Here is a 122570-nt window from a genome sequence, read left to right as displayed (position 1 = left end):
GTTATTAGTCTGGCCGCTGCATTTTGCACCAGCTGTAGCTTCCGGGCCAGATTCAAAGGCAGCCCCACGTAGAGCGCATTGCAGTAGTCCAATCGGGAGGTTACCAGAGCGTGAACAACTGAGGTGAGATCCTCTCTGTCCAAATAGGGACGTAGCTGGGCTACCAACCGAAGTTTGGTGAATACTATACAAAGTCTTCTAGTGGGTCAAGTTCTGTTTATGAGAGAGAATGGAAGCGGTGTTCTTCAGGAAGAAAAAAATTAATCTGAAGTGCTTTAATAGAACTTTCATAGAAAAATCAATTTGCATTAAGATATTTGCATGGTTCATGCAAATGGTGTATGATTCATTTCTGAAATGATCGAAAAGTTGCATTTTAAAAGGCTTTGAAATGGGAATGAACTGTAAGAGAGAATTATGATTTGCTTGCAACGTGCAAGCCACATTATACTGGCATTCTTGAAAAGTTCTACAAATTTGATGCGTTAAAAACAAACAAGTTGCCTAAACAACTAGATTCACAGAAATAAAAAAGGCCTGAAGACATTTACCTGATATTCCTCCTCATTTTAGGCTTCAATCCTACATACACTTACCTGGGAGTAAGTCCCATTGAACCCAATGGAGCTTACTTTTGAGTAGACATGCATTGGATTTGCAACCTTAGTAGTGAACAAACTAGATAAATTTAGTGTGAGAGAACACTTCTGAGTTCTCTTATACTAACGTGTACAGAAAGATGGACCGTTTTTAGATTATAATCTTTCAGTGTTTGGAATTTCTAAAAGGGTTTGCTGATATTCAGCCATTTAAGGGAGGTAGGCACAGAACCAAAAACAAAACAAAGACATATTTGTTCTGGAAATTTACCAAAGCCAAACCAACAGTACTCTACTATCAATTCTTTTCAAAAAGCAGACTGATACTATTAGTGAGTCAAAGCACAGCATCATATTCTATTATTTAGTTGAAAGTGTCAAGACTTACTTTATTCGAAAATGTAATCAAGTATTTATTCCACAAAATGCAACTTAGAATAGATAGAAGTGACACTGAACTACTTTTTTCATAGAGATGCAAAACAAAAGCCGGCTGTCGTATACTACGGATAAATGTTATGATATATGAGTACATAGCCAATACTGCAGCGCAGCCATTTGAGAAACAATTTCTTCATATTTGGAGCAAACAGATTATCTGGACCCATTCCAGTCTTGATTCAATCTTGGTTTGGGCATGGAATCAGCCTTGGTTGTCCTGATGGATGACCTTCTCCAGAGGAGAAGCAGAGGAGTGTGACCCTGCTGCTACTCCGGGATTTCTCAGCAGCCTTATAGCATTGACCATGGTATCCTCCTGGACTGTTTCTGTGAGTTGCAGATTGGAGGCACTGATTTTTGGTGGTTCTGCTCCTACTTGCATGGCTCAGAATAGCAATGAAAGACTGTCTACACTCTGGCAACTCAGTTGTGGAGTGCCACAAGGCACTATTTTATACCTGCAGCCTGGGTGGTGGGTTGTGCTCCTTACTGAGCACATAACACTCGTGTGTTGAAGGACCTGCCACTAGCTGCCTATTAGCTACCAATAGTTTTAAGGGCTTGTCGCTTACATATAAATCCCCAAACAACTCTAAACCAAGTTATCTGAAAGACCAACTTCCCCTCCACTACCTGGAAAAAGCATTAACAAAAGGGTTTGCCATAGATGATGATTATCAACTTGTGGTAATGTGGAGGCAAGACGTTTCACTGGTAGCACCAGTGCACTCCCTGCTGAAATATGAGACAACCTTGTCTGTACTGGCATTCCCCCAACCTTTGAAGATGCACCTGTTTATAAACAGGCATTCCCTTGATCTGTCAACCTGAGTCAGTTTTAGTGGATTTTTTTTTTTTTGCATTTTGGCTTGATAGAGCCCATTTGGCTCCTTGGTACATTCCAGAGTTTAGGGTAATGAAACAAGTTGGGAGACAGCTTGAACCCAAGTAGAGAAAAGCTCCAGACGAATGCAGTCAAACGCTAGCGGGTGTTCATTATCGAGCCTACTCAGTGGCAGTGAAGGCAACAAACAAGACATACTTTGCTGCCTACACTGTATCCTCACTGTGCCATCCAACAGAGCTTTCCCAAGTACTACAGCCCTTTTACAGTATGGCTCAAAAGAGGTGGTAGAACCAACGGTGAATTGCTGTGCTGTGTTTGGAAAGCATTTTGAGAATAAAATTGCTTGCATCCACCAGGACCTCCATTCCACTGTTGCAACAGATGAATTTCAAGAGGAGTCCAGAGCACTGTTGTGTTGGAGGAGTTTCAGTTAGTAGGTGCTTGGTTTAGTCTGGACAAACTCCTGTGCTTTCGCCCCTCATAATAAAAACTAGCAGCGAGGGCATGCTGGCTGGGTCAGGAAGGTGATTAATGCCTCCTTATTATTTATTTATTATTTATTATTTGATTTATATCCTGCCCTTCCTCTCAGCAGGAGCCCAGAAATCAGAAGAAGGCTAGGACTGAGGAGGGCAGCTGTGAGAGAACTAGAAAAGGTTCTCAAATGCAAAGATGTATCACTGAACACTAAAGTCAGGATCATTCAGACCATGGTATTTCCGATCTCTATGTATGGATGTGAAAGTTGGACAGTGAAAAAAGTGGATAAGAAAAAAATCAACTCATTTGGAATGCGGTACTGGAGAGCTTTGCGGATACCATGGACTGTGAAAAAGACAAATAATTGGGTGCTAGAACAAATTAAACCAGAACTATCACTAGAAGCTAAAATGATGAAACTAAGGTTATACTTTGGACACATCATGAGAAGACATGATTCGTTAGAAAAGATAATAATGCTGGGAAAAACAGAAGGGAGTAGAAAAAGAGGAAGGCTAAACAAGAGATGGATTGATTCCATAAAGGAAGCCACAGACCTGAACTTACAAGATCTGAACAGGGTGGTTCATGACAGATGCTCCTTGAGGTCGCTGATTCATAGGGTTGCCATAAGTAGTAGTCGACTTGAAGGCACATAACAACAAAAATACCTCAAAATACATTAAAACAAAACATTTAGAACATTTTAAAGAAAAGCTTTAAAAACATATTTCTTTTTAAAAGGGGTTAAAAACATATTAAAGAAAACATATTAAAAGCAATTCTAACGCAGGCGCAGACTGGGATAGGTCTCAACTTAAAAGGCTTATTGAAAGAGGAAAGTCTACAAAAGGCGCTGAAAAGATAGCAGAGATGGCGCCTGCCTAATATATAAGGGGAGGGAATTCCACAGGGTAGGTGGCGCCATGCTAAATATCCGTTTCCTATATTGTACAGAACGAACCTCCTGATAAGATGGTATCTGCAGGAGGCAGAGCACAGTGATCGACTGGGTATATAAGAGGTAAGATGGTCTTTCAGGTACCCTGGTCCCAAGCTGTATAGGGCTTTGTACACTAAAACTAGAACCTTGAACTTGGCCGGGTAGCAAATGGGCAGCCAGTGCTTATGGGGGTGTGTGATCGTGGACTGTTCAGAGGCAATGGTAAGACCACTCCTTTAAGAAACCCTCCCTGAATCCAGAAAATCTAAATAATTATCAAGCAATTGCCAGTGTTGCCTTCCTGGTCATGGTCTTTCTGCGGATGGTCACAGGACAGACCTAGGGTCTTTTAAAGGAAAATTATATCCATTTTAATTGGGGTTTAGGCCCAGTTTTGGCAAGGAAACTGCCTTGGTCAGCCTGTATGAAGACCTTTGTCAGGTGAGAGACGGGGGAATGTGTCCCTTTTTATTCTTGTTGATCTCCCAGCAACTTGTGATACTACTGCCTATGGTATTCTTCTGGAGCAGCTGTCAATAGGCAGCACTGCTTTGTGGTGGTTTCAACTGGATGGTCATAATGAGAATGAGGTATATAAATAATTAATATTTTCCTATGTACTTGTCATGAAACCTACATTGGGATCCAGAGCATTATATGCCCAAATGGTAAGTTTCTGTATGTATATGGGCAATCTAATTTCTCTTTCTGGATATAACTCCTTCTGTCACTGTTGTGAATGGTCCCCAAATCTTCAGAAGCAGCTTTGGAGAAATGTGCGAGGGGCTTCAGTGAGATGAGGGCTGAGAAAGCCACAGGGCATATATGGAACACAATACACTGCCCTTCGGATATTTGATTCCAACTGATAGACCGCAATCTATTTATTTACCCTAACATAACATTGCATGAGAAAAAATAATGCCTTTGCCCTCTAATTCCCCTTCCACCCAATACCCATATCCACCTGCTCTTTAGCTGACTTGAGTTTTCCACCAAAAGAAGCACAACCAAAACAAGTCAGTACACAGAAACGAGGGACAGCCAAGACTATTCTGGTGAGATGGTCACATTTCATTGTACTATAATAAAGTGATATGGCCCATCTTCAAACTCTTTCCCACAGACGCTAACAGCTGAGTCTGCAGTCTTCAGGATCCTGTCTGTCTGGGGCTACTGAAAAGACCTAGATACACTAATTTAAACAGTCACACTAATTTAAAACAGCCACACATCCATGTCAAACACTTCATAAGAGTGCTCAGACTGCAACCTAATATTCCCAGGCACATATTTATACAACTTACTCTAGGGAGCTATTAAACATGTAGTTGGAGATTTTGCTCAAGTCATTAAAATGAAAAACCTGTGCAATGCTGCACTATAAACATTCACTAGGTTATGAGAATTGCACAGTCAACAAGGCAGTCAAAGCTATAAAGAGCAATTAAACTGAAGTGCATGGGAACATTAATACCAGTTTTTAAAACCAATCAGACCAAGGGTTAGTGGTTACCAGTGACCCACAGCCAGAACAGTTTATTGCAAAACAGGGTGTAACTGCCATTAACAAGGCAGGAAAAGTTCTGTGAATTAGCTGGTGGTATTCTCTTGCTGAAAAGACGTGCAATTACATGAGGTGCACACCACACAGTAACACCCCCAACAAAATGTTTGCGTAAGGTTCCTTATAAGAAGAGCTAGGGTGTTGCTGTGAATACAGTGTTAGATTTGGAATGGGAAGTCCTAGGCTCAAATGTCTGTTCAGCCATAAAGCCTGAAAAATGAACTGGCCAGCTGGCTGGGGCTGATGGGAGTTGAAGTGCAAATCATCTGCAGGGTACCAGGTTGGAAAAGGCTATTGTAGGCCAATCATTCACTCTTAGCCTAATTAAAACTGTACTGTTGTCGTTCTTAAAATCTGTAGTTAAATAACTGAAATGATTCATATGGCCCTGGAAGTTTCCCCTTAGCAGCTCCAATACCTCAGTCTCTCTTTACAGCAATCGAAAAAGTATTTTAGTGAATGTGATGTGTGTGTGTGTGATCATCACCTTGTAGTGGTGAGTGGGCTTGTGTGTTCCAATGAACCCTATAAGCAATGCTGTCGGGAGTCATGTACTCCCAGCAGGGTCACCCATGGCAGTAAGGTCAAAGGAGAGGAACCAGACAAAGAATGATCCAAGAATGTCCTCAACAGCAGAACAGGCAGAGGATAACAATGTGTATGTTACAATGGCTGTGAAGGTGGATGAAGGCTGCAGCAGAAGACTTCCAATCGTCGTGGTATCCATGCCATTGGATCAAAGCCTTTTTCTGTCAAGATTGTGTGTTGACCGTTGTGTGCCGATCTCCCCACATAAAGCAAATTCACGCATAGGCATCTTCCAACCAAACCGAACCAAACCAAACATCCCATGGACGCCATAATTATCACCCTTTTTAAGAAGGGTGATAGAACAGACTGTGGGAACTATTGAGGCATCTCCCTTCTTGCTACCACAGGTAAAATCCTTACAAGGATCCTCCCAAATCGCCTCCTGCCGATCTCAAGAGGATGTCCTCCCCGAATCTCAAAATGGTTTCCACCCTTCCAGGGGGACAGTGGACATAATCTTCACTGCATGACAGCTTCAAGAAAAATGCCGGGAGCAGAATCAGCCTTTTTATATGGCATTTATGGATCTAAGGCCTTTGATACTGTGAATCGAACTGCTCTCTGGACCATCCTTCTGAAAACTGGATGCCCTGATAAATTTGTGAATATTTTGCGACTCCTTCATGACAACATGACAGTGGCAATTTTGGATAACAATGGCTTTCAGAGCAATCCATTCAGAGTCGGATCATGCGTAAAACAGGGATGTGTCATTGCTCCTACCTTAGTTGCTCTCTTAATTGTTATGATTCTACACCTTATTGAGGGGAAACTTCCTACTGGTGTGGAAATCATATACCGAACAGATGGAAAGCTTTTTTAACCTCAGTAGGCTGAAAGCAAAAAGTAAGGTAATGTCAACCTCTGTCATAGAACTTCAATATGCCAATAATAATGTAGTCTCCGCACATTCAGAGAAAGATCTTCAAACTATCCTAAATGTCTTTGCAGAAGCATATGGAAAACTTGGGCTCTCAATATTAAAAAAAAACAAAGTGCTTCATCAACAGGTGCAAACTAGTCCCTCTGTAGCACCATCAATCTAGCTTAATGATGTGATGCTGGAGAACGTTGATCACTTCCCCTATCTCGGCAGCCATATCTGTGTAAAAGCTGACATCGATGCTGAAATTCAACATTGTCTGAACTCTGCCAGTGCTGCATTCTCCCAAATGAAGCGTAGAGTGTTCAAGGATCAAGATATTCATAGGGAGACCAAAATGCTTATTTACAAGCCATTGTACTACCAACCTTACTGTACACCTGTGAAACATGGACCATTTATAAAAGCCACTCCCAACTTCTTGAAAGATTCCACCAATGCTGCCTCCAGAAAATTCTGCAAATTCCTTGGGAAGACAGATGGACTAATGTTAGCGTTTTGGAAGAAGCAAAGACTACCGGTGTTGAAACAATGATCCTTCAACATCAACTTCGCTGGACCGGCCATGTTGTTTGAATGCCTGATCACAGTCTTCCAAAGCAGCTACTTTACTCCCAACTTAAGGATGGAAAACAGAGTATCGGTGGACAGCAAAAGAGGTTTAAAGATGTTCTTAAAGCGAATCTAAAAAAAATGTAACATGAACATCAACAACTGGGAAGTCTTGGCCCGTTAACGTCCCAAATGGAGGTCGGCTATTATCAAAGGTGCCTTGGACTTTGACGAAGCACGAATACAGGGCAAACGGGACAAATGAGCTAAGCAGAAGGCACGTCAAACAAATCCTCATCACAACCATGTGGAAACCTATGTCCTCACTGTGGGAGGCTGTGTGGATCCAGACTTGGCCTCCATAGTCACTTACGGACCCACTGTTAAAGACCTTACCCTGGAAGACAATCTTACTCGGGCATGAGTGATCACCAATGAATGAATATGTATGTATATATATATATAAAAGTCTGAGCACTTTTATGAAGTGTTTGACACAAACAAGACTGTATAAATCATTACATGAATTAGTTTCATTAATGCTTTTTAATGTTAGTCTTATAGCCTAATCCTCAGTACACAAAAGAGATGGCTAAATGCCTCTCAGAAGACAGGAATAAAATTCAAAATGACTTTGATATAAGGGAAAACTAGGCTGAAGCTAGTAAAATTAAGTTCAACCAAGACAAATGCAAAGTTCTGTATTTGCATGTGGCGGGGGAGAATCAGAGGCACACAGGTATGATGGGGAACAACTGGCTCGGCAGTAGCACATGTGAAAACAATCTTGGCACTCTCAATCAAATCACAAGCTGAACATGAATCAGCAGTGTGATGTAGCTGCAAAAAAGCCCAAGGTGATTTTTGGTTGCATTAACAGAAAAATAATAGTGCCACTTTATTCTGCGTTAGTTAGATCTTATCTGGAGTACCGTGCCCAATTCTGGGTGCCACACTTTAAGGAGGACATAAACAAGTTGGAAAAGTTCAGAGGGCAACAAAGAGGGTCAGCAGGAGGGAAGACAAGACCTATGAGGTAAGTTTGAAAGAGCTGTGTGTTTATAGCCTGGAGAGGAGAAATCTGAGAGGGCACATGATAACAATCTTCAACACCAGAAGAGCTGTCACACAGAAGAGGACAAACATTTGCTCTCTGTTACTCCACAGGGTAGGACTAGATCTAATGGATGTAAGTTACTGGAATAATAAGCTTCAGTTAACATTAGGAAAAATCTTTTAATGTTAAGATGAGTTCATCACTGGAACCAATTACTTAGGGAGATGGTGCTCTCTCTTACTGGAAGTTTTCAAGCAAACGTAGGACAGCCATCTGTTGAGGATGCTCCAGTTCTGGATTTCCCACACCAAACAGGCAGTTGGACTAGATTGCCTACCTACAATGCCCATCAATTTCTATGATTCTAGTTCCAGCTCACTCCACTGTCTTAACCTAGGTATTCCAAAATGAAAGTTTCATCCATATTGTTTCATTCTTATTGCTGCCTGTAGAAAAATTAATGGACTTTAAGAGTCTAGACTGATTGATTTATAACACAGGGTTACATTTAAGAAAGTACTACATACCCATTGAAATTAATGAACCTAAATTAGTCATGTCCATTGACTTCAATAGGTCTACTCTGCATAAGACAAGCATGAAATACCATCCATACATCACAATCTGGTCTTTTAGGATTCTTGTTCTGAATTTTTAAAAACATTCAAATTCATTTCTAACTGAAGCTTATTTATAAATATAACTAATTTTTGTCTACTAAAGCTATTTTTCAAACAATGCATATAATTTGGAAAGTTCCAATATAGTTTCATTTCAGTAAAAATTGCCATCTCAAAAATGTTGAGAAGATTTCCAATTTTAGAGAGCAAACAAAATATGCAGTAAGGTACATAACATTCAACTGAATCTGCAAATTCATTCTTCAGGCTAAAATAGGTGCCAACAATTGCACATTTCCTACTCAAGATATTGGTTTATTTATTAAGAAAAAGGCAAAAAGAGGAGCTAATACTATACATTTCTCCGCTATTTTAAGATTAACATACATTTGGATTGTCTAATATTGAAAACACTATCATTCAACTCCATTAGAATACTACATAGTATTTTATGGCCAGCTTTTAAAATTAGGGTTTAGTTTAAGCTACTGCAGCCAATATTAAGCAATTCTAATGCTTCTCCTCACTGTAATCAATAGGACCTAATGTTGCTATCCTATATACTCTTACCTGTGATTAGGTCCCACTGAACTCAGTAAGACTTGCTTCTCTCTCTCTGTAGTATGTATGTATATGTATATATTTATGTGCTGTAAAAGTGTAACCTTTGGGTAGTTCATATCAAGATCTTGTAACAGACTGAATTTTACAGTTATTTAAACTCCTGAAAATTGAAGACCTCTGAAGATGCAGGGTTCTTTTTTTAATCTGACCCTGCAACATTATAACCCCACAGTACATGTGCATCTAAACATGTAGTAGTGAAGGAATTGTTTTTAAGTCTGATTTCTCTGAAGGTGTGATCTTAATTTATTTATAAAAACTGATTGCAGATAGTCCTTCAGCTATCACAGTCTAGTTCATGAGGGTTGGCTTAGCCAGTAGGACAGAACCATCAGACACTAGAAATAGATTAAAGAGTTTATTATAATAAAGAATTGTCCCTAATACAGAGCATCTTAGAACGACAGAACCCCACATGAAACCATTTTATATTCCTGGATGTAGGACTTCTCAGATTCCAAAGAGAAGACTGCAATTATTTATCCTGCACCTAATTAATATCCTTTCCAACTGACTTTGCAAAACCCACTGTAGCATCACCAATGAGGTAAACATCTAGCTATCCTATTGGTTCAGCACAAATGCACATGTCACCTATGACACCAGTTCCCTGTTCTCAGGAGGGTATTACACGTGTTCAGGGGTGATCTTACTTCTCTGTTTTTGTGGTCAGCATGAGAATCCTACTTCTTTGTTCTTTTGGTCAGTATGTCCCGTTTTGTCCCCTAAATATCCTGACCCCAAACCACACTTGAGATTATGCACACAGGTTCACTTGTGCCTATACAAAGTGTTCCAGACATGAGCAATCTGGTTCCCCTTTTCTCATGTCCTAGCATACTAACTCATTTTCCACTCACCCTTCCTCATTTTGGGTGCCTAGTCCATTTTCATTTCTCCTGCATAGAAGCAACACTTTAGCAAAAACTCGTCTCTTGAAGGCAAACCCTTGACCATTCATTTACCCAGAATCCATTGATCAAATCTAATCAGACATTAGCCAGATTAGGAATAATGAGGTCCAATTCTCCTACAGTAGATTAGTCCACCACCCAAGAAGGAAGCAAAGGCAAATTACTTACCTTTTAAAAATTATGCAAAGCTTGCTTTTATCATACAACCATCAGCCAACTGCAGTGGCACTTAGGGTTCCTTCTTCCATTGGATTTACTACAACACAGGTCCTTCCTTCACTGCAAAGTAATTTGAAGACATGCTGGAGAAGTGCAAACTGTGGCTCCTCTGGATGGCCTGGTAATACTGATGAAATGAGGTGGCTGAAGTTCTGTTGGTTACTTTCTTAGTTTAGGAAAGAGCTAACCTACAGTGAGAAATAGCCCTTAGACATGCTACCATATTAGCTGCAGCAGGGTCATATCCAATAGTGTTGAATTGTAAATTGGAGTTTCAATCCTGACACTTCAAAGCATAGGAGGCAATTGTACACCCAGGATTAGAGGGGAGATATATTAAGATAAAGAGTAGGAGGTGGAGGTCAAATGTAAAAGCTCCCCCCACCCTTCAAATCAACAAATTCAACTTTACAATTCCAGTACGAACATTTCAGACAATCACCAGAGAGCCCCCAAATAATCAAAAATAAAGCAAAAAGGCAGAGCAGGGTATATTTAAGAATAGCAGACAGGATAGGAATGAATTAAACTTAAGTTATAACCATAAAAATTAAGAACATAATTAAATGTTCAGTGTCACTAAAATTCTGCTGCCAGCTTCAGAGTAAGGAAATGTTACCTTCTGGGGAATATTAAATAAAAATATTAAAAAGAAAAATAAATATCAGCTTCCTTGGGAAACAAAGTTATATTTAAATGCCCTTTAGCTGGCTAAAAAGTTACCAAAAATCAAGTATTTCATCAGTAACAATAAAAGTCCAGATCTAGCAAAAACAATTCAGTGCTTGATAACAGATAAGCAGCACTCCAGAAACAACTCCACACTCTGAATTAGTTCAGCTTCCTGCCCATTGCCATCTGGGAGCCTTTCACATAAATTAACATCCAGAGGAGCTCAGTCGCTATCTGAGATTTCATCTTGCACTATTTCTGACTTTTGCGGCTTGCATGTGGAGGCTTCAATTGTCTCATTTACTGGTTTGGCTCCTTTCCTTTGTGGCAACACAGTGAAAAATGCTTCCTCCCAGTCTCTCTTTTCCAAGTATGCAAGGATGATCTCAAACACTGCAATCAAACGAAGATCACACAGCCTTAAAAAAACATGGAAGCGTCTGACAGAATCAGAAATTTATTCAAGTTATGAAAGAAAATTTATTTATAACCTCTACAATTACAATAAAGATAGTTAACCGTATCTAAAACCTATATATTCTTCCAGTAAAGGAAAAGCTAGCAAATAGATACCAACAATACAACAGACATAAGGGCAACTTCGTACAGTTAAGAAAAAATTCAGTAGAGAATACATATTCAATAAAAACTTGTTAATTGTATATTTATGGAATTAATTAACATTAACTCTAGACATAATAACTGGTAAAAAAAATAGTATAGTGTGCATTGTATGTTTGGTTTATTAGACTGATATACAAGTGTTAAGATTATTGCTGAAGCTCGGTGGACAGGGAGTTAGGAAATAAAATCTAGCTGCCTGTTGAGAAATTTTGGTTTGCTATCAAAATAGGCAGCATATATCGCAAGGAGTGACAGTACTGGTCTCTGATATTTGTGAAAAACAAGCCTGGTTATTAATTTGAAAACCTAGGAACATCCAAGGATGAGTGGGAATTAAGTAATTTAAAGCCCTCTTCATGTGTTCTGAAACTGTATTGTAAACACATGAGGAAGGCAGTGAGGTACAGTTTTAGAACCCTGAAAAATCAGAGCTATACAATATGCAGGAAGCCTTCTTAAGTACTGAAGGCTCCCCTCTTTATATAGTCCAACTTGTGAAGGGCAATGAGAATGACAACAAAGAGGCTCAGAGCTAGTATGCTCATCCCCACTGTCCCTTGTCGCATGTTTACTATACGCAGTTCCAGAACACCTGAAAAGATCTGTAGATAACTACAAAGCCATCACACATAGGTGGATCACTGCATTACCTGTAGTAGTTGCACTAAGTCAAACTAGTGTGTTTACTATTCAGTGCTATGAAAATTATATCTATTAAATCCCAACATGTGGGCAGTAAAATAAAAAATAGATCTCACATCATGAGGGAACAGATGGGCAATTATCCCAGATCAATTGTAAACCAGCTGTTTTTAAAAGGGTAGGGGAATAAAAACCCCTAGTGTCATGCATGGTGACCTTTGAGTACCGTACATCTTCATGTGCTTATTTTGAATTTTTTTCCCACCTTCATACTTACCATGATTGACTGCCAGAACTTTCCTACTGTTCATTTTCACAAAGATCCCTAGTGGGAGTTGTGCATGACTTATACCTTGTTCTTGTGCTCTTTTGTATGTGATGCCCTGTAAGCAAAACAGAAAAAAAGTAACTAAATTACCATTGATCAGTTTTGTCTCACAAACATTAAAGAGTTTTCTACAGTGTTGTGTGCATATAAGAAGTCATATGACATGACTAAAAAGTTTTACACTGTTTGTAGGCCATGTATTTATAGTTTGTTTCAAATAAGTACAATATTATGCAAATATGACCTAAGAGCCTATACTGGTGTGGTCAAACAAATAACTTGATGTTATTATTATTTTAAATTTATTGCCTGCCCTTCATCCAAAATCACATCACAAAAAATAGGGTGGGTCCTAAAAAAATACATCTCAGGTGCCAAAATGTGCATCTTTAGCATTTGCCAAAAACTGTACAGCAAAGTCCCCCCCCCATCCCAAGCTGCTGAGGATGGCGGAACTGCCAGGGCCAGGCAGGAGAGGTGGTGGCGGCGGCACCACCAACTGCTCCTCCTTCCTTTTGTTCGTTCACGGCCTCCCTCTTCTCGGAGCTGCTCCGCCTTCCTCCTTTGCCCGAGAGGCCATTGAGGGAACGAGTGATAGTAGGTCCAAAGCCTCGTGAACTGGTGTTTTCTTCTCAGTTGGAGCTGGCTAAGTGTGAGCCACCAGAGGAATAACCAACCTCTGCTAAGCTGGTCCGATGCGAGGGATATGAAAGCGAAACATGGAAGGGAAAAGAGCTGCCACCCCATCTTTCTCCCGTAGGCTGCTCTCCTGTACCTGTACGCTGCATGATAGGCACAGCCCAAGAGGTGAGGCTTTACCGGGAAGCGCCCCTGCAGCTGCTGCTGCCCTACCATCCAGTTTGTGCTCACACCCCAGCGCCTCCAGCTTCTTCGAGAAGAACTTCCCTATTAGTTTCAATTTCGAGGGGCTTGTTTACCCCACCCTCCTCCCTGCTGGAGCTGCTGAACATTAAGATCAAGGGTGTGTGTGTTGCTTTTGGTCTTGCAAATGGACTATCACCCACACTGGTTTCTATGCTACATCTATGCTAGATGTAGGAGCTACATCTGAGGATACACCTTCGGACCACACAGGCGAGAAGCCCTATTATTGAAACTGAGTTGGCCTCTACCTTATAGTTTTAATTCTATTGTTTAGTCTCTTGTTGTTCTAATGTTCTATATGTTTTTGCTTTGTTCGTCACTCAGAGTGGCTGGGTAACCAGCCAGATGGGCGACTAATAAATCAAATCAAATAAAAAAATAAAAAATAAAAAGACCCCACCGCTGGCTGATCTCAACACCAGAGAGGGTCTGTAGGGAAGAAGGTGGTTTTTCAGGTATTTGGGATGCAAGTCATTCAGGGCTTTAAACATTAACGTGAGCACCTTGAATTGCGACCGGAAACAAACTGGCAACCACTGCAGCTATTTTAAAACTGGAATTACATGAGTTCTAAAGGAAACCCCAGCCAGCAATCTGGCTGTTGCATTTTGGACTAGTTGGAAGTTTCTGCATTGTCTTGAAATGCAGGCCTCCACAGAGCACATTGTAATAATTCAATCTGAAAGTTACCGGAGCATGGAGTAGTGTGGTCTTCTCTGCCCGAAAGGGGCTGAAGCTGACAAACCAGCCAGAGCAGGAAAAAGGCACTGCTAGCCACTGAAGCCACCTGAGCCTCCACAAACAATGTTGGACCCAGAAATACCCCCAAGCTACAGACTTATTCCTTCCAGGGGAGAGCAACCCCATTCATAACAGGCTATATCCTCACCTCCTGGACATGAGAACTCTGGACACATAACACCTCTGTGTTATCAGGATTCAAATTCAATTTATTGGCCCACATCCAGCCCATCATCACCTCTAAGCACCAGTTCTACACCTGAACCACCTCTTCTGATTCAGATGGAACAGAGGTAGAGCTGGGTGTCATATTGCATACTGAAGGCACCTTACTTCACATTTCCTGATGACAGCTCCCAGTGGCTTCCTATAGATGTTAAATAGCATGGGGGACAAGATGGAAACCTGCAGAACATCACAGGACATTTCCCATGGTGCTGCACAATAGTCTCCCATAACTACTTTTTGGAAGTGGCTCTGGAGATTATGAATGCAACCACTGAAGCACAGTGCCCCTAACCGCCACCTTCCTGACATACTCCAGAAGGATACCATAGTCAATAGTATCAAAAGCTGCTGAAACATCAAGGAGAAGTGGGTCACATTCCCCCATATTTCTCCCAACAGATGGCATCAACCAATGCAACCAAGGAGGTTTAAGTGCCATGGCCAAGCCAGAAGCCAAACTGGAACAGTAGTAATCAGTTTCCTCTAAGTGTGCTTGAAGCTGCCACCCCTTGCCCCAAAAAGGGATATTTGCCAATGGGCAATAGTTGTTTAACACTTCTGGGTCCCAGGAGGACTTCTTAAGGAGGGGACACACCACTGCCTCCTTCAAGGCAGGTGGTACCTTCCCTTCCTCCAGTGAAGCATAAATCACTCCCTGGACCTTTACGCAAGCAAATAGTTCATTTACAAGCTGAACTTGTAAACAAAGCTAGCATGCACAGAAACAGCTCAGAGGATGCACAACATTCTTGAAAATTCCTATTTCCCTCTTAAACAAATCTTTCCCTGAAAATATCCTGTGTGCATTAGTTGCATGCTGCCTTCTCTCAATGAGAAGACTTACTTTCCTTATCAGTGTTCCTAAACCCATCCACCCAAACAAATAATTAGATGAGCTACTCATAAATAAAAGTTAAAAATTAAGGGGAGGTAATCAAACACAAAAGAGTAGTTATTAAAAACACACAACAGAAGAACAAAAAACTGGTTCTGATGGAGCTATGAGGTGCAGCTGTAATCTCTGCCTGGATGGCAAACCATTGGAACCCCATGTAAACTACTCAGCTTTCTAAAGGAAGAACAAAATGATAATAATAGCCAGCTTACCACCCATTTGACAGCTTGCTCTATTTGTATATTCTAAACATTTTCATCAAGCTTGTGACCAGCTTGTCTACTTCCGTTATATACAGTATGATCAGGGACTACACTACTTTGGAGTTTATTCTTAGTTAGTTACTATCATTACTACAATAAATACGATTAAAAATAGCAATCACAGAGGATGATCTGCTAAATTACTGGCAGCCACAGAAACATTGCTGATGCTGACACTGCTGTAGCCATTACAGATTATACTGCAATGTGGGCAGTAAATATCAAATTATCAAGTTCACATACAGAACGGTGATGGATGGGAAAAGACAGATCCCATCAGTGTATACTTTATTTTATCCTTCAACCTTTTTTTCATGAGTCCAGTTGCAGAGTGGTTAAATATACTGTTTAAGCACCTGGTTGGCCACTGTGAGAACAGGATGCTGGACTAGATGGGCCACTGGCCTGATCCAGCAGGCTCTTCTTATGTTCTTAAGCACCTCACACTATATGTCATCAGAGACCAGTCTGTTATTTTAGTTTCCCCCTTTTCTTTCCACTCTCATGCCCAGAAAAGGATGTATCTAGCAACTGAGGTATGATGGTCTCTTAAAGTTTTTCTATTTCCCTCGTACAGCATTAAGGCAATGGGGAGTGGATCTCTCTCTCTCTCTCTCTCTCTCTCTCTCAGTTCATCTGTCTTCAGTCTGATTTGTCTCTCCAAATATAAATTGCTGTCACACAGAATCTGTACCCCAAGTGTTGGGGTTGACGTGACTGACTTCTGAAGGAGACAGAAATGGGCAAAAGCAGTCACATATTCTAAAAGAGCACAGTAAAAAAAGGGAGCTTTGTAGCTCAGTTTCAAATTATTCAATAAGTGACCCAAGGATGAAGGTGACCACAGATGTCCAGGAGAGCAGCAACTTGCCTGTCTAATTATAACACAAACAGCAGCTTAAAATAATCATGTTCCATAGCATTCTATGCACATTCACTGTGTTCAATGGGACTTCTTTCCAAGAAAACATACACAGGATTGCAGCCATTAAATATCTACCTTGTGATGATTGTGATCCACCAAGCCTCCAATGACATAGGCTTTGGACTCATCTAGTTCATTCAGAACATCAGGAGAGTCTGATGTAAGGTATACAAGGTCTTCTTTCTTCATCAGTTCACTATAATGTTCTGATTTAATGTGAATATCCTTCAAGATATAAATAGACACAAACATAATAAAGAAATCATCTAACAATCCAAGGACTTTCAATTGTTTTAAATGTATATTTCATTCCAACACTGATTTTAATTAAAACCTGAACTATGGTTACTAATCAGCATAGGCTGAAATGCCAATAAGACTTTAGTACAGTAGGGCCCCACTTTACAGCAATTCGCTTTACAGCGATTCGCTAATACAGCAGTCTCAATTAGATGCAATTAGACTAAAGCCCCACTCACACAGCGCTTGTTCCGCTTTTATGGTGGTTTTCGGGCATCACGCGCCATTCTATTAAATGAGTTCCGCTTTACAGCGGGGGTCCGGAGCATAACCCGCCGTATGAGTGGGGCCCTACTGTAGTCATATTTTCACTAATACCTGCAGCACGTTTGCACAGTATTTTTTAGAAAACCAGAATGCAGTACAAAAAGTAGCTACATTTGAGACTGTTAAAATTACATCCACCACATAGCAGCAGCAATGTTGCAAAATTGGTTGTAAAAAGTCTTGCTAGGCAAAGCTGGTAAAAAGAAGAATTCAACTTATCACTTTCTGAGACTAAGTATCACAAGTGAATCCGTCCCTTTCAATAAAAGAGCTCAAGGTGGAATACATGATCTATCCAATTATATCCTTGCAATCATCTGCTGTGTAAATTATGCAAAGAAACAATTCCTTGCTAGGCTACCCTGTAAGATTCATAGCCAAGTAGGGGTTTGAATGCATTTCACACAAGTCCAAGTTTAACAAATATCTGCTACATCACAAGGTTTCTAGCCCCCCCCCCGCTCCCAAGGCAGAAGCCACTCTGTCTCAAGAAGACTACACAACACCACATCTTGAGCAGCTCCTCTGAATCAAACCATTTCCTGGTCAAGCTGTTCCAATCAGCCTGGATACGCAGGAAAACTTGGTTCAAGACTGGCCTCCAGAATAGCAGAACTTTCTGAAACTGCAATTCAAAAAGCTGCAACAATGTCATTTTGTACATAATCTCACCCACTTTGGGATTGCAATACTGTTCTTCAAATATGCCAACTTTCACATATAATTCAGAATCCCAGCCATATGCAAAGTAATCATCTCATTCAAACAGAAAATTGCTAGTTCCTGACTGACTGAACAGAAAATTGTCAGATGGAAAAACAAGAATTAAGAGTTTACCAACACAAACTGATAAGTCAGCAGTGATGTGGTTGGCAATATTAAAGAGACTCCCCAGCTCATGTATCTTCAAAAACAAAAAAGAAACCTTTGGTCTTCACAAAAAAAAAAAAAAGACGCAGATGCAGACATGCATACTCACAAAGAGCGTTCAGGAAGAAAAAAACATGGTAATAGTTAAGGAAATCATATATTTAAATTGCTAGTACCTTCCAGTTTACCCATCCTTTGTCAGTTTCATTCATGTTGTCCTTCAGCTGGCCCCCATGGCTAGTCAAATAAAACTTTGGAAGACAAAACGAAGTATACAATATTCACTGCTATTAAGTACTCATTCTCTTGGCCCTAACAATGCAAGCAAATATTATTTTTGAAATTGTTCAAATGCATTTTTATTAATCTAGTTTTATTAAAATTGCCTAGAATTGGAAACTCAAAAGGATTTTACAAATTAGGTATATTTTGCCCAAATGCTCTGCAGAAAAACAACCATGGGTCATCAGTACTCTAAAATATTAACTGCACAACAAGATTATACCTACTTTTAGGCATACATGGATATTTGTACAGTCGTTTTCCTTAACAATATCTTTAATGACAAAAATATTTTCAAGTTATGTCTATGTTTGTTGTTAAGACTATATTTTAGCAAGGAGTGGTCTTTCATAGTTCATGTAGATCACTAAGTGATTAGAATACAAAAACTGGAAAAAGATTTACACTGACATACCTGTACAGGATGGAGTGCTTTGCGATTTTCTGCATAACATCTCTGAATTTGCTTGTGAAGTTTCTTGACATCCTGTATACAACACAATTTGTTTTTATATTGTCCTTCAGAGAAAGCACCACAAAATGCTTTAACCAAGAGATTCAGAGAGACGCTAAAGAGAGAGAAAGGAAACTTTTAACTGACAAAAAGTTATTTCTGAATAGAACATGTATTTTTGGGGAGAGAAATATCAAGCCACTCTTAAAAAATGCAATCCAAGATGTTTTCAAAGATCTCTTATATTCGCTATCATTGTACTTTAGTTCATTGTGTTCAAAATCAAAAACAAAATTAATTTAATTTATAAACCAGTTAAAACTTAAAAGGAAATAGCTAAATTGCAATCCTATGCATGCTAGCTTGAGAATAAGCCCCTTTGAAATCAATGGAACTTTCTTCTGAGATGGTAATCCTGGTCCAACACCATTATGATAATTAATTGTGATGCATAATTCCTTCTAGCATTACAACAAATTTCTTTACCATGTGCTTTCAACTGCCATTTACTATTAAATACAGTAAAATATACATTTTTATTCCTAAACTAAGTCCATATGAACAATCCCAAAATAATATTTAGGAAGGTATAAGACAAATGTCCCCAACTCTGTTAGACATTAGTGGTATTCACTAAATGCTGGTGTTACATTTGCCCACATTACCTTGAAATAAAAACATTATATGGTAGTTTTAATAAGAACATAAGAAGAGCCTGCTGGATCAGGCCAGTGGCCCATCTAGCCCAGCATCCTGTTCTTACAGTGGCCAACTAGATGCCCATGGGAAGCCCACAAGAAAGACCTGAGGGCAAGAGCACTCTCCTCTTCTGCAGCTTCTGGCAACTGGTTTTCAGAAGCATTATTGTGGCAGAGCATAGCCATCATAGCTAGTAGCCATTGATAGCCTTATCCTTCATGAATTTGTCCAATATTTTAAAGCCATCCAAGTTGGTGGCCATCACTGCCTCTTGTGGGAGCAAATTCCACATTTTAACTATGCGCTGCATGAAGAAATACTTTCTTTTGTCTGTCCTGAATCTTCCAACATTCAACTTCATTGAATGTCAATGAGTTCTAGTGTTGAGAGATCTCTATCCATTTTCCCCAAGCCATGCATAATTTTATACACTTCTATCATGTAGCCTCTTACTCACCTTTTCTCTAAGCTAAAAAGCCTCAAATGTTGCAACCTTTCCTCATAGGGGAGTTGTTCCATCCCTCCGATCATTCTGGTTGCATTTTTCTGAACCTTCTCCAACTCTACAATATCCTTTTTGAGGTGAGGGCACCAGAACTTTACACAGTATTCCAAATGTGGCTGCACCATAGTTTTATACAACAGCATTATGGTATCAGCAATTTTATTTTCAATACCTTTCGTAATGACCCCTCAAATAGAATTTACCTTTTTCACAGCTATCGCTCACTAGGTCAACATCTTCACTGAGCTATTCACTATGACCCCAAGGTCTTGTTCCTGGTCAGTCACCACCAGTTCTGACCCCATGAGCGTATATGTGAAATTAAAATTTTTCGCTCCAATATGCATAACTTTAATTTCTATGGTCTTATTTTAATGACATAATAATAATAATAATAATAATAATAAATTTTATTTCTAGGCCGCCTATCTGGCCGCACAAGCAGCCACTCTAGGCGGCGTACAAGATCAAGTAAAATACAACATACAAACTACATAAAAACCCAAGAACTACAATATAAAACGAAACCCAACCCACCCATAGCTAAAACCAATAAAATTAGGCTACCCCAGGGATCTTGTAGGCCAGGTTTTTCAAGGCTTGGCGAAAACTTGGCAGGGAGGGGGCATGGCGAAGATCATAAGGGAGAGAGTTCCAGAGGGTGGGGGCCACGATTGAAAATGCCCTCTCTCTGGTCCGCACCAGTCTAGCTGTTTTGACTGGTGGGACCGAGAGAAGGTCTTGAGTGGCTGATCTAGTCAGGAGGCATATTTGTTGATGCTGGAGGCGTTCCTTCAGATAAGCTGGGCCGAGACCGTATAGGGCTTTAAAGGTTAGTACATAACCTGAAAAGATTTTATCTGAATTAACCACCGATTCAATATGAAAGGGTTACTAATCTTTGAAAATAACCAAACTAAAGCACCCTGGACAACTTGCTTCAAAACACTATTATTTTCATTTACCTTCAACTCCATTAAATTGTCAAAACTGCAGTCTATAATAAGGCGAAGTGTACTAGGAGCAACATCCTTATGCATACGTTTCCTGAAACTTCCTTCATTGCTTGATTCCAATTGAGACTGGCGCACCAGTTTTCTCTTCAGCCGTTTTTCTTTACGTTTCTGTCTGAAAGATTGCAATTTGTTAACAGCCAAATGTTATGGCATTATACAATGTTCTACCCAAATATAATATACAACTTCATTAAGATAGATGCTAGTAGATATGAAAACAGTACTTAGTTAATCTGATTTGAAATATGTGAAAGTTTGGGAGCATTCCCCCCCTTCCCCTGGCACTGGAAAGTTATACTGGTGGTTTTCAGGAAAAGAGGGCACAGAAATAGTCCATTTGATGACAAATGTTTTCCTTTTACCAGGAAAATTGTAGTTTTCTCTGGCTCTTACCTCCCCTCTTGTTCAAGCATACAATTCAGGTTGAGAATGTTTCAGAAATAATTTGTGCCCTTTTATAAGGGGAGTACCAATCAGCTGTTTGGCAAGCATTGTGGGGTAGAACTGCCAGGATCAAGAAGAGAAAATGCATAATTTCCTGCTTCCATATCTGAATGGTAGCAGATAAGAAAAGTTAAAACATGATACATATTTTATATCTTATGTAAAAAGTATAAAGATTCCTGTGTCTCACCTCTCAGTAGAAGCCAACACAGGCATTTTACCTATTGTTTCATTTGTCCAAATTGGGTGAGTATATCACTTGCACAGAGTAATGTCAAATAAGTATACTCACAGATGTTGCAGTATTTTTTACACAGGATTTTTTAAAATATAAGCTCAGTGAAATCCTGCATTCAAAAAAATGTGGATTCTCCCTAATGCCTATGTTCACTTCTCCCCATTGTAATGGGAATAAAGGAGAGGGCAGGGAAGCAAATATGCAATCCCAAAGTCTGCTTCTGATTTCTGCTTTGGTAGAAGGGTGGGGCGGAAGAGTATAGCCTGAGCCTGCTCAGAGTTATTAACCTTCGTAAAAAGGTTACAAACCCACCCTTGTAGTAAGAAGTAACCCATACTTGCGCAGGTTTCTTTGTTCTTCCCACTGTTTCTGCTTCACTAGTTTCTTTCTTTGCCTCTTTGACATAGCTTCAATATTCTCCATTTTTTCCAATGCTGGCTCTTCAGTTTCTAACTGATCAATGTTGTGTTTCCCTTCTACATCAGTAACCTTGGATGCCACAAGGTTTTCTGGTAGCATTCCTGATGACATGAACTTTTCTATTATCTTACTGGTTTTTCTCTGAAGATGCTACAAATTGTGGGATCAATAAAGTTCTACCTTCAATGCTGTGAACAAAATAAATTTAACATTACTTTAAAAGTGTGTGTAGAAATTCATTCAGAACTATAATCCCAGACAACTTATCACTGGGAAACTTAGAAGACATACCAATACCTAAAAATGTAAAGTATTTTTCCAGCTCAAGATCTATTTTTATATTATGTTTTAAAGGAACTAGTACATAGGATGAGAAACAAAGAATAAAAGCCAATTGCATATTTCTAAACATTTGTAGGCTATAATGTCAAATCAGCAAATGAGAATAAAGGTAGTACAAATTAAAGGCTTGAGACAATTGATTTGTGACTTTAAATAAACCAAACAACTGATGGGCAGATATCCTAGACTGGCAGGCAACTTAAGGAAGTATGTGAGACCTTTTGCCTTGATACACTGCACCTTCTTTTGCATTTTACATGTTACACAATAGCCACTCTATTTGCTACATTTTAAAAAGGACAACAATGTATTTCCTCTGCTTGATTAGCAACCCATTTAATCCCAGTTCTTTAAAAAGGAGCAAACATTAAAAGTTGCTAACTTTAGCAAGAAAAAAAAATCTACATAAAAAAATTACATCAGGTCAAGAAAAAGACCCGAGTCCCTAAACCCATATAGATGTTCTCATGGTAATCCAGCTACTTTGAAGACAAGATGCGTAAGTATGAACAGTAAAACTGTCGGTGGGGACACATAACTATAGCACAGGCACAAAAATATTTGAGTGTAATCCTGCTTAAAATGAAAGCATGAAAAACCCTCAAACACCAAATGAGAGCGGAAAAAAACTGTGTACAAAATAAATATGTGTGGCATTAGCACCTCAGTGCATCTGCCCAAATGAAAAGGCTAAGAGAGAATGTTTACTACCCTATGAGCTTTAGCAGACCTAAATGTAACTAGTCTAGACATCCAAATTTAAGTAGTTCTGTGACACCACCCTTGAGCATCACTCTCCCACTCTCATAGGTTAAAAAAACCCGATTATGAGAACTTCTGCATTTAAAAAATCAGAAAGGAAAATAGTTTTGATGCAAGTGATGTGTAGCTTTGAAACTTCATGAGATTTTGTTTTCAATGGCTCAAATCTTAAAGTCATCGAACTGAAATGAATGGAATATAAATTAGTCACAACTATTCCTATTGATTTCAAAGGGATTAAAGCACAGCGCATTTCTCTGGATCTGAGGCAAGTCAGGACTCAAATGGAAACACAGCTGACGAGACTAGAGAAAAGTATTTTAGAGTACAGTTTTGTTTTGAAATTAGGAGTTTCGCGGAAGCTTATTAAAGACGGACACAGTTCTTTGTAACACGATCTTCCGTTGGCCCAAGCCCACTTTTTCTTGCATTTGATAAAGCGGGCTCTGGCCTACGAAAGCTTCCCTTACAAGGAATCTGTTAGCCTCAAGTCGCCACAAAACTCTTGGCTGTTCTTGCTGAGACAGGCTTAACACAGCTAGACTCTCAGGATTTACTTATTTTAAAAGCTCAAACTTTTAAAATGGACAGGTTCTATAACAGCACTATCCCTTCCCCGCCACCACCGAAGGTCAGGTGAGAAGCGCCTGGCTGAATACTGAAAGGGAGGGGCGAAGAAATATACCGCTTCCCGCGCTAAAAACAGCAAGGCGCGAGACTCTCACTTACCTCACGCGCAAAAGCAGCGAGCCCAACCAACAAACGCCTTTAATCGCGCGCGAGATCTCCCCACGCGCCACTCGTTGCAGCAGCCGGCGCGCAGTATTGACGCAATCCTCTCTCTCTCGCCTCGCGAATGTGGGCGAGGTTGACGGAGAGCGAAGCGCCCCCTCTGGTGGGTGACTGGGCGGTGCTTTGGTTTGTGCTTATCACATTGCTGCTTGTAGTTGGGCTAATGCTGTATCTGTATGTGGACGTGGCTTGGCACAGTTGCGACACATAGTTTTACCAACCCGTACTAAAGTAACGTGACTTTCTCAAACCAACTCAGTCTACATTCTTGCTTAAATTGGTGGTATGGTTCACTTAAACCGGGGGGCGGGATTCGTTGTCAGCGGATGTGGCAATGACCACGCCACGAAATGGCTTTATAAGGAAACTATGTGGCTGTGTAAAAGTTAAAGTGCATGAGTTTCCCCAAAGAATCCTGAAAGCTGTAGTTTGCTAAGGGTGCTGGGAATTGTAACTGTAAAGGGTAAACTACAGTTCCTAGGTTTCTTTGGGGATAGCCATGTGCTTTAAATGTGGCGTGCACTCAACCAACATTTTAAAAGGGGATTAGATTTAAGAGCCTTCATGGTCAGATGCAGTGTAATTCTGGGTAGTTGCTGGGGGGCAGCAACCGAGGCTGGGGGGCTACTGCCTTCCTGTTAATAGGGGGGTTGGGAGCTTTCAGCTGGTACTGTGAGCAACAATGCTGGAGAAGATGGACTTCTGGTGTGATAGTGGGGGCTCCTTAAGTTCTTAGTATGACCCAGTAGGTGTAGCCATGTGGTTGAGAGATAGGATGACCTAATGGAGAGCCGAATGTGGCTTCTGTCTGACCCTTGGACCTCTCCCAGGAATACACTAGCCCAGCTCATATCCTGTGCTTTTGCCAACCTGGAATGTGTCCTTGAACTCAGATAATACCTCTTGCTTGTCTAGATGGAGGATACAGAAGGGTGTATGAGTGTGTAAAAACCAACCTACTGTACAAAGGTAAAATCTAAATTCTTGCTTTAAACACTTTGCTGCTGGACCTGTCCACCATTTATATGTGGCCCTTGCAAGGTTACCCAGAAGACAATGTGACCCCAACCTCTGATCTGGTGCTAAGATAATTATAAATATTCCCATGGTCATCCCAACCCTGGAGTAGTGTAGTACATAGCACTACATTTTAGGAATACTATCCTACCTTTCCATCAAATAATATACAAAACGTTAATTACATCAAATGTTTAAAACTACATTTAACAAATGAAGCATAATAACTCATTACATCAAAGAACCAAGCAGGACCACCCATTACCTATCCATCTTCCCCACCCCAATGATGTTTTGCAAGCCAAAATGTATCAAATAGGAATCCAGAAAATCTGAGTGATTATGTAAGCATCTCTGCTGGGGAGGTCTTGTTTCATATTATTGCTGCTTACTACACATCTTATGAAAAAGGGCGTCCAAAGATTGTCTGGATGAACAAGCAGGTTAGTAAGGGAGAAAACAGTCCATAAGATGAACTTGCCCCCAAATCACTCAGGGCTTTAAGGCCAGTAACAATAAATGAGTTGGGTGGGGGGAAGTGAGGTAGTCCAAAAATGTTAACAAATTAGAAGTCATTCTCTTTCAAATAATGAGAAACCTCTGGTTTATGTTTGAGTAAAGACAGATAGTTGCAAGAGTAGCAGATGGATGGATTTCTAGTTTCCTTCCGTATTACAACTTTAATGCTACCTTTCCTCCAAGGAGCTCAACCCTCATTTTATTCTTATAGCAACCCTGTGAAGTAGTTTTAGAGATAGTGATGAAAACCCTATTCATAGGGTCGCCATAAGTCAGAATCGACTTGAAGGCAGTACATTTGTCCCAAGGTAACCCAGTGAGCCTTATGGCATGTCTAAATAGAGATTATGAACCCAGGTTTTCCTGGCTTAAATTCAGCAACTCTTGCTATTATACTTCTGGTTTTCAAAACTTTTGGCTAAGTCTTTTTTAAACTGGGAACTGCTGGCTTCCCCTTACACCTAAATACAGAAGCATGCCAGACTGCACATCTCATGCCAGAATCAACCCATTTTTATGTGTCAAATAGTGATAGTAAGTAAAGAAAAGAGGGAAGTTGTATAGTCATTTCCTATCAGATTGATTAAGTTTTTAAAAGTGATCTTGTGCATTGTGTGTGTCTTTAAATTTATGTGGTAGCACAGCAAATTCTCAGTCCAAGTATTACACTGCACAATATATAGTGTGTTTGATTTTGAAAGTCCACGCTGGCATGTGAATCTGCAGCTTTATTGTCTGATTAGATATAAACTGTGTTATGCAAATCTTGTCTGTCCCAATCAAATACTTTCTGGAAATAATATTAAAGATACTATAGCATAGTGGAAGCCGACAGTGTAAAATGAAACTCATTCATTTTTTTCATTGGCGATCACTCGTGGCCGAGTAAGATTGTCTTCCAAGATAAAGTCTTTAACGGTGGGTCCGTAAGTGACTGTAGAGGCCAATTCTGGATCCACACAGCCTTCCACAGTGAGGACATAAGTTTCCAGATGGAAGATGGTCACGATGAGGATTTGCTTGACGTACCTTCCGCTTAGCTTGTTTGTCCCTTTCGTCCTGTACTCGTGCTTCTTCAAAGTCCATAGCACTTTTAATAATGGCCGACCTCCAATTGGGACACTCATGGGCCAAGCCTTCCCATTTCTCGATGCCTATGTTACATTTTTTTAGATTAGCTTTGAGAACATCTTTAAACCTCTTTTGCTGTCCACCAATTTCCATTTTCCATCCTTAAGTTGGGAGTAAAGTAGCTGCTTTGGAGACGGTGATCAGGCATTCGAACAACATGGCCGGTCCAGCGAAGTTGATGTTGGAGGATTTCAACACTGGTGATCTTTGCTTCTTCCAATATGCGAACATTAGTCCGCCTATCTTCCCAAGTAATTTGCAGAATTTTCCAGAGGCAGCGTTGGTGGAATCTTTCAAGAAGTTGGGAGTGGCGTTTATAAATGGTCCATGTTTCACAGGTGTACAGTAAGGTCGGTAGTACAATGGCTTTGTAAATAAGCATTTTGGTCTCCCTATGAATATCCTGATCCTCGAACACTCTATGCTTCATTCAGGAGAATGCAGCACTGGCAGAGTTCAGACAATGTTGAATTTCAGCATTGATGTCAGCTTTTACAGAGAGATGGCTGCCAAGATAGGGGAAGTGATCAACGTTCTCCAGCATCACATCATTAAGCTAGATTGATGGTGCTACAGAGGGACTAGTTTGCACCTGTTGATAAAGCACTTTGGTTTTTTTTAATATTGAGAGCCCAAGTTTTCCATATGCTTCTGCAAAAACATTTAGGATAGTTTGAAGATCTTTCTCTGAATGTGCGGAGACTACATTGTCATTGGCATATTGAAGTTCTATGACAGAGGTTGTAATTACCTTACTTTTTGCTTTCAGCCTACTGAGATTAAAAAGCTTTCCATCTGTTCGATATGTGATTTCCACGCCAGTGGGAAGTTTCCCCTCAACAAGGTGTAGAATCATGGCGATGAAGATAGCAAACAAGGTCGGAGCAATGACACATCCCTGTTTGATGCCTGATCCCACTTTGAATGGATCACTTTGGGAGCCATTGTTATCCAAAATTGTCACCATCATGTTGTCATGGAGGAGTCGCAAAATATTCACAAATTTATCAGGGCATCCAATTTTCAGAAGGATGGTCCAGAGAGCAGTTCTATTTACAGTATCAAAGGCCTTAGTCAGATCAATAAATGTCATATACAGAGGTCGGTTTTGCTCCCTGCATTTTTCTTGAAGCTGTTGTGCAGTGAAGATCATGTCCACTGTCCTCCTGGAAGGGCGGAAACCATTTTGGGATTCAGGGAGGATGTCTTCTGAGATAGGTAGGAGGTGATTTACGAGGATCCTTGCAAGGATTTTACCTGCGGTAGCAAGAAGAGAGATGCCTCGGTAGTTCCCACAATCTGTTCTATCACCCTTCTTGAAAAGAGTGGTAATTATGGCATCCCTAAAGTCTTTCGGGATCTCCTCCCTCATCCAGATTTTTTCGATGAGTTTATGAAGTTGTTGTGTAAGTTCAGGCCCACCTTCTTTAAAGACTTCAGCAGGAATCCCATCAGGTCCACTAGCTTTGTTATTCTCCATTTGATTAATGGCTTTACTGACTTCATCCAAATTAGGAAATACTGCAAGCTCATCTCTGATTTGTTGTTGTGGGATTTGCAAGAAGATCTCATCAGCCACAACAGAGTTACGATTAAGGAGGTCGTGGTAATGCTCTTTCCAATAGTGCAATAGACTCTTTGTCCTTTAGAAGTTTGGTACCATCTATTGAACGTAAGGGATTTGTACCATAATTTGTTGGTCTGTAGATGGCCTTTGTGGCATTAAAAAAGCCCTGTGCATCATGAGCATCTGCAAAATGCTGGATTTCTTGAGCTTTCTTTATCCACCAGGCATTCTTAAGTTCTCTAGTTCTTCTTTGGACCTCAGCCTTTGCACTGGCATAGATTTTTTCCCTTAGCATTACAGTTAATGTCTTTTTGCCATATCTGGAAGGCTTTCCTTATCTTGTCAATGGTATGTCCAATCTCACTATCATTCTCATTAAACCAGTCCTGATGTTTCTTAGTTTGGTATCCAGTAGTTCGTTCACATGCTGCAATAATGGAAGTCTTCCATTTAATCCAGTGTTTCTCAACGTTTTCAGGGAGTTCTGTAGGTAGATGTTTCTTGAGAGTTGTTTGAAAGCAAGCTCGCTTAATAGGATCTTGAAGGGCGTGGCTGTTCCTTTTACATCTTGGTTTTCTTCCTTGGAGCCTATGTTGAGGAACAATATTAATGGCCATAGTGGATTGAATTAATCGGTGATCTGGGAATAATATTAAAGATACTATAGCATAGCAGAAGCAGACAGTGTAAAATGAAACTACAGTGTATATGTAATATGTTGTGAGTATAAGGACATACTTAGCTCTTGAGATAAAACACATGAAATCAGTAAACATATTAATAAATGATAGTCATAAATAATACATGTTTAATATAAATATGAACATATGAATACTTATCAGGTTTCATTGGTTTCAGTTGTATTTGCACTTTCATTCCTGGAATATAAATGGTTTTAGACACTGCAGTATAGTTATTGTCACGAGTTTCAGTTTTTACAATAATTAATGTGAACTAGATCATCATTGAAGATTAAGGCATGTTTTCAAGATCACAAAATATGAATTAGTTCACTTCACACTTCACACTTTTTAATCATAGAATCATAGAATCATAGAGTTGGATGGGGCCTTGTAGGCCATCGAGTCCAACCCCCTGCTCACAGCAGGAAATCCACAGCTAGAGCATCTCCCGCAGATAGCTGTCCAGCCTCTGCTTGAAGACATCCAGCGAAGGGGATCCCACCACCTCCCTAGGCAGTCGGTTCCATTGCTGAACTGCCCTTACTGTCAAGAAGTTCCTTCTAATGTCCAATCTGAATCTACGCTCCTGCAACTTAAAACCATTAGACCTAGTCCTACCCTCTGGGGCAGCAGAGAACAAATCTGTACCCTCCTCTATGTGACAGCCCTTCAGGTACTTAAAGAGTGCAATCATGTCACCCCTCAGCTTTCTCTTCACCAGACTGAACATGCCAAGTTCCTTCAACCTTTCCTCATAAGACTTGTTCTGCATACCGGCTATCATCCTCATCGCCCTCTTCTGAACCCGCTCTAACTTGTCTATATCTTTCTTAAAATGAGGCGCCCAGAACTGAACGCAGTATTCCAGATGAGGCCTGACTAATGCAGAATATAGTGGGACTATTACTTCCCTCGACCTGGAAACTATAGCTCTGTTTATGCAGCCCAAAACCGTGTTTGCCTTTTTTGCCGCAGCATCACACTGCTGGGTCATGTTCAACTTGCGATCCACTACAATTCCAAGGTCCTTCTCACACGCACTACTGCTGTACCCGTGCATTTTGTTTTTGTGGCCTAAATGCAGAATCTTGCATTTGTCTTTATTGAATTTCATTTTATTAATTTCAGCCCAATTTCCTAGTCTATCCAGGTCCCTTTGGATTTTATTCCTGTCTTCCATTGTGTTAGCTATCCCTCCAAGTTTCGTATCTTCCGCAAGCTTCATAAGGCTTCCCTCCACCCCGTCATCTAAGTCATTGATAAAAATGTTGAAGCGTATCGGCCCCAGGACAGAACCCTGTGGCACTCCACTCGAAACCTCCTTCCAGTCCGAAGCAGAGCCACCGACGACCACTCTCTGAGTATGGTTTTCCAACCAGTTGTGAATCCACCTGACAGTATTTCCATGTAGTCCGCATTTGACCAGTTTGCTAATCAAAAGGTCGTGGGGGACTTTGTCAAACGCTTTGCTGAAATCTAGATAGATGACATCTACAGCATTTCCACCATCTACTAAGCTAGCGACCCGATCAAAAAAAGAGATGAGATTAGTTTGACAGGATTTTTTCTTGACAAACCCATGCTGGCTCCTACTAATCACAGCATTGTCATCTAGATAGTTGCCAATGGACTCTTTTATTACCTGTTCTATTATCTGTTCTAAAGCAAATTCCTATAAGTTTTCATTTTGAATAAAGTACTTGTGTCTCACATTCATTGGTATTCATTAGAATGACCAATAATTAATTATTGTGAGAGCACTGCTATCACTACAGCAAAAGGATTTCATAAATGTATGGTAATTTCCCTTCTACACAAGCCTTAGCTTTTGCTTGGGTGGAAAACCATTAATTTGGAATGACAATATCATAGAAACGACAAATTTGTGAGTGACATTTGCCCCACTAAACATTTACTCTGTCTTGTGTGAAGAGCAGGATAAGAATGATTTACTGAAGTCAGCTTGGTCAAAGGAAGCACAATTAGTTTTATTAGGTGATAATAGTAGTATGTTTATGGCTTGGACTCTGGAAATTTATGTCAGTGGTAGTACTTTAACCCTGGAACACTGGCCAGCAAGACAACTGAAGTATAGAGGAAGGGCCCATCATACAGCCCTTGTTCAAATCAAAGGTAATAACTGTAATTTCATCTTGAAAATATTAATTCTGTTGTTCTCTGGAAGCTCTTTTTGGCTTGTACAAAGTATTGTGGGCACTTCTGATTTACATCTGTATTAGTATTCTGTGTACCCTATCCTCAGGATCAAAGTAAACATGACATGGAAAATTGGTGGTTCACTATATACCTTATTATCTCCAGGACCAGACACATCATTCCTCCGAGTCCAGGGGAACAACAATGGGAGAGGTCTATTGCTCTCATCTCCTGTTTCTGGGCTTTCCATGAGCATCTGATTAGCCACTGGGCCAGATAGGATACTGGGCTTGGTGGGCTTTTAGTCTGATCTCCTCTTATGTTCTTATATCCCAGTGATGTATCCCATCACTGAAATGCATGAAAGGTCATCATTATTTATTATTTATTTATAAAAATATTTGTATACTGCTATTTTGTTAAAAACATTAAAGTGGTTTACAATATGTTTAAAACAACAGCCATATTTTAGAAAAAAACATTAAAAATATAATAAAAACAAAGGTCAGTTGTGAAAAAAGTGTGTTCTTAATTGCCTGTATAAGCCTGGCGAAACAGAAAGGTTTTCAGTAGGAGCTTAAAAGTTAAAGCAGAAGGTGCCTGCTGAATCTCTGTTGGCAGAGTATTCCAGAGAACTGGGCCGATGCAACTGAAGGCTCGATTTCATGTTGATGTTAAATGAGCCTCACCAACTCGAGGGACGACCAAAGCAGAATAATAAGCATGGTGTGAATGGAAGATATTCTGTATGTTAGAGGGGCTCTGAGCGCATATAGACCATCTTTCCATTCATCCCTCCTTTCAAGTCATAATGATGACATTTCACTCTTCTTAAGTGACCATCTTTCAATGATATATAGATTATATTATAAAGAGGAAGGCATTATCTGTTATCTGTGTCCTCTTTCCCAAGCCAATTCAGGCTACAGCTATAGATCCTGTTTTCTGACAATGGCAGTCAAAGTAGTCATGTGCTAATTATTTCCAAGATCCTATTCCAGTTTCACCCAACTGCCAGCATATGGACACCCATTTATGTGTTTCAACAGATTCCCTCTGTAAGGCAGGAAGGGCCAGTACCTCATAGCGAAGGTGCCATTACTCTGTATCTTGTAGAGGTTTTAAACACAAGCTAAGGGTTGAACTACATGTTAAGCTAGCATGGCTAGGAAGCACAGAAGGGTCTTTTTTCCTTTTTTTTAAATTACAAGTGTGCCCCCCCCCCAATTTGGCTGGGACTGCAGCATGCTGGAAGGGGAGGTTTAACCCTTTCCTCTCCAGCTGGCATCCCACTGAAGAGAGTTGGCAGGAGAAGTTTTTTTCCCCCATATGATAAATTCCCAGCTGTTGAAGTCATGAGTGTTTTGGTTGCACTCTTTATCCATCCTATGCATCATTAATGTATGAATGAATCATAATGGGAATAATAATCCTGGCCTGCCTTAAAGAGCCGTTGTAAGAATTTATGAAATTATGAAGGTGAAGCCCACTCTTCTATAGGATTTTCTATAATCAGATGGTGAAATGGCATGGAGAAGCAGTTCTGTTTAAATTAAACGTATTTAAATTAAAACAGAATTTCCACGTAGCATGCTTGAACTAGCCCTTTGCCTAAATATCATTTGTATTACATCAAGAGCACAGCCTCATCTGGTCTTAATTAGATTTTCAAGATACCTTCTGATAATTAAAAACGGCTCTTCAGAAAAGAAGCTTTTTATGGAAAAGAAGGGAAAAGATGGGAACAGTGCATGTAATTTTTACCAGGGTGGCAATGAAATATTTTGGAAGGGTGGCATAGGAAATGCATAATATGTTCTGAAGCGATACAGTCTGCTCTGTAGGGCTGGCTGGTGAGGTGGCACAATGGAACTGGCCTCCAAGCAGTGGTGTCACTCCCACCTACCAGGATGGTGTGGGGACAGGGCAGTGGTGAGTATGAAGTGGTACAGGTGCATTGGCAGAGTTCATGCACTGCTTCCTCCAGTGTGCCCAAGCTGCCTCAACCTTGCCACTGCCCTGCTTGTCCCAGAAAGCAGCAGTGCTGCTGCTGCAAAGGAAGCTGGGTCCACTCTGCCAGCCACCCCTGCTCTCCTGTATACTGAAGTTATTTGGGAAATGATGCTATGCAATACAGATACAAAGATAGGGGGGCTATATGTCCTACTTTACAGAGGACACAGAGCTGGAATAGCACAGTGGGAAGGCGAGCCTGGCTGGGAGTCCAGAGTCTGTGAGTTCAAATCGCTGCTCGTGTCTCCAGGGTGTCAAGGGCCAGCTAAAGATCACCCCCACAGTGAGTGGCTCAGGGGTTACGTGCCCTGCCACCTGTGTTCTGTGGGCAAGCTGCATAGTCCCAATGAGCCCTGTTGCCCCCCAGCTGGCAGTTGCAGACAAGGAGGGGGCTGGCTTGTGCAGCTGTGGCAAGCTGAGCAGGCCCTAGACAGCTAGGGAGGACTAGCCTCGGAGGGAGGCAACGGTAAACCCCCTCTGAATACCGCTTACCATGAACACCTGATTCATAGGGTAGCCGTAAGTCGGGATTGACTTGAAGGCAGTCCATTTCCATTTTACAGAGGACAGACCGCTATTTGAGAAGCTTTCTGGTCCAATATAAAGAACCCTAAGGAAGGAAAAGAGGGGTCTTGAAGTTGCCCATCAATAGTTAGGACCTGAACAGCAGACTGAGCAAGGTACACAGGCCACCTGGTCACAGCCTTCCCCACTACGGTAAGATGTATTGGCATTTCTATTTGGATTATACTAATCTTTTCTAAATTTGCCTCTCTCTATAAATTAGTATCTGCAAAATATAGGCAAATCTATGCCCTCTTTTGTCCTTTATTTTGAGGATACATTTCCTCTCTTTTGACAGAGTGTAAGTGGCCACCTAGGTAGACAAAGGGGAAGTGAGTGATTGTCCACCCTTGCCTCCCTGTAGTGCTGCCTACATTTACTAAATTTACAAGGAAATGGACTAAGTCATATATGAGCTACTGGCCATCATGTCTTTTATTATATACTAATGAAAGCTGAGGAGAACAATAAAATGTTTGAATGCTACCAGTTACCTCAGTTTTTAATAATTAACTGGAAAGACCTTCAATGAACTTAGTACCCAATGTGGAGTTTGGAATCTGACCCTTACTACGTCTAGATAAACATTATTGTGACAGATTCAGAAGCCCTCTTTTCAGGCTTCACTCCAATCTGAGCAGTTCACTTCTCCATAGCCCTAAAATATTTTCAAATAGTACAGCTTAGAAGGGACAGGCATGATTCTTCTTACTGTGCTTTTCCCCTGCATCATTTCCACATATTCAGCATCTGTGAAAGGTAAGTTGCTTATTTAGACAATATTGTGTCATTTCCTTTGGTAAAGGTGTGTGTCTAGAGAAGGCATGATTTTAAAAAATCCTGCTTATGTGAGACTTTTATGTTTAGATCATGCTGAATTTGCATTCTGTTTCTCATTGTAGTATGTGGATCACCCAACTGTAACTCATCATGACATGTGGTTTTGGGCAGCTTTTCTGATGTTTGAAAAAGTAAGCAGTAAAGGCATTTATATTATGAGTGGAAGTGTATTTGTCCCCTCCCGGTGGAGTTGGAATCTGGGCTTCAGTACTGAAGCCATTAACAGGGATCTACTTGAAAATGGTGTTAGGAAAGTGGGGCTGCAGTTGTAACCTCAGTTACTGGGAATAAGCCCCACTGAATTCAGTAAGGACATACTACATCTTGAACCATCACAATGCTGACCATGTGTTCATTTAGGCTGCAATTCTGTACCCACTTAACTGCTGGGGGTAAGTCCCATTGAACCCAATGGGGCCTTCTGAATTGGCATGTATAGGATTGCATTGTCAGCCACTGATTCTGCACAACCTCAAACAAATAATTTCATCCCCCACCAAAAGCCAATACAAAATCAAACTGTTAAGAATCTTCTTTTGTAAGACAACTACTGCTTCCTAGTTGCAAGGATTAACAATAGTCTTCTTCTTGCAAAGATTGGAGAAGGGGATCAGGATATGGCACTAGCCCAGATGTTAGTTTTTATGCCTTCAAAAAGATTGTTCTTATACTCATGATTGTGAATTTGTTTGAATTAATTTATGGGATCCATGTCAAGAATGCTCGGCATGTTTGTTATTGTCAAACTGCTATTTGAATAACATTGAAGGGGGATGCAAAGGCTCTTCCAGTCTATCTGGGCTTTGAACCTGGAGGGGCTCTGAAGATGGAGTCAAAAAAGCATGTGTAATAGCAAAACCTATCTGTCTTCTTCCATGCTGCTGAAAACCCTGAATGTCCTTTCACAACAATATGTAGGCAATCTACTGGCCCTTGTAAGTGGTGTATTAACATGATGGGCATTCACTCAGTTATATATATTACAATTATATGATATGACACCTTTCTGGAATGTGGAGGGGGATGAAACTTCTCCTTTTCAGCATCTGGGTAGACACTTGTTCTATCAGTGAAATGAACAGTTAGTTGGCTATCATCTACATGTGAGGACAGCCAGGCCCATCATTCTTCTAAACATGATGTGAATAGCCACACAACACCAGGACTCGGGTATGAACATCTAGGACTGAAGATATGCATTTTTATAGCCAGGGTGTCTCCTAGACTCTGAGACTGAAAATCAGAGCGTGAGTTAGAACCAATCTTCAATGAGGATTAGGAGGATATTTTTACTAGGTCACATTCTCAAGACCATTGGGGTTTAGTTTTCCATTAATGGTTGTTAAATACAGAATGCTAAATGGTACCAGATTGGAGGAAAGATAATTAATTTTTGCTACTTGTGTGAGGATTTTTCTAGCCCCTCTTTTGGTCCCTAGGATCCCCAGAGACCCAGGGTTTTTCTTACTTTCAGAAACCATCTGGTGGATCTCTTGCTCTGTGAGCTTGGGCACCTGTGCTATCACCAGATCCTGTCCCTGTAACTGCAGTTTCTGTACTGTAGTGCCCTCTCTACCTTCCTGTCACCTTTCTCCCCTCTGTTGCTTCACCACTGGGCTTAGCAGCCCCAGACCCTTTCTGCTTTCTTCTTCTTCTTCTTTACTTCTTTGTTTGTTTATTGAATGTGTTAGTTGCCCATCTGGCTGGTTATCCAGCCACTCTGGGCGACATACACCAATGTGCCTCCACCTTCTCCCCTGAGGCAAAGCTGTCCTTATTTCCTCCCCCTCCCCTGCTTTCTGCTTTCTATTCTCGTCTCTTCTCACACTGGTCCTTCTCCACTTGCCTCCTTTTTCAGCCCACCTCTCCACCCTCCTTGTTCCATCTACTGATACCCAGGTCCCCATTCTCTCCTTCTCCCTGGGACCTTCTTTTGCTGCATATGCAGCCTTTGCTTTGTCCTCCTGCCGAGCACGTCTTGATGCTTTTCCAGCTCCATTGTCCTGCCTATCCTGCTCAGCTTCTGGTCAGGCTAACGGAAGAGCCAAGTGGATATCATTGTGTCACTGCTTCCCAACACTTTGTTATTACAAGACTGCTGTCCACTTGCTGTATGGAGAGAAGGATGTTGACCCTATTCTAGGTGGGATTGCACTCTTTAAAGGATCAGAGTCACAATCTGAGAGTGCATATTGACCACATCCTATCATTACAGGATCAGGTGACCTCTCTGGTTTTTACCAGCTTTGACTGATAACACCAGCTGTGACCTTACCTGAATGGAGATAGCTTGGCCACTATTACCCATGAGTAACCTCCCTTTCAGACTGATACAGTGTAATACTAATGTAATACTAATACTAATACTAATGAGTAAGGCTGCCTACGCGTATCGGGCTTCTCTCATGAAGGTGAGGAAGAGATGGAAAAATAATGGGAAATGACCTGTTTGTGCCGATGTAGATTGCTGCAAGCTTGCTGCTTCTTCACCACATTAAGTATCAAACATAACAAGCTTTCTTTAACTATTTCTGACTTGTAATGGAATTTAAAGTCTCTCTTCCTCTAAGAAAAGATTCTGTTGCTGCCATAAGGCTTCTCCCTAAGCATGTTTATTTAGAATTAAATCCTAAGTTGAAGAGATGAGATGTACTCTGCACAAGTTTGGTAAAATGGCCAGCACTTTATATATTTAAATTTATAAAAATATCCCATTGGAACAATGTGTGAGAAAGCACATACTCCCACGTATAATCAACCAAGGGGTGGAGCGGTTCACTAACACTTTGACCACTTATTTAGTTTTTGTAAAAATGAATGTGCTGGTAGCTAAGATCCACATGAACCCTTTTACTCAGAAACAAAGCTACTTATTCCCAAGCAACTGTGAGGATTCAGAATCACTGAAGTCAACTTTATTTGTCAGCCTGTGTTTTGGAACATAGGAGCTTGCATTTTACTGAGGCCAGACCATTGGTCTGTCTAGCTTAGTAGTGTCTATATTGATTTGCAGCAGCTGACCAGGATTTCAAACTGGCTTCTCTCCCAGCCCTACCTGGAGATGTGCCCTCCCCAAATCTGCTCTGGAGGGCTGGGGCAACCTCTAGACCAGATTTAGGAGGGCATGGCAGTGTGGGGAGAAGAGATGGAGGGGAAGTTGCTTTGCACAGCCACAAGTCCTTGCGCTAGCACATCTATTTAGCTGGATACTGCTGTATATAATTTCATATACTTTTTATATCTTTTTCAGCCATCACCAATATCTTCTCCTGTTATGAGGCAGCTTCCAAATTAGCTAAGGTGCAAAAAATGTGGGAAACATATGAGGGCATTGTGACGTCCTTCCCTGGTTCTCCCTGTCAGGTTCCCACCTGCTTGTGGCTTCTGCCTTTCACTAGGCATCACCAGGGATACCACCAGTCCTTTATATGGTTTCTCACTCCGCTCTAGCACAGATCTCACTAGATCCCCCTGCTAGGCAGCACCACCAGTCACATCCTATAACCAATACTCCCAGAGACTTTGCCTGAGTCTCTCTCTATCTGGTTACTTTTGTGACTGCGTGCTTATGCTGTTCCCAACCCCCTTGTATCTTTATAGATAATGCATACAACTCTGGGTTGCTCTGGATACTTGAATTGTTATTATTCCTCCCTTCACCGCTGCCACCATTAGATACTGTTTCTGTTCAGCCTTGGTAATTACCTTGCCCTCCCTTCTGGTATGTATATCCCCCAGCCAAGGATCAGGCCTTTGGTAAACCAAATAAGTATTTATTAAATATCAGAAATAACAAGATTAGTTTTAGAATGTTTCACAAGCGTATGGTTTCATCTATTCCCGTTTTGTACTTGACTTATTACTAATCAGAACTCCAACTCCCTCTTTCTCCACACTCCTGACCTCCACCCTCAAACACCTCTTTCTCCACACTCCCAACATCCACCCTCAAACACCTCTTTCTCCACACTCCCAACATCCAGCACCAAACACCTTCTTCTCCACCCTACTAACATCCATCCACCAAACACCTTCTTCTCCACCCTACTAACATCCACCCAGATTCAACTGTCATTCTTCCATTTATATTCCCAGCCACTCAAACGCTCAGCCAATCATCCAGCATTCTACTGCTCATGTACTCCCCCCTCCTCTTTCACTCCACTTACCATATGTCTTCTATATAAACAGCACTTACCATATTTACACTATAAGCAGGAACATCACAGGCATTTATAAACACACATTTATGTATGGCTTTTGTTTTGTACATCACTTAGACAAATGATTACGTGGTATATAATTTTTTAAAATTTTTTATTCAAGATAAAGTAAAAGTACAAAATGTTCCAATTCGATTACATAGAAGCATTACAAAATAAAGCAACAACAAAAACAAAATATGAAATGAACTAAAGTAATAATAGGTAATTATTGTCATGGCCCCATCAGAGGACTCCTCAGATGAGGACGACTCAGGAGTAACAGCAGCAGACCCAGGAGCAGCAGGAGACACGGAGGAGCCTCCTGTGAATCCAGCTCCTTCTGCCCCTCAGCTGCAGAGCACCCCAGGGACAGCAGAGGCCCTGCAGCCAGACACAGACAGTGAACAGAATACTCCCCCCTCACCTGCAGAACGTAGACAGCAGAAGGTGTTGGATGTTGTATCTGGCGCAAGCAGATGCCCAGGATGCAGAACAGTATAGTGACAGGCTAGATGCCAGTTGAAGCAATGAGCCGGACAAGCAATAAGTTTTAAGAGTCACTTTACTGACAATAGAATATATCACAAGCTCTCTCTCTCTGTACAAACTCCTCGACCCCCACAGCGACTGGCCAGATCTGCTAAGTCTTATAGATAAGGCCAGCTGGTTGCCTTGGATACTTGTCCTTGAGATCTGCACGGACTCTGTGCTTCTTGGCCTTGTAACTCTGCTGTGGAAAAATACATTCAGGCACTCTTTCTTTGCCAACACCCCCCACCTATTTTTCCATAGCATAAACCTTTATCATTTACATTACATCTTTCATGTTTCTTCCAACTTTTGTTATCACAATTACAGTTACATTTCTTGCAGTCACTTAAATTACATTTCTCCACATGATACATTTCTTTTCTTCAGTTTACATCAGCATCATTTGTAATACAGTTACTCCATTGCAATCTCAGCATCATTTTTATTACATTTATTTCAGCAATTATTTTTCATGATTCCCATCATCCCACTTTTTCCAGTTACTGAAGTCTATATGCTTAATGGAATTTATTTTAAATCTAACAGGTGGAATACCTTTGGTTGTTCTCTCTGATCTGCGTGGTTGTATTTCTGCCTTAGTGTCTGTGTCAGGCGATTCCTCAGTTTCTCTCTCAGAGCTAGAACTTGATTCACTACTGCTGCCTGTTTCTTCTTGTTTTATTGGTACTGTATCTGCCTGTTCTTGTTCATTACTAACTTCAGTGTTTCCCAACTCCACATATGTTTTCTCTTCCCAATCCTGCTCTATTGTTTGCACGCTTCTGCTTAACACCACAGACCTTTGTTTTGGCATCCAAATTCTGTAATACGTGTTTACAAATCCCAGCATGTACCCTTTGTCTGCTCTCCTTTGCAGCTTCCCTGTCCTTTTATTTTTGGGAACATGTACCCAGCATTCTGCTCCAAACCTAATCAAATGTTTTAATCTGGGTTTTCTGTCATACAATTTCTGATAAGGAGACATTCCAGTGGCCGTATGGAATATTCTGTTTTGAATGTAAGCTGAATACAGAACACACTCTCCCCAGAAACCTTGTGTTAAAGAGGAGTCACACAGCATTGATCTTATTGAGTCCTGAAGCAACCTGTTCCAGCGTTCAGCTAACCCGTTCTGATGAGGACTATAAGGGGCTGTTAACTCCTGTTTTATCCCTCTTTTATCCAAGTATTCAGTAAAAGAGTGTCCTGAAAACTCTCCTCCTTGATCTGATCTTATTCTCTGTATTTTGACACCAAACTGCACTTCAATTTTTGTAATAAATCTTTTCAGTTTCTCTGCAGCTTCACTTTTAGCTTTTAGTAAATAAACAGTGCAGAATTTTGAAAAATCATCAACTATTGTCAGGAAATATCTTGCACCCCCCTGAGTAGGTTGAAATGGCCCCACTAAGTCCACGTGTATTAATTGATAAGGTGCATTTGTACTGGGCATGGCTTCTTTGTTCTTTGCAGCCACAACTGCCCTAGTTTGTTTACACACGTGGCAGTCTACATATTTTTCACAGTTTTTCAATGTCACATCATTACTGTTCTCTGTTGTTTTCACCACATTTTCATATCCTATATGGCCTAGTTTTCTGTGCCATAAATGTACACAATCATTATGGGGTTTCTCATTAGCACACATGAGTACATGATTTGTTTGTTTCAAGTATAAGAAGAACAATGAGTTCCTCACTATTCCTTTCATGAATATTTTTCCTCCTCTCATTACATGCACTGAACCCCTTTTGAACATTACATTGAACCCCATTTCATTGAGTTTCGACACAGCCATAATGTTGCATTCAATATCAGGAACAAACAGCACATCTGTCATAATGGTATTGAAACCTGCTAATTTCACTGTACCCCTACTTTTGATCTGTTTCTTAGATCCATCAGCCATTATTACATGATCCTCTACGTCACAAAATGTATGAAACATGGATTTATCTTTGATTATACTATTTGTTGCCCCACTGTCAATTGCCCATAAATCTTTACAGTTATTTCCCTGCTCATTGTTAATACATTGCTTATTCTTACTAGCATAGATCACCTGTACACATGGTTTTCTTCCTCTTTCTCTTCTTCTTGCTTCACAATTCCTTTGAAGATGTTGCTTGGAACCACAAAAATAACATGCCTTTTGTCCATACAGTCTCTCTTGTGCTGCTTTGTTTTTCTGCTTTTCCACGTGTTTAGACTCAGTCCTTTCTTGCTTTGCCATTTCTTGCCTTCTTTGAAATTCTTGTAAAAGTTTTCCTTCTATGTAATCCATATTGAGATTTGCATCGTCCATTGCTTCCAAAGAGCTCACCAGACTATCATAACTTGAATCTAGTGAAGCTAATGTGATATACACTTTTTGCGTTTGAGAATGTTCAATTTCACGTTCTGACAACTCAGTAAACAGTCTGTTTATTTCCAACAAATGCTCTGACATGGTTGTATCTCCAGATAAGCGCATCTGATACAATCTTCTGGCAAGATATATTTTAGAACTGGCAGTCTTTTTCACATGAATATTTCTTAAAGTTTCCCAGGTTTCCTTAGCTGTTGTTGCATCACGCACGTGCAGTAATTGAGAATCATCAATAGCAAGAACAATTAACGCCTTTGCCCTCTCATCCAGCCTTCTCCAATCTGCTGGAATAGGCACCACGGCGGGTGGGTCTTCTGCGATAGCTTTCCACAGGTCTTCTTTCACTAGAAAAGCCTGCATTCTCTGTTTCCAAGTGCCATAATTTTTCCCTGTCAGCCTTTCCAAGGGAATCCCGGCCGATAACGTAACAGACATACTTTCACTTTTCACAGTTCACCGCCTTTGTAATTAGAGCTTCTCACCTCTGTCCTTCAGTCAGTTATTCCCACGGCTCTCTCACAGCTTTCAGCTCAGCTTTCGGTTTCTCCGTCTCTCTGCTGTTTTTCTCGCTGGTCTGCAGTTCTGGCTTTTCTCTGCCGCTTTTCTGCAATCCTCCGCTCCAGGTAATCCTCAGCACCAGGTAACCATCAGCACCAGGTAACCATCAGCACCAGGTAACCATCAGCACCAGGTAACCATCCTCTGCTACCACTTGTTGGATGTTGTATCTGGCGCAAGCAGATGCCCAGGATGCAGAACAGTATAGTGACAGGCTAGATGCCAGTTGAAGCAATGAGCCGGACAAGCAATAAGTTTTAAGAGTCACTTTACTGACAATAGAATATATCACAAGCTCTCTCTCTCTGTACAAACTCCTCGACCCCCACAGCGACTGGCCAGATCTGCTAAGTCTTATAGATAAGGCCAGCTGGTTGCCTTGGATACTTGTCCTTGAGATCTGCACGGACTCTGTGCTTCTTGGCCTTGTAACTCTGCTGTGGAAAAATACATTCAGGCACTCTTTCTTTGCCAGAGGTCAGGCAGAAGAGAGGCAGGCCTGTCTCCTTAAGGCCCAAACGCTGAGGGCTCACACCTGCTGTCCATCCTGCTCTTTATAAGGCACACCTTGGCTGCAGCTTGTTGCTGACTGCAATGTCAGGTGTGGCTTTGTGTAGACCTAGTTTCCCTGCAGCATCTCTTTGACTGACCTCCTTGGCAATTGATCCCGGACCTCCACTGACCTCGCTTCTGGACTTCTGACTCGGCAAGTACGCTTTGGATAGGCCTGGCAGATTTACAACCCGACTGCTGGCTAAGGACTTTCCTTCTCTGCCAAAGACCCAGGAATTTCCAGCCCCCCCTGACACTGCTGTTGCAGTGTAGAGCTGACAGTTTGCAGTCAGCCCAAACAAAGCAGGCAACAAAGGAGTGGGGGAAGTGCTGACCATGGAGCAACTCCAGCAGGAAAACTTGTTCCTGCGCTCACAAGTAGACCAGCTGCTGTTGGCCGTCCAAGGCTTGCAAACCCAGCTAGCAGCAGCCCCACCCCCTCTCCCTACAGGGAGAGCCAAGTGCCCTGTGACTCTCCCAGAGAAATTTACTGAGGCTTCCGACCAGTTCTCAGCCTTCTTGGCCCAGGCCCAGCTCTTCATGGAGTTATGCCCAGAGGCCTTCCCAGATGATAAGAACCGGATGGGATTCTTGATTAACCTCTGCACCGGGGCGGCAGCTAGATGGGCCACGCCCCTGCTCCTCGAGCGGAGCCCCGTGCTCAACGACCTAGCTGCCTTCACCAGAGAACTGAAGGCTATGTTCGAGGACCCAGTCCAATCTGCCACAGCCAACCGCCGGATACGCAGGCTGCGGCAAGGCCGACGCCCCTTGGGGGAATATGTAACAGACTTTCGTCTATTGCAACAAACCCTGGGCTGGAACGAAGCCACTCTCATGGACCAGTTTCAGGATGGGCTGTCGGATGAGCTCCTGGATGAGCTAGCTAGGGTGGAGCGCCCTGGAACCCTGCAAGCCCTCATACGCCTGTGTATCCAGATTGATGGGAGGCTGGAAAGCAGGCGTGCTGCCAACCGACCCCAGCCAGTCTACAGAGCATCAGCCCCAGTGGCTGGGCCCTTGGAGCCTGTCGGCAAGGACCCTACACCCCCGGCAGAACCGATGCGGCTGGGAGGGGCTCGGCCACGTCTCTCTGCAGCCGAAAAGCTGCGACGCCGGCAACAGGGCCTCTGCCTGTATTGCGGGGCCCCGGGACATTTTGCAGCCCAGTGTTCCACGAAACGACCCACAGCCCCTGCCTTGGGAAACGCCCATGCCCCGGCCTTCACAGGCCCCTGAGCCGGGGCAACCTCATGGTTCAAGGGGCCTGCCACCTCAGTTCCTCACCGCCCAAGCATCTGACCGTGTTGATCGCACTGACAGTCCCCGGAAGGGGGACCCTACAAGTACCCGCCATGCTGGACTCAGGATCCACCAGCAATTTTATGGACGTGTCCTTTGCCAAGCTCCATCGGGTTCCTAGTCAACCCATTCACCGCTCCCTCCTGGTGGAGACTATTGATGGCCGGCTTCTCGCCTTGGGCCCTGTAGTACAGGAGACAGTGCCACTCGACATGGCCCTGGGGGAGCACGAGGAAAGCCTCCAGTTCTACCTGGCTGCCGCACCCCACTTCCCGGTCGTGCTGGGCCTGGCATGGCTCCAGCGGCATGACCCCATCATCCAGTGGTCCACGGGCCGACTGACCCTCGGATCCCCCTATTGCCAAGCCAACTGCTGGAGGCCGAAGGAGCGCATCCTGATGACCCAGGAGGCAAGCTCCGTGCCCGAGGCCTTACCGGAACAGTACCGGGAGTTCGCAGATGTGTTTGGGAAGCAAGAGGCAGACCAGTTGCCGCCCCATCGTCCTTACGACTATCCCATTGATCTGCTCCCCGGAGCCAAGATTCCCGTGGGCCGGCTTTATTCCCTGTCAGAACCCGAACTGGCAGCCCTCAGAGAGTTCCTCGACAAGAACCTGCGCCGAGGGTTCATTTGCCCTTCCACGTCCCCTGCAGCCGCCCCTGTCCTCTTTGTCAAAAAGAAATGTGGGGAACTCCGGCTGTGCAATGACTACCGCGCCCTCAACCAGATTACAGTTCAGAATCGCTACCCTCTGCCCCTGATCCCAGAACTGTTAGAGCGGCTGCGGAGTGCTCGCATTTTCACCAAACTAAACCTGAGAGGGGCCTACAACCTGGTGCGTATGTGGGAGGGCGATGAGTGGAAGACGGCCTTCCGCACCCGTTATGGGCACTTTGAGTACACCATGATGCCGTTTGGCTTGTGCAACGCCCCTGCCGTCTTCCAGCACTTCATGAACGACATCTTCTGGGACCTCCTAGACCGCTTCCTGGTGATCTACTTGGATGACATCCTGATCTACTCGCGGAACCCCTCGGAACATAAGGAGCACGTTCGAGCGGTGCTGCAGCGCCTGCGGGAGCACCGCCTCTTCGCCAAGCTCGAAAAATGCACCTTTGACCTCACGACCGTGGATTTCCTAGGCCATCGGATCTCGCCCTTGGGTATCCAGATGGACCCTGCCAAAATTGAGACCATCCTCCACTGGGCAGCTCCGCGAAGCCCCAAAGATGTGCAGTGCTTCTTGGGCTTCGCCAACTATTACCGCCGGTTCATCTCCCACTTCTCCGAACTCACCACACCCATATCAGACCTGCTTCGAGGCAAAGAGAAGTTTGTTTGGACAGAGGCCGCTCAACAGGCCTTCCGGCGCCTCCAACACGCGTTTACATCTGAACCCATCCTCCAGCAACCCGACCCTACCCGACCTTACATAGTGGAGGCTGATGCATCGGATAAGGCAGTGGCAGCGGTCCTACTTCAGCCGGTGGGGAGCAAGCAGTCCCTGCTCCCCTGTGCGTTCCACTCCCGGAAACTCAACGCTTCGGAACAGAACTACACCATTTGGGAGGAGTTACTGGCCATCAAAGTAGCCTTCGAGACCTGGCGTCATCTCCTGGAAGGGGCACGCCATCCGGTCCAGGTACGAACAGACCACCGAAACCTGGAGCACCTGCAAAGCGCCCGATGGCTGAACCAACGCCAGATCCGGTGGTCCCTGTTTTTCTCCCGGTTCCAGTTCACGGTCACCTACCTCCCTGGCCGCCGAAACACCCTAGCAGACGCGCTCTCTCGCAAGCCAGAATACCGAGCCGAGCAGGTCGATCGCCCCCTTCGCCCAATTCTTCGCCCAGAGAACTTCGCCGTTACCCACCAGCCACAACCCCTCCTGGACCGGGTGCAGGAACAGCAGCAAAAGGAGCCCTACGCCCTGGCCCAGCAGCGAGAGCTCCAGTCAGGGATGCCCGCCTGGGACAGCCCCTTTTCCTTGCAGCAGGGCCTCTTGTATCACCGGAACCGGTTGTACATTCCCCCGGGAGCTCTGCGGAGAGAGGTGCTCCACCTCTGCCATGACAGCCAGCCGGCAGGGCATTTTGGAACGTATAAAACCCTCCACCTGGTCCTACGGGATTTCTGGTGGCCCCGGGTCCAAGCGGATGTCAAGGACTATGTAGCGGCCTGTGATACCTGCCAGCGAGCCAAGAGCCACTCCGGCAAGCCCCCGGGGCTCCTGCTCCCACTGCCTACCCCCCCTGGGCCCTGGCGCTCGGTCTCCCTGGATTTTATCACGGACTTACCGGCCTCCCGGGGAATGACCACCATCCTCGTAGTCATAGACCTGTTCACCAAGATAGCCCATTTCCTCCCCTGTGCTGGCCTACCCTCTGCCCCAGAAACTGCGCAACTGTTCTTGACCCAGGTTTTCCGGTTACACGGCCGTCTCACAAGCTGGAGGCTCGGAATGCAGGTCCCTTCCGGATCACCCAGCAAATTAACCCGGTGGTGTTCCGGCTCCAACTCCCTGCCTCCTTCCGCATTCACCCTGTCTTCCATAGATCACTGCTGACTCCCGCTCTCCCGCCTCACCCCTAGGGTAGTCAACCACGGCCCCCACCACCGATACAAGTCAACGGGGAAAAGGAATTCGAAGTGGCGCAGATCCTGGACTCCCGGAGGCATCGGGGCCGCCTCCAGTACCTCATAGACTGGCAGGGGTACGGCCCTGAGGAACGCTCATGGGAAGATGCGGCGCAGGTGCATGCCCCTCGTCTGGTCCGGCGCTTCCACCAGCGCTACCCGGATAAGCCGGGCCCCGGCGGGAGGCGGAGGGTTGGTCGTGGGGCGGGGGATAGTGTTATGGCCCCGTCAGAGGACTCCTCAGATGAGGACGACTCGGGAGTAACAGCAGCAGACCCAGGAGCAGCAGGAGACACGGAGGAGCCTCCTGAGAATCCAGCTCCTTCTGCCCCTCAGCTGCAGAGCACCCCAGGGACAGCAGAGGCCCTGCAGCCAGACACAGACAGTGAACAGGATACTCCCCCCTCACCTGCAGAACGTAGACAGCAGAAGGTCAGGCAGAAGAGAGGCAGGCCTGTCTCCTTAAGGCCCAAACGCTGAGGGCTCACACCTGCTGTCCATCCTGCTCTTTATAAGGCACACCTTGGCTGCAGCTTGTTGCTGATTGCAACGTCAGGTGTGGCTTTGTGTAGACCTAGTTTCCCTGCAGCATCTCTTTGACTGACCTCCTTGGCAATTGATCCCGGACCTCCACTGACCTCGCTTCTGGACTTCTGACTCGGCAAGTACGCTTCGGATAGGCCTGGCGGATTTACAACCCGACTGCTGGCTAAGGACTTTCCTTCCCTGCCAAAGACCCAGGAATTTCCAGCCCCCCCTGACACTGCTGATGCAGTGTAGAGCTGACAATTATTAAAGTTAACTTCTTACCCCTTCATATTTAAGCGTAATAATATAATACAACAGTTTCCTATATTGAGGTAAATAAATTAAATGGAGCTATTTCATCTATCACTTTATCATTCCAGAATTGTATAAATAAAGCCCATTTCTCTACAAATTTATTTTGATGGTTATAATTCATCGCATTTCTATTATAAGTCATTTTTATCATTAATACTGTCTCCCAAGTTTTTTTCAACCAATCCATCAATGTTGGGGGTTTGTTATTCTTCCATTTTTGCGTGATACATATTTTTGCCACTGTGAGCAAAGTAGCTACTAATTGAAAATCTACATTAATAATTTCTTCACGAAATAAGCACAAAAGAATAGTTTTAGGATTTCTGGATAACGTTTGACCTGTAATATTCTGTATTATATCTAAAATTTTGTTCCAAAAAGGTTTTATTTTAACACAGCTCCAAAAAAGATGTATAAAATCCGCATTACTTCTTCTACATCTCCAACAGTACATATTTTGATTAAATGTTTTGCTTAATCTATGTGGTGTTAAGTACCATTGATAAACTGCTTTAAAAAAATTCTCTTTCAAATTACTATTTGATAATGTGGTTGGGGTATTCTTAAACAACCAAATCCACTCTTCTTCCAATATTGATAAATTAAATTTCTCTAAATCTCTGCTCCATTTCTTTTTATATGTTGAATGTAATTGTTGCATACTTAATGAGGAGAGGATTTGATATATTTTAGCAATAGCATTCTTTTTCTCTGATTAAAAAAAGTCTCAAAAGCTGTAGGACTTTGTACTTTATCTTGAATAAAATAGAAAACAAATTTTTGGTGGTATATAAATGTTTTAAATAAATAAAGTAATTGGGGATTTCAAGCATGAATGATATTCGGGTAATGACACACTTTTTAATAATATTTTTCTTGTGCTATTTTTGATTCAGTGAGATTACAGAAAGTTATGAGAGGTTATCTAACAATGTATTTTAATAATTTTGTCTAGTATATTTTAATAATATTTTCTTATCAATAGCTTGCTTTAAAAAATATCTTAAGGTTCAAGAAAGAGCCAGTATAGACTGATGATCTTAACCAGAGCTGCACATATTGTACATGCCGAGAGTACTAATAAAAGGTACAGGCCCTGACAGCTGTCTCAGCTCAGGCAGCATAACTCTCTGTATTATACGACAGTATCATGATTTAATTATAGACAGCTGTAATGACAGACACTAGCTATATATCTACCCACTCCTCCCTGCAAGATCACAGAGGCACTTTTGACTCTTAAGTCAGTGTATCAAATACTGTATTAAAGTCCAGATCTGGTACTATTTAAGGAAATGGGAGACCCAAGAGTATATGACTACACTTCTGCGAGTATATCAGAAGGGGGGCAATAGAGTCAAAGGGGAGAGCAATTCAGGTTAAAGTAATTCTTTTGCATGTTAAGAAGTGATGGCTACACAGTGGACATTAGCACATTAACACTGTTTTTTAATTGTGCTTTAGAATTGGGAATCATTGCGGGAGACAAAGTTCTTACTTGCTTCAAGAGAGAATGCGAATGGAGTACTTGTGAGACAAAATAATAATATGAAGTATAGATAAAGTTGCCTGGTTGGCAAACCAGAGAATCCATTTTACCTTTCAGTTTTCTGTCGCGCTGGGTGATACAGCCAGTGTGGTGGGGTCAGTAATAAGAGAGGCCGCTGATATACTGATTTATTCTGGCCACTGCTGGCCACTCAAGAGCTATTTGCTTCTCTATTGCTGCTTCAGGGTTGTAGTCAATTAACTTTTACTCAGAGTCAACCCCTTGAAATAAATTACCATGACTAACTTAGGCACATTAATTTCAATGGGTCTACTCTGAGTAAAAGTTAGTTGACTACAACCTTCAGCTTCCTCCTGTTGTGAAGGTGTGTGGGGCTCTCCTCCCAACAGCCAGGCTATCTCTTATCTCACCTTAAGTGCGAGAGTTAAAAGGTTCATTCTCCAAATTACCAGCCTGGCATCCCTAAGGACTAATAAAGAAGGGAGTGCCTTTGAGCATGTGAAGAGTGTTGTTTCCTCATCCGGCACTCTGGATTTAGGGACAGGCACAACCAGGCTGGTGCAAGGCATGACTCAGAGGGAGGCTTGAGCTGTGTCATCTTTCATTGTTAAGCAATGCTTTAAGGAGAAGAGAACATGGCAGGCAGTTTGGATTTATGATCATGACTGACACAGTGCTTTCCATGTTTCTTTTTCCCCTACACAGGCCACAATACCGGTCCACGAATAAACAATGACAAGTTATATAAATTTGCCTACTCCACAGAAGTGCTTATGGACAGGGTGAAAGGCTCACCCCGGGAAAGTGTGGGCTACCAAATTTCATGTGATGTGGATGTCAACTTAGTATGGAGAAATCCCAATAATGATGATGATCAGCTGATCAAAATTGCGGTAGGCAAGCAGTTAGCACAAAATGACATATTAAGCACATTTCCTGCTAATTGGTGTAAGTAGGAAAGGTGGAGAAAGTGGGTGGTGTTAAATGCTAGTCCTACTCAGGATAGGACCATTGAATTTAATGGCTATGACTAAGGGCTAATTCACACGGGAACTGTATTTTGAATTAAAGACGCAGCTTTTGCCATCGTGATAGATTTGCAAGGTTCACACTACCTACCTTCCAATCCACTGTTTTCTATTCACACTAGTCAGCTTCTACCTCAACATATTTAGTATCACTGTTTCCTTTTGACCCCACCTTCTAATTTTACATGTGTACTCCCTCTAGTTGCTCAGTAACTGGGCATGTGCAAAAATTCTTCACCTGTGCATTATTTCAACCACCTCCTGCCCCCAACCGCTTCCAAAGGTTTGGCAGTTGAAAAGAAGTGGGGTCATCTGCCCCACATTTCTCCGAGGTCCCTTTTTTCTCAGAGTAAATTTCCCCCCTTGCCTTGAAAAAACAATTTGCAATCCTCATGATTGTTTGGGCTTCAAGGCGGAAGTCGAGAGAGCACCTCGGCGCGAAATTGATATGACATTGACTAGACTTGCCTCCTCTTCCTAGTAAAATCCTTCCTTTTTTTTAATTAGCTAATCGGAGACAGGCTGTGTGTGTTTGTGTGTGAGACTGTGCCTCCTCCCACATTGCTGGTAATTGGTGGATAGGTTTTGGGGAGATGTGGAGGTGGTTCAGGCTACCCCCGGAGTTGCTCCTTTCCCCCTCCGCTGGGGTGGTGTGCAGCAAACCGGAAGGGGAAAGCAGCGCCTCATGTGCAGCTGCTGAAGTTGTTAGCCTGGGTCTTAAAAGTGATTTCAGTGGAACAGGTTATGCACTCTGGGCTGCCCTATTTCTATCGCACTAGGGCATAGACAATGACATTGCCATACACTTTGCAGCCCAACATTCCCTTCCTGCAGATCAGCAGTGCTGTGCGGAAAAGTCGTGGGGCTAGTTCAGCTTTGCTTTTGCAAAGCCCGAGGGAGTTTGGGTAGAAAGAGTTCAAGCCGTGCCAAAGTTTTAAAAAGAAAGAAAGAAAAAACAGGAGTGAAGGAAGGCAGTTTATGGGGAGGGGAAGGGGGGAAAGAAAGGAGGGCTGCAGGAGTTCAGGAGCAGTCAGTCAGAAGTTGCTTGTTAAGATGACGGAAACAAAATGGAATTCATGGAGAGTTTGGTGGGCAGAGAAAATGATGATCCATGCCCCCAGCAAAAAACATTGAAGCAAAGCACCTACATGGAGTAAGTGGAGATGGTTTTTCCTTCATTTTTTGCATTGTCCCTGGATTCGTTTAATGCAGATTTAAAGGGGAAAACTGTGTCCTGGCTTCTCTTTGCCTGCAACGTCATGTGATCCCTGCGAATTAAAAGGGGGTGCAAGTAGCACCAATCTCACAGTAACTCCCAGTGTGAACTAGCTAAGTTAGGTTAATTCATTTCAATGGGACTATTCTGAGTAGGACTTAGTTGAACACAAAATGGAAATGGACTGCCTTTGAAGTCGATCCTGACTTACTGCTACCCTGTGAATAGGGTGTTCATGGTAAGGGGGTTTACTATTGCCTTCGTCTGAGACTGAGAGGCAGTGACTGGCCCAAAGTCACCCAGTGAGCTTCATGGCTGTGTGGGGTTTCAAACCCTGGTCTCCCAGGTCATAGTCCAACACCTTAACCCCCTGTATAATGTGGGAGAAAGAGTAAAAATGAAATTAAGTGAAACAGTAAATATGTACTGTGTTTAAATTCAAGACTGCACTGCTTAAGTTTACTTTCATGGAAGAATGGCCCAGTGTATTCAATAAGGAAGTCTTATGCTACCATTAGGCAGAAGATACTGTGGGGCAGGGAGCAACAGCAAGGGGTTGGAGAACAGAGCTAGTCCCTTTGCCCTCTGAATTAGCTTGCTGCCCTCAGGCACTGCCTATTGCCAGTGTTGAAGTAAGATTCAACTGACAGACTGGTTGGCTTCTGTATGTAGAGCTGGAGGCGGAGGAAATCTTGTTCTTTGCCCCAGGCAGTGAAAGACCACCTTTAATGGGATGCATTCTCAGGTAAGCACATTTAACTGAGAGAGCTTGTGCACAAGGAACTCTTGGAACTGCAGCCTGGTGTAAACCTGGAAATCTTGACTGGGGAATTTCCTGTACCTAAGTTTCCTTGGGGAAGATTGATCAGTTATATTGATTTTTAACCTTCTCAGTTTCTTCAGTACTATAGATAGCTTTCCTTGCAGCATTCTATAGAAAAAGAGTTGCTTTCGTACCTATTCCATCATGCATATACTGAACGTGGGGAGGAGAGAGCAAGATTTTACCCCAGGTTTGTGCGCCATAGTCAGGCATGGGGCCATTGGAAACAATCCCACTCTCTTATTCCATGCTCAGTATTCACATGTTCAGCAGAAGATGTGAAAGAGGCCTCTGTGTTTCTGATTGCATGGAAGACCTCATGTATGCAGTTGTGTGCAGATCTTTCACATCTTCTGCTGAACGTGCAGAGACTAAGGTGGGGACTGTGGAAGCATGAAGGTCACTGGGCACAATCCCATTTTCTCCTCCACATGTTCTGTATACCCCTAGAGCATTGGTTCCCAAATTTATTTCCCTATGGACTACTTGAAACTCGCTGATGGTCTTGGCAGACCACTTAATGATTTTTCTGCCTCTTGCAGCAATTGTAATGTGCTTTGCTAGGTGCTGTATTATTTTTGTTTTTATTGCTTCTTTTATTTCTTATATTTTATTGTATTACAATTTCCATTCCGTAGAATTCAAATTGAACAAAATACAATATAAGGAATAAAAGAAGCAATAAAATACAATAAAAAATCAGTATGAATATTTAATGTGGATATGCCATGGACCACCTAAATAAAACTCATGGACTACAGTTTGGGAACCTCTGCCCTCGAGAGAAGGTGTGAAAGAGCTTCACAGAATCTCCTGTTTGTGGGAGGGTCATAGCGTAGAGGTATGTTTTGCATGACTAAGATCTCAAGTTCAGTCCCTAGCATCTGTAAAAAATGGATCTTGGGTATTATGAGAACCCCTAAAATCTCTGAACAGGATCAGTGTGTTGCATCCGACATTAGTCATGCTCAGAGTAGACCCACTGAAATTAGTGGATATGACTAACTTAGGTCCATTAATTTCAATGGGTCTACATTGAGTAGAAACACACAATCCAGTGTGTCAATGGGATCTGAATCTGATAGCCCGTGGTAACAATAAAATGAGTTCTAGATTGTACAATGGTTTTTTAAATTGTTTCAAAATTTAAAAGAGATAACAGAACATGCATACTGACAGTAGAACTGGGGTGGGTGGGATGAATATCCCCATGGGTAATCTTCCCTTGCCATGCAAATTAGGTGTATTCATTCTATTTTTCCCTTTTGCTTTTCCAGATTATAGATGTAAGATTTGAAAATGTGAATGAGCGTCCTGCAAAGAAAAACATTTACCATGGAAAAAATACAGATGAAATAATTGGAAAAGAGCATCTGCCAGTTTTAAAAAGGCCTGTAGTTCTGCATTGGACTCGTGGAAAGGTAAAGAGTGGGTGGGAATCTTTTATTTCAAGGTTCCTGCCCATTCCTTGAACAAATTTACAAATAATCACTTTCAGGTATGTTTTGGCTTAAGGCCTGCACAACTTGTGTCATATCAAGCTGCACAAAGCACACTTGCCATGCATTGTGGCCAGGCAGGTGCTTGAGAGCTATCCTATTTTTGTAGTTCCAGTCAGGCAGCAAACATAGGAAGTTTATTGAAATCCTGATAGGCTAGGAGACGTAAGCAGTGATCTGCCTTTTGCTTGGTGCATCATACATGTTATGGGCCTGATTTTATGTGTCATATTTATTTTTCAGCCAACGTTTTTTGGCTGAACCATTTTGGTGAGACATTGTAGCTTTGGTTTTGTTTGAAAGGAGGTCACTGGAGGTGTTTTGTAATATTTGTGTTTATTTACACAAGTTTTGAGCATTGGTGGAGGTACAATCAAATGCTCCAGCAGGCAAGCCAAAGTCCCCTGCTCCCACATGAGGTGTCCAGGGAGACAGATAGAGTCCCAAGATGTTTACAGGCAGGGATGGCCCAAGACATTTTGCTGCCTGAGGCAAAGTTTACCTGAAGGAGCACCTCCAGTACCACCAATTTAGCCGCCTGACTAGATCAGCCACGCAGGGCCTTCTCTCAGTACCACCAACGAAAACAGCTAGGTTGGTGGGAACTAGGGAGAGGGCATTTTCAGTGGCGGCCCCCACCCTCTGGAACTCCCTCCCATTCGATCTTCGACATGCCCCTTCCCTGGATACATTTCGCCGAGCATTAAAAACCTGGCTCTTTGGACAGGCCTTCGGGACTTCCGGGGTGGGCTAAGCTTCTTATCACTATTACTGAATGCCTGTTGTTTACTTACTGTTTTATGCTGTAACTTAATCCTTTATTGTCGACTGTATTGTATTGCTATGTATTTTAAATTGTATTTTAAATTGTATTTTATTGGAATTTAATTGTGTACGTCGCCTAGAGTGGCTTTGGCCAGATAGGCGACACAAAAATTAAATTATTATTATTATTATTATTATTAGGACAAGATTGTGCCCCTTCCCAATTTGACATACAAAAGTTGACTTGATTTGTTATTAAATCTTACTTAGTAGTGATGGGACAGCATTCTCCATCACACCTGAGGCAGCAGGCCAAATTAGGGGTCCAGGAGAAGCCATATGGCAACAGAGGGAAACAGCTGTTGGTTCAGGAAGAATAGTCAGGGGCTGCTATTGCTGGCCCTAATCAACTGCCTCTTGAGGTGGTTATCTCACTCTGCCTAATAGTAGGACTAGCCTGTAGAGTTCAGCTCAGCTCTCTGCATCTCTCTTAGCAGTCTGTCCTTTATTTCCCTCACAAAAAACATATATTACATCATCCATAGTGGTGTGGTGAGGAAAGCAGAGAAAGGCATGCCCTTTTTCCAAACAGTCACCAACTGTTCTCTAGTAATTGTGGGTCATTTTACTTATTATTTCCCTAATAAAGAAGATATTTGGGAAACTTTTTCAGGGCTATAAGGCAGGCAGTTTCCAGCTATTTACATGGATCTATTAACAGCCCCCTGTCCAATCCCCAATCTTAGAAGAGAACTGTGGCTTGGCTAGAGAGCACCAAGCACTGTGAAGTGAACACATGGGGTTGTAGCCAATGTTAGTCCGACTTGGAAAAGACCCATTTGAATTAATGAACATTACCAACTTGGATCCATTAATTTCAGTGGGTTTGTTCTGAGTATACCTTGCTATAACCAGAGCTTGGAAACGTTACTTTTTTGAACTACAACTCCCATCAGCCCAATCCAGTGGCCATGCTGGCTGGGGCTGATGGGAGTTGTAGTTTAAAAAAGTAACTTTTCCAAGCTCTGGCTATAACCCATGATATCATTATAGGTTTGCAGGGTTGGTTTGGATGATGTCCATAATTCTATTGCAGAGAAACCTCCTGAACTGGTCAAACCAGTTTCTTTCTTAAGTTGGTGGCACTTATTGACATGTCAGAAGACTTGGTTGACAGCACATGTGTTACCATAGGGACAAGGGTAACCCTTCCCCCTCACCAGGCTGGGGCCCTTCCCCCCAATCCTAGGGTGAAGGGGTATTTTTTGTGTGTTTAGTCTGATTGGGAGCTGGGAGCTGGAAAGACACAGAGAGACTTGTTCTCTGTGCTGAATCCAAGACCATGGCTGTGGGGCATCTCCCTGGAAGCCTAACGTGAAGCAAGATCTGTTGGACTGTTAATGCTGTGAGCCCCTTCATCCTATGCTCAAGTTGTCTATATGTGTAAATAAAACCATATATCATAGAACCCACAGTCTCCAGACCCCTTCATTCCAAGAATACCGAACCCTGAGCAAATGCTGGAACCCCTGGAAGTCCTTCACTACTTAGAGGTTGAGGTGTGAGCAACAATATTGTTCCTAATACCAATCAGTGGTATAGAGCACTCAAAATAATGAAATTAATAAAGTGAAGTTTTCTGTTTCATGTTTGGCTAGAGGAGGTGAAGTGACAGGCCAGATCCGGCCTGGAAAGCCTTTCAGACTGGCCATCAGCCTTTCTTCCGAGATCCTCCCCAGCAGTTTCTAAGTGGAGTCATAAACGTGTGATCTTCAGGAACTGTTGCTTTGAGTGGTAATTGAGTGGGGAGGTTGATGGAGCACTGCAAGCATTGTAGGAGATTGGGAGCAGCTGTGTAGTGCTTCCCAATCTCCCCTAATGCTTGCAAAGCACCATCCATATCCTCCTTCATCTACTGCTGAAAGCAAAAGTTCCTGAAGGTTTCACATTTCCAGTTGGCCTCATTGGGAGCTGCTGCCTCAAGGTTTAAATCGGAAAACAGCTGAGCAGCAGGGAAGGGCGAGTGGCTCCTTTTCATACCTGCTCAGCTACGTGTGTGGTGTGTGTACATATTAATGCAAGAAGGTATGTATACTTGTGAGTATGTATAGCTGATAGTGTATAGCTGCAGTTTCATGGAAGCACTTTCTGTATTTCCAAGCTGTTGCCATGCTCTGAAAAAATCCCAACCAGAATCCATGGCTGCATTCAGGGATGAATTGTGTCACATGTTATATTCTCTGTACAGTTGTGACTCTGGGGCAATGTCAGAATGCATCAACCAGACTGCATGAATCAGCCTTCACTTCTTGATATATTGTGCTAGAAAAAGGGTAGGAACAAAGATTGATTAGCCAACACTATGTCACAACTTGTGAAGTTGAAGCAATGACAGAAGCTGAATCAAGTGTTGTGCAGGTGCAACAGCAGATAGAGAAGTGGCATGTCAGGGCTAAGATGAGGCAAGACATGACATGACACTGACATACTGTTTTTTTGAAACTTATGTCCATCATTAAAGCCGCATGGTAAAATAGATTTTTCTCACTTGCATCACATAGGATACTGCTTCACTATGACACCACAAGACACTAATGTGACACTGATGTAAATCTTTAGCAGTGGGTTGCCCCCAAAAGATAACATATTTATTGCTGTAATATTTTGTAGGGGGAGAAAAGCCCTTCAGGTTACAACTCCTTAAGAACTAGTTGAAGGTGCAAAGTCTTGTGTTAAGTTCAGATGTAGCAGGACTGTCTGGCAGTTCAAAGTTCACTGTGTGGTTGACACGTCTCTATGCCATTGATTTAGTTCTCATTCATTTTTGTGTGATTATAGCCTAGGTTGAAGTGCAAGATATATGTTATCTAGAAATTACTATTAAATGTGAGGGTGTTAGGTATATTCTGTATCATTTCCTCAAGGCTATAGCAGTTTTTACACAACCATTATTAGGGTCTGAAGGTATGGACATTGAACGCTGCCTTATACCAGGTTACAGTCATCAATCTAGCCCACAACGTTTGCTCTGACTCACAGCAGCTCTTCAGAGTCTCATCACCTGGTCCTTTTAAAACTGGAGATGCTAGTGACTTCATGCAGAGTATGTGCTCTACTGCTAAGCTATGCTCCTGCTACAAGAAATCAAAAGAAGCTTTTCGTGATCAGATGGTGTCATCAGGCCTGAGTTCTGGAAGACAATTTTCAAGTGAAGCCTCAAGCTTATTCCATATTGTTGTTCTTTTTCCTCCCCACTCAGGTTAAAAACTTCTACTCCTACAAAAATGAACCTGCTGTTATTCAGAATTTCAAGAGAGGTCTGGCTAGCTTGTTTCAGATACAGCTGACTTCTGGGACTGTCAGTGAGGTACTGAATTATGCCATGAAAGCTAAACAATCTCAAATGTTCAGTGCTGTTATGGAATATACTTGACTTTGCACATAATACAGAAGCAAATACGTTATTGAATTAAAGTACTAATGGTAATGCAGTTAATAACCTCTGCCTGAGGGCCAGTCAAATTGTTTTGTTAAGGGAAAACAAAAACCAATTAAAATACACGTAAAAAGAGAAATGAGGCATGTGGATGCACACATTGCAACTGAACTACACATGACCAAACTGCATGATTTGTGATTTTAGCTCCTGTGATTTGTATTGTATTTTTTTGTGTTGGTTGACTAGATTTTTAAGATTGTGGATTTTTAATGTAGTATTGTTATGTTTTCATGAATTTTGTAGTGCCTAGAGAACTTGTTGTATAAGGAAAGAATACAAACTATACAATACATAAGAAAACAGCATAAAATATAATTCCACCGTTTCACAGTGACCAGTAATATATATGAGTTATAAATACTTACCTACTTTTATTTATTTGTTATTGATATATAAAACTTAGAAATAAAGCATACAGTAGGGCCCCGCTTTACAGCGCTTCGCTTTACAGCGTTCCGCTAATACAGCGGTTGTGAATTGTAGAAAGGCCCCGCTTTACAGCGCTTGTTCGGCTTTTACGGCGGTTTTATGCCACCGGGTGCCATTTTGGTCAATGTAAGTCAATGGGATCTGCTTTACAGTGGTTTTCGCTTTACAGCGGGGGTCTGGAACGTAACCCACTGTATGAGCGTGGCCCTACTGTATGCTGACAATTATATATTGTTCGCCCAAGCACTTTCAGAGTAGTGAAAGTGCTTGGGCGAGCAATATGAAATTGTCAGCATATGCCTTATTTTTGTTTTATATATCAATAACAAAAAAACTAAATAAGTAGTCATTTGACAGCTTTGCCACTCCCTGTTGTTTTTTGCTAGAATGCCATTCAGTGCACATGGCATGCTGAATGACAATCAGATGATCTCTTTACCAAGCACTCAGTTACAATGCATTTGCACTTGTCGCTCATCTTAGCACATTTCAAATGAAGACTGGAAAGACATAGGTGGTTGAGGTTGGGGGAGGAGTGTGGAGGGAAACGGGGAAGGGTAAAGGACCCTCCTTCCATCCCCCACTCCTGTTCTTGAAATTGCTTTCTTTTAAGTAGATAGGAGAAAATAGCATTTTCCATGATCACCCACTATGCAGATAACTGGTCATGATAGGGGTCTGCTCGCAAAACCTCTTTTTCATCTGGAGCAGGAAAATTTAAAATTTCAACCCTCCCCCAACCCATTTTTGGAAGATGATAATGCATGAATTTGGGGTTCTGATGTTACACTGTTCATGAAGTAGGCTGTTTGTATGAGCAGTTACACGCACAAGACTGACTGTCAGCACTGAATCAAAGAGAAGGAGAAAGGGAGAATAAAAAAATAGACAGATTGAGGAAGGCCAAGCTTATATATGGTAAAAAGATTTCTTACATGGAGAATGTTTTGCTTCCTAAATACGGTTTCTCACCCTTCCTGTACTTTTTGCTATTTCACTCAAGGCTGAGCTAGACATAATGTTAAATGCATCTTTGCATTTAATATGCAGAGTTTTTTTATTTTAAAAATGTAAATAGCATCAGCTGTGGGGTGGTGCTGTTGATTACTGTGATTCCTGCAGGTGTGGATTTAACTGTTTCCTTCCCTGCTGCAGTCCTGGGGGAAATGATGCTAATATCGTGTTTCCTTTGGTCCTGACACTCTGGCCCAGAAAGTTTTGGGTATTCCAGTGTGATAATCTTTTTGCCATCCATTTTATTATTATTATTTACATTTTCTAGGTGGATATCTGTGGCAGATGCAATGTTACTTACCAGGCTCGAGAAAACCAAATCACTAAAGTTAAAGCCTTGAACTCTTGCAAATTAGAACGGACGGGATTTTCCAACCACAATCAGGTACAGTATAGTTGATATATTCAACACATACTGTAGGCATAATGTCAAGTTATGAAACTGAAGGAACTGTAGTGTCCTATTTGTATAGCTGATCTTGTACTGGGGTATTATGTACTGCCTTATGCTATGTCAGACCAAGGATTCATCTTCTCCAATACTATGAATGATTGTAAAGTCTTAATCTTGAGTGGCCAGTTCTAATATGAGAATTACTTTGGTGGATCCCACCAAAGATCCAGCTAGGCCAGTACTTTATCTTCATTTATGGTCATCCAGTTATCTGTAGGAAGGGAATCTCACAAATGGGGGATTATTGTATAACCTTCTATCAAATTGTCTCTTAGGGCAGTTCCACACTGTTCGCTATGTAACATGCTAGCTGCATGTACACCAGTTTTACACCAGTGTCTTTCCACAAGTATATAAAGTATGGATGTCATACAAATGTTTCAGGCCACTGGTCCAGGTAGCTCAGTATTGTCTACACAGACTAGCAGCAGCTGTCCAGGATTTCAGACATGGATTTATTTTCAGACCCATCTTGGAGATGCCAGGGAATGGACTTGGGATCCACTGCGTGCAAAACATGTACTGCACAACTGAGCTATGGCCCATTCCCTTTAAATATTTGTGTACATTTGGGGACCACCCTAGCCTAATCACATTTGCTGCATAAAGTCATCTCTTCTTAACTAAGAATAAACACATGTAACTGCTGTAATACATATCTAGCATACCAGAATAATGTTTTTGCATGTTTTGAGAAGTTAGGACCTGATTTTATTTCTGCATTTCCTGGTCCTAACAAAATTATTTTTCAGTTCTTAGACATCAGCAAAAAATCCACTTCGGCCACAATTTATATGTTGGAGGACACCTTTATTAAATCTGTGCGGGCAGAAGAAAATCACATTATGAATGTGAATGCTCAGCAAACAACCAATGCAAAAGTAGTTTCAAAGTAAGATGGCTTGTTTGATTATTTTGCAGAAAATGCATAGTAGTTAAATCCAATAGAGAATGTGTTTTATAGCCTGATGCCTTTTATTGATATCCCAAACATCATAAATTAGAGCAAAGAAACCAACACCTTGAAAACCATTTAGTATTGTGTGAAAGTCAGATTAATTTGGTTTGATTTTATCATTGCTTTCATTGCAATTGAATTTTTTACTTTTGTTCAATCATTGGCAGCAAATGTAACAATCCATGCAACAATTTAAAGATCCAAGTAATCTCAGAGTCAAAGAGATTTTTTTTAAATTGAGTTTCTGGGATTCTGCAGCTCTGTCCAATATCTAAGTACTCATTTGTGTAATGTGGTCTGTCACAGAATATATAGACCTTCTTATTACCATTACTTGACTATAGATAGCTTAGAATGTGAAAGTCTTGCAGTGTCTACTGACACATGATGATATGAGGTAATGCATACAGTAATAATTACAAGCTACTGTTTGGGATAGTATTTGGGATATGTCTGTTAAGTAAAGCATATATTAGGGTGGCCAGATGCATAAAAACCAGAGCTCTTGTACCGTTAATAACTTGCATGACAAGCCAAACCTACTGAAATTCCCTCTTCTTCTCAACTGTTAGAGGCAGAGGAATCCTGTCCTCTCTTGCATCTGGCCACCCTGGTATGTATACAAAATAAAACCAAGATTTAAAGCTCTGTTTCAATATGTGTACATAACAGACAGAAACTGGAACTAAAATCAACAAAAGCTGGCCCAAGAGAGATGTCTGGGAAGCAAGTTGCTAACATTGTTAAGGCTCTGGATTCGAATTACGTTGCAATCTCACTTGTGGCTGAGTCTGTCTCAGATGAATGCAAAAGTTGTCCCACAGTAAGTAAATAAAAGACCAAGCCATGTATACCATAAGTTCAAGTTGATAAGTAAACAGTATTCATTGAAAGGAAATTATTATTAACCAGAATATTAGGGAGATTTTAAATTTGTATTTATAAAACATTTTCAGATTTCCTGAATATTATGGATATATCAGGGCAACTTGGCAGACCTCATGACACCATAGCAATACACCAGGTGTGGGGAACCTCCAGCCTCTGGGCCAATCATGGCATTTTAGGGGATCCCATTTAGTCCCTGAGGCTATTTTCCCTAAACCACACCCTAGCAGCTGACATCACTGGAGAAGTGTGGGGCAGGCCTTCCAAAAAACCAAGCCTACTTGCTTTGACTGCATGTGCAGCGAGAGCAAGCAAAATCGTTTTTTCCTTCATTGCTGTGTGATGGAGCAGTCTCTGCTAGCTTTGATGAAGAAACAGGCACTTGTTTTGCATTGCTCTTTGAAGGAGTCCTAAAGATCGCTGGAGTGATCCTTAGAGGGGGAATGATTGCTCTGTTTCTTTTTGGAGGTTCCCCATGCTCCCTCCTTTCAAGCTTAGAGGCTGAAAGAATCAGTGAGGGACAGAGTTTTTTGACAGATGGGTGGAACAACCTAGCTGTCAATCATATGGTGCCATGTGATTCACAGGTGGACTGCCCCACCCACTTGCCAAAGTTGGTCCACAGGGTGGGGGCAGATACCCTGATACACCAAGGCATATTACACTGTGTTGTTAGTCATTGCATTTCTTGCTTTTTTGGTGCTGAAGCGTAGAGGACCATGGGTGGAGAATTATGCCCATCTGTGAATGACAGAGCTGTAATTCACCAGAGCTGAGCTGTGGTATTTGAAATGTCTCGTGGAGGACATTGCTATAATTCTAAAGAGCCATTCCTGGTTCCATTGAAGTCTTAATTGGGTTATGTTTGATCTGAATACTATATCAGTTTTCTAGTACCGGATCAGAGTACCAGTAAGAGCTTAACTGCAGGCCATGTTAAATGTGTCATCTGTACTTTGTATGAGGCTTCTTACTTTATAGTATGGGACAGGTCCATTTGGAATAGGGACCACCACAGTACATGTTGAGGGGAAGTTTAGTATTTCCTTTCCCCATCACAGTCCATGTGCTGTAATTATCAGCAGAAAACCACATACCTCCTATTGATGCTAATGCTTTAAAAAAGCATAGGAGGTTAACCAACTTTCTACAGTTGCCCAATTGCTGCATTAAGGGCTGTTTTATTCCTGTTTTAATGTTATTTGATTGTTGTTATTGCAAGGTGCCCTGTGCTGCATATGGGAGGAAGGGGAGGGGATTTGGTTAGGTTATTTGTCAGTAGCTTCATTATTGTTTGTTTGATTGATTGATTGATTGATTTATATCCTACCCTTCCTCCTGGCAGGAGCCCATGACAAATACTATTCATGACAAATACTGTTGTAGTGTGTCTTGTGCAGTGAGATGTACACTTTGTTTAAAACTGTGGGAAAGGTGGAACAAGGAAATACTTAAAAAGCAGAAAAGATATGCTCCCTGCCCTTATAGTTTTCTCAGTAACTGCTTGTTGGGAGATTTGGGACAGACAAAAGACAATACTACTTCATGCAATGAATAATTTAATTATGTAATTCGCTCCCACAAGAGGCAGTGATGGCCACCAACTTGGATGGCTTTAAAATAAGATTAGACAAATTCATGGAGGATAATGCTATCCGTGGCTACTGGCCATGATGCCTCTGCTCTGCCACCATAGTCAGAGGCAGTATGCTTCCAAAAACCAGTTGCCGGTAGCCGCATGGAAGGGAGAGTGCTCTTGCACTCAGGTCTTGCTTGTGGGCGTCCCATGGGCATCTGGTTGGCCACCGTGAGAACAGGAAGCTGGACTAGATGGACCACTGGCCTGATCCAGCAGGCTGTTCTTATGCCAGCTGGTTTCTCAGTTGTTTTGTTCTGTCTAGAAACAGTCATTTAGATCTGTAATTATAGACGTGTCCAATTTTCCATAGTCAAAATAAAACCCATCTGGGGCTTATAAAGTGCTGTAAGGGGAAGGAGGCCTACGATTGTCACAAATAAGCCTAAAGGAGCTCTGCAAATAAACTCCCACTTTCTCAGTGGTTACTGTATTTTACTGTAAGTGCTATGAAAAGATTAAGGTTATAAATAGAGCATGGTATTTGAAGGGACAATAATAGTATCTAGCACTTACATATAATGTGTCTATTAATATCACTCTATTATGGCATATAGCTAGGGATGGAGAATTCGATTCAGTTTGCATCTAAAGTTATTCCTACCTAATTTATGCTTTCCTAAGCAATATGTGAACTGAAACACAACCATCCTTTGAAATTTGCACAAAATCTAAATTTTGCAGTGCAGTTCTCCAGCCAAGTAACGTGTGCAAAAATGCATATGCCTGGGTAAAGTGTGCATATAAATGCATATATTACTGAAAATTACATTAAAATGCATTTTTGCTTTACAAAAATGTATATATTAGGCAAAATAGCCTCATTAATTTTCATGATGATTTAAAAACAAAATTCACAAACTGATGTGAAAATGTGGAGAACTGAATTTAAGACTGGAAAAATGAGAAACCAAAATGGACAGATCCTCTCATCTCTACATGTAACACAGCCTTACATATATCAAAGGCCCATCACAACTTCCCTATACGTCAGTTTTTCTTAAACTTTTTGAACTTGGCGCCAACCCCAACCACTTCCGATTGCACTCTACTTTATGGGATCCTAGCATAAGGTAGGATTCAAAAGGATGCCTGTGGGGCTCTGTGTGTGCATGGAGGCTTCTAAGGACTTGCCTTGCCTCTGCAGCCCCTGGTCAAGTTGTCTCACTGAAAACTTAGAAAGTAGCTGTCTCTGGGCCCCTCTTGGGCTGCTACTAAGCAGAGGAAAAGCCTCGCACAGCAGTGAAGCAGACAACAAGGGAAGGTGAATGACAGGCAGGACTGTTTTCTCCCTTTCACTAAACCACTTGATTCAAATGGGGGGGGGGGAGATCATAGTAATCCTCTTCTGAAGTCAGCTATAGCTAAATTGGCTTATAGGTTTCAAAAGCAAATCAGCTGAACATATGAACACAGGAGGTGTTCTGTACAGAGCTAGACTAGTGTGCCATCTAGTCCAGTGTTGTCTATTCTGACTGGGAGCTATTCTCCAGAGTCAAAAGCAGAAGTCTTTTTCATCCTCTGCTACTTGCTCCTTTTATCAAGGTGCCTCTTGGTTTGAACTTACAGAGTACAAACACGGCATCTCATGGGATTAAATCTTAAGTATCCCCGCAACAGAATGAAGCAACAGTTGGTGGCCTTGCATCATTTCTGGACCAGGTCCAGTCCCACGCCCACCACCATGTTTCTCAACCGGTGACTACTGCACCTGACTTGATACGTAGGGGATGTGGAGGTAAAGAACCCAGTGTTTCCTATCATTCAAAGAACACTTGAATCAAAGGAAAATTAGTACAATGCTGTGTCAGTCTTTTCTAGGAATGAGGCATGGGTGTGTCCCGGCAGGGAATCAAGCCAACTAGCTCTGTTTGGTAGTCACTAATTGAATGCTGTTGTAACTGTAGCCATGTAAACCAGAGCTTGCTCTCCTTGAACTGAAACTTAACTATAGTATAAGATATAAATGCATCATGGCTGCATTTCAGAATGATAGGTTGTCCATAGTTGCACTACACAGGTGATAGCCTTTGGGGGATGGTAATATGACCATTTCACAATTTCATTGAGCAACAATGTATGCAGATATAAAGCCTATAAAAAGAGTGAAAGGACACACTGAATTAAAGCCCCTTTGCTTTTTCATTTGTCTGGGTCGACAACATGGTAAAGAAATAGCAGTGTATCTCCATGGGAAATTTCCATCTTTCACATGCAAATCTGTGGCTAAGAAAGGATATTCTCACTTTTATCCCTGGATGTCTGCTAAACTTTTACCAGATACTTTCCTTAACACCAGAGTATTTGTATGCTAAAATGCTTCTGTGTGATATTAGGACATTTGAAGTTTGAATCAAAGCCTACTGATGTCATTGATGGAGTATGGTGGTTGTAGAAGGGATCAACCCAAGCACTTGACTGAAAGCAAGAAGGGAGTATGTTTGAATGGGCATATTGATGAAAAGCAATGACATTATAGCTACAGAGACAAACCAGTCAAGCATTTAATTTATTTAGTTTTGGAAAATATTATGTAATATATTTTTATACTGCCCATCAAACAACAAAAATACAAAACTATAATCAGGATGAGATATGAGATTTCAAATTAAAAGAAATCTATCAGTTAAGATATATCCACTCCCACCATAAGAAATGTGTTTGTAATTTTTTAAAAAATCAAGTTTTAACTTTGCACCATAAAGCCATCAGTGTGTGGGCCAGGTGAACCCAGTAGGGAGAGCTTCATAATGTCAGTGCCATCTAGGGATGGGATCCATTGGCCAGTGCCACTTCAAAAGCATTCTGTCCACCTAACAGGCAATATTGATTTGAGTTCATTCTTTGTCCTCTATCCGCTGCTTTTTCCTCCCTAAAAATATTTATATTAATATCAATATTTTGAAAGGAAACACTGATAAATGAAATATCTGTGAAAGAGAATATCCACATTTTGGAAAAAATTGATAAAGGAAAGCAGCTTTGCCTCCTCCTTGTTCACTGTGACTGAGGCTGGTCAGTTTTCTTGTTAGTAGAGACTGGCTGTTTTCCTTTTGGAAAGGAAAGGAGAAAAAGCTTTCAGTGCCCCCTCTCCTCCTTGTCAAGTCCTGAGTCCTTAATATGGGCAAGACTTGGCTTGGTTCCTTCTGCTTGGAGCTTGAATTATTGGAGGGGAGTGGGAGAGAGAGAGAGAGAAAGGGAGAGAGAGAGGGAGAGAGGGAGAGCACTGTTCTGCTATGCTATGCTGTGAGTGAAATCAATAAAAGAGAAATATATATTGAAGGGGGAAATCCAGTGTCAGGAAAACTGCTGAATTTTGGAGTAAACAGGATCACTCTGCAAAGATAGAAAACATGTGGGCCACTGAAAAATCCAGTGCTACATCTGAATTCAGTGGAATTCTCACCCATCCCTAGTGCCATCACAGAGACAATCCAGTTCTGCACACACTCACAGCCTTCCTCTCTATAAGTGGATAAAGAGCAGAGCATTCCCTGCCTGGATATACATAAGGGAGGAAATGAAGCACACCAGTCCCAGTCTAATGCTTGTTTATTTAGCAATGTAGAATATTCAAAATCCTCACATACGTTATCTCGGTAATCTTTACAACAGTCCTGTTAGGTAGGTTACTTTTATTATCCCCATGTTGCAAATTTAAGGAAGGTTTGAGGCTGACTCTAGTGAATTGAGGCAACATTTGAACTGGAGGACCTTTCAGTTCATACACTCAGCCATTACAGTGTCCCAGCTATGTGATAAAACCCCAGAATGAAAAGCTGTGCCATTCATTTATGAATCCATCTATCCTGTCACAGTGTATTGATGGCCATTCTAAGCTTCTTTAAAGCACTGTTGACCGTGGTACTACATTAGTGACCACTAGTTGAGATTAATAGTCTCCACCTGAGTCCTGGGCCATTAACACACCCCTGCTGAACATTAATCCACAGGAAATAGCCTCTACCTCCCTCATCATTACCTAATTATATTTAGCTGCAATTCAGCTAAACAATTCTGTACTGCTGAAATTATAGTACTGTTTGTGGGTAGCATCCTCTGCTGTTTCTTAATAACACTGACCGTATGGGGACGGGATATTTTAGCAAAGGCTGAGCTGGTATTGATGTGGTTTCCCAGTAAAGAGAGCTGCAGTAAACATTGCTGGAAAGAATAGCTGAGCTTTCTCCAGGGAACGCTATAGATTATGTTAGATAACAGAAGTAGAGGCATGTGATAGTACTGGCCAAAATATCCACTCAGTTTCTCTATGGGGGGTTGTTCAAAAGGACACAACGCAAGCTTCTGTTTTCCTCATGAGGGACAAAAGTCTACAAGATGTTTGAAGGGTAGAAATCCGAAAATGAGTACAGTTGACTATTCATAGTTAGCGATGCAAAATGTTGCTGGGCATTTAGGCTCATAATTTTTATACAGCGATAGAAACAATTATTGTGGCACTAGCCAGATCCAGCATTAATAGATGATAATGAGACAAAAGTAATGGTGAGGACAGGAGTTGGCTGCAGGATTGCTACGAATTTTTCATTTCAACAACTTTCTTGTCCAATAAAATAATTGGAGTAGTGATTGCAAGGAGCTTTTGGTCTTGCCAATTTTGCTCCTCAGGAAACCTTTTTTTAAAAAATTCCCTGAATGTACTGGATTTGGAGGAATGCTCAGAGAAAGCCCTAGTCCCAATAAAAATGCTTGAAAGACCTGACATTTACATCCCTCCATTGTGAAAAGTGTGCATTCTATACGAGTAAAAGAAACCTGCTGGCCCACTTTAAAAAATGTTTCCATTTGCACTTATTGTCAAAACAGCATTCAGTTTTCAAATACTGATACTATAAGCAAGAGATATAAATTGCTAGCCAAATGCCTGACATAATGATGAATGGAGGGGGCAGGGACAGAGCCTGTATACTACACAGATACAAGGGGGAGGGAATGTATACAAAGACATACTGCTTTTACTACCCACCACAGGATTCTTGTAATTGGAGGACACCCTGTGTCCACCCCGCTACAACTGTGCCCTTTAGTGCAGAACTTTACTTTCCCCTCATATGGGCAATTGGCAGCCATTCACTTCTGTATTAGAAAATAAAGACATGCACTTTGAGATAAGGTAGGGCTAGAAGGCTAGATTGCTCCTGTTCACCCCAGTTCTTAAAATAGAGTAGGGAGGAGTCAGGTTTATTGATTTTATTTTAAATATTTTGATTATAGTTGTGTCCTTGTTTTTCGATATAAACTATTCAAAATGGCTAACAAACCACATCTAGCATAGTATAAAAATAGCTGTATCAAGAAGAGAAGCAGCAGCAGATCAGGAGATGGATGTAGCTGTCAATCGTAACCCAAAGGCCTGGTGAAGTTAAATTGAAAGGCAAGCAAAGATGGAGCCAGGTAGATTTCTCCTGGAAGAATGTTCCGTAGACCATATAGACAGAAAAGATCATTTGTATCCATTCACTGTATATCTAAAAGCCACTCCCTCCCCTAACAGCCTTCCTGATCAGATTGTATTTCCTTTTTCATGTCTCCCACTTCGTTCTGTGGAAGAAATAAAACAGGCTGCAACAATAAGATATGATGAAACCAATGAGTTAATTTTTGCTTGACACATCATATACCCATTTAGGCGAAAGCTGTCTCTTTCATTTCAGCTCTTGTCAAAAAACCATGCAGTTACATTTTTGACTTGTTACAATCAGCACATAAAGATACAAACCAGTGGAAAAGATTTACCACCAATTTGTGTCCATTTTTTTGGCAGCTCTCTCAGCAGTGGCAGACCATCCGACAACAGATGGAACCAGAAAACCTTTCCAAAGCTGATGCTGTGAAAGGATTTTTGTCTTTTATTCAGAACCTGAGGAAAGCTACAACAGAAGAGATCCTTCATATACTGAGAAGTGAAAGCAATGTAGAAGTACTGTGAGTTTCTGGCAGTGTATTTTGCAATCTGTAGCATATGCATCTTAAATTTGAACATACAGAGAAAGCTTGTTATAACGCGGGTGGCCAAATGTGGCCCTCCCGAGACCAAGCACACTTCATTGGCCCAGCCTCAGACCCTGAGTGTTTTTGCGTGGCTGGAATGTGTCCATGAACTCTGATAATGCCCCTTGCTTTCCTGGATGGAAGATAGAGAGGGATGTGTGAGTTGTGTACAGAAGCTAGCCTATTGTACAAAGGTATCTTTATATTCATTGCTCTGCCCATTTTTGACTCTGTCCCTGCCCACCACTGGTATGTGGATCCAGAAAGTTGTCCAGAAGGGAATGTGGCCCTTGGGCTGAAAATGTTTCTGCACCTCTGTTTTAAACGTTGAACATAGCAACTCCTGCTGCCTGAAAAAGTGTATGTAACTGAAAACTGTATTGTAATGCGAACATGCAAAATTCACACTTCCTGAAACAACACATGAACTGAAATGCAGCTATACTTTGAAATGTATACTTCTTTGAATTTTGTGATGTAGTTCTTCAACTAAAATTGTGTATGGGCTGGCTCACATGCAGATTTAATGTGAGATGGGTGGAACCTTCCCCCCTTTTAAATTCGCATAGTTTACATGACGTTGCAGACAAAGGGAAGGTGTGTCGCTGCTTTTCCCTTTAAATCTGAATCAAAGCAACCCGCTGAAAATGCAATATGTGAAGGGAAAACCATCTCCGCTTCGCTGCGCTCCTGCCATGTAGAGACTCTTTCCTCCAATTGTTTTTTGCTGGGGAGTGGATCGTCACTTCAGATACTCCCCTTTCTCCACCCACTAAACTCTCCATGAATTCCATTTTACTTCTGGTGGCTCAAGAAGCAACTTCTTACTAGCTCCTCCCAAACTGCTACAGCCCTCCTTTATTTTGCCCCTTACTTGCCCAGTAAACTGCCTTCCTTCACTCCTGTTCTTTCAAACACTTTCCACCCAAACTTCCAAAAATGAAGCTGAACTACCCCCATGACTTTCCCACACAGTGGGGGGCGGCAGCGGCAGCTACTTTTCATTGCAGCATCGTCTCCCCTCCCTCCCTCTCTCTCTCTCTCACACACACACACACAAAACCTGTCTCTGACTACCTAATTTAAAACAAGAAAAAGGAAGAAAGGGTTTTACTAGGAATAGGAGGGAGGTCTAGTCAGTGTCATGTCAATTTCACGCTGAGGCACTCTCCTCACTTCAGCCTTTAAGCCAGAATAGTCATGGGGATTGCATCCCCCTCTCCATTCTGAGTTCCATATGCCCAATTACCGATGTGACAGAAGGCGTGCATGCGTGTATGTGCACGCACACACACACTCTTCCACTAAAAATTGCATTTCATAAGCACTTTATAAAAAAACGTTTTGCTATAAATATGTCAGGAGGAAATAAAACTGATAGAATAAAGTTTTTCATGTAAATTGCACCCCCATGCTCTCCTCAGCGACCCCCCTCCCCTTCTCCATTAGCAATACTCCGGAGGGAGCAAACATGTAAATTTGGGGGCAGGGCCACAAGGAAACAGTGATACTAAATGTGCATGGAAAACAGCAGATTGGAAGAGTGTGTGAACGTTGAAAATCTATCGCGATGGGAAAAGTTTCATCTTTAATACGAAGTTTAGCTCCCGTGTGAATCAGCCCTACATTGAAATGTGAACACTGAATTGGAAATTTTCACAAAATGTGGAAAAATGCATCTATTCATGAAAATAACATTAAAATGCATTATATTAAGGGACATTGCTTGCAAAAATTGGTATGTTAGGCAAAAATACATACAGAAATGTTTGTAAAAACTGCAGTAAGGTGCTGATGAATTTTTATGAGGATTTGTTTTTAAAAGGTTTACAAACTGATGTGGAAATGCGGTGAACTGAAATCTTGTCCACTCTAGTCCTGGCATCAGCCATAAAACAGTCTGCCAAAATGCAGTAAGATACAATACTCCAAAACAGCAGTGTGCTTTAAAATAAATAACTCTTAATGTTTTACTTCCCTGCACTATCATGCAGTCCCCAGTTAATTGATGCTGTAGCCTCTGCACAGACCTCAGCCTCTCTGAAAGCTATGCTGGATTTCCTGGATTTCAAGAACAAAAGTGGATCTGTCCTTCAGGAGCGATTCCTCTATGCCTGTGGATTTGCGTCTCACCCCAATGAGTTACTACTCAGATCTTTAATCGTAAGTCCCAATGGTGGTGAAGGAAACATTTGGTTACTTTACACAGCAAGAATTGTGATCAGAAAACAAATTGCCCGACCTTTCAGAAGAGCTGGAGATGAGCTCATGAGCACAAGCAGTAAGTTTGAAATCCTATGTAATCACCTGGAAGTAAGCTCCATTGAACTCAGCAAGGCTTACTTTTGAAAATTCATGCTTAGGTTTGGCCTGCAAGTGTTTTTGTACTAAGTAGCCATTCATGGGCCTTATTTTGACCAAAGACAATTAACAAGGGTGTGTATACTTGTGAGTGAGTGTCCCAACTTTCTATGTGAACTGGGCTTATTATTTGTGATGGGAAGGACTTCAGTCTGTCATTTATCTCTTCTCATCCAGCAGATACGTTGCACATACTCCTGATACTTTTCACGGTGTCTGACCACTGCACAGAACATTGTTGGGAAATGAGTTATTTTTAAATAAGGAACTCACTTTCCCACAATCAGACCTCAGAGTGGAGCACAAAAGCAGTGACTCCACTTGTGATCTGGTAGGAACAGCACCAGCTTTTCCTGGAGGAAAAATATTCCATGGGAAAGAAATCTAATGAAACACATCTGAGTGGATCAAAGACACTTTCAAGGGTGAGGGTTAAGCAGCAGACACAAACAGTGTCTTTTTCTTTATATAACAGAACATATATAACAGCCAAATTGGCAGCAACGAAATCCAAGAAACGGTCATCATAATTATTGGAGCACTCATCAAAAAGCTGTGTGATCGAGGAGGCTGCAAACTGCCGGTATGTATTTTTTTTCTCCTTGTGGCAGAGTCCTGGGTACCAGGGGAAAAAAGGAAAATCATGCAAATATGAAGCTCCATCCAAGCTTACCCCTTTGCCCACTGCTGTCTTTTGTGCCTTCTTTCATGATGCTCCTTAAAGTGGAATAACCTTTCATTATTTATGCCACAAACCATTTCCTTCATTTCTATAAGTCCTGCCTCAAGAAGCATTTATTTTACAGAACTATTTTTGACCTATCCTTATTTTGCCTTTCCTGCTCCCCTTCTTCCTCTTTACCTCTCTATTTTGTCCATATAATGAAGGTTGCAAATTCTCTGAGGTGGAGATTCACCACCCTCCCTAAATGGTCGACCTATTTGATCCTTTGCAATGATCTCAAGGCTAGGGGCTGTGTTGATAATAGCGGAGCTAAGTACCTCACTAGATTTTATGGGATCCAACAAGGAGTTCATATTTGTTTGTTTGTTTGTTTATGCATGTATATGCCGTAAGTCCTGTCTCCAAAAGCTTTCCCAAGCTTTGTTGCCATTCATTTACTATCCAGTGGTGTAGATTCTTTTATCTCAGCATGTCCATGTCTTAGAAAGTGATGACATTTTCTTTCCAAGCTATTAATTTATTATGCAATTGTGTGGATTTTTTTTCTCATTACGACAATGTCTTAGAAAGTGGTGACATTTTGTTTCCAGGCTGTTGCAGAAGCAAAGAAACTGATCTTTGGAGGCTTGAACAGGGCAAAGAAGGCTGATGATGTGAAGGTCTTCCTTTTGGCATTAAAAAATGCTCTTTTGCCTGAAGCTATTCCAGTGCTTTTGAAATATGCCGAGTCAGGAGAAGGCTCTATCAGCAATATTGCTGCTACTGCTCTGCAGAGATATGACCGCTCTTTAATCACCAGTGAGGTAAAAAAAAAAAACCCTACAAAAAGAAAATGCTGCAAGTGGACCTTTCAAGTAATACTGCTTGACAGTCTCTAATTTAAGAACATAAGAAGAGCCTGTTGGATCAGGCCAATGACCCATCTAGTCCAGCATCCTATTCTCATAGTGTCCAACCAGTTGCCCATGGGAAGTCCAGAGCATAGCCATCATGGCTGGTAGCCACTGATAGCCTTATCCTCCATGAATTTTTCTAATCCTTTTTTAAATCCATCCAAGTTGGTACTCATCATTGCCTCTTGTGAGAGCAAATTCCATAGCTTAACTATGCTCAGTGAAGAAGTATATTTAAATATCAGGTGGCTTTTAAATGAATAAATAAATAATCTTTCATTATATCCTCTTTTACCTTTCTGTATCCAGAAGAGTATTAAATGGCAGCTTTAAACGCAACCAAGACTCTTTCTCAAGTCTCACTGCAAGATATTTTGGGGCCATAGGCAAGTGAGATTGGCATTGTAGGAGAGGAAAAACCAAAGGCGAGAGTCCCCAGATATATAAGTAATAAAAACATACAAAGTCACAGAACTCATAGGCAAGTATATGTGTACAAAATCACAAAATATATGTAGTCATGCATATCAATAGATTCACTCCTTACCTATTCATTGAAAACTCTACTTTTGGATCACAGTTCTTGGAGGAACAGCAGTTTAGGTTAAACTCATGACTAGGTGCATGTTTTATTTATTTATTTGTTTAATTTACATCCCGCCCTTCCTCCCAGAAGGATCCCAGGGTGGCAAACAAAAACATTAAAAATACTTTAAAACATCTTTAAAAAATAAAAGACTTTAAAACGTATTAAAACAAAACTTCTTTAAAAACATATTAAAACAAAACTTCTTTAAAAAAGCCAACTTTAAAAAATCACATGATAATTTTCCTGAAGGGAAGATTTTTTTTGGGGGGAAAAGGCAGTGGCTGCCATCTGTGAGCAATTTTCCAATTTGTTTCTGAAGAAAAATGAAATGGGATACAGTCGTAGTCATCTCGTCAATTATTATCTGTATTATTTTGAGAACTTCATTTTATATAGTGGCCATAGCTTAGGCTACTTATATTTTGTAATTTTGTACACATATACTTGCGTATGGTTACATGTATAGTTCATGTTCATATTCTAATAATCACTATTATTTTATTGTCACTTAGGTTCCTGTGACTGTGTCTTTTTTGTTAGTTGTAGGAGAGGAGAGATTTTTCCTCTCTCCATCTCACAAGTATTATCTCAGCTAAGGCTTATAGCCCTAGATAGCATGAGTATCTTTCTGGTGGGGATGAAAGGAAGAATTAGGTGGGGTTATATGGATAGTTTGTCAAACATTCACTCCTACAGCTTCCAGGTTAGATGCATAAATCACATGATTTCACATCAATTTTTTCCCCACACAATAAGCTGCGTGCCAGTCAGAAGCTTCTTCTGATTATCCTTTCCTCTCCAGTCTAGGGTTGGAGGACTCCCCTTGTTTTTGACTGGTCCTGATACAATATTTGTGAGTGTTGTACTATAGCTGTATAAACATTGTATCATGTGATGCCCTATCTGTTATTAATTGTTAGTGATAGTCCTCCTTTCCCTGTTTCCCTTCTGCTGCCAATTACGGCATAGGTAATGAAACTGACAAGATTGTGTCCCAAATAGGTGAAGAGAACAATGAACAGGATTTACCACCAGAATCATAAAGTTCACGAGAAAACTATACGCACCACCGCAGCTGCCATCATCTTCAGCAACAATCCTTCCTTCATGGAAGTGAAAAACCTCTTGCTGTCCATTGGAGAGCTGCCGCTGGAAATGAATAAGTACATGCTTTCACTAGTCCAGGACATTCTACAGTTTGAAATGCCTGCCAGGTATATCAAGTTTCATTTGTTATTTTTGTATCTCCACATGCCTGTACATAGTGTTGTTTGAAGGCAAAGACAGGAGTAGCATTTGCAGAGCAGCAGGGCTGCTCTGGAAGTGCTCTCACCATGTTCCATATGAATGTATTTTTTTTGCATCGGGAAAATGTTGGGGGGAAAAATGGCAAACTTGCAGAATCACATAAAACCTAGTTGTGAACAGAGCTGGTTGGCTAGCAGTCATGATGTCACCTTCCCTCCCAATCCTTGAAGCACTTTTGTAATTGTTTTAAAATGTTTCCTTAAAAGAAAGGAAGACAAACACTGAACATATAACTAATAAACTTACAAAGGTGCCTTCATTGTATTGTTTTCGGCAACTGCTGAACATTTCTTTGTTTCAGAAAGCCTACCCAGGCATGTAATGTTAACGTATTATTATGCATAATGACAGCTGGTATAGCACAGTGGGGAGGAGAGCCTGGCTAGGAGGCCAGTGTCTGTGAGTTTAAATCCCTGCTCGTATCTCCTGAGTGTAAAGGGCCAGCTAAAGATTACCCCCACAGTGAGCGGCTCAGGGGTCATGTGCCCTGCCACCTGTGTTCTGTGGGCAAGCTGCATAGTCCCAAGGAGCCCAGTTGCCCCCCAGCTGGCAGTTGTGGACAAGGAAGGGGCTGGATTGTGCCGCTATGGGAAGCTGAGAAGGCCCTAACCAGCTGGAGAGGGCTAGCTTCAGAGGAAGGCAATGGTAAACCTCCTAGGAATACCTCTTACCATGAAAACCAAAAAAAGGATTCATAGGGTTGCCATAAGTTGGAATCGACTTCAGGGCATATAACAACAACATTATGTATAATTGTTTTTAAATTACTGGTAAATTTTTATTTTTAATGTTTGGTTTTATTAACATTTTTATATGAATATCTTAGATTGTCCTTTGTTAACTGTTTAGAGGTCTTCTGTTGAGTAAGTAGTTAATACGATTTGGTAGATAAATGAATAAAATTAATACATGTAACAGTTTTTTAAAAAGTTTTAAAGGCAGGAGCCCCATATGAAGCATGGGTGGAATAAATGCTGACCCCGCCATCCATTTGATAGAATTATAGGTTGGATCAAGACTAAAGTTTGTTGTTGTTATGTGCCTTCAAGTCGATTACGACTAAAGTTAGTAGAAGTTAAGTCTAACTGAAATCAATTTGACCAGTTAGGTTAGCCATGATTTAAATACCATTGAAATAAAAAGGAATTAGCTGCAACTAACCCCATTTGTTTCCAACTGTCATACAGACTGAGAAGTTAGGCTTTCTACACCATAGATGAACAGCCCATTGTTTATTACATCCCTCTTCAGCTTCTTAGAACTTGATATGCACAGAAATGTAGGAGTTTATAGAAGGGACATACTGTTCCTTCCATAATTATCATTTAAAAGCAGCGTTTGCCTTTCAATAATTGAAATCTGGAGGGTAAAGGGATGAATTGAATGGAATAAATGGTACCATTATAGAGGCAAAAAATCTGTCTAATATTACCTGTTTAATGAACTGGTTTATTAGAAGATTTATGTAACTTTAAAGTTGACAACGAGGACATTGAACTTGTCAAGGATTATCAATACCTCGGCACAGTCATTAACCAAAATGGAGACAATAGTCAAGAAATCAGAAGAAGGCTAGGACTGGGGAGGGACGCTATGAGAGAACTAGAAAAGGTCCTCAAATGCAAAGATGTATCACTGAAAATTAAAGTCAGGATCATTCAGACCATGGTATTCCTGATCTTTGTGTATTGGACAGTGAAAAAAGCGGGTAAGAGAAAAATCAACTCATTTGAAATGTGGTGTTGGAGGAAAGCTTTACGGATACCATGGATCGCGAAAAAGACCAATAATTGCGTGATAGAACAAATTAAACCGGAACTATCACTAGAAACTAAAATGCTGAAACTGAGGTTATCATACTTTGGACACATAATGAGAATACATGATTCACTAGAAAAGACAATAATGCTGGGGAAAACATAAAATGAAATGGAAATGGACTGCCTTCAAGTCGATCCTGACTTATGGCGACCCTATGAATAGGGTGTTCATGGTAAGCTGTATTCAGAGGGGGGTTACCATTGCCTCCCTCTGAGGCTAGTCCTCCCCAGCTGGCTAGGGCCTGCTCAGCTTGCCGCAGCTGCACAATCCAGCCCCTTCCTTGTCCACAACTGCCAGCTGGGGGGCAACTGGGCTCCTTGGGACTATGCAGCTTGCCCACGGCTGCACAGGTAGCAGGGCATGTAACCCCTGAGCCATTCACTGTGGGGGTGATCTTTAGCTGGCCCTTGACACCCAGGAGACATAAGCATTGATTTGAGCTCACAGACTCTGGACTCCCAGCCAGGCTGTCCTCCCCGCTAGTAGAAAAAGAGGAAAGCCAAACAAGAGATGGATTGATTCCATAAAGGAAGCCATAGACCTGAACTTACAAGATCTGAACACGGTGGTTTATAACATGCTGTTGGAGGTCGCTGATTCATAGGGCCACCATAAGTTGTAATCGACTTGAAGGCACATAACAACAATACTGGACTGGTTGTTTATTTTATTTATTATTTTATTTATTTAAAATATTTCTATCCCGCCCTTCTACCCTATAACAGGGCACTCAGGGCGGCTTACAATAAAATTGAGCATGCACATAATAAAATTGTACACAATAAAAATCACAAGAACATTAAAATAAATTAAAATACATAAAATGCAATTAAAATACATAAAATAATATATGTACATATACACACACATACACACATATATTTATATATAGGGAGTGGTACTGAAGGGACTACTGAGGTGAAAATTAACATAGAAGGCATAAAATCAGTGTCGGGGTCTACAGTCCTTCCCAAAGGCTCTCCGGAAGAAGATCATTTTCAGAAGTCTCCAGAAAACTATCAGGGAGGGAGCAGAGTGGGCTTCTTGGGGTAGGGTATTCCAAAGGTTGGGGCCACAACTGAAAAGGCTCTCTCCCGTGTGCCTGTCAATCTAACATATTTCACTCCAGGCATACAGAGGAGACCCGGGGCAAATGATCTTAAATCCCAGCAGGTACATATGGGCGTAAGCGGTCCCTCAGGTACATTGGTCCAAGGCCGTTTAGGGCTTTAAAGGTGAGAACCAGCACTTTAAATTGTTCCAGCTAGACGGCCCAGAAGAATACCATGGTCGATCGTATTGAAGGCCGCTGAGAGGTCCAGCAGTACCAACAGGGATGCACTTCTCCTGTCTGATGCCCAGCATAGGTCATCAAGCAGGGCGACCAAGGTAGTCTCTGTCCCATGACCGGGCCTGAAGCCCAATTGAAAAGGGTCTAGATAGTCCGATTCATCCAGGAAAACTTGGAGCTGAGCAGCGACTACCCAATCACCTTGCCCCAAAAGGGGAGATTAGAGACTGTGCGGAAGTTGTTAAAATCTGCAGGGTCTAACGAAGGCTTTTTTAACAAAGGTCTCATCACAGCCTCCTTCAACAATGTTGGCATAGAATCTTCCCTTAGGGAGGTGTTAATTAAATATGCCAACCAGTCAACCACTCCCCCTCTGGCAGATATGGTTAACCAGGATGGGCAAGGGTCAAGGGAACAAGTAGTGGCCCTCAATTCTCCCAGAATCTTTCTTAATAGAAAGAGACTCTGTGAACAGATCTAACATTTAAAAGGATTTCATTATCCTTCTCTATGTGGATTGGTAAACTACAAATAAAATACCTCTTCAGATGCTAATCTATTATTTTCAGTATAAACCTCATGCTAGGAAGTCCAGGTTCTTTGGTCCAGGAAGATAGATTATAGAACAAATGTGGCAACAACACATTTGCCCCTCCCCTGAGCTAATCTCCCCACTATTTTTGAATACACCTATAATTGCCATTCCTTTACTTTTCCTTTAACCATCTAATTTGTTATATAAATTAGTAACTTCATCTACAAGATCAGAATACATTTCAGATCAAATATTGTACTCCTTTTTTACTAAAACATTGGTTCCCAAACCTTTTCCCCCCATGGATCACTTGAAAATTGCTGATGGCTTGGTGGTCCACTTAATGATTTTTCTGCCTATGGTAGCAATTTTAATGTGCTATGCTAGATGTTGTGTGCTATTTAATGGTAATTTTATTGCTGCTTTTATTTCTTATATTGTATTTTATTGTTTGCATTCCATAGAATTTAAATTGTAATGCAATAAAATACAATATAAGGAATAATAGAGTGATAAAATACAATTAAAAATTAATATGAATATTTAACACAGAGATGCCACAGACCACCCGAATGCAGCTTGTGGTCCACGGGCTACAATTTGGGAACCCCTGTACTAAAACATACTCATCTGATTACTTAGTTTTAAAAAGGTTGTGTGCTCCAGAGCTTTGAAAATGACTAAAGAATCAGAAAGTACCAGCTTTAAGATTTCACTGGTTTTAAGATTTATTCTTCAGTACAGCCAGTCCTAAGTTCAGTGGGGCTTCATCCCAAGTACGGGTGCACAAGATGCAGCACATTTCATAAATTATATTTTTATACATTCTTGACAGAACATATACATTAGTTGACCAGATCTCTCTTCTTGCGTATTGATCTGAACTTCACTGAAATCAATGAATTATTGTGTTTGTGTTGTGATCTTTATGATATTTTGTAAATACTGTAGCATTTTTATCTTATAGTTTCTGTGGGCTTTTGATTATGCTACTGAAGAAACACAAATCTTTCCTTCTGCTGCATATTGGCATTTGTTAAGATGGTTTATAGAAAAAAAAGATTGCTTATAGACATTCATTAATTTGCTGACTTGTTTGTGTTTCAGCAAAATGATCCACAGAGCTCTAAAGGACATGTTCATCCATAACTTTGACCGATTCTCGAAAATGGGTTCTTCGTCAGCCTTTTCTGGTTACCTAATACGTACGTGACTAACAAACTAGACAGTAGATTTTAATTACATTTCTTGACACTCAGTTTCACCAGAAACTTGTGCTTTTTAATCAAGGTACCCCATATGCATCATCTATCTATAGTCTTGACATACTCTACTCTGGCTCTGGAATCTTAAGAAGAAGTAACATGAATATTTTTCTTGGCAATAAATACTCTCAGATTCATGGCATCCAGGTAAGTCCTACACACTACTAGAGTAATAACTCAGCAAAAAAGCCTAACGGTGCAGCTTGAACTGAACTTAATGTTGTTGGTCCATTATACCATACTGAGAACTGATGTGCTGTAGTAGCTGGTAGGTCAAGCCCCTAAAGTGGTTTTCCATGGTTTCAGGCAGAGGTCTTTCTTATTACTTTTTAAACTAGAAATGTCACGGAATAAACCTGGGACCTTCTGCATGCAAAATATATGTTCTGTCACTGAGCTATGGTCTCTCCCTTAAGGGTGTGCCCTGACCTAAGGTTTGTCATAGCAGTAGCATCACCATTTTTGTTCATGGGGTTGTTGTTGTTTTTAAAGAATACCGAGAAAGTGCTGTTGTGCTCATGTCCTGTCATGAACCATAAACTTCTGGTTGGACAATATAGAAAGAGAATGCTGAATTAGATGGATATGATCCAGGAGGACTCTTACATTCTTACAGACGTGTACATCCAGCAAAATGCTTGGCTCGCATGTTCCTTTTTCCCTTCTCCTCAGCATTTCTCCCCACCCCTCCTGAGATGGCTTTCCATTTCCTCAAATCTTGGCTTAGCATTACATGCAAACTAAGGGTCCTGTTCTAATAAATTTTAAAATAAGCCATCTTTAAACCATGAGTTGTCAGGCTGGCTTATTAAACTAGCCAAAGTTTGTTTTAAACCAGAAGTTCTGGTTTCTACATAACACTAAGACAATATTCAAGGAAACTGACAGCCCTCCTGGCTGCAGCTTTCTTCTAGTCATGTGGGAGGAGGAGCACTATGCTCTGACGTGCTTGGATTCATCCACTAGCACTAAATCATGGTGATTTAGCACTGCATGTGAACCAGCCCAGAGAGCAAGTGTCCAGGTGCAAAAGAGAACAGGCCTCCTATATCTTTAATAGTTGTGTAGAAGAGGGGATTTCAGCAGCTGCAGTTTGTCACATGCTTAAACTGCATTGATAAAACTTTCTTCTTCTATGCATCAGTTGCCTAAAAGAGCCCTGTCTTGCCCCTGATTTAGGCACCCTAGAGATAAAAGCAAGGCACAGTCTGATGGCAAATGATGCAGCAATCTCACAGAAGGCAAGCATATCTGGATGGTATGTACTTGCATGCTACTGGTCACCATTCGCCATGCAAGCTGTGTGTTCCTGTCTCCTTTTAGGTGGTGATTGAGGCTCAGGGCCTGGAATCCATTATAGCTGCATCTGCTGATGAAGGTGAAGAAGATCTGGAATCTTTTGCTGGCATGTCAGGAATCATGTTTGATGTTCAGCTTAGGCCTGTTACGTTTTTCCAAGGGTATGGCGATTTAATGTCTAAAATATTCTCAGCCACTGGAGACCCTGTAAATGTGGCGAAAGGACTCATTCTTCTGATGGATTACTCACAGGTGACCGCTACATATTGGGCAATTAAATGTCTTACATGCATATGTGACATTCTTTACTCCTCATTTAACATGTACTGCTTTTACAGCGAGATCACAGGTAAGAATAATCAGAACTGCACTAATCTGTTTTGGCTGTAATCCTATACACACCTTCTTTGGAGTTGAACTCAATGGGAATTACTTCTGTTTTGAGTAGACATGGAGAGGGCTGCTCTGTTTGTATTCACATCAAGGAAAGGGAAAGGGAGACACTATCAGGCCTTTAAGTTTTTCAGTCTATACGCATGGTGCTTCCAGAACTGATTGATAAATGCTAAACTCCATACATACTGTTGCAGAATTTTCTTGCCTATTTGCCCCAATAATTGTGCCAACATGTATTACTTTCTGGTCTCCTTAACTTTGGCCAACCTGTTAGACTTATGAAGGATATAAGGCTAGTCTTATCCACCAGTTCTGGTATCCTGTACAGATTTAGTGTGAGATTTGGGTCAGCATCAAAGGCAGACAGGAACAATCTGTGCTTTCTCTGTTACCACAACAGCTGTGAATGCTACCTGAGTTCCAACAGATTCAGAGAGCTGAAAAGAACTTGTCTAGCTAAGAAAAGTTGCTTCTCTATGTAGTTCATTCTACGTTTATACAACCCTGAGCTAGTTATGGTTACAGACCTAAGCTGAGTTTAAAAAGTAAGCACATCAAGTATGCTATACTTTTTGCATGTTGCTTTTACATTGAGAAAAACTTGGTATGTTTTGCTGTACTACAGTGTCCACAGAGACACATTTGTCTGTCTGCCTCCTTCCTTCCTTCTTTTTTTCTGTTCCACTTTTCTGTTCAGTCATAGAAATAATTTAACCCAAGAGACAAAACACACACCAGCTCAATACACTACAGCACATGTGATTTTCAAGTTAGCTGTACCTTTGAAAGTCAGAATGGAAGAGATTGCACACTTTTTATTTATTTATTTATTTATTTAATAATTAATTAATTAATTACATTTATATACCGCCCCATAGCCGAAGCTCTCTGGGTGGTTTACAGCAATTAAAAACATTAAAAACAAATATACAAATTTTAAAACACAAAAAACAATTTAAAAACACAATTAAAAAAATTTAAAAACAATTTAAAGATCTTTTAACTTGCATATAATCTGCTGGATGTTTTGTAAAGTTTGAACTTTGCCTTTTATTTTTAATTATCATCTGCCATTTTAATACGTATTGTTTCGTCCATGTTGGGCATGTCAGTGCACCTCTAGGTGGAGAAACAGTTGTATTAATTTAGGGTGAGTATGTGTTGGTTCACATGGGAACATCTGCATTAATTGTCATAACTGTGCTACAGCAATGCAATATCTGAAGCTGTCCCTGTGTACACACTAACCCCCTCCTCTGTTCATACTGATGTATCTTTCTTTGTGCAGTCTCGTATCTACATGCTTGACTGACAAGCGTTGCCACTTCCATGTGTTAACTGACCCAAAGTCCAACTGAAAGGAAAAATATAATGCTTAAGTACCATTGATTTCAATGGGATTTAGTTGCAGTCTCATGAGAGCCCATTTCAGATACCATTGGTGCCATCTTATGTACTTACCAGCCAAGATTAACATAATATCATATGGAAACAAAAGCTATCAGAGGCTGCAATCCTGCGCACACCTACTTGGAAGTAATAACCATTTCACACAGGGAGGCATAATTCCAAGAAAATATAGTGTTGGGTTCTACATTTTTCTTTCTACTATTCCTGCCTTTTCTTTTTTCTTTCAAAAGAAACATCAAAGTGAACAATAGAGCAAGAACTCTACATACTAAAAATTAAACCTCATCAAAGGAGAAATCACTGATGTGCATTGTTTCTGAACAATGAGAAAAAAGGTGTCCAGATATGATGTAATGCCAGACACAATTTTATGTGTCTTGATGTTTTTCATGTGTTGGATTTCTGATTCACCATTTGACCACACATTTGTAAAGGCAAGTAGCTATGGAAGAAGGTCAGGGATTTTTCATTCTGTAGCAACAGTTTATTGCATAGGATGGGTCATGCTAAGTTTTTAATAATATCTCATGTGAACTGAATAGTTTAAATCCACAGTACCCTTTTGGACATAAAACCAGTTCTTGTGATTAGCCATTATTGAAAGTCAGATGGAGTTATAAATCTAAGATAAACCTAGGGCAAACCTAGTGTAGTGATTAGAGTACCAGGGCAACTAAGATTCAGTCCCCATTTATGAAGTTCACTGGGTGCCCTTGTGCCAGAAACTCTTTTCCAGTCAAACCTACCTCTCAGGACTGTTTTAAAGATAAAATGGGAGGCTGGTTACATGAAATGGCATTATTTTATTTTATATATTTTATTTTTATTTATCAAATTTATAAACTGCTTCTTAGCATGAAGCCATTGAAGCAGTGTACAAGATAAAAACACACAAACTCTATAAACCAGCCCAAGGATTAGGAGATTCCTCCTTTCTAGCCCCATGCACAAATTTGTTGTAACTAAACATTTTAAAATTTTGTCTTGATGCATAAGAGTAAAAACCCTCACCCCCATTACTTTTTAAAAGCAGACATAGCACATTATAATGGGGGAAATATCACTCCGTTCGGTGCCATCTGGAACTCCCATTTTAATTCTCTTTCCAGCTGATAGTGGAACAGTGACTTAACTATCACCACCCTGCAATTTTGTGCCACTTACGCTGAAGACAGCCTAGTAAATGTGCATATAATTGTATTGCATGGCTGTAGCTTTATACACAATTACCAGGAAGAAAATCCTATTGAATTTTATGGGACTTACTTCCATGTAAACATACATTGGATTGGGATGTATCAGCTTGTTTCGGGCTTTATAGAATGGCTATACATAAAGTCAATCTGATTTCCAAGTCGTGTGAACTTTAAAATCTTGGCTGTCTATCAGCATTCAAATGAAATGACTTGCTCTGACCCTGAGCTGTTATCACTTCCAAAATTGACTCGGTGCTTTGGATTTCCAGTCCAGCTGTAAAAGATTCTGACAGCTGTAACCCCCAGTCTTGGCAGAAAGCTCAACGAATGCAACTATCTCCTGCCTGCTCATAAAGTTGTATCTCTAATATCAAATTCTGCAGAAAACCATTTGACACTTCTTACAGCAGCTCTTTTATTGTTGTTGTTATTAATTTTTTTATACCCAGGAGGACACCAGGAGCGCGGAGTGTCCATGGGCTAGGGGAGGGCGCACCCATCTTCCCTCGCAGGGGCGAAGGAAGCGAGGTGTCCTCCCCACAGGCTTAGTCGTTAGGGGTGCAGGCGGGGTGGACTTGGTCCAGGCTGCCAGTGCTGGAGCTGCCATTGCCCAGGTCGTGGGGCCTGCAAGGCAGGCTAAGCTCCAAGGAGCTGCCGGCAGGGCTGGGCTGGGCTGGTGTCAGGCTGCGCGGAGGCACATTCCTCCTCGAGGGCCAGGCAAAGCTGCTTCAGCTCCAGGTTGTCTTTGGCCAGGCGCTCCAGGAGGCCTTCCAGGCCGGCCAGCTTGCGGAGGCAGGCGGCCACCTTGTCGTGCAGCACCTGCGCCGCGTGGTGCCTGAAGAGCTGCCAGTGGCGTGCCAGGCGCTTGGCCCTGAGCCGGTCCTTGTCGAGGAAGCAGCATTTGCGGTTCTCGGCCTGCCGCTGCCCGTTGACTGCCTTCAACTAGTGGATCTCACGGAGGTGTTCCTGCAGCTGTCGGTTGACATCATCTTTTATGCAATTATGCTTCTACGTGGCCTAATAGTGGTGGCATTTCTTTTGCCAGCCATTGTGTCCTCACTCCCTGGACATACAGGAGGCCTTGTGATTAGTGATATTAATTTTCCCTTGTGTTGATGGATTTTGCATTTTTCTGGATTGAAAATAGATGAAGAGGCAGCATTGCCTGAAAATGCATGTTTGCTTTTAAAATGTCCCACCTTCTGTGGAGCATTAACAACATTCTCAAATGATGCATTCCAGACAATGATCCTGCCAGTCTAATGTATGGCCACTTCTGTATTTAGCTTTCAAATGAGGGGAACTTGTGAACTAAGATAGTACAGTCCTGGTCCACCTTTCTAACATCTTTTCCTGTGGTGCATGGAATTGCTTGTGCCTGAAGCTGATCTTTGTGAAACGCTCTTGGTGTTGCTATAGCAGCCATTTGGAGAGATTTGGAGCATATCTTCTCTACAAAATTGTGACTGACTTTCTGCTTCAAAAGTATAATTTTTGGGGTGAGGAGATACTTAACAGGAGATACTTTACTACCTCCCTTCATGGCTATTTGCACTGCATTCACTGTCCCTTGTGCTTCTACTCTGGTGCTATTTCCCAGAGCTTGGAAGTAATTAGTTACAAAAATGAATTGCCTGTAATTTATTACTTTTGGGGGGAACAAGTGGGTAATTCCTTTACATTTTGATTGTAATAGAATGAGGAGTAATTTTATTACTTTTGAGGAGTAATTGTAATGTTTCCAGCATTATTTCTGGGCATTACTGGGGGGGGGACAGGGGAAGTCTTCTGCTCCTCTGATTTGTGGATGAAAATCAAACTGGGCTTCTGGGAAGCATTGCTGTTTCCACAGGCTCTGTGGATGGGTAGGAGGCAACAAGGGAGGAGGTGGAGAGCAAGACGGGGGTAGAGTGGAGAAAACAATTGTTTTAAAAATTGGATGGTGGTGGAGAAGAATGGAGTGGGGGAGAAAGGAGCCGGAGGGCAAAATCATGGATCAAGGAGGAGAAGGGGGCAGCAGCAGAATGGAGATAAAGAACTGTGGAGGTGAAAGATGATGATGATGGTGTGTGTGTGTGAATACTGTGTTTGCACTTGGCATGCAAAGTGGCCTCTGTTGCCCTCCCTGGCTACTTTGCTGCATTTGCATTTTGCATTTCAGGGGAAAATGTTTGCTTGGGTAGGTGTCTCTTGGTTGGTGGCAGGGCAGGGTCCAGAAGGTGGTTGAGTAAGAGAGATTATGCTTGCTGGCTGAGGGGGGGTTGCACTTGGTTTGACGTGCAAAGATCTGAGTAGTGGCCTCTGCCTCCCTCCCTGCCTCCCTTACCAGCGGAGAGACCACAACTGCTACCTTATGGATAAAAAGAATTATTCTACTACCTCTGTGTATGTGTTTATTTTTAAAGTTGTTTTAGGTGACTTAGTGTGCAGCAGCCAAGGCCAGCACTTTGTAGGCAATCTAGTTTTTTTTAAAGTAACTTAAGTGTAATTGTACCTACAGCCATACTACCCTGAACACGCCCGATCTTGTCTGATCTCAGAAGCTAAGCAGAGTCAAGCCTGGTTAGTACTTGGGTGGGAGACTGCCTGGGAATACAGGGTGCCATAGGCTTAGAGGAAGGCAATGATAAACCACCTCTTACCATGAAACCCCTATGAAAACATCTAAAAGATCCATAGGGTCTCCATAAGTCATAATCGACTTGAAGGCATATAACAACAACAAAAGTGTATTGTAGTTATTACTTTTGAGTAACGGCAAAGTAATCATTTACTTTTAGAACAATTGTAATTATAATGGTAATTTATTCCTTTTTGGGGCCATGAAACAGTAATTGTAATTTATTCCTTTTTAAAAGTAATCTTCCAAGCTCTGCTATTTCCCTCCACCCTCTGTTTATTTGTCTGGTTATTATCAGCCCGTCAGACGTCGCATACTGGGCATGATGACATCATGATGCTGTGTGGTTAATTACATTTGATTAGGTACTCTTTTCATGAAATGAAGCCTATTTAGAGTGATGGAAGTACTTTTCATATCACAAGAATGACTCTAGTCAATCAGACGATCATTGTAACAACTCTATACTATTGCTGTGATATCCCCAAAATTTGCTGAAGGGTGAAGATTTCTGCAAAATCTCTTTTCCTTTCATCTTAACCCAAAAGTTTGTATTAGTTTTATATAGGGACAGGGGACATATTTGATTCAGTTTGCATTTAAAGGCAAACCTACCTAATTTGCACTTTTGAATCAAAACATGAATTGAAACACAGTTATCCTTCAAAATTAGTACTATATTTTGCAGTGCAGTTCTCCAGCCAAGTAATGTGTACAAAAATACATATACTATGGTAAAGTGTTCATAAGAATGCATATATTAGTGAACAAAGCATATAAAAATGCATTATATTAGGGGAAATTGCTTTGCAAAAATGTATATATTAGGCAAAATTGCATACAAAGTGTGTATATTAGGAGAAATTTGCACTAAAATGCTGATGAATATTCATGAGGATTTTTTTAAAAAAATTGCAAACTGATGTGGAAATGTGGAGAACTTCAGATTGGAAAAACAAGAAACAGAGAGGAAACAAAACTGACAGATTTGCCCATCCCTAGTTTTACCCTAGATTAAGGCTATAATCTAATATACGCTTACCTGGGAGTTAGTCTCATTGAACTCAATGACGTTTATTTTATTTATTTACTAAATTGATATCCCGCCCCTCCCTGTAGGAGCTCAGGGCAGCAAACAAAAATTTCTGAGTGGACATGTACTGAATTGCAGCCTGAGTGGCAGATTTTTGGTGATGTGGAAGCTAAGAGGGCCTCAGAGGCTAACATCCCCCTCTATGCTGTACACCTCTGAAGATTAAATCACTTAATTTCTGAGAACCATACTGCCTTCCCTAGCCCATAGCCTATTGATCCTTGACAGCTCCTCCTAGGCACCACAAACAGTGAAATGGTGCCTGCAGCCCTTCCAACAAGTGCCATCATATAAAAGCAGAATTGTTTCATATTTGCCTCTTCGCTTGCAGATGAAACCACAATAGGAGTGTCATTATTTATGTTTTACATTTATACCCCATATTTCCATCTTAAAAAAATGCCCAACACTGCTATCAATAATAAAATATACAGTAGAAAAAACTAATGCACTAACAAGGTATGCAATATCACAAAATCAAATAAGAATAGATGTAAAAATGGTTATGCATTGAATAAAACAAGTTATGTTACTTGTGCTCCATTCTGCATTTAGGTCATCCAACTACAGTCTGGGCTGATTTGCAACACTGAATTCCAGATAGGCATGACCATTGATATTTCTGGAAAAATGGAATTCAGCCTTTGGTACAGAGAATCCAAAACTAATGTTAAAAATCGGTGAGATATCTAATTTCGGGCATTGTTAAAGAAAATGCATCAATGATTTTGTATTCATGGGGAATTTTAAATCCAGTTACAACATGGAGATCTTAAAACAATTACCAAAAGCTTAGATCCCTGCTTTAGACAGAAATAGTCATGTGGAAATATGTAGGAAAAAGACAATCTTTGGGGGACTGTTTTTGCTTCCTTAATCCGAAAGACTATGCAAGCAACAATGCAGCTGAAGCATTAAAGCTGCAGTTCTAATCACTCATCTTGGAGTCAACCCTATTAAGCTCAAATGACACTTATTTTTCTGAGCAGACACGCATAGGATTATGCTGCAAATGTGGAACGAAAATACCCACTAACCATGCTAATACAAAGTTCTAGTACTTCCTAAAGGTGCTTAAAGTTAGGCTGTGCTGAGATTGCCAATGTAAAGGAGGTTGTAGAGAAGGTATTGGGAACCCCTCTCTTAGAACACTTGATTTCTTTAATTGGCATACCGATGAAAATGGTAAAAGGAGCCTCTCAGTCCCTCTATGAGATTTGAGTATAGTCAAATTGTGCTGTTCTTCAACCTTGGGTCCCCCAATGTTGTTGGACTAAAACTCTCATCATCCTTGGCTATTGGCCAAGCTGGATGGAGTTGATGGGAGTTGTAGTCCAATAACATCTGGGGACCCAAGGATGAAGAACACTGAGACAGAGGGTCCTTCCAGATGACCTATTTATTGAGCATTCATCCCGATTTGCTTGCACAAAGTTTACACGAAGGTTAGATTATATCTGGTCTTTATTGAGCATTCATGCTAAATAGTTTGTGGAGTGTTTACATGTCTTCCTGTAAGTCATTTGTTCATCACACACTTTTCAATGCATTTCCCCATCGCTTCCCAAACTGCAAAAGTCTGTCTGTCTGTCTGTCTCTCTCTCTCTCTCTCTCTGTTTTGTGGATTTGTTGAGCTAGGGCAACCGAACATTTTAATCCACTTTAAATGTGCAAACCTGAAGTTCCAGTATCATTTGAATCTCTCCCACAAAATACTGATAGCCTGGAGGCATCCTTAGAGTAGGATTAGATGTGCCACTTGAATTGGGACTGCAGCCACATGTTGAGTTCTCCCCCTGTACTGTTTAGGTGTACTTACTGACCTGTGTCATGATGTCATAAAGTTACACATTTTCCTGCCAGCAGCAGGAGAAATTGGGGAAGTGGCAAGATGTGATGACATCATGACCTAAGGAAGTTTGCCAAGATGTTATGGGTGGGGGAGGGGAGATAGTGTTCTTTGGGTGTTAGAATGCCATTTAGTATTTGACATCCTGCTTGTTTCTCAATCTCTTCTTGAAGGGGAGCCATGGTGGTAGTTGGCAACATTGCTGTGGATGCGCTCTTTGTGAAGGCTGGCATGGAAACCAGTACAGAAATTGAAACAACTTTGGACTTTATCTTCACAGTGCAGTTTTCACAATATCCATTTTTAGTTTGCATACAGATGGACAGAACTGAAAGTCCTTTCAGGTAGGAAACAGAGGGAGTTATTTGTTGTTGGGGTTGCTGTACTGTAACAAGAGAGTGACTTGTGGATTCACTTTCCTGATTTTTCTGTCACTATGCATTGCATAGCATGGGCATGACACAACAGAAACATCAATTTGGATGGCTTTGAAAAGGGATTAGACAAATTCATAAAAGATAAAGCTGCCAGTGGCTACTAGCTGTGGTTACTATATGCTACTACTTGCAGGATTGGAGGCAGTCATTGGGGAACAGCAACAGGAAGGGACTATTGACTTGTTGGATTCCTGTAGGCCTCTGGTTGGCCAGTGTGGGAAACAGGATGCCAGACAGGCCTTTGGTCTTATTCAGCAGGGCTCTTGTGCTTCTTATTGGATGAATATGGTGACTCCAGCCCATGTAAGAAAATAAAAAGAGCCCTGTTGGATCAGAGCAGTGTGTTCTCTCTAACAGTGGCCCGCCAAATTCCTCTGCAAGCAGGACATGAGGACAATAGGTACTATTTCCCCTCCAGAAACTGGTAGTCAGTGGCACATTGCATCTGAAAAATGAAAGCTCATATAACCATCAATCATTAATAGGCTTATCCTTTCTGTAGCTGTATAAATCTCCTTTAAGGGGTGCTCTTGGACTCTTGACCTGCTTGAGGGCTTCCTATAGGCATCGTAGTGGACATTGTGGGTTGTAGCCAACTAAGTTCTACTCAGAGTGGACCCACTGAAATGTAATGAAGATTTCCAATTTAGGCCCACTTTTCTTTTTCCAATAGGAGTGAATGGCAACCATTCACTTAGAAGATAGAAAGTAAATCTACTATCTGTCCCTGATGAACTCAGCCATTGTCTTTTTATCTCCCTAGCCCCATCCTGGGTTTGTTTCTGGATCTCACTAGAGCAGGGGTGAGGAATCTCTTTCTCCCAGGGAGCTACATTCCCATGAGGAAAACTGGTTGGGGGGCATATACCAGCAATGGACAGAGCGAAGACCTAAAGTGGGCATGGAGAAAACACACACACACACACACACACCCACCATGTTCACACACATACAAGACTGGCTGCAGAGATTTTCTGTGCCAGTACAGAAGCCAGTTGGGCTGACACAGTGGGGACTGCTCTCTTCCTCCATGGGCAGCTTGCTATGATTGTTGATGGAATGGAATGGACAGGTGAGGGTAGGGAGAGTGTTGGGGGCTGGATTCAGACACTGGTGGCCAGATTAGGCCTACAGCCTGGAGGCTTCCCATCCCTGCACTACAGCATGATAGAATCCTGAAAACTGACTTGTGTACATGTATAGACAATGTTGGGTGGAAAAGGACCGTGCTGTATACCTATGCACTTGAGTGCATCATTAAGGAAAATTACTCGTAGGATAGACACTTTCTATCCCTTGAGTTGTTCTGTATAATGTCATTGTTTCTTTGCAGACGAAACCTAACTAAATATGAAAGCCTACCATCTGGAAAAACTTATATCTCCCGGAAAGGAAAAGTGAGGCTGCTGGAGGGTTCCGAATACCCCCTTCACCAAGAGAACTCCAACATGTGCAGGAAAGGTTTCAGCGATCAGTCTGACTCCTCCGATAGTTGGTTTTGAAAAAGGGCCTGTATCTTTTGTTTGACTAAAACGGTGGCTGATGTCGGCTTTTATGAACTGCTGTGCTAGTTTAGGGCCTGAATCTGCAATATTCAAGCCTGTGAAAACTTTGCTGTTAACTTCAAGATGCCCAGGATCTTGAGCATGTGTGCACTGTGTTTACATATTTACATATATTTTTTAAAAACTTTTTTTTGTAACATGTTAAGGAAATTGATGCAATTCTAGGTACTCATTGAAGGTCCTATTAGATGTCATCTGGCCATGCCCAGATCTTCCATAGTCCTTTTCTTTGGTTCTGTTGAAAAAGGCTGCTGGAGCAGGCATTTTGAATTGGGGCCACAATGAAGGAGGACCGAGGGGCTTACCCATTTCCCTCATGTCATTTCTGCAACTAAAATCGCTCCTCTCCAACCTTGAAGCTACTAACAGCCATGGGAGAGTGGGTAGACACTTCCACCTGCCTTTTTTCTGCCTCTGCAACTAATAGCAACTTCAATGATTTCATTGCAGCAAATTAAGTCAAGGAAATGATTAGGGGAAAAGGAATAAACTCCCCTTCTTCAATGTCACAACCTCATTCCAAATCTTTCTCCCTCCACTTCCTCAGTTGTGTTTAACCAAAGAAAAAGACCACACAAGATCCAATTATACTATTTGGCCCTGGAGGTCAGTATAACTCTGGTGTTAAAGTAAAAAACACAGCAAATGTACATTTTTTTCTTGAAGCAGAAAATATAGAAGTCCATGGTTCTGATAGGCATTTTTGAAATATACACAGTAAAATGATGATTATTTATAAACATATTTAGGTTATAACCCTGTTTTTAATGGTATCCATTTTTTTAGGTACAATTTGCAGGTTACAGAACAATCCTATGCATGTGTACTTGAAAATAAATCCTACTGTGTTCAGTGGGGCTTATTCTCTAGTAAGGGTATTTAGGATTAAGGATGGGGAAGAAATTTGATTCAGTTCTCATTTGAAGGCTAATCTACCAAATTTGTAGCTTTTAAAGGAGCTAATCCTGAAATGTGGTAAAAGTCAGGGTGTGTTCACACAGACATCACAAACGTGGGCCAGATGACCAGAAAATATCAGAACTAAAAATATCCATCCCTCTCTCACTTTATTATTGCCTTCTTACATATGTTCCCCCTCTATGATATTAGGGCAGTCATGGGCCCCATTTATGCTAGACTTAAACTTTGGGCAGTGAGAAATATGAAATGTAAATAGATCCAAATTAATTGGCATATGCAATTGGGAAAATGTGGGGTTTTCTTCCCCTTCCCTGGCAAGGATAGCTACCTTACATGGAAACACCCACAAAGCTGCCATATTGCTTTTATTTGTGTGATGGGTAGAAATCATTAGGGAGAGCTGGGATTTATAGGGAACATCTTACTGGGAGTATCTGCAGAAGATTAGCACAATGGTAACAGATATCATGGACAAATCCACTCTAATTCTGAAACACACACACACACACACACAAACAGCCTGAGTACAGTTTTCCTGCTGTGATCTTGACATCTCACGGTTTTGCAACTAAACTGCGGCCCAAGCTGCAGATAAGTGATCATTATTATGATTATGGTTGTTTTGTCAGGGTCTGAATGGTTTGGAATGGGTTCACTGCCAAGCTATCTCTTCCAACACCAATCCAATGTGTGAAACTCAAAGTACTTTAAGACTCCCCCTCTCACTAGTTGAAGTGATAGGAAAGAGAAGGGACCTAATCCTGTTTGGAGGGGTAGTGTGAGTACTACTTAAGCAGTTTTATTGCCCTGAGTATTTTGTTTATTGATTTTCCCTCTGCACAAAACACTAATTGCAATTGCAGACCCATTAAGGTAGCTGGCGAGCCTAACACTGTCATAATTATCAGATTCTAGAAAAAGATCTTTATGTATACCACATAGCTTTTTCTGCACATGAAGATGAAGATGATACAATATGAAGCTCTTTGCCTTTCCTTGTAAATGGGTAAAAAGTATTCAGCAGAGTAGGTGAAGCTAATGGAAGCAATTCTACACCTTTGATGTGACTGAATTTATTCCTGATTGTAGGATTTGTACCAAATACCTACAAATCCTAGCTTAGGGAAAACAAGGTTCTTGAAAACAAAGTAAAGACTTTGCAGGATCACAACCTCTGTATTAGCAAAAACTACGAAAATTTGTTCCTGGTTATTCCTTGAACACTGCCAAATCCCTCAGAAGTGAGGGGTTGGAGTTGTCCTAATTTTTTCATTGCTACTATGGTATAACAAATATAGGCTACCACAAAACCCAAATCCCTTATTTGGTGATCATCAGGTGACCTCCCTTATTTATATTTCCTTGTCAGATACAGTATTTACTGCATATGTTGGATGCAAGATGCTGGAAGCAAACCTTACTTGAGCCAGTAACTAACCTACTTCACAGGGTTGTTGTGAGGATAAAAGGGGGGTACCTTGGAAAAAGAATTTAAAAAGTTATAAACTTCTCATCACTCGCATGACTGTGGTGTCAAAAAGACATAATCCAACTAATCCAGAGCTCTTATGTGAATGTGCTTTCTGATTAACTTCAGTTTGTGATTCAGTGCACTTCCTGTGTGTGTGAAGCTGCTGCTGTTGCATTGAAGAATGCAGAGCTCACATGCAGTCACTGGAACTCTTTTGGCTGCAAGGAGCTGTTGGATTAGGACACAGGTGGTCAGTGTCCAGCAGGTCACTTTTCAACAGGTTGACTATATTATTTTTTTATAAAAATTTCCAAATAAGTTTTCATTCAGAACCCAAAAACAAAAAGGGGGTGGGAAATCAATGAAAAGAGTGTTGTTCTGTTCTTGATCCTCATGGTGTCATCATTTATGATGTACTTGCCATCTCTTAAGTGGTGAAACTAGAAAGACATATCTGAAATCTGACACTAGTTGTAATTTTAGCCTTGACTGGAGTAAGAGGTGGATCAGATGTCCATCTAGCCCAGCTCATCTGGCAAACTCAGAAGTAGAGGATTAAGAACAGCCTTCCCTTGTAGTTTGTCCCCACCATTTGCTGGTGCCATATTGGTTTTTGAATATAACAGTACTGTTTAGACAGTAAGGCCAATGACCACAGATAGTTTTATGCCCTGTCTCCATAAAGTTGTTTATTTTAAAAGCAATCTAAGGCATCAACTTAATGTTACACAGGACACATCTGACCTATGTCTCACATCATGAAGAAATCACACTCAGATCTTTAACTGGATGCCATTCAGAAAGGATGGGAAGACATTCTGATCATTCTGGTGCCATGTCACCTTGTGGCTTATAGATAATGTTATTGGGGAGATGAGGATCAGAGACATGGGTAGGCAGCATTCATTCCTACAACACCTAGTCTGGACCTTCCAGCACTGCATCTTGTGCTAGTGAATTTCAGAAATTATAGTATAGTGATGGCACTGAAAAAATGTTTGTCTGGTTTGGTATATGAACCTTGAACCAATCCAAGGCAAACATCCCAGAATTCTCCTCTGGCTCACACTGTAATCAGATCAGAGCCAGAGAAAAAGTTCTCTCACCACTCCCCTTACTTAGCTTTGGGGGGTGTGGTGGTGGAGGCAGGAAGGGCGGTATGTTCCATCTTCCCCCATGCCTAAAATGCTGTTTTTGTAGTGACCAAGGAACTAGAGATCATAGGAAATATAATTTTCCTAGTGTCTAATGGCCTTTAGGTATCCTGGAGAAGTTACATTTCCCAGGGTGCCTGGCCAGATAGCTGCTGCCATAGTCCAGATACCAGGGAAGGATGGAGAGAGAGACCTCCCTGCTTCTGCCTCCACCATAGCTAGGTAAGATGAGAGGGAAGTCACAACTGCAGATGCAGTCAGATAGAGATATTTGGGGTTGGGAGAAGGTTGAGAAAGGGATGGGGGCACATGGGGATGGGAGAGGAGGTCTTGCACCATGAGCACAATGGCATCAGATTGAGGGTGCAATTGGCTCAGAAATTAACTGAGCCCCTTTATGACTTGGCTTGGTTAGCATAGCACAGCCCAAGTCTGACCCCAGGAGGTTCAGTCCTCACTAATTATTCATTGTGTGAAGTGCTTCCTTTTGTCTGTCCTGCTGCCGATAGTGCTTGGTCTGTGGGAAGACAGAGGTCCTTTCCGAGCAGGACATTGCTCATGTACATCTCCCATTCCCTTCCTTGGGCCTTCTGCAGAAGAACTTACTGTGGGTTACACACACTAGAACACACACTCAGTTGGGGGTAATTGTTTTAAAATGGTTATCTGGCAATGACAAAGACCATGGAAGGGGGGAAGGAATCATAGGAATTAGTAGAAATTAGGCCTTGGCAATTGACTAACTGCTCTGCTCAATCAGCCTCTAGCCTCCACCAATTCTCAACAGTGCCCTGTTAAAACAGAGCTGTCAGTAAGCCAGTTCTGAAGCCAGTTTTACTCCTTCAGAAGTGATAGATGTCCTTCTGGATTCTCTCTCCTATCATAGCCATACACTTGATTCTGAAGATATCTGACCCAACAGCTGGACATAATGGGGATTCCAGGAACAGTTTTAGTTCAACAGCTGGGTATCAGAACGTAATGGTTTACTTACATGGAGGACTATGTTGCTATGGCAATCCTACAACAGAACAAAAATATGTCCAGAGCCACATGCAGTCTAAACTCACATATGAAAACCACACATACAGCTTCCTACATTACAGGCAAATTGTTTTTTGAGAAATCACATGGTGCAGAGTCTACCACTAGAGAGTGCAGATGGGATGACTTAGTCAAATGCTCCCTTAAAAGCCCTCACTGCATGTAGAAACATAACACGTTATAGCTAAGGGCTGCAGTCTAGCCTATTGTTTACACTTTAAAAAAAATTACAAGCAGAAAAGCATTTTTGTTTTTATATGAGAGGGCCTGTCACTACCCCTGACCTGGGTATACTTTTAACATATTTATTTCCAGCCTGAAGATCTAAACCAGATGTGGGGAACCTTTGGCTTTCTAGATGTTGCTGAACAACACCACCTATCATCTTTGGCCATCAGCCATGTGGACTGGGGTTGATGGGAGTTGTAGTTCAGCAACATCTAGAGGGCCAAAGGTTCCCCACATGTGCTTTAAGCAGTGTGAGGCAGGTGGGTTTAGCTGTCATTTTAAGTTTATTATTTATTTATTATTTTATATAATAATAAATCATCCCGGCAGGAGCCCAGGGCGGCAACCAAAAGCACTAAAAACTTTAAAACATCATAAAAACAAACTTTAAAACACATTAAAACAAAAACATCTTTAACAACGTTTCTTAAAAAAGCTCTCAAAACATCTAAGATTAAAAACATTTTTTAAAAGGTTTAAGAACATATTAAAAAGCAATTCCAACACAGACGCAGACTGGGATAGGTCTCAACTTAAAAGGCTTCTTGAAAGAGGAAGGTCTGCAGTAGATGCCAAAAAGATAACAGAGATGGCACCTGTCTAATATTTAAGGGGAGGGAATTCCACAGGGTAGGTGCCACTACACTAAAGGTCTGTTTCCTATGTTGTTTCCATAATGCCCCAAACAAAGCACCACAGGAGAATTGTGGGAAATTTAAATGGGCCTAGCACTGCTGCTCCAAGTTCCACTGCCAGAGGAGGGGGTTCACCAGGGGGCAGTTTTCCTAGGACCCCCTCAAAGCCGGGATCAGTTCTGAGTTTAGAAAATATCCTAGGAGGTTCTACAAAGATTCAATCCTCCATACCATTCCAGTGCAATCCTAATGTGTACTTAGAAATAAAAATGGAAATGGACTGCCTTCAGGTAGATTCCGACTTATGGTGACCCTATGAATAGGGTTTTCATGGTAAGCGGTATTCAGAGGGGGTTTACCATTACCTTCCTCCGAAGCTGTATCGGCAGTGACTGGCCCAAGGTCACCCAGTGAACTTCATGGCTGTGTGGGGATTTGAACCCTGGTCTCCCAGGTCGTAGTTCAACACTAACCATTACGCCACACTGGCTCTCACTCAGAAATAAGGCCCTCTGATTTCAGTGGGACTTACTTCCAAAAGCACAGAATAACAGCCTTAGTGAAAGAAGATGGCAGTTCCTATATGACTCATTTTCTGTTCAGTAATTTCAAGCGTTGTTCTTTGTATGAGTGCAATCCATGCAAGAGATGAATCATAAAGGACATTACAAACAAGTATGCAAAAGAGCAGCACAAAGCTTTACTTAGAAGAGGCTATCTGTCGTGGAGTTACGTTGCATACAATAGAATTATGCCCTGTAATAACTCAATCAAATGAATAGTTGCCAGCCAAAGGATACTCTTGGTTCCTGTGTGAGATGAAGCTGAAGAGGATCACAGGAGAAAAGAACTTTAGAACCAGTTTCTTCACAAAGGTCATGAGGCATGGAAGAAATGTCAGTGGTAGGAATGGAAGGATCTGTCAGTTTCAGTTCTCTCCCTTTCTCATTTTTTCAATCTTAAATTCAGTTCACATTTCTGCTGCAATTTGTGATTTCGTTTTTACAAAATCCCAATGAAAATTCTTCAGCATTTTAGTGGAAATTTCTCCTAATAAACATATTTTACATGCATTTTGATCAATGTACCCATTTTTGCAAGCAATTTCTCCTAGTATAATGCAATTTATGTATTATTTTCACTAATATATTAATATTTATGCACACTTTCCCCAAATATATGTATTTTTGTAAACCTTGGTTGATTGGAGAAGTGCACTGCAAAATTCCGATAAGTGCAAATTTTGACAGATGGCTGTTTTTGTTCTCATGCTGTTTTAGAAAGTACAGATTTGATAGATTCAGCTTTAAATGCAAACTGAATTGAATTTCTCCCCTATCCCTAGTCAATGGTGTGTATAAGTTCATTATTCAGGAGAGAGGCTATTTTAATCTCATGCCTGTATTGGCTGAAACATATTCAGTGCTAGTTAACCGAGAATCCCTTTGCTAAGCAATCTTCTAAAAGCCCATTCCTAACGTTAACCTTGTAAATTTCCCACCTTCTGTTGGAGAAACTACAAAAGCAGCCCCGCCCCAAAACCCTATGATGGCATCATCACCTCTCTTCCTGCTTTAACTTTTTTTTTTTTAACTTCTTTCCTCATTGGCATCATAGTGAATGATAATACTGTAGGGTTGTTTTATATTGCTTTCCTCATTCTATCTGGCTGAAACAAGAAAATATCCTTTGTAAACAATTTGAACATCTCAATCTACACCCTGTTTTTTTTGCAAGCTTAATTTAAAGCAGTGGGGCATAAAATATACCTCATGGAATGAACTGCATGATTCCATTGATGGGCTTAAGCTGTAATGATGGGCTTAAACTGTAATGTAGCCAAAGTGCAGTCCTTTTTCTGACGCTACTATGAAAACAACAGAATGAAATTCAACAGGGATAAATGCAAAGTTCTACACTTAGGAAAAAGAAACCAAATGCAGTTATAAGATGGGGGATACTTGGCTCAGCAGTACATGTGAGAAGAATCTTGGAATTGTCGTTGATCGCAAGCTGAATATGAGTCAACAGTGTGATGTGGCTGCAAAAAAGGCAAATGCTACATTAGGCTGCAGTGTAGTTTCCAAATCACGTGAAGTACTAGTTCCCCTGTATTCAGCACTGGTTAGGCCTCATCTTGAATACTGCATCCAGTTCTGGTCTCCGCACTTCAAGAAGGATGCAGACAAACGAATGGGTTCAGAGAAGGGCAACAAGGATGATCAGGGGACTGGAAACAAAGCCCTATGAGGAGAGACTGAAAGAACTTGGCATGTTTAGCCTGGAGAAGGGAAGACTGAGGGAAGATAAGATAGCACTCTTCAAGTACATGAAAGGTTGCCACACAGAGGAGGACTGGGATCTCTTCTCGATCGTCCCAGAGTGCAGGACATGGAATAATGGGCTCAAGTTGCAGGAAGCCAGATTTCGACTGGACATCAGGAAAAACTTCCTAACTGTTAGAGCCATATGACAATGGAACCAATTACCTAGAGAGGTAGTGGGCTCTCCAACACCGGAGGCATTCAAGAGGCAGCTGGACAGCCATCTGTCGGGAATGCTTTGATTTGGATTCCTGCACTGAGCAGGGGGTTGGACTCAATGTAGGCCCCTTCCAACTCTACTATTCTATGATTCTATGTTGATCATCATCACCATTATTACTATTATTAAGAGTTTTATACCAACTTTCAGTCCAGAACTAGGCTCAAGTTTGTTCCAATTTTTAAAAAGCACACATTAAAAACAAACATAAATAAAAACAAAATCAAACACAATTAAGATCACTAAAATAGATAACTAGTTAAAAATAGTTTCCTGAGCCAATCCAAACACCTTCTTGAAAAAGGCTTCCTGAAGAACAGGCTATACAAATTTTTGCTTGTCAGCAAGCACACATCAACCGGCTTCCCACCCTTAATACCATTCCAAAACGTGACCACTCAAGACGCTATGCTCCCTGTGCTTTGCTCCAGAGATTAAAGTGAACTATCGCCACAAAGCTGGTACCATGGTTCTTCTGCAGTACAGGATGAAATGCTGAAATCCATTTATTCCTCATGACAAGAGACTAAGGCTGCAATCAATGTCTGCTCAGAACCAAGCTCCATTGGGTTCAATGAGACTCACTCCCAGGAAAAAATGTATTGTATTGCAGCCTAAATGGCCATTAATGACCACACAATTTCTCCACACTTGTTTTCATACCTGCTGCTTGTTCAATTGCTATTATTTATTTTTATTTATTACATTTATATCCCACCTTTCCTCTGAGGAGCCCAAGGTGGCACACATGGTTCTCCCTCTCCATTTATCCTCACAACAACCCTGTGAGGCAGATTAGGCTAAGAGACTATGACTGGCCTAAGGTCGCGTCAGCAAGCTTCATGGCTGAGTGGGAATTTGAACCCTGGTCTTGCAGGTCCTAGTCCAACACTCTAACCACTTTACCACATGGCTTGTACTGCTGGTGCAAGTGCAATAGGTGATCACAGAATAAAATATTTTCAATGCTCATTCCCTTAACCATAACTGCTGGCATTTGTGTTAAACTTGACATGCTACCAATACAAAAACAATACACAACACACTAGTCAGTATAAGGAATCCTATTCTGAATTTGCTTGTTGCAGATCGTTTCTGTGGGTTTCACTTTAATACACTGCAGACAATGCTCTTCTGAGTTTGGCAACATATACATTTCTAGCTTTTCATACAAGTCAAACTCCCCTATTGTGTGATTTACAGACACAAGCAAGTATATTTTTCCCAAGCCAGATCAACTATAATGTAGAGAGCTTTTGAAAAAGATAAATCACATGTTATGTGTGAATATAAAAGAAAACCTTGATAAGGTCATATACCAATACTATTTAACTCTCTACCATCTAAGTAAAATATGTAAGAAAAATAATGTTGTCCTGTTGTAAATGTTTGCAACCCAAACCAGGATTTGGTGAATTCTCCAGAGGTTAAACTTTTCAGGGATAACATTGTTTATATGATACATCATATCCTAACATTTCATATAAGTCCTAATCGTCTCCTAATATTACTTTGATTAATCAATCAGATGAGAAGCATGAGCTGCTTTCAAACTTAAATAACTGCAGCTAGAATGTTGGTTGCAAAAGAAGTAGTATGAATCTACTCATCTTCACTAAAGGATCAAAACATGGAGACTGGCAGAAATGTTAAAATTCACCTAATATGTTCAATAGAGGAAGGGAATGGTAAACCACCTCTGAATACCACTTACCATGAAAACCCTATTCATAGAGTCGCCATAAGTCAGAATTGACTTGAAGGCAGTCCATTTTTTCAATATGTTCAATTCAGAGATGACATGGAGGATGGCATTAAGTCTTAATGGTGCCCCTTTACAGACTTCATGAAAAGACGGTACAATTTTAAGACTGATTTGCAAAAGTTTTTATTTTACGTATCTTTACATACTTGTCAAGATGAATATGATGTAATTTTTGACATATGGTTTGTGTGTTTATAGACTGAAAATAAAACATTAAAAAACACCCCACAGTGTACTGAGAGCTTATAATATAGTTTAATGAAAAATACATTTTATTTGTCATAACATTCAAAAAATATACAAATGCTTGCTTGTTTGCATACAAAGGTTGATGCTTAAAGCATTTAAACAATTTATTATATTCTTGTGATCCTCTTAGAATTAAATCTTTGCCATGTGCAACACACCCGTAGTGCAATTCCCACAGCTCCTTTGGGTTTGCTTTTCTTAAATTCCAAGCTCACAGCATTCTGTAATGGGATCCTTTAGACTTCAGCCAGGAACTTGCTACAATGTCATCTATGTTGAAAGCAGCAGACAGTCAAATTTTCTAGATAATTGTCTTTAGGTTTTTCACAAGCAGCAGTCCCATTTCACCAAAACAAAGTCTTCAAAGTATTCTGCCCTTACTATTTCGCTCAACTCCACTCAAGTCAAACAAACAGCAAACATTCTCTTTCCTGATCACTGCACTTTCTTTATGTTTCCACTCTTTAAATTACTTGACAGTGGTCCTCTCTTATCCAGAAGGTAGAGAGATGTGGGGAACCACCCACCACCACAATCATTCTTGAAAGCATTTTAGAATTACTGTCCTTAAGTAACCAAAACCTTGTTGCAATATGGAACAGGGGGAAAAAGTTATGACACCATGGCCATCAAAACTAGATAGCAAAGACATCTTTCTATGTAGACAAAAAACAAAGTTAACTGAACCAGCTACCAGAAAGAAAATGGTAGTAAACATAATAGTATAAAAGTCATTCCTATGTTGAGACATTTAGTACATCTTCTCTGGCTTGAAAAGGCAGCCTTATACAAAGCCCAGGGAGACCAATCAGCCTTTTCTACTTAAGATTGAGCAAGCTCTTATCCAGGCTTGAACCTAGCGATACTGACGAATTATACTTGCTTCCTGACTGAGATTAATTTTAGCTGCAAAATAATATGGTTGCAATATGTAAAATATATAAAACTACAGCTTATTGACCCTTTTAGGGGAACCCACAGATTACATTACTGAAAAGCAAGCAAAAGCCAAACTGCTTTAACCTCAAAACTTAAATTCTGTCAAATACTGTACCAGTTCTACAAATATTTATTAGCTGATTTGATATAACCAACTAATTTGGCTTATTCATGGGCTTGGATTCAAAGCTGATCTTCCTCTCATGGAAGGGCTGCTTTACCGTTTGTTCAAGAATGTTATTTTTTTAAAAAAGAAAAGAAATCCATAGAGGATATGCTTGTGCAACAGCTTGCACAAGAGGAACACGTAAGCGTCTGCAGAACACCACCAGTAACTATTTCCTTTCTGCTCACGGTTCTTTGTATACAACCCATAGTTTGGAATCAAAGCACAGTTAATAAATCACATTTGATTTATTAAATGATGTTCTCCACCAGCAATCATCATAATAACTAATATGAATCAGGATCAACTAACCAGGTTAGGTTTTCTGTCTTAATTTGAAAAGCTGCAAGGGTGATATCCAATGTTAACCATACTCAGAACAGACCCATCAAAATAAATGGGTTTAAGAAACTTGTCCATTAATTTCAATGGGTTTATTCTGAGTATAACTTAACTGGACATCAAACAAATAAAAAGAATGCTGGACATTCAGAGCAGGGGAAGAAAAGCTGTGACTGGACTCCACTGGGAGGTACAGGGAGCTGTGAAAGGTAGGGGGAGAACATTCTTAAAGCCCTTCCAAGACTACATGTAGTTTCAGAGCTTTTAAGAGACAAGGATTTCAACTTTTAAAGCTTATTGTATAATCAAAAAGTTTTGGTTTAAGATTAGATAACTATGCAGCTATTATACATGACTGTATACAATCTTTGCAGTCACAAGGACTATATACTTGTTCATTGTTAGATGACACTACGTTTTCTGGGAACCTGGACAGCATGTAGTAAGGCTACTAACTATATTCCAGATATATGATTGTGCTTAAGCAACTATCACTCCACTATTAACATACTGGCTTATATCAGATCAGCAGTCCATCCAGTGCAGTGCTGTCAATGCTGACTATTGGTAGCTCTCCAGGGTCTTAGGCAGACAGTCTTTTGCAGCTATGCTACGTGAGATCCTTTAACTGCAGTGAATTTGAAACATGATACATGCAAAGCATGTGTTCTGCTACTGAACTACGACCCCTCCCTAATACTATGAGGAGCACCACATTTATTGGATTTTTCCAACATCTTGGAGTTTGAGTATTTTTAGAAAGGGCCAACTCTACAAATCTGCCCAGATACCCTTAGGGATTTAGGACTATAATGCTGCAAAGTTATCCATAAAATCTCTTCCCCTGCTTCAGTAAAATATTTACACCTGTGCTTTCACCAGGAGACCATTCCTGTGCTTAAGGTTAAGTCACACACTTAACTGCTTTGCTGGCCTGGGTCCAGAATATTGTCAGGAATCTCACAGCAATCTTACAGAATCAGGTTTTCTCCACAATCCCAAAGTGTATTCAGTATATAACAGTAAAAATTAAGCGTAGCCTGCTATTAGGACTGAAATGTGTCAAGTGAGGAGATCTGCCCTAAGAAATTTTTTTACAGGCACTAAGATCTTTACAAACAAATATAGGGTGCCTGGTCTTTTTAAAATAGCAGAACTACATGTTATCAGAAACACTCACCTGGTGGTCTGGAGTCATGACACTTCACCAACAGTGCCAGCCAAAAAACAAAACAAAACAGGTGATTGGTCAAGAATGGTTAGTGTGATGCTGTCAAGATATGAAGTAATTTGAATCATGTGCTATGGAGGAAGTAAAAGGGGTTCTGACATAGGGCTGCTGTGGTTTTGGCAGCAGCCCTCTATTTCTGATCACATGTAAGTCCACTCTTATTTTCAAGTACACTGGGCAAAACTGTAACCCCTGAGAGCTTTTGGCCACAATCCAAGACAAAATTAAGCATGCCTAACTCTGTACCAGATTGTGGTGTGTGTTTGCATACAAAATTGTATCTTGTAAACTACATAGAGAAATAATTCCATGAGCACTGAGATAGAAGAAAAATGTCAGTGATTACAGATACTAGTATTATGTGCATGAGAATATGACTGAGCTACTGTGGTATCCATACTGTCCAGCAGTCTGAAAACATTACATGTTTTGATTACAGAAGTCTTTTAAGCATCACATGCAGGCTTTGAAAAATAACAAAAAACAGCAAGGATGCATTCATTTTCTGTTAAAAAGCATTTAAATTGAATAAACAAAAATAAAACCCAAGCTAGAGAAATAAAATTATTTATACTGCAGAAATAAATGGGGCTGAAACCCATTCATTCTACAGAGTTGGTATAATTTCTTTTCATATAGCAGTATAGGAAAATGGGAACAGTAGATCTTAAATCACTCCCTTATTAGATATATACTTGCAGAGTATTTAATATAGATACAAGATCTCAAGGGCTTTTCTCCACATGCCATTGAAAGCATCTTTGAGCCCCTCTCATGCTATTTGTAAGCAAATGTGAATGATGATAAAGCAGTTCTGACTGTGCAAGAATCCAGTTTTGAATAGATTAACTAGACTGCAGAAAGGTGAACTGCCCTTTCAGCCTTCAAGAGATATTGATACCATCTGTGAACTGGTTTTCCATTCACCATTACTGACACAGAGTTGAATACTTTCCAGAGCAGTTAAGTGAAGAATTGTCCTGTCCTGCACTAGCTTAAATTGGCATTGACATTTTTAATGCATTAAACTTCTTTGTTGTGGTTGAAGGAAAAACAAATCAGGTCAGGGGTGTGGGGGTATCTTGGGTAAAAGTCATGTGTGAAAAGACCATTTCATGAAGCAAATCCAGTGGTCCATGTATTCCTGTCCTACTAAAAGTTTTACATTTAGTATTTCAAGATAAGTGCACAATCATGGGCACCGCAATGCTCACTTAAACCCCATTGTGCTGGATTGTGGGCCAAGATTTGGGGTCATCAAAATAAACTTTGTAAAAAATGTAACAATGTGGGAGAAATAAATAAGAACTCATTCTTAGAGTACCAAAGCTTATTTATTTTGGCTGTCATGAGTGTTGGTTTACGGATGTGATCAACAAACCTGCTGCACTATACTGATGGCCCACCAGCCACAGCAAGCTGACAGCTGAGATCCAGATATTTCAAAGTTCATGTGCTATGCAATGCACTTGCAACCACTTCTAGCTAAAAGATGCATGCCTGTGGTGACCCAGTGCTGGCTGAGAGCTGTTGCATCTACTCCCATCAGATACAGAAAGCACCAGCAAGTATGTCTGGCATTTGTGTGAACTTGGCTGTTGATTGTATCAGCACAGCATAGCACAGCATGGCACAGTTATGGATCACGCTCTTTGTTCCGACATGCCTTGGCCATTTGTTAAGACTGACACAGCAACCCCACTTTTCCCTGATGATTTATTAAATAAAAGATCAGCTTCTCTTTTAAGCTCTGGCATCATAAAGTACAACACAGCAGTAACTTGAAACAGAACTTATGTATAGCCTTTAATATATCTATTGAAAACCTTTTCCTTACGTAGGCTTTGAGTATTTCTAATTTCACTGTTTACTAGACCTTTTCTTAGAGCAGCACAATGTGTTTCAGGACAAATGCAACAAATGAAATCAACTTAGACTGACTTATATATGTGTTGTCAACACACAAGACAATAGCCTTCATTAAAATCTTAGGATGTGTACAATCTCCCCTGAGAAATTTTACAAGTCATATTGCAACTCTTTTTGGCTTCCCATGAAATTCCTCAAAATTTCTACAAATTCACTTTTGGCAATATACCATGATAGCTCATACAAGTGGAGAATCACCCTGAGGACATCTTCCAGAAACTCGTTTAGCTTCCCCTAAAATTCCTCACATGTTCCACCCAAGGCAACGCTACTAAAATTCCAACAGGCAAATGGTAGACCTCCCCACAACGGAAAAGTAGCACTTCAATCCTAACTAATTGATTTGGTATTAAATTGTACTGATTTCAATGCAACAAAAAGTGAATAGAAGATCTGCCTGCATGTTTGGGAGATAGGTATATGGTTAGCATATCTGACAAAAGGATATTCTATCTGTGTGAGCTATAAATAATAATAATAATAATAATAAAACAATATGGCACATCAACATGGCAGACTAGGAAACTCTTTAGTTCTCTTGGGTGGATGCGTCCAAGATTGCAATGCCTGCATCAAGTAAACTGCCTACAATATTTCTCCATTTCAAAAGCTCACTAAAGTGTTCACTGTTCTCCCTTGAGAGAGCTTTGAGGTAAATCTTTTTAAGTTTTAGCTTGATGCCAAATATACATGTTACTGGCTTAGGACACTGACAAAAAATAGCAGGCTATGTTAACATTCATAAAATACTTTCTAAAGCAACTCTCCAAAAGTCATACATTTGCAAAAACACAAACACACACACACTTTAACTGAAACCCTTGGATAGAAAATAAAATAAGTGTCAACCTCGCCTTTGAAATTAAACAGGGTTAACACTTTTGGCACAGCTGCACAAGACTTGGATAACAACTTTTCCTATATTAAAATAAAGTGATTGGGTAAGCTTCACAGATGAATTTCTGTCTGTTGTGCAACTCTTAAAGGCACCCAGCCTACCAAAGAAAAATAGCAACCCTGGATTTAAGTACATTCCTTTTCTAGCTTTCTGATAACTTTTGAAAAAAATATGTAAGTCAAGGTTCCTTATGATGTCACACAAGATAGTACAAAGCAGTAACTGTCAAATAATAAAGCAATCAAAGCAAGTTTCCAGTTATTTTTATAATTGGGTTTGGAATAAGATTGCCAGGCTCAGGGCCTGAGACTGATCCTGTATCTTTAGGAGAAGAGAAAACCAGCCAACTGCAGGTGTTCTTGCAACACTGTAATGGGAAAAACCATGAGGTGGAATTCTCTCTCCTCCCTGCACAACTTTTAAAGATACAGAAGACCTGTTGGTTGCCAGGCCAGGCCTCCAAGAGGTCTTCTGTATCTTTAAAAGTTGTGCAGGGGGAAGGGAGAATTCCACCTTGTGGTTTTTCCCAGTACAGTGTTGCAGGAACACCTACACTTGGCTGACTTTCTCTTCTCCTAAAGATACAGGATCAGTCTCAGGCCCTGAACCTGGCAATCCTAATTTGAAAAAACAATCTATGGATTTAGGCCCCAATCCAGCTAAATCTTAACTAAGATTGTAATCCTATTCACATGCATTTGGCAGTAAGCTCCATGAACTTGATGTGATTTGCTTCCATGTAAACATGCATAAGATTTGGCTTCACATACTATTAGGAACAAGTTACATTATCATATATACTCAGAAGTAACTCCTATTGAATTCAGTGGGGCTTGCTCCAAGGTAAGGTGTCAAGCTTGCAGCCTTAGTCATGCAATTAATATGTTTTCAATGCGACATTGACACAACTGGCTTTAGCTAGAGTAGAACCTAGAGGCATTGAATTAAGTTCATCAAAGTGCATGCCTTCAATGTACACCAGGTCCTAATTCAGCTCCTACTGAAGGTTATTCCAAGATTACAACTGACTTCAACGGAAACGAGTTTAAGTATAACATGTGTGCATTTGGCTATTACTTGCAAACTCTGAGTACCTTTGAAGAAATAGAACTAAATTTGAAATGACTTTATGCCACCTTTACTTATATGTTTTTCATGGAGTTGATCCATGCAAGATGGATGGTTAAACCTTAAGGAAAACTACATGTTACACACAAATCCCTTACAATCACTTTTAACAAAAGAAACACGGGGGAGAAGCATTTAACCCTTCCTCAGTCAACCATTTTTCACCCCAAAAGGCTCCCAGTGTGTTCTGGGGGATATGTGAGGCAAAGCACTTGGTTTATTTATTTATTTGTTAGATTTTTATACCGCCCGACTAGCATAGCTCTCTGGGCGGTGTACAAACAAAGTTTCTTCCCACACTCTGTTGTTTTCCCACTCAAGGCTGCTTTTAGTTTTTAAAAAATGGCTCTTGATATTTCTTTATAGCATTTGCATGTAACACGTAGTTAGCCATATGTGTTAACAGGCATAGCCGTTACCTGGCTTTTACATATATCTATATATACCCTTACAACAATACCACAATTCATCCCACCATATCTGCATAATTAGATTTATGCACAATTAAAAAACAGGGAGGGGGTGTTATGCAAACATGAAAACAGTTAACATTTGTTTTGTACAAAACAATGCATGAGAAACACATAAGAAAGAGAAAGAAGCAGCTTAAAGGGCAGCATAGCATTACCAAATTGTTTTCAGATTAAGGGAGATAAATTCTTGTTCTTTGTGCCTGTAAGATAAAGCACAAACAAAAATTAAACCCTTGATTTACAGCACAAAATCATCTGAGAATAAAGACTCAATAATTAATCGTATAACTCATTTCACTGGGCACACTGCTTTACAGTTCTTGTGACATAACTAACTAACTAACTAGTATTCAACTAACTTACACTCGGTCTAGGCCCACTGAAATTAATAGAACTAAGTTAGTCATGTTCATTAATTCAATGGGTCTATTCTGAGTACGACTAATATTGGATACAACTCACAGTGTGTAGGGGATTAGCAGTTCAAAGAAAAAAATCAAAACATACTGCTCAGTTACCAGAAATGGCTTGCTTGAATCTCAGCAGCTCTTTAGAGCTCATCCTGTGAAATTAGGGCACAATTTCTCTAAAATGTACTGGGCAAACATTTAATATACAGCCCTGAATTCACTATGGGAAATTCTTCTAGAGAATCTGCAACCCCCAGAGTTACTAATTATTTGGTCAACAAGAGGTTGTTCTCACAAAAAAAAGAACACTGGATGGGTTCATATACAACGTGAAACCATGGTTTGTTTAGCTAATATGAAACCCTGGCTTGTTTAACTTCTGAACTCAAGCCTGCCCTCAACCTGTGGTTTGTAGTTATGTATGAATTCACAGATTACTGACAATCCATAGCTAAAGCCATTGATCTTTCAAGAGGCTGCTGCCCCATGGAAATGGAAGTGAACTTTAAGATGATTGCTCAGCAGATGGAAATTGAAAGCAGACAAGCAGCTCAAGATCATGTTTGTCTACAGTGCATCTGGAAGGGCAAACTATGGTGTGAGTTCTTAATCATAGTTAGATGTAACACAAAACTGGTGTGAGCTAACTCGTTACAGTGCCTGCTTTTCTATCTCTTTTTCTTCCCATATTTCCAGCAAAAGTCTGTGAAAAAGATTCTTCCTGTACAAGAAAAAATTCTGCACAACTTGATAGTGTACCACCCGATCAACACCATTAGGTCAGCAAAATATATTATGTGCATCCCACTTCTCTAAGCAGTGAAAATTTCATGAGCATGTTGCTTATTTAAGTTATCTTTGGAAAGTCACTGGCATTTTACAATATTTGCATTTCAGCATAGGTAGAAGTAATTTCCACAGTCCCCTGCTCCCACATCAGATCTCTAGGGAGTAGGGTTGCCAGGTTCAGGGCCTGAGATTGATCCTGTACCTTTAGGAGAAGAGAAAGTCAGCCAAGTGCAGGTGTTCTTGCAACACTAATGGGAAAAACCACAAGGTGGAATTCTCCCCCCCCCCCGGCACAACTTTTAAAGATACAGGAGACCTCTTGGAGGCTGGGCCTGGCAACCAAGAGGTCTTCTGTATCTTTAAAAGTTGTGCAGGGGAAAGGGAGAATTCCACCTCGTGGTTTTTCCCATTACAGGGTTGCAAGAACACCTGCACTGGGCTGACTTTTCTCCTAAAGATACAGGATCAGTCTCAGGCCCTGAACCTGGCAACCCTACTAGGGAGGCAGCTAGCACACCCAAATGCTGTTATGTTTTTCAGAGGCCAAAAACTCAGCTCTGTCACTCTGCCTCAGCCTGACTCCAAACAGCAGTCTTGATTGTGGGTTCTCTTCAAAGACATCTGCATTATCCATTCCAGGTAGGGAATATATTTCAAACATTCAGAAGGCCAGCTATCGAGAGCAATCAATCAATCATGGCAGTATATTATTTCTAGTTTATTTAACAGTAAGGAGACTTGCCAGACATGGTCAGAACTTTGAAGGCCCTTTCCTCTCCAAATAATCTCAGAATCATACGTTTTGAAGGAATCCTGGAGGTCATCCAGTCCAACCTGACCCATCCCTGCATGCTTACATCACTACCTTCTGAATGCTTCTGCATCTTAAATCTATGCCAAATCCCTCATTTTTGAAAACAGGACTTGCGACCAAAGCTGGTGTTCAAAAAGGTTCAGGAAATGCCCTAGATCCTGGCTCAATCTTGAAGGTGCCCCCAAATGATTTATATTATGCTGAGAACCATAGGTTACTATTTTTACACCAAAAATATCCTTGCATGGAACCCAAGCAGAATGTACCTCTGACATTCTAATCCTGTTGTATGTGATTGGATGTAAGTGTATAAAATTATGTATGGTGTAGCTGAGAAAGTAATTAGAGAATAGTTTCTCTCTCTCTCATAACACTAGGACATCCAATGAAGCTGAATGTTGGAAGATTCAGGACAGACAAAAGAAAGTACTTCTTCACACAGTGCACAGTTAAATTATGGAATTTGCTCCCACAACATATAGCAATGGTCACCAACTTGGATGGCTTTAAAAGACAATTAGACAAATTCATGGAGAGTAAGGCTTTCAATGGCTAGTAGACAGAATGGCTATGTTCTGCTTATGCCTCTGAATGCCAGTTGCCAGGAATCATTAGTGGAGAGAGTGCTATTGTGCTCTAGTCCTGTTTTCGGGCATCCCATAGGCATCTGGCTGGCCACTGTGTGAACAGGATGCTAGACTATATGATTGGCCTGATCCAGCAGGGTGCTCCTAAATTATGTAGTCATGTCTTCTAAAAATCAAGACTTTGTTCCTGTTAGTGCAATTATATGGAAGTTCCACTGAAATCAATGAGAGAGAGACTCAAGTATACATATTGAGGATCAAAGTGCAAAGCTAATTATCACTATTTTTCAATTTTAATTTTTAGTTGCTCACTTTGTTTGTAATATTTACTAGATACTGCATGCAAATATGTCCAATAGGGTACCAATGCCGTATTTTGAAATAAACAGCAGTTTTGAGATAAAGATCATTTACAGATGAGGTGGCAAAGGGAATTGTTGCTGCTGGCTGTGGATTCCAGATGTAACTTAGGCGGCTGGGCTGGGAGGAGTTCGAGGCCATGGACCCTCAGCTGCGCTGGCAGGCTCCCAGTGCCGCTTGCCTCCACCAGCAGCAGCCCTCTACCATGGCTGAGCTGCAGCATTGCTAGGAACCTGCCAGCACCACTGGGAGTCAGTCTGGCCAGCCTGGTAGACGGATGGACAGACAGTGGAAGCCCCAAAAACAAGGTGTGGCAGAGCTGTGTGTGTGCAGGGGACTTGTGTGAGATCCTCCTCGCTTTTGGAGCCCTCCCCTGATCCACCCAGAAAGTCCGCCGGCCAAAAGTCCAGCATAGTAAAAACATTCCCATGGTGCCTTATGGGGAGCAGTTACTCCCCGGGAGGTCTGTTTGTGGAAGCTGGTGCTTCCTGACCAGCTTGTGCAGATGGCTTCTGACACAGCCAGCGTTCAGCCAGGCCAGCAGCTCCTGAGCAGGAGGAGGATCATGCAGGACTGGCTGGCCGGCGCCTCCTCTCCTGGCCCCCCTTCCACTGGCTCCCCGTCATTTGGATTGCTCTCCCCATGTGTATAAAGTGCTTATCCACATACACCTTGCTCTAGTAATGCAAAATACTTATGGAACCTGGTGGGAGGAAAAGCAGAGAGAGAGTGTGAGAGAGAGAGAAAGAGAGAAAGAGATGAAGCAAAGAACTATGCTTCTCTAAATTCCCTTCAGCTTTGGAAAAGGGGAATTTAGAGTGGAGAAACAATGAATGAGAGGGATGCTTAACCCTTTGTTTCTCATTTTTTCTTCCCTCCAAACGCTTCCCAGTGACTTTTCCTCCTGCAGAGCTCCAAAAGTGTGTGTTAGATAAGCATTTTTGAAATCCCATGGTGTGAAAAGCCATTTATTTATGTGTGTGAATCAGATGCTTCTCATTAAAAAATAAAAAGACATCAGGGCTCAGTTACATATGTTTGCCCGTAACAATGTTTATCATAAAACATACTTCATTTCATATCAGTGAAATGAAACAATTTTTCAATTAATGTTTAAAAATAAAAACATGTAGTAAATACAGTGTTGTTTAGTCCCACATCACACTGAAACCACAAAGTAAAGGTTAATCTAAATGAAATGGTGGGCCTCCTGCATGAAAAAAAGAAAAAGCAAAGACCAGCTGCATGGACCCCATACTGGATTGGAGCCACACCATCAGGGGATGGGTAGCTCTTTCTCCCACATATTTCCCTTACTGAACCCTGCCACCCAAAGCTGCTATTTCCCCCTACAGGGCAAACAGGTGCTTCAAGGGGGGTGATTTAAATATGAAATAAAAACATGGGTAAAATCTTTAATCTCAAAGTGCTATACTCCTGCCCAGAATCCCCCACAGCTGTTTTTAACTTTTGTTTTTAGATCAGGATCTCCTTCCACCTTATCTAACTGTACACTTAGAACAGCATGCTTACTTGAAATTCAAGTGTACAGAGCTTGACAAGGCTATTTGTGTAACCACAAGTATAAAGTATTCATTCTCCTATAAAGATGAAATATCTGTTACGCTCAACCCAAGCTTATCCTTCCATAGACAGATACATCTCTTTATGAAAGAAGATAGGTGCTTCTGTGCTACATTTCAAGCACCCCAAACTATGATACAGGAGAATCTTTTGTTGACATTGAACCTTGGCCAAGACACACATGGACTCCATGCTCGCCCTGCTCTCATCCCTTGGGTGCACTGAGGGCCAAATTAAACATTACTTTAATCAGATTTTCAGTATTGCACTTGGAACTAACCAAGCCTCATCTATTATTATTATTAGATTTATATCCCATCCTTTCTCCCAGTAGGAGCCCAGGGTGGCAAAAAGCTGCCACAAGTGACCCAGTCATTTGACACAATGGTGGTGGGTTTAACCCTTTTAATTACAGTGCTGCTCTGCTGAAAATTCCTCCTATCCTGAAGCTGGTATATGCCCTGGTTCTTTAAATTATGGGTTGTATTAAACTAAATTCTTCTCAGAGTAGAACCATTGAGATTAATGGACCTTAGTAAGTCATGTTTTCTAATTTCAATGGGTCTACTCTGACTTTGACAAACACTGGATACAACCCCCCCCCCCATATATTTGAACTGGTAATAGCTCCCTGGGATAATTTGCTGGGTGGTGGTGAATGTTATGATTGCCAAAGGTTTCTTTCCTTGCAGGATTCCTGTACCTTGACCTATACATAATGAGAAAAACTCCACCTGCAGAATTTCTGCTTGTCAAGCAGCTGTTAAAGCCCTGCCAGGAAAAAGTTGGCAACTCAGTATGAACAGTCTCATGTGTCACAGATGGGTGATGAAACTACAGTTCAGTGGCTGTTGGTATTTCTTTGATGTACATAGTGTGTGCCAGGTGGTGATCTACAATCTTGCCATTTCTGTGATATGTCAGAACACTCACCCTAATGGTCAATATATACAGATATTCCCCCAGCTCAGCTGTTCTTCTAAATTCATCCTGCCTTATAATCAAACAGGGACCACTACCGGGTGCATCCGATCTTCAACAACATTATTCTACTGTGAACCCTCTCTTTTGCAAAAACAAGATGTGCAATAACCAAAACATCTGAAAGTGGGCATACACACAATTCAAATATTACAAAAAAACCCTGTACCCTCATTAATCACAGGGTTGCTTCAAAGATGCAACAATGATTGTCTTTATGGATATCACTTTCTGTGCAGGAAACATATATAACATGATGTACATCATCATATGTGAGTGCAGTGCACACATACTTATTCTTCCCCATTGGCCATCGCTTCCACATGTGTACATATAAGATAGTAACAGTTGCATTTAGCACCACCCTATTCACGGATTATGAGGGAGGAGTGCTCAAGTTGTTAGCATAATCACTGGTTGCTTACACGCCATGCATTTAAAGCACACGACTTCCCCAACAGAATCCTGGGAACGGTAGTTTGTTAAGGCTGGAATTGGATCTCTGTGAGAGATTAATACAGTTCCCGGGATTCTTTGGGGGGAGGGATGTGCTTTAAAGGTATGGTGTGTACACAACCACTGAGCAGCTATGATCCACAGTAAGCTCCCAGTGCGCCTACCTCCTAGGGATGGGGGAGAAATTCAATTCAGTGTATTTAAAGCAAATTTGCACTTTCTGAAACTATGAGAACCAAAACACAGCCATCCTTCAGAATTCACACTTATTCAAATTTTGCAATGCAGTTCTCCAACCAAACAATATTTACAAAAATGCATGTGTTAAGGGGAAATGTGCATAAAAGTGAATACATTGGTGAAAATAACAAAAGAAATGGCTTACAAAAATGTCTACATTAATCAAAACAGCATACAAACATGTGTTTAGTAAGAGAAATTTCACACTAGAATACTTAAGGATTTGTGTGTGTGTTTAAATCGCAAATTGCTGCAGGAATGTGGAGAACTGAATTTAAGATAGGAAAAATTAGAAACAGAGAGCCAAAATTGCCAGATCTTTTCATCCCTACTAACTGCCCACAAAAGGGTCACTTGGGTGATCTTCACAAGTGGCAGTGCATGCAGCTTCCACCTTACCACACACACCTGTGTAATGTGCTTGCTTGCATGTGAAGCGATCCTTTGAGGAACAGCAAAATGTGAGAGATGTGTGAGTATAAACCCGCCACTAGGTTTCCACTGAGAAAGAGTCCAACTTACCCGTCGCACCAGCAGCATCCTACAGCAGCATCCCTCGGCTGGATCTCCGTCACCGATGCTCCACGACGAAGCGCATGGTGGTGCCGTCGAAGGAAGGTGGCGCGATGATCCTGGGCCCCAGCGGCTGCGAAGCGATGCTGATGAGCGGCGCCTTCCCCTCTCCTGGAGTTCCTTGTTGATGTTGCTGCGACGACGGCTGCTGCATAGCTTTGCCCGTGGGCATGTAGTAAGGGCTGTCTGTCCCGGGGCTGGCAGCAGCACTTCTGGAGGAGGATGAAGACGCGAGCTCTCCGCTCGGCTGCTGGGCGAGCTGGCCCTGTAAGGCGCTGGCGGGCAAGACGGCTGGCAAGAAGCCCGGGTAGATCATGTAAGCTGTGGCTGGGGCGCCGTAGGTTCCCGCCGCCGTGCCCAGAGCCAGCGAGGACACGGGGAGGGTCACGGGGGCCACGGCCGGTGGAGGAGCTTGGGCGGGCAAAGGCACCTCCACGTACTGTCCGGTCTCGGGGTCGAAGAGGCGCCGCTTCTGAGGCGGCTGCTGCACCGGCGTATCCACCACATAGCACTGGCCTGTGCTCAGGTCCAGCAACACCTTGCGCTGCGTCTGAGGCGGCGGGAACATGGCGGGCTCGGCGGCCGCGGGCGGCATGGGAGGCGAGAAGCAAAGCAGAGGAGCAGGCTGAGCAGCGCCTGAGAAGGCGGCTGCTGCCGCAGCCAGGGACAAGGCCTGAGGGAAGATTTGCGCAGGAGACACTTCGAGCTGTTGGGCAGCGGGCACCGCCTGAGGCTGCTGCTGAGGAGGGGTACTCTGAGTCTGCGGGGCGGCTGTGGCTGCGGGGCCGATGCTCCCTGCCTCCCCGGACTGCTGTGGCTTGGCCGCCCGTTCCTGCCCATGGTTCTTGCCCGTGCTGTAGGGCTGGTGGCTGTATAGGGCGGCCGCAGCCGCGGCTGCAGAGACTAGGCCCGAGCGGCAGGCTGAGGCGCCTGTCCCCGGTTGCTCCACAGAGGACGCCTTGAGAGGGATGGCCAAGTAGTTCCCGCAGTCGGGAACTGCCGGCTTGGGCCTTTTGTCGGGTTCCACAAGGCTTGCCTGCCTGTCCCCAAAGAGTTTGATGGAGCGAGGCCCGGCCTGGCTTTTGAGGCCTCTTGGTGGCGGCGGCGGCGAAGATGGCTGTTGAGACTGCTGCTTGGTCTTGAAGGTGAAGGTGCGGGGAACCACGGGGACCCTGCCTCTTTCCCGAGCCCCTGTGGTGACTGGCTCCCCACGGAAGCCTGGCCCACGTGGCTGCTCTTGAACCTGCGCCAAATTTTCGAAGGCGGCTGTCTTGGCTGAGACCTTCTCTATATTCTTGGCTGAGTTGATAGTCCTGCTCCGGGGTTGGTGCTCAGCAGCAGTCCTCCTGTTTGCAGTGCTGCTGGGGGAGGTTGTTAACCAAACACTCTGACCTGCTTCCAGGTCCTCTGATTTGGCACCTGCCATTGACTCTTCTCTGGCACGGGTCATGATTCCCATGGTCCGTTCCTCGCTGGCAATGAGGGACAGGACATGGCTGTCAGTTATGGGCAGCGGGTCACTCTTGCGCTTCCACTCATTCTTGTGGAAGCTGTAGAGCTCTTCCATGCTGCGGACTGCTGCTGTAAGTTTCTCCAGTGCTTGATGGTTCACTGTGACCGATGCCTTGGCCACTTCTTCCCGTGGAAGTTCTTCTTCCCCAGCAATCACCAATGGCCCTACCTTGCTGCTTTTCTCTACTGCTGTAGGTTGAAGCTGCGGTGGTGGTTGTGGTGGTTGTCTCCATGGCACAGATGTTTTGGAGACTATCTTCAGCACAGCAGGCTGGCGAGGGTCACTTTTGTTGGGAGCAATGGTGGCCACAGGCAGCCTCCCTGAGGTCCTGTGCACCAGGATTGTCCCGTCTTGGTTGGAAGGCAGCATCTTGCCTCCACTACTCGCTTTGGCCCCCATCTCAGAAGTCTTGCCGGCCTTCTTGTCCTCCTTGCTGTTGCTTACTGCCTGACAAGTTATCACCATTGGAGACAGAGACCTGGGAATGCCTGCTGTTACCAGCTGTTTGGGTTTCTGGTCAGAGGTTCCCTGATCAGAGTTGACACTGCCTCTGTCACTGCTGTTATCCCCTGACTCATGGCCATAGTTACTCTTTATGAGTTTTCGGACATCTCTAACCTGATGGATAGGCCCTTGGACCTTTGGTTTATTTTCTCTTACATCACGTACCAGAAATTGAGGCACTTTGTCCATGCTCTCCCCTTTGAATTGCTTTTGCTGCTGGCCTCTGGTTTCGTCAACAGTCTTGAAAAAGTTTGGGACACTTCCAGATAACTTAGGTGTGAGGAGCTTAGCAATATTGAAAGGGTGATCTTTGTTCTGCTGCACACTGCCCAAGCTGATTTTGATTTCAGGAGGTTTGGGTTTTATCATTGTGGTTGCAATGGCAGTCTGAGCTGCTACGCTGGTTGCTGTAGAATATTTTGCCACTTGCATGCTGGATTGCTTTTCTTTGGTTGTTTGTTGAATATTTGGGACAAAGAGACGAGACATTTTAGTTGATTTGCTGGCTGAGAATTCTCCCAAATCAGCCTTCCAGTCACCTTTGGATAAAATCTTCAGTTTTCCCACAGGAGCTTTTTCCTCCTTTTTCTCTGCTTCTTTTTCTTTCCATGTTCTAAATGCACTATTCTGGCTACGGAGAAAAGTTGCCTTGAGAGTTTCAGAAGCACTCTCTTTTATTTTACATGCCTCTTCTAAGAAAGTTTCAGAAAGGGATCGATCCAGGCTAACATTTCCCTCCCAGGGAGTAGATGGCTTGGAGGTAGGAGACTTGCTATCAAAAAATTCCCCCAAATCATCTGCTGTTACAATAGTGTAGTCAGAGCTGCCTTCTGAATATCTAGAATTCTGTCTCTGCAAACCCCCATCCCTTAACTTTTCTTTGGAGATGCCATCTACCTCTTTAGAAGATAAGGAATTGGACATACCAGAATATGTAGTGTCTGAGATCTCTCCCCTTTCCATTTTGAACTCATGTTCCAGTTGCATTTTCTTTGAGATAACATTTTTGAGGAGGCTAGATGCAAATTTTGATTTTTTCTGGGTGCTTTCCACGGTTTCTGCAGCCAGCCCAGTTTGTTTGCAAGCTTCATTGCCCAGCTCCTTTGGCAGTGTTTCTGTAACTTCATCTGTGCAACTTGATCTAGCAGCAGCATTTTCGGAAGGTTTAGGAGGTCTGGGGACACCCGCATTAATATTGCTGCTGAAATTCAAAGTCTCCAACAAAGTAACAACCCGGGAGCCTGACTGGATCCGTTTTTCAAAGCAAGGGGGTGTTTCAACATGTGTTATTTCCCCATCAAGCTTGCTGACAACAAACTCTAATGCTTTAGTCTGTGACTTATTGGAGTGAATGTAGAACTGGTCGCTGGATGGCTTTGTCCCACTGTTTTTGTTCCATCCTGCAGATGTGGTGCTGCTTTTGAAAAGATTCTGTTCTGCTTTCTGCCCAAGGCTGCCACACTTTAAATCCAAGTAAGTTGACCACCGGTTGATTCCTAATGTTTGATCCGAAAGAGATGTGGAGGATTCACTGGAGCTCAAATTCAAGGTATCAAAGTAGGGATAAGCTAAGCTCCGGAATGCCCTTGCTGTCAGGCTTCTTACTTCTTTATCTGCATCATCCAACTCACTTACCACACTTGAGGCACCACTTGAATAACCTCCCAGTTCTCTTGCTCTTATGGCTCCACACCTTGTTTGCAAACGTGCAGGAACTGCAATAAATTTTTTTGCATAGTCATGAAACGCATCTTGTTTTAAACTTGAATTTCGTTCATGAGCTGTGGAGACACAGAGGCTCATGTCGCCTTCATGCTTGGCAGCATAAATAATGTTTTGCTTTTCGTGCTGGTTGCTAGGCTCATTTATAGCCCTGGAAGTTGGTTTGATTGATAGGAGTATCTGGCCTGCAGAATTCTCACTCATGTTGCTGAGGTTCTTGGACTGATTTTCTTCCGAGCTGGCGCATTTGTCTGTGCTAGGGGTATCATTTTCAGAATTAATGCTGACTATCTCTGTACTGCTGGTATTATCGATACTGTCTGTCTGATTATTGGGATCACTGGTGGTCGTGCTGAGATAACAACTATTGTCCTCTTCTGTTTGGGTGTCTGCAAGAGTCTCTTCACTCCCAAAGGAAGCGTAATCCACAAAGGAATAAATCACATTGTTGTCCTCGAAATCCCATCGAGAGGCTAACCCATAATCAAAATCCATGTCATGGTCCACTTCGCTAAGCTGGATTTCATGGGTTGTAATATAATGTGCTTCATCATTATTGTTACAGTTTTCACTGGTGTAGCTTTGTTGTGAGTGCATCAGTTGTGAAGCATGCCTGCACCCTCCTCTCTGGTTACTCAGACAGATTTCTTTGCAGTCTGCATCATCGTCCTCATCGCTTTCATATCCAAATGAAGAAGAGGAGGTTTTTCCCTCTGTTCCTATGTCATCCATTTTTGGAAAGCTGCCTGTCTCTTGCACTGGTGAAGAACAAGAGGATGAGGATGATCCTGGGCAGCCATTTGTGTAAAGCTGAATGTTGGAGATGCTAGGTGACAAAGTGTTCTCAACCCCTTTTGAGCTGGTGCCAGTAATGCATCCCACCACCTCATCAGCCTTCATCCCCAGGGGGCAAGAAGTGCCTTCCATTTTAGATTTATAATCCTGGGATGCTTCACTTGCAGATTTGTCTGCCAGCATATTGTTAGCCAATCTGTTTACCTCACTGATCCCATAAGATCCATTTTTAGGTCTGATAAAGGCTACTTTACTTCCATTCCCTGCCAAAGTCAGTTTTAGAGTCTGGGGACTCTCTTCCCTCCCTCCAGGGAAATCATAAATCTCCACATATTTTGATTCCTCAGATGAGGATGTTGATGGCTCTTGAGATCGGCTGCTGCTTTCTCCAGCATTCCCTTTTTGAATGATGATCTGCTCAGCAGGCGATTTTGTAAGCAGTTCCATTCCGATCACTTTGCAAGCTGGCTGAAGGGAACAAAGAATATTGGACCAAAACTGAAACCTGGGAAACACACACGTGTCTCCAGTGGTGTGCTTCCCAACTTCACTCCCTGCAGTTTAGTGGAAGACCCTGGAGAGACGCCTGATAGTGCCGGGGTGGTAGTAGGGTGGATGGCTGCTGTTGTCTCTGCGGAGATGGGGGGTAGCTGCTGCTGCCAGTGTCTTATTCCAGAGTTATGAAGTACAGTTGTTGGTTTGGCACGAAGAGCTGTCAGTCTGAATGCCATTGGTAACAGAAGTAGCAGCATTAGCAGCATCTGCAGCTCAGCTTCCCCAGACATCCCAAAATGAAGAGAAAGCACATGGAAATTCTTGTACTTCTAGTTATGAAGGGGGGATCTTGTTCATTAAATAATCATATAGTTCAATATAGTTAAAGGGATATTAGCCTCATTTATTAAATAATATTTTAGTACAGAATGTTCTGTGACAGGAAGGAGGAATGGTAGGATACAGAGCATATATTGCTGGCAGAAATACTAATTTTAACCATCTAAATACAGTTTCCACATGCTCTTTCCATGGGCAAGAGCATAACATTAAATTAAGTCTTCCTAAATCATTGAAGATATCAAATTAATTTTTAATAGTAAACTAAAAACCCCTCAGTTTTCCATTTTGTGCTCTGCTTAGAGAAATTAGTTTGTCTCTTATCACTTTATTGAAATTTGCCACCCTGGGCTCCTGCTGAGAGAAAGGGCGGAATATAAACCAAATAATAAATAAATAAATAAAATTTTATGCAAAAACATTTAAAGTGTTCCCTGCCCCCTCCAAAATGTATTATGTAGCCCCATATCAAAATTCTTGTTTTCCTCAAAAAATACTTGAAACAGACGTTGCTGTGATATCTTAGAACACATGCCATTAAATAAATGAATTTAATTTTCAATTGCACAGACACTCTTAGCCAAGTTCTCAATCCCAAATTAAACCGAGTTAAAGGGAAAAGAGCTTTATTCAAGGCATGTCAGCCACAATTAATTGCACTTAAGTCCCCTTGACTCTAATGGAACTTAAGCATGTCTAACTCTATACTGAATTGTGGCCACCTGTTATAATCAGATCTAATCACATTTCAGCACAGAAGACAAATGATAATCTTGGGTAACAAACCATTTACCTTCTCTCTGGCTCTTGTAGAGTTGATCCATGGATAATAAGCAACTCTGTGTCTCAAAAGAAGAAAATAATTTCCTACTGAATCTTCAGATATGTTTTTAACCAGCTGGAAAGGGGAGTGGAAGAGAAGCGCTGGGAAAATGTCAAACTGGTTTGGATTTTCATAGTCACTTTGGTCAGAGTAAAGAAACTGTGGAGCATTTTTGTAAGATCAGTGTAGCTTGCTAGGTCAAAACTATTAACTATACATAGACTGTGTGTCATTTCATCCGATTGAATAAAGTACTATTTTAAACTATCACATTTGTACATAGCAAAAATAAATGTGTTCAGCCATCACTCACAGCAAGAATCCCACCCCCACCCCCTAATAAAATGTTCTTGCCCATAACCCTACTTTTAAATCTTTAGGGTGGGAAGTTGTTATTGAGGATAAAATAGAAGGAAAATACAAACAAAATAAGTGAAATGCTGAAAAATTACGGATCAAGTAGAATTAAGTGAATGCAAGCATATACTTGCATAGGAAATGTAGTTTGGAAAAAATCATTTGGGTGACCTGGGTTTGGAAAAATAATGTTCCAAATGTATAGTCTCTTCTGGACCAGGGCTTTGAGTTGCAAAATAAATTCTTTAAGGCAATGTTGGCCAGTATGAAAATCAGGGAAATATTTCCATACATGAATATATTTTACGTCTGTCGAGTTTTATTCCACATTTCTACATAAAGTACACC

At 41.6% G+C, this 122570-nt stretch overlaps 3 protein-coding genes and 2 pseudogenes across 5 annotated transcripts; 2 read left to right on the top strand and 3 right to left on the bottom strand.

Moving 5' to 3' along the window:
• Window positions 1–8827: 8827 nt before the first annotated feature.
• TRMT10A (tRNA methyltransferase 10A) lies at window positions 8828–24108 on the bottom strand. 3 transcript variants are annotated; one of them, XM_061582881.1, is made up of 8 exons: window positions 23869–24103; window positions 21953–22223; window positions 20883–21045; window positions 18675–18746; window positions 18154–18228; window positions 16616–16765; window positions 12553–12658; window positions 8829–11402 (listed from the first exon to the last, which is right to left on the bottom strand). In XM_061582881.1, exons 2-8 carry the CDS (start codon window positions 22144–22146, stop codon window positions 11233–11235), a joined length of 930 nt encoding a protein of 309 aa, XP_061438865.1. In that variant the 5' UTR covers window positions 22147–22223; window positions 23869–24103; the 3' UTR covers window positions 8829–11232. The 3 variants fall into 3 exon arrangements, with proteins under 3 accessions (XP_061438866.1, XP_061438865.1, XP_061438867.1); XM_061582883.1 differs by having other exon boundaries at window positions 11339–11428; window positions 23869–24108; XM_061582882.1 differs by lacking the exon at window positions 18154–18228 and having other exon boundaries at window positions 8828–11402; window positions 23869–24105.
• A 10076-nt stretch (window positions 24109–34184) lies between these two features.
• Window positions 34185–93289, top strand: MTTP (microsomal triglyceride transfer protein). Its single transcript, XM_061582879.1, has 18 exons — window positions 34185–34341; window positions 49635–49822; window positions 53274–53417; window positions 57520–57627; window positions 59471–59587; window positions 60409–60548; window positions 61287–61437; window positions 68924–69084; window positions 71145–71313; window positions 71987–72094; window positions 72787–72999; window positions 74681–74892; window positions 79741–79838; window positions 79924–80045; window positions 81222–81449; window positions 88468–88592; window positions 89935–90105; window positions 91532–93289. Exons 1-18 carry the CDS (start codon window positions 34281–34283, stop codon window positions 91698–91700), a joined length of 2685 nt encoding a protein of 894 aa, XP_061438863.1. The 5' UTR covers window positions 34185–34280; the 3' UTR covers window positions 91701–93289.
• Window positions 84614–85742, bottom strand: LOC133364301 (coiled-coil domain-containing protein 85B-like; annotated as a pseudogene).
• Window positions 86692–86810, top strand: LOC133364676 (5S ribosomal RNA; annotated as a pseudogene).
• A 14522-nt stretch (window positions 93290–107811) lies between the features above and the next one.
• On the bottom strand, window positions 107812–120895 carry C9H4orf54 (chromosome 9 C4orf54 homolog). The gene is made up of 2 exons (XM_061582875.1): window positions 115624–120895; window positions 107812–109080 (listed from the first exon to the last, which is right to left on the bottom strand). Exon 1 carries the CDS (start codon window positions 120653–120655, stop codon window positions 115673–115675), a length of 4983 nt encoding a protein of 1660 aa, XP_061438859.1. The 5' UTR covers window positions 120656–120895; the 3' UTR covers window positions 107812–109080; window positions 115624–115672.
• Window positions 120896–122570: the final 1675 nt, after the last annotated feature.

Source organism: Rhineura floridana, chromosome 9, assembly GCF_030035675.1.
Source record: "Rhineura floridana isolate rRhiFlo1 chromosome 9, rRhiFlo1.hap2, whole genome shotgun sequence".
In the NCBI taxonomy this organism is placed as follows: Eukaryota; Metazoa; Chordata; class Lepidosauria; order Squamata; family Rhineuridae; genus Rhineura; species Rhineura floridana.
Note: the sequence above shows the minus strand (reverse complement) of the source record. Positions and strands in the feature narration are given on the sequence as shown.

Excerpts from the sequence above, each read along its gene's own strand:
- TRMT10A (XM_061582881.1), bottom strand. The coding sequence starts at position 22,146 with ATGTCATCAGGAATGCTACCAGAAAACCTTGTGGCATCCAAGGTTACT. Across the intron at positions 18,747-20,882 it reads ACAATTTAATGGAGTTGAAG|GATGTCAAGAAACTTCACAA; the intron begins GTAAATGAAAAT and ends TGTTGTATACAG. Across the intron at positions 16,766-18,153 it reads AAGGATGGGTAAACTGGAAG|GATATTCACATTAAATCAGA; the intron begins GTACTAGCAATT and ends TATATCTTGAAG.
- MTTP (XM_061582879.1), top strand. The coding sequence starts at position 34,281 with ATGATTCTTCTTACTGTGCTTTTCCCCTGCATCATTTCCACATATTCA. Across the intron at positions 61,438-68,923 it reads AATGCAAAAGTTGTCCCACA|CTCTCTCAGCAGTGGCAGAC; the intron begins GTAAGTAAATAA and ends TTTTTTTGGCAG. Across the intron at positions 69,085-71,144 it reads GAAAGCAATGTAGAAGTACT|TCCCCAGTTAATTGATGCTG; the intron begins GTGAGTTTCTGG and ends ACTATCATGCAG.
- C9H4orf54 (XM_061582875.1), bottom strand. The coding sequence starts at position 120,655 with ATGGAACTGCTTACAAAATCGCCTGCTGAGCAGATCATCATTCAAAAA.